The sequence below is a fragment of the Vitis vinifera genome, chromosome 4 (genome assembly GCF_030704535.1).
Source record: "Vitis vinifera cultivar Pinot Noir 40024 chromosome 4, ASM3070453v1".
NCBI classification, from domain to species: domain Eukaryota; kingdom Viridiplantae; phylum Streptophyta; class Magnoliopsida; order Vitales; family Vitaceae; genus Vitis; species Vitis vinifera.
Genome location: NC_081808.1, coordinates 18,149,189 through 18,264,754, shown reverse-complemented (window position 1 = coordinate 18,264,754; position 115,566 = coordinate 18,149,189). Strand labels below are relative to the sequence as shown.

The 115,566-nt window shown below is 36.3% G+C and overlaps 13 protein-coding genes and 1 long non-coding RNA gene across 18 annotated transcripts; 12 read left to right on the top strand and 2 right to left on the bottom strand.

Annotated features, from left to right (window-relative positions):
• The first annotated feature begins 5,669 nt into the window (after positions 1-5,669).
• Positions 5,670-11,551, top strand: LOC100263339 (regulator of ribonuclease-like protein 2). Its single transcript, XM_002277945.5, has 2 exons — positions 5,670-5,813; positions 10,874-11,551. The coding sequence occupies exon 2, from the start codon at positions 10,888-10,890 to the stop codon at positions 11,386-11,388; it is 501 nt and encodes a 166-aa protein (XP_002277981.1). The 5' UTR covers positions 5,670-5,813; positions 10,874-10,887; the 3' UTR covers positions 11,389-11,551.
• Positions 11,552-13,969: 2,418 nt separating this feature from the next.
• Positions 13,970-14,245, top strand: LOC109122469 (auxin-induced protein 15A-like). The gene has a single exon (XM_019219309.1). It carries the CDS (start codon positions 13,970-13,972, stop codon positions 14,243-14,245), a length of 276 nt encoding a protein of 91 aa, XP_019074854.1.
• Positions 14,246-17,162: 2,917 nt separating this feature from the next.
• On the top strand, positions 17,163-17,760 carry LOC100266822 (auxin-responsive protein SAUR21). Its single transcript, XM_002271359.4, has one exon. It carries the CDS (start codon positions 17,279-17,281, stop codon positions 17,570-17,572), a length of 294 nt encoding a protein of 97 aa, XP_002271395.1. The 5' UTR covers positions 17,163-17,278; the 3' UTR covers positions 17,573-17,760.
• Positions 17,761-19,567: 1,807 nt separating this feature from the next.
• On the top strand, positions 19,568-19,861 carry LOC100261630 (auxin-induced protein 15A). The gene has a single exon (XM_002271391.4). The coding sequence runs from the start codon at positions 19,568-19,570 to the stop codon at positions 19,859-19,861; it is 294 nt and encodes a 97-aa protein (XP_002271427.1).
• Positions 19,862-23,207: 3,346 nt separating this feature from the next.
• On the top strand, positions 23,208-23,819 carry LOC100256532 (auxin-responsive protein SAUR23). The gene has a single exon (XM_002271428.4). The coding sequence runs from the start codon at positions 23,351-23,353 to the stop codon at positions 23,660-23,662; it is 312 nt and encodes a 103-aa protein (XP_002271464.1). The 5' UTR covers positions 23,208-23,350; the 3' UTR covers positions 23,663-23,819.
• A 5,312-nt stretch (positions 23,820-29,131) lies between these two features.
• LOC100240974 (auxin-responsive protein SAUR23) lies at positions 29,132-29,877 on the top strand. The gene has a single exon (XM_010650934.3). It carries the CDS (start codon positions 29,306-29,308, stop codon positions 29,615-29,617), a length of 312 nt encoding a protein of 103 aa, XP_010649236.1. The 5' UTR covers positions 29,132-29,305; the 3' UTR covers positions 29,618-29,877.
• Positions 29,878-31,605: 1,728 nt separating this feature from the next.
• Positions 31,606-32,233, top strand: LOC100263233 (auxin-responsive protein SAUR22). Its single transcript, XM_002271558.4, has one exon. It carries the CDS (start codon positions 31,718-31,720, stop codon positions 32,012-32,014), a length of 297 nt encoding a protein of 98 aa, XP_002271594.1. The 5' UTR covers positions 31,606-31,717; the 3' UTR covers positions 32,015-32,233.
• A 1,332-nt stretch (positions 32,234-33,565) lies between these two features.
• LOC100252964 (auxin-responsive protein SAUR21) lies at positions 33,566-33,877 on the top strand. Its single transcript, XM_019219230.2, has one exon. The coding sequence runs from the start codon at positions 33,566-33,568 to the stop codon at positions 33,875-33,877; it is 312 nt and encodes a 103-aa protein (XP_019074775.1).
• A 1,555-nt stretch (positions 33,878-35,432) lies between these two features.
• LOC109122431 (auxin-responsive protein SAUR21-like) lies at positions 35,433-35,744 on the top strand. The gene has a single exon (XM_059736590.1). It carries the CDS (start codon positions 35,433-35,435, stop codon positions 35,742-35,744), a length of 312 nt encoding a protein of 103 aa, XP_059592573.1.
• Positions 35,745-39,195: 3,451 nt separating this feature from the next.
• On the bottom strand, positions 39,196-45,153 carry LOC132253644 (uncharacterized). Of its 3 annotated transcripts, XR_009465531.1 has the most exons (4): positions 44,338-45,153; positions 42,491-42,750; positions 42,148-42,185; positions 39,196-42,021 (listed from the first exon to the last, which is right to left on the bottom strand). It is a non-coding gene; the product is annotated as an uncharacterized LOC132253644 (long non-coding RNA). The 3 variants fall into 3 exon arrangements; XR_009465530.1 differs by having other exon boundaries at positions 39,196-42,185; XR_009465529.1 differs by lacking the exons at positions 39,196-42,021; positions 42,148-42,185 and having other exon boundaries at positions 42,363-42,750.
• A 3,823-nt stretch (positions 45,154-48,976) lies between these two features.
• LOC100249577 (auxin-responsive protein SAUR22) lies at positions 48,977-50,311 on the top strand. Its single transcript, XM_019219659.2, has one exon. The coding sequence runs from the start codon at positions 49,556-49,558 to the stop codon at positions 49,844-49,846; it is 291 nt and encodes a 96-aa protein (XP_019075204.1). The 5' UTR covers positions 48,977-49,555; the 3' UTR covers positions 49,847-50,311.
• A 4,219-nt stretch (positions 50,312-54,530) lies between these two features.
• LOC100244422 (auxin-induced protein X10A-like) lies at positions 54,531-59,151 on the top strand. Its single transcript, XM_002271855.4, has 2 exons — positions 54,531-54,812; positions 58,855-59,151. The coding sequence occupies exons 1-2, from the start codon at positions 54,531-54,533 to the stop codon at positions 59,149-59,151; spliced, it is 579 nt and encodes a 192-aa protein (XP_002271891.2).
• LOC100263320 (seipin-1) lies at positions 57,085-99,051 on the bottom strand. 3 transcript variants are annotated; one of them, XM_010650937.3, is made up of 3 exons: positions 98,373-99,051; positions 94,107-94,793; positions 57,085-57,410 (listed from the first exon to the last, which is right to left on the bottom strand). In XM_010650937.3, exons 1-2 carry the CDS (start codon positions 98,907-98,909, stop codon positions 94,119-94,121), a joined length of 1,212 nt encoding a protein of 403 aa, XP_010649239.1. In that variant the 5' UTR covers positions 98,910-99,051; the 3' UTR covers positions 57,085-57,410; positions 94,107-94,118. The 3 variants fall into 3 exon arrangements, with proteins under 3 accessions (XP_010649239.1, XP_010649237.1, XP_002272148.1); XM_010650935.3 differs by lacking the exon at positions 57,085-57,410 and adding an exon at positions 75,556-75,925; XM_002272112.4 differs by lacking the exon at positions 57,085-57,410 and having other exon boundaries at positions 94,034-94,793.
• LOC109122468 (auxin-responsive protein SAUR62-like) lies at positions 63,840-70,697 on the top strand. Its single transcript, XM_019219308.2, has 2 exons — positions 63,840-64,121; positions 70,401-70,697. The coding sequence occupies exons 1-2, from the start codon at positions 63,840-63,842 to the stop codon at positions 70,695-70,697; spliced, it is 579 nt and encodes a 192-aa protein (XP_019074853.2).
• Positions 99,052-115,566: the final 16,515 nt, after the last annotated feature.

Below are 115,566 nucleotides of genomic sequence, written 5' to 3'. Positions count from 1 at the left end.
GCTAGTGGAATTTCATTTTGTAAGAATTGAGTGAGGTGTAAGTATAGAAGTTGGTGAGTGTTTGCTAAACCAATTTAATAATTTAAAGTGACTTAATAATTTAATTTAAGTTATTAAGTAAATTAAGTATATTTAATAAATTAACTTAATTGTATGACTTAAAGTAAAAAAACATCTTTAATATAATAAATAAAAATAATTAACTTATTCTTAAGTTCACATATTTATTTTACGTTTTTATTTTTATTTGTCTTAATCACATCTTCAAATGTTATAAGGAAGAAGAAGAAACTAGTGACCGCATTCTCATCCATTGTTCGAAAGCTCGTTTGTTGTGGCAGTTGATCTTTGCACTTTTTGGCATTCAGTGGGTGTTAAAATTGTTCAATTAAAGAGGTCCTTCTAAGTTTGCACGAATCATTTGTGGGTAAAAAGAGGAAGAAAGCTTGGAAAGTTGTTCCGTTTTGGGCTTTCTAGTAGGAAAGAAATAGGAGGGCTTTTAACAACTTTGAAAGCACAAATCAAACAATTAATTTTTTTTTTTGTATCTATTTTGGGACTGGTTAGACTGTACATTAAGGACAAATCTTTATCATTATTAGATTTTGTGAATTGGGTAGACTCACGATAGGGTGCGGTAGTGAGTTTTCGTGTCTTCATGCCTTTTTGTCATTTTTTCTTCATATACGATGTGTATATTTTCTTTCTTTTAATACAATTCTTATTTACCTATCAAAAAATAAAAATAAAAATCATACTTCATGATCTCCATTGGTATTCGATCTCTTTTGCCCTAATTATAATTTATGGGAATAAATATGTCAATTTGAGATTTATAATGAAATTTAAGTTAATTTTATGAAACACCCTTAATGCTTAAAGTAAGTATTCACTAATCAATTTTAAGTCAACTTAAGCATAATTTAATCTAAAGTCAACTTAAGTAATTAAGTAATAAGTATTAAGTTTTACCAAATATACCTTTAGTAGATATTTGGTAAACCAACTTAATAACTTAAAATGACTTAATGATTTAATTTAAGTTATTAAGTAAATTAAGTATGTTTGGTAAAATAACATAATGACATGACTTAAAGTCAAAAATAATTTTAAATAATAAGTAAAAATAAGTAACTTATTCTTAAATCTACATCTTCATTTTACATTTTTACCACCAGTTGCCCTGATTATTTTCGCGATCTATTTTCCTACTTCATTATTATGTGACCTCATTTGCCTTAATTATAATTTATGAGGATAAATATATCAATTTGATAATTTAGAATAAAATTTAAGTTAATTTTATCAAACAACCTTAATACTTAAAGTAAAAATTAAGTAGTAAGTTTTAAGTTAAATATAATTTAACTTAAAATCAACTTAAATAATTAAATAATAAATATTAAGTTTTACCAAATACCTCTTTACTAGGGGTAAAATTTTGATATCAATTTTGAAACTTTGCAAGTTATTTTAAATTAATTTCTTATCCAAATTCCAAGTTTTTAATTTTGTTGGGGTTTTTTACTAATAATTTCTCATAACATTTTAGCTTTAAATTTTCTTGATAAATAAGAGAAAAAAGAAACAAAAATAGAGTCTAATTACACAAAATTCAAGGAGGACTTGTTTGAGAATGTTTTCGAAAACAATTCTTAGGAAACAATTCTTAAGTACAATTTTCAAAAACAGTTTTAAATTATTTTGAAAAACAAAACTCTTTTTAGAAATAATATGAAAATAGTCTTTCCAGCTTATTTTGCATAAAAACAATTAATGCAAAGTATAAAAGTTTTCAAAACATTCTTTATATTTTCAATTATTACTAAGAATTCTTTATAAAAAACAACTTAAAATACAGAAAATTTGTTTCAAAAATAAAATATTTTAAAAATAAGTTCTCAAAAAATGGTTTTTTGTCAAAAATTTGTTATAGAAAACTATTTTTTAATCTAAATAATACAAAACTATTTTTAATAATAGTTGTCAAATACAACCTTATTTTTGTGGAGGCCTTTTTTTTTTTTTTTTTTTTTAAATAAAATAAAAAATAAAACCTTTTCTTCCGGATGCTGCCATGACCACTCTTTCCCCACTCACATGGGATGGATCTTAAATCCCGGATCTAAGCAACTTTTCAGTGACCACCCTGTTTGGTTGGCAAGAAAAAGAGGAAAAGAAAAAATGAAAAAGCTTCCACTCTTCAACAAAGAAAGTGGTCCCTTCCCTTCACAAATAACCTTTTCTTAAATCTAAGTAGAGAACTGAAGGCATATTTTACTATGAAGAAACAGAGAAAAAGAGAAAAAAAGATCTTGATGGAAGCTTTTCTGATTTGTTTAAGCATGGTGAATCATGAAGATTTGTTCTACTCACATGAACTTCAAGATTTGGTCATCATTCTAACATATAATATGAAATTAAATACTTGCAATTAATCTTTTTTTTTTATTGGGTCATTCTATCTTATGCTAAAAATTAAATTTTCAATCTAAAAAAAATAAAATAAAATAAAATAATTGTGTCAAATCACAAATTACCATTAATAAAAAAATTGAATTATTATATCATAAATACTATATTTGTTTCCAAAAAAATTGAGGAAAAGAAAATGAAAAGAAAAGAGAAGGTAAGGAAAATAAAAAATAAATTTAAATTTAGTAAATTATTTTTATATACTTCATTAAATTTATTTAGTTTATTTACCTTTTTAAATAATTTTAAAAAGTATAAATTTTTTTATTAATTTTAATTATATTTAATTTTTTTTCATATTTTGTATGGTGAAATAAAACATGAGAAAACTATTTTTCTTGACTTTTTTTTTCTTTTTAAGAACTAAACATAACCCAGAAAGACGATTTAGAATATATAATCTATTAGTACGTAATTTTATAACTCCAAATATTGGATGTAAAATAAAAAATAATATAAATTACAAAAATCACCCTTTTTTTTTTAATTTTCCTTTATCAACTTTTAATTTTTAAAGTAATGTGAAACCTAAATTTGATCGAAATATTAATTAAATTTTTGTTAAAATTAAAATGATAAATTATATTTATTTGTTACTTCAAATTCATTTCGCTTATTTTAATTCATCACTATAAAGATCAAATTATTTAAAAATACGTCAATTTCTAATAAATTTTAATTATATTTAATTTTCTTCTATATAACAACCAAAAAAACAATTCTTTATATTAAAATGTTTTTATATCTTGTTATAAATGTGAATACAAACTTCAAATACTACTTTTCCCCACCTTCAAAGTTGACTTGGAAAAGAGAAATGGATTACTTATTTGAAAAAGAAAATAATGAAGTGGGTGACACCAAATATATGAATAAATAAATTTAAAACAAGTAGATTGACCAAAATATTTACCATTTTTATAATATATCACCATCAACAACCGAACGGCCAGTCAGTCATTGGGGAATTGACATCACATTCCACCATCAAATGGGTATTATCGATGAAATCATGGCGGCCAAGGCAATAATTGTTCCATGAAAATGAAGTCAATCTCATGCCCTCCACCTTTCATTTCTACCATTTGGACCATCTTCATCCAATGCCCAACAATCTCAACTTCACCCTTCCCTCCATAAGTTTTGAATCAAATCACTAATAACTATTTTAGTTTTCATAGCACAAGAGTATTCACATTTATTTTCATTCTACCAAGAAAATTTTATTATATTAAAATTATGTTTGGTTCTGGAAATAAATATATATATTTTTTTCAGTATGAAAAATATAAAAGAAAAGTGAAATATAATTAAAATTTTATATATTTTAAAATTATTTAATTTTTATATAAAAAGTTTAAATAAGTGAAAAAAGTTTGAAGTGATATATAAAACAATTTATTAATTTTATGTTTATTTTGTATTTTCTTTTGCTTTTTCTTTCTTTTTATTTTTGGATTTGTTTTCTTACTTATGTGGACAAAAGTTTCAAATCTATTCCTCATATTTTTAATTATTGCTCAAAACATGACATAAAAGAAATTAATAATACCTAAAATTTGTTGTGAAAAATAATAAATTTTTTATTATAAATATTTTAAAATTTCCTTTTTGTAAAAAATGAGTTAGGAAATTGCTTTTTGGTTTTGAAAAAATATATAATTTTTTTTTAAAAAAACAATCCTCTCTCTCATTTCATTGATTGGTTGGGAGTAATTTGTATTTGTCTCTCTTAGGAGGCCTTTTATAAGCCTCCTTTATACCTTCTTTCATTCCACATTACTTTTTTTTTTATAGGTAAATAAGAATTGTATTAAAAAAAGAAGTATACATGCAATATACAAAGAAAGAAGGATAAAAAAAGCACGAAGACATGAAAACGCGTTACTATACCCTATTGAGAGCCTACCCAATTCACAAAGTTTAACAACTATAAAGAACCAACCTCAATGTACAATCCAACCCAATTCCAAATAATATATAAAAAAGAATTTTTTAATTATTTGATCCGTACTGTCATAGTTGTCAAAAGCCATCATATTCCTCTTCTGTCATAAAGATCAAAACAAACACAAGAACAACCTTTCAAGTCTTCCTCCTCTTTTTACCAATAAAGGACTCGTGTTAGTTCTCAAGGACCTCTCTAATTGAACAACTCAACACCCATGCCCTCATATTCCTCTTCTGTTATAAAGCCCAAAACAAACACAATAGAGCAACATTTCAAACCTTCTTCCTTTTTTTGTACCAATAAAGGACTCATGACAGCTCAAAAGGACCTCTCTAATTGAACAACTCAACACCCACTGGATGCCACATTATTAATATATTTCATACTTAGTTATAGAAAAAATAGCTCATGACTTGGTAGGAAAAGTATGTTTGTATTAGTTTTTGAAAAGTAAGAGAATATTTGTTAATTGAAAAAATTTATATTTTGATAATAGTTGTTAAAAATTTAGGGTTAATTTCATTTACCTCATTTGAGGTTTTAGTTAAATACATGTAACATTCACATGTTTAAAACTTCATCAGATACCTTTCATATCCTTTTCGTTTTTTCTTTTCACTCATCTCCCATTTCATTAAAAATAAGGAAGGTGTACAATGAAAGTACAAACTTACGAGGGTTAGATGTATTTAACCAAAATTTATAATAACATTTCATTTTAGAATGAAAATATGAAATATATATTAATGTAAATGTTTTCAAAGTACTTTTATTATTTTTCATTATTTTTAGAGCACTTTATAAAAAATACTTTTAAATTTATTAAATTCGTTTTAAAAAATAATATGTTTTCAAAATATTTTAATTTTTTTTATTTTCAATAAAAAAAAATTTTAAAGTGAAAAAAAGTTGTTTTTGAAAACAATTTTCAAACATATTACTAATTTTTTTATTGACATATTATAATGAATGTGGTGTAAAATTTAAATATATTTAAAATATTTATTATTAAAACCAAAATTATTTTTACTTTCTACAACCTTTTCTTAAATTTGATAAAAACAAATAATTTAAACAACCTAGTTTAGTTAATTTTTAGTAAAATTCATAAAAAAGAATGACTAATTTTTATTTTTAATTGCAAGATATGAAAAGAAGGAGGTTGAAATGAAAATGACAGCTCAAGTTCATTGGGCTGTGAATTTTTTCACTGTCAACCACAGGTGACACGGATCCACATTCTCTCTCTTATTTATGGGCGCTCGCAACAGTTTAAAGTCGAGCCCCTCTTGGTCTCTCTCTCTCTAAATTCTCCCTCAAAAGTCGCAGCCAAAAAACGACACCCGTTTCATCTCCGACAGTCTACAGTTGGAGAGTTCGCCGGAAGGTAAAATTTCAGCCGTCGAATCACCTTCCGTCGGTCCTGATTGATCGGTCGATTTCTCGGGAAGATATCACAAAAGATTTATTATTTTTTAAAATCCAGATTATTGTCTTCATTCTTTGTTCTGGTTTGGATCTGGAGCTCCTTTTGTCTCTGTTTTGGTTGCCGAGAAAATGGAGAAGAAAGGAAAAATGTTTTTTTGAAATTTGTGTTTTGCGTTGGACAGCTCAATTAGAGTTTGAGTGTTTTTTTTCCTTGGCGCTTTCGATCTCTGTTTGATTTCCGAGAAAATGGAGAAGAAAATAATTTGAATTTCCTGGAATAGTGGTTTTTTTTTTTCGTTGGACACTGAATTAAATTTCTAGCGAAAATATCTTTTCCTTTTGTGATTTAGGCTTCTGTTTGCTTGCCGAGAAAATGGAGAAGAAAATAAATCAAGTTTTTTTGAATCTTATGGTTTTGCGTTTGACAGCTCAATTAAAGTTCTAGTGAAATTTTCTGTTCTTTTGTGATTTTGGACTCTGTTTGGTTGCCGACAAAATCGAGAAGAAAATAAATCAAGATTTTTTTTAATCTTATCTTATGGCGTTGTACAGCTCAGTTGAGTTTGAGTGAATTTTCTTTCAAGAGTTTACTCTACATTTTCTCGGGCCCCAACGGTCGTCGAGAAAGTGATGTGTAGCTTTCTGGTAAGATTGATTGGAAACTTGTAGTCGTTTGGACGGTCTTGGATCTTGATGATGCATATATTTGAAGTTGAAATTTCTAGTTCCTCTGTTGTTATGTGTACATTGTAATGCTGATTGGAGGTTTCTCTCCTAACTGATATCAACCATAGAGAATAATTGGTTGATCGGAAATTGAATTCTGTATACCATGTTTTGATCTTTTTCACAACTCACCTTCAGCCCCTTTTTTCTTTTTAAATATGTCTTGGGAACCAAACGGAGAGTGAGGATCCCGTGTTTTGAACTTTTTCACAACTCAACTTCAGTTTTTTTAAAACTTTTCTTGGGAACCAAATGGAGAGTGAGGATATTATTTATTTGTTTTTTCTGATGAGTAAGAGTGAGGATATTAATCTTTGGCATCTTATTAGGATTGATTGGAAAGCTGGTTTTTTTGGACAGATTTGGATCTTGAGGATGAAAGATATTGAAATTTGAGATTCTTGGTTTCTATTTTTTTTTTTTGCCCATAAATTAATTTGTAGCTTAATCTCAGTCGGCTAAGAACAGCTGATCTTGATCTTTTGTGAGGGTATGGATCAGACGCCATTGATTAGACTTTATTGGACCTTTGAATTTAAATTAGATTTGTTGAATTTTGGTGAGATTTGGGGAGAGTGTGAAATCTTACTTGTTAGTAGTTAAAATTTAGAGAAAATAATGATAAGTTCTGTTTTATGAAAATGTCTTATGTATGCCAATTTCATGAACACATAAAGGAAAAGGTACAGAACTATCCGATCCATAAAAAAGTGAAGGTGCTGAGTTTGTGACTAGTTCAAAGTAAGTTTTTATTCATTTTTCAGTGCAAAAGGACAAAGCTTCATCCTCAACTATTAATTTACCATTATGCCATATTAGGTTTTCTCTTACTACTTTATCATACACTTTTTTTTAGCTTCCCCTTGTCTTTACAGGCCCCTTCTGATTGATTCAGATTCATTCCTTCTTACTCATGCAGGCCAGTTGCATGTTAATGCTGCACAGTGAGTCAGTGACTAGAAAAATTGAGTGTATAGGATTTTCTTTGTATTGGGATTTGATAGTCCATTAGTGGGTGGCTTTAGTAGATTTACATATTTTGATATATAGTTTGGAGGGTTTGGTATGTTCCTTGTTGGCGTTAAGTTGGGTCTTATTTATAATTTGTTGAAGGTTAACTCTTTATGAACTTGTGGTTTTCCTTATCATATTTGATAAACTCCATTCATTCAAGGTACTTCATGGTTGTTTTTCTTTCATGAAGCTAAGCTAGACCTTTTGAAAGTTTGAGAGCATTTCGAAGGAGATTAAGCACCATTTTGGGAAGTTATTTGCCAAGCCTTTAGATGGTTCTTGGAGGATTGAAGGTTTGGATTGGTCTCCTATTTCAGCAAAGAGTGCTGAGTGGTTGGATTGCCCTTTTTCGGAAGAGGAGATTCACAATGCTGTGTGACATTTAAATAAGGAAAAGGCCCTTGGACCAAATGGTTTCACCATTGCTTCTTATTAGGAGTGTTGGGAGACGATTAAGGATGATCTTTTAAGAGTGTTCTTATAGTTTCACAATAATGGAATAATCAATCAAAGCACAAACGCTACCTTCATTGCTCTAGTGCTAAAAAAGAGTCAAACAAATATGATCTCAGATTATAGACCCATTAGTTTGGTTACTAGCTTGTACAAAATCATAGCCAAAGTTCTATTAGGGCGATTGCGTAAAGTCCTCCAAGACACCATCTTTTTAACTCAAGGTGCTTTTGTTGAGGGGAGACAAATTCTGGATGCTGTTTTGATTGCTAATGAGTTGATGGATGAGAAAAGGAGATCAAGGGAGGAAGGGGTAGTCTTCAAAATTGATTTTGAAAAGGCATATGATCATGTTGATTGAGACTTTTTGGACCATGTACTTGAAAGAAAAGGGTTTAGTTCAAGATGGAGGTCCTCGATGAGGGGATGCTTATTTTCGGCGACATTTGCAGTCTTAGTAAATGGAAATGCTAAGGGGTGGGTTAAGACATACAAAGGCCTAAGACAAGGAGATTCCCTCTCTCCTTTTCTCTTCACCTTGGTGGTTGATGCTTTAAGCAGATTGATTGTGAGAGCGGAGGAGAGAGGTTTATTTGAGGGGTTTCTAGTGGGTAGAAATAGGACCAAGGTGTCTCATTTACAATTTGCGGATGACACCATCTTTTTTTCTAAAGCATCATTTGAAGAGTTGCATTCTCTCAAGCTAATTTTGTTGGTGTTTGGGCGGTTATCAAGGTTAAGGATCAATCTAAATAAGAGCACTCTCTCGGCAATCAACATTAGTCAAGACCAAACCACAAGGTTGGCTTCTCTGCTTGAGTGTGTAGTCTCTGATTGACCTTAACGTATTTGGGTCTCCCTTTAGGGGAGAACCCAAATTCGCTCTCCTTTTGGGATCCAGTGTTGGATAAAGTCTCTAGGAGGTTGGAAAAAAGTCTTTTTGTCCTTAGGAGGTAGAATCACCCTAATTCAGTTTTGTCTGTCGCACATCCCAAGCTATTTTCTTTCTCTTTTTAAGGTTTCAGCTTCAATAGTTTTGAGGATTGAGAAATTACAAAGTGATTTTTTATGGTCAAGTTCTGGGGAGGGTAAAAGAGATCATTTGGCGGTTTAGGGTTTGAGAAAATCTCTCTAAGGAACAAAGCTTTATTAGGGAAGTGGCTTTGGAGGTACCTTAAGGAAGGTTCTGCCCTTTGGCATCATGTTATCTTGAGTATCTATGGGACATATCCTAATAAATGAGATGCCAGCAATATAATCAGATGGTCACATCGTTGCCCCTGAAAGGCCATTGCTCATATTCTTCAAGTCTTTTCTACATACATTCGCTTTGTGGTAGGTGATGAGACTAGAATTTGTTTTTGGAAAGATCTATGGTGCCGACTAACCTCTTTGTTTACAATTTCCAAGACTTTTCAAAATCACCACTACTAAAACTTGTCCTATTTAAGCTATTCTGGGTAATAACACTTCATTTTCTTGGGATCTAGTCTTCAGACGCAATCTAACTGATGAGGAGATTGTGGATCTTGAAAGACTAAAGTCCTTACTTTTCCTTGTTCATTTGACTCCTTCAATTCCAGATGCGAAAGCTTGGATACCGTCCTCTTCGGGAATTTTCTTAGTTAAATAATTTTTTTTAGCCTTATCCATTGTCTCAAATTTTGTTCCTTTCTACCCAACTAATCTTTTGTGGAAATCAAAAGTCTCCTCTAAGGTCAGGGCTTTTGCTCAGTTAGTGGCACATAAAAAGATAAATACCAATGACATACTGCAGTTGTGAAGGCTTTTCAAAGCCCTTAGCCTTGATTGGTGCATCCTTTGTAAGAGGAGCAGAGAGACGATTGATGATTTCTTCTTGCATTGTCCGATTACTTTGGGATTGTGGCATAAAAGTTTTTCATAGGCTGGGATGGAGTAAGTTCAGCCTAGTAGTATTTGCGATATGTTGGTGATTTCTTTCAAGTGTTTTGAGAATTCTATCAGAGGCAAGATTCTTTGGAGGATCATGTGTCTCTCTCTGTTGTGGATTGTGTGGTGAGAGAGAGGAATGTTAGGATTTTTGAGAACATTTAGAAGACGTCGGAGATGATGTGGGATCAACTTTATTTTAATGTTTCTTTTTTGGGCTTATTGTACAAACATTTTTAAACCTTATCCTTTGAGTATAATCTAGCTTAGTTGGCTTTCGTTATGTACACCCTAGGGTTGGGTTTATCATCTTTTTATACTTTTATCATCTTTTCCTACCTGGTCACTCAAAACCTCTTTCTTCAGAAAGGCTCTGTTTCCTACTGTCTCTTCTGCCAAGGGTCATGCACCAAATTGTTTCTGTACTGGGGGAAAAAACACCGTAGAAATAAGGACCGTAGCATAAACAGAAACCGTCAAAGAGTTCTAATTTGCAATTTTTTTGGGTGGTGAGTTTCTGGAGACAGCAGTGGTGGTAATGCATGTGGATTAGTGGTGGTAGATTAGAACTAGATTAAGGTTAGGATTATGAAGAGATTTGTTATTTTGAATATTGAAAGTTCCTTGTTATTAATTGATTTTTAAAATGGTGAGATATTATCCAATAGGGAATAATAAGTTAATAGCTTTTTCTTTGCTGGATGTTTGCTCAAATCTCCCTTTCTAAAAACTGACTGATGTGATGGTTATTTATAATTTCTGGTTTAACTATCACAACAGGAAAGCTAAAAAATGTTTGAAACATTATGGTAGATTCTCTGAAATGTTTGTGTTTAATATTTTTATGGTAAAACTGAATCTTTATCATTTTCCTGTTTGAATCTTAATAAATTCAATGTGTGTCCTCCCCTGAAGGTACTTGGAATAGAATGGCATTGGTCACAACCGCTGAAGTTTGTGATGCAAACCCACAGCTAATTGTTAGTGGAGAGCTCCGGGCACTGCAGCCCGTGTTCCAGATTTATGGTCGGCGCCCAGTCTTCTCTGGACCAATTGTTACCCTCAAAGTCTTTGAAGATAATGTCTTGATCCGCGAGTTTCTTGAGGAGAAAGGTAATGGCAGAGTTCTTGTTGTTGATGGGGGTGGAAGCATGCGGTGTGCAATTCTGGGGGGCAATCCTGTGGTGCAAGCTCAGAATAATGGATGGGCAGGTATAGTGGTCAATGGCTGTATACGGGATGTTGATGAGATCAATGGTTGTGATATTGGGGTAAGAGCTCTGAACTCCCACCCAATGAAAGCCAATAAGAAGGGGATTGGGGAGAAACATGTACCAATAGCCATTGCTGGGACAAGAATCTCCGATGGGGAATGGCTTTATGCAGATACTGATGGAATTCTGATTTCCCGAACTGAGTTATCTGTCTAAGCGTCCTTTCCTCTGAGACCAGTACTTGCATGAAGCTATTTCTGGGAAGTAAGTTTTATTGTATTGCTTTGTTGGTAAATTTGTGTTCTTAAGCTCACTTCAGAGCCTTGATGTTTGTACTATTCTCCAAATATGTGATAATGGAAGTATGCTGTTCTGTCCACCATGGATAAATGTCTACCTTGTGTTTTCCTATTTTTTGTTCTAATCTTCTCCGCCTTTGGTTAAATGTCTAAAAATACAGGCCCTATGTCAACAATTCAAGTACTGCAAGAAGTATATCTGAAAGATCTGCATAGCCTAGCTAGATGGTTTAGGTTTGTTTTTCCTGGATTCATTATCATTGCACATTTTTTCGAGTTATATATGGAGGGTGGAATGGAAATCTTGCCTCTCTAAAAGAACAAAAAAGGGTAGAAGATTCACATTCTTGCTAAGCGAAAAGATGAAAGGTTAAAATCTTGAAATGATGTTAAATCCATGGTATGATCTAGGAGAAAGTAACCTTTGTTCCATTACTAGAAATGTTAGCTTCTGACATCATGATTTCTTCTTTCCTCCTGGGTTGGGATATTAGCTTCTAGGACTAGAGTTTGTGCTGTTGGTCTTGTGGATTTCTAGATCAGTTGAAACTGAGTTGTGAGTCTCCTGTTTCCTTTATCTCTACTGTGTATTGATTTCACTTCATCACCCTAAGGTTCCAACCTTCGAGTTCATTGCCTTAAGGTCCAAGTAATAGTTGACAGCCAAAATTAGAACTCTGAAAGCTTCCAAAGCCAGTGAAAGGAAACTTGTCTGTTATAGATACATGTTCCAAATAAGAATAGTTATTTCACTTGGGGAAACCAGATGATTGATAGATTTTGAGGGTACACGTCAGTGCCAACTTGATTCGTTTTGGCTATAAGGTTCAGTACTTCAAAATGAAATCGAAATCAGAAACTGAAACTGAAACCAAAACGAAACCGAAATCAGCATCTGGAACCACCATTGAAACTGAAATCATAAAATTTCTTGTACTGTTCTCTCCAAAGGTGCCACAGGGCTTACAGTTGAGATGGAGATTAAGTGGTAGGCTGGCAAAGCAACAGAGAGGCCCTTCTACTGAGCCAAAATGTTAGTGTAACCAACTTAATCTTGTTGATTAACCATATCATCCATCAAGAAAATTGAATCCAAGCAAAACCAAGATATTAGCAAGTTGCAGTGTGTAGATTTTGTGGAATAGAGTAAAAGATTTGTGAATCAAAGCCAACCATAATGCTCCCATTCTTCAAGTGAACCTGTAACTTATGAAAACTGTGGGAGGAGGTTATTTATTTTTTATTTTCTCTGGGACTAAATTTGATCCAAGAGCATCCTCCTCTGTGATCCATGAGAGAAAGTTGAGACTAGGAAACCGATTAATAGTTTCCTACATGATCGCTTCCAAATCAGAATATCAGCCTGTAAAGATTAGTTATGTTAGTCACAAAACCCTCCAAAATCTTGTGCTATATGGCCCCCAGCCAGTGACATCAAAGAGGTAATCTAGTTCTTAGGATGGCTTATTTGATACAAAATAATTCTGTTTGGCTCTTGAAATCACGCATGATACTGGGAAACCTCTTTGAATAGATTCCGGTGGAGTCTTAGTGGGATGGTAATGTCAGTACTGTTCTATAGTTTAATGCTCCAGTTTATGCTGATCCTCGCAGCTTTGTTAAATCCAAAGAATACGTAAGACTAGGGGACCTCCGGTCTCATTTTTTATGTTCCTGGCTTTGGAAAGACCCATGCAAAACGCTGGCAATAGTTGGATCTAACTATAACAAAATACATGGATTTCCCTGTTTCCTTGTGGGGGAAATAAAAATTTCAGCTAGCTGAAGAATCTACGAATTTGATGAACTTGGCTTTACAGTTGTGTTGTAGGACTGTTCTTTTCAGGAAGAAAAGATGGAGATAATAGGACATGCTTTTGATTTGAGATAGTAACACTTTCCAAGTCAATATGGTTGTAGTCTTATGCTATATACCGGTAGTAAACCCATGTAGCAGCCGCTCCTCTTATCATATAATACTCTAGCAATACGTACGGACTTACTGAAAATCTCGATGAAGCATCGCCTAGTCCGGCTGTACTTGCATCTCTCACTCGTTGTCTCCTTTATGGTTTGAACCGTGTGGACCCAATTTCATATCATCTTCTGTACGGAATTTGTCAATCCCCTACTCATCACATGGACTTGTTGCTTGGATATTTTCAGTGTGCGGTCATAGTTTGAATGGTTGTCATTGACGGTAGCCCAAGTGAACAATTGGATGATAACTTCCAAGAAGCAAGTGGGGGGCTGCTGGGAAGTGGGGTAGTAGATGGGATATGTAGGGAATAGAGAGAAGGAAACAAGATTGGTTGCAGTGGTAAGGTGTCCCTCTTTGCGTACCCAAGTTGCCAAGTCCTGATCCCACACACTTCATTGGCTCTATTAGGTATATATAGCAATCCCAGCTTTATAAATGCACAAGCCAAGTCTATCATCCTAATTCAGATCCTCTACTCAAAGCCCATCCTTTATCTCCTTCCTCTTGACTGATAAACATGGGTATTCGTTTGCCCTCAGTGATTACTAATGTGAAGCAAATCCTTAAACTGCAGAGGGATGTTCCAAGAGGACATCTAGCTGTTTATGTGGGAGATATCGAGACGAGGAAGCGATTTGTTGTCCCGGTATCTTACTTGAATCATCCTTCATTCCAAGACTTGTTGAGGCAGGCAGAGGAAGAGTTTGGATTTGATCATCCAATGGGAGGTCTTACATTTCCTTGCAAAGAAGACACTTTTGTTGATCTCACTACTCAATTGGGTGCCTCATAACAGATGAAAGAGAGAGATCCCCTGCAATTTTGATGGGTTTTCTTTTTGCCCTTTTCCCATTTTCTTTTGTAGAGCATAGGAATTATGGCAGACCCATGTATACATTCTTTCTCCATGTAAATGCCTAGTGATTCAGATGATACTTGATTCTCCTTCAGAAATCTATGGCTGGATTCTCTTGCTTTTTTTTGTGCATATTCGTACATTAGGAGTGAACCCAAGTCCATTTGTCAAGTGTGATTTGATCCTTTGTTGTTAATCAAATAGGATTATTGATTTGATGATCTTTAAGGCACAAGACACTGGTAAGCGACAAGGCACCTAAAAAAAGTTCTAAATTTATGATTCTTACCAATTCTAGTAGTCAAGATTAAAACCCTATGATCTTACACTGTCAAACTTCCAAAATTTGCTCAATTCCATATTCTGCTATGGAGCTCATACTTTGGTCCTCCTATAGTTTTTCTGCTGCGACATAGACTCTACAAAATCTTGCTGTTGTATTGAAAGTCAGGGGCCCCATGCTGAGATTCACTTTAGAAGATTATATTATAAAGTTTTTTTGTTGATTCAATGCACATCAAAATATCAGCCTTAAGCCTTGTGGTATGTTTGGTTTGTGGAAAATTTGAAGAAAAATGTAAGGAAAAGAAAATAGAGGAAAAATAGAATTAAAAAAGAAGTGAAGGAAAATAAAAAATAGATTTAAAATTAATAAATTATTTTTATACATCATTTTAAACTCATTTCACTTGTTTTAACTCTTCGATATAAGGATTAAATAATTTAAAAATATGTATATTTTTAAGTATATTTGACTTTTCTTGATATTTTTTTATAATAAAATGAAACATGAAAAAAATTATTTCCTAGATATTTTTTTTCTTTCCTTAATAGATTTTGATAACCAAACATAACCTTAGTCATGACTCTTAGGATTTCAAACTCTTAGTCAATTGCCTTAATCCATTGATTTTATAGAGGCGGCTTCTTAGCTCTTAGGATTACTCATTTGACACGGAGTTTTGGTTTGACTCTCAAAATCACACATTTGGTTTGATCACAAGCAACCTAAATAGACCCTTGCCAATAGCTAAAGGCATGAGATAAGGGAATCTCCATTTCTATTTTCTGTTAACCTTGCTACAAAAAGTCCTTTACGGAGTGTTTAGTAAAATTTAATATTTATTACTTAATAATTTAAATCGATTTTAAATTAAATTATACTTAAATTGTTAATTTAAAACTAATTATTTAATTATTACTTTAAGTATTAAGATTGTTTGATAAAATTAATTTAAAACATATTTTAAATCAGCAAATTGACATATTTATAATCATAAATTATAAATAAGGCAAAAGAGGTTGAGTAATAATAGAGATAGTGGAATAGCAAAGAAAATCACTGAGGTAACTAAGACAAATAAGGGTAAAAAAGTAAAATGAAGATATGAATTTAAAAATAAGTTAATTTTTTATACTTATTACTTTTTGTTTTTTTACTTTAAAGTTATACCACTGAGTTATTTTATAAAATATATGTAATTTACTTAATAACTTAAATTAAGTTATTAAGTAACTTTAAGTTATCAAGTCACTTTAAGTTATCAAGTTGATTTATTAAACACACACAATGTTAGCAATGATGGATCTACCATGTAGTGAGACCAACCAATGTTTGAGCTAGTTGAAGTTGAAGAATCTATGAATTTGATGAAAGTTGTATAGTAGGACATTCTCTACCAGACAGTGTTGGACCCCTGGATCAGCTGCTCCTCTACGAAACATCATCATGCAAGGAGCGACGGAGAATTACAGTAGAGCATCAGCTAGTTGGTCTGTACTTGCATTTCTTACTTTCTCAGTCTCCTTTCTGGTATGAGGTGTGTAGGTCCAAGGTTGTCATCAAATGCATCTGCTGCTTATATTATTCCATTGTACGGCCATAGTTTGAAGAGCCATGTGGGGCTGCTGCAATCATCATTTAGCTAAATAGTCTTATCCTCCTGAGAAATAAAAGAAAGAAGGTGATGTTAGGACAAGTTTTTGAGTTAGGATAGTCATGCTTTCCAGATCAATAAGGTTATACGCGTGGACAATGTCATGGTCATGGACCAGCCGCTCCTCTATGCTACATTATCAGACAGTAACAACAAGTGCAGATTGACAGAAAACAATGATAAAGCACCACCTAGTTGGTCTGTACTTGCCTTTCTTAGTTTGAGTTGTCTGGGTCCAAAGTTTCCGGATCTTTTGCTCAGAAGTTTCCAGTGTATGGCCATGGCTTTTATATTATATCGTATGAAAATATTGAATATTAGAGTTTTGACAAGTTCAAATCGACAAAATATGATCTTAATATATAGATTTATCACATAATTCATAAAAATAAATTTATTCAATTTTTAGTTATGATTTTTAGTTCCAAATTCTAATTAGTTTTATGTACTTATTGTTTTGTTGGCTTATATTTATACATGTGTGTGTGTGTGATCTTCAAAATTCTAGCCTTTCAAGTTCGTCATTATTATTTTTCCACGAAAAAAGAAATAAAAAAAAGCTAATATATTAAGTAAAAAAATTTATTCACTAATCATTATCATTTTTATTGTCAGCATTCAAATCATTTAAATGAAAATTTTCTGATAAAATAAATTAACTTGACTTTTAATGTAACATTTGACTACAATAATATAGTCTTTTTAAATAAGATTATTTTTCTAAAAAATCATAGAAAATAGTTGAAGATGTATGTATTGTTGTATCGTAATATCGCATATTGTATCGTATATTGTATATGTATCATAAGATATATTTTAAAATAAAATATAAATTATGATATGTGTCGATTTTCATAAAAAAATGTCATTGTATTGTTTTGTGTGTCGTAAGTTTTTAACAACCATGCCTACCTTGTACTTATAAATAGATAGACCACATCCACCATCCTACTCCAAAGTCTTCTTCTAGTATCAGTTGATAAATCTTGTACTCAAAAGGTCTATTCTTGAGCATTCCTCCTTGGTGATATTCATGGGTACCTGTCTGCCCTCGGTGATTACAAACGCCATGCAAATCCTCAAGCTGCAACCTGTTCATATTAGAAATCAGTCTGATGTTCCAAGAGGCCATTTTGCAGTTTATGTGGGAGATACTCAGAAGAAGCGATTTGTGGTACCAATATCTTACTTGAATCATCCTTCATTCCAAGACTTGCTGCAGCAGGCCGAGGAAGAGTTTGGATTTGATCATCCAATGGGTGGTCTTACAATTCCTTGCAAAGAAGAGACTTTTGTTGATCTTGCTTCTCGACTGAATCATCTGTGACTGCTGGGAAGTAGAGATATTCTACTATATTTCTTGGGATTTTCTTTTGTTTTTTTTTTTTTCTCGTTTTTTTCCCTCTAAAATAGAGTTGTAGTTAACCCCCGTATGGTAAATGCTAAGTTCAATCCCCATAAATGAAGTTGTTTCTCCCCAAGTTGATCCAGGTGACAAATAGTTTTCTCTCAAAACTCTCACGCTGATTCTCTGGCCTTGTATCTGAGGGAACTGAAAACTATGATCAGTTTGCATTGTATACAAGTCTTCTGCTGATTGGAAATATTTGAACACCAAAACACAGTGTGCAACATGAACGTGTAGGAGACTGAGTCAAACACCTTTGTGGTTCAGAGAAATTCTCAATGATTCTCCCTATGATGTCAAAACATGATTCGGTCTTAGGTCTGCCATACACAAGCAAACTACATAGAGCAATCACAGTTAAGCTTTAATGTAGGACCATGTGTCTGGCATCTCATATCTAAAGGGTGAGAGCCTTCTGCAGGCTCTGCAAGGTGTAATAAACAGAGTAAGAGAAAATCCTACGACACTACTTGTAAGTCGATCAAAAATTATTTCAAGGTGTTCGTAGAAACCTGTCTAATGTTTTACACTCTTCCAATAATTTCCTTAGAAAAATTACAGGATCCAATAATTCCAGATGGCTTCTTAATATTTCTTATCGATCCACTAATCAAGATCATAACCCCTTGATCTTACACTATTGAACTAGCAAAATATGCTAAAATCCTTATTCTGCTATGGAGCTCGTACTTTGATCCCTACTGAGGTTCTCTTCCTACAACACAGACTTGCAAAATCTTGCTGCTATGACTTCCGGAACAGCTCAAAGTTAGAAATCTTTGGTTTCCTAAATGATCTCATTCGCATCATAACACCAGCCTATGACCCCTGGCTACAGTTCTCGTAAATTCCTAAATGTTGGCCATGCCTTCTGCAAGTGATTTCATATAGGAGACTCTTAGTTTTTTTGATTACTCATTTGGCAAGGAGAAAGAGAAATGAGACCTTTTTGACCTGCTTTGGAATATGGTGTCCAGTGGTAGTCTTGGTTGCTTTAGATCTAAAGAAGGCATAAGATTAGGAAACCTTTAGTCTCCTATACAAAATGTTGCAATTGCTGGAATCTAACTATGATACTATTGATGCTGTGAGGCCAATCAAAATTTCAGCTATCTCAAGAATCTACGAGTTTTATGAACTTGGCTTGACAGTTGTATGGTGGGATATTCTCTTGATGGCTTTATCCTTTCTGAGATGGAAGATATATGGTAATGTTGGTACCAGTTGTTGGCTTGGTATATTCATGTTTTCTGGATCGATGTGGCTATACACTTATGCTAGACAATGGTTGACCGATGGACCAGTCAGTCCTCTGCTATACATCATCAGACTGTATGAACATGTATGGTCTGAAAGACGATGAAGATAAAGCATCATCTAGTTGATCTGTGCTTGGATGTGGGACTCGGTTTGGTTTCTTTTCTGGTTTGAGCTGTGTAGGTCCAACTTGTATCATCTTGTTCACTGCATTTGTCTATATCCAACATGCCACATGCATCTGCTGCTCATAAGATCCAGTGTAAGGTCATAGTCTGAAGAGTCATCCTTGACAGCAGCCTGGAATGGTCAATTGGATGATAACTACCAAGCATAGGTGGGGCTGCTGCAGAATATAGGCCAGTTGATGGGTAAATGGGGAATGGAGAGAAAACTAAAACTCAGAGAGTGTCATTGAGATAAATGAGCAAAGCCAGTGAGAACATTGATAAGGGGGGCCCTCTCAGACCCAACTTGCCATGACCCTGACCCCAGACACCTTGTTGGCTCATTGGATATATATAGCAATCTCGTCCCTGTAAATAGACAGACCAAATACATCATCCTACTCCAAAGTCTTCTCTCAACAATCAGTCGATAAGTCCTGTATTCAAAAAGCCTATTCATTACATTTCCTCCTCTTCCTCAGTGATAAACATGGGTATTCGTTTGCCCTCAGTGATTAGTAACGCGAAGCAAATCCTCAAACTGCAGTCTGTCCATATTAGAAGTCAGTCGGATGTTCCAAAAGGGCATTTTGCAGTTTATGTGGGAGAAATTCAGAAGAAGCGATTTGTGGTACCAATATCTTACTTGAATCATCCTTCATTCCAAGACTTGTTGCAGCAGGCAGAGGAAGAGTTTGGATTTAATCATTCTATGGGTGGTCTAACAATTCCTTGCAAAGAAGAGACTTTCATTGATCTTGCTTCTCAATTGAGTGCCTCATAACAGATGAAAAAGAGCAATCCTCTTGATCCTTCTTGTTTTTCTCAATTTTTTTTTACCTCAGAATAGAGGAGTTGTAGTAACATGTTGTACATTTTTTTCTCCATGTAAATGCTGGGAGCAATAGCAATCCCCAATAGATGGAGTTCTTTATCCTCTAATTGATCCTGATGGTAAATAGTTTCCCTTCAAGACTCTCAGGCTCATTCTCTGGCTTGTTTCTGAAACCTACATCCTATGCACTTGACTCGAAAGGATTTGAAAACTACTGAGCATTGTGAACGATCATAAACTTCCAAAATCATGCTCCTATATGACCTCTGGTACAACTGAAAGTTAGGGAGCCCTGGCATGACTTTCATTCAATGGGAATGTTATTGATTGCATGCATTCTGCCAAGTCGACAATCTGCAGCTTACATGCAACTCACAATTTTATGATCATGGACCAGTTACTTGAAAAATTTACCTTCAAACCTAGGATTAGTACTTCATCACATTTGAGATGTGGCCAAGAGTCTATAAGAACCAATTCCCAGAGTCTCCCCCTGCATTTACTGGATTATCTTCGAATATTTAGGGCACTGGATAAATGCCTTATATTCCTACTTTATTTGCAGATGAAATCATTAGGTTCTCTAAGAAAACAAATTGAAGATTTGATCTAGCATCACAAGTCCATTGCTTACAGTTTTGATTAAATAGCTGACATAGGTTAAAGCCATGCACACCCTTTCTCAAGTCTATACTCTGCTGGAGAAGTAGGTCCAAGCTCAGGTCACCTTTCGCACTGTATTTGTTGATATATGAACAACACCACATGGATTATCTTCTTGAGAAGAGCACATGGTAGGCTTTCTAACGTGAGCTTATTATCCGAATTGCTGATCTTGACAGTAGAAAGGGCTGGATACAAACTAATAATATAAATCAAACAGGATTACTGAAATAGTAGACAACAAGACACCAGGAAATGAAAACAAAACAGTCTTTGCACATTGAAAATTACCTCTGGCTTCTGTTAGGAACTATGTATTACGGTCCATGTTGAAGGTTTTGCAGTACCGAATATCCTTTAGATTTAGTGGTAGGTCTGAGCTTGTGATGATACCACCATGAATTTATCTGTACATTAGCAATGTCACATAGTTTGGCTTGGTAGTTTTCAAGTCCATGGTCATATCAGCTTAAGGTGAAGTGGTTTGGACAATTATTTCAAGCAGGTTGGGAAATGCACCGTAGGTGGAGAGATTGCTCTGTCTCATAGGGAGTCCATGTGACTGTTGAAGAGCTAGGTCCCTGGCCCAATTGTCAACTTGCTGAGCACAGTTTCCAATCACCACACACTATCTCAAAATTTTCTGAAGACATGGCAGTATTATTTCTATAAATTCATAAGGCTGACTGCATTAGCTTCCAGCTCCAAGTTTCCCCCCTCATGCTCCTCTAGTGTTAATGTTCTTGGTTCTTATTCCATCCTAAAGCACTTGAGATTACCTTGTGTCTCTGCTTCAGCTGATAGTCATGGGTATTCTCTTGTCCTCAATGGCTCTTCATCCCAAGCAAGTTCTTAAACTCCAGTCTCTTACCAGAAGCTCACCAATTCAATCAGCAAAAACAGGGATGTTCCAAAGAGGCTCTTTGCAGTTTAAATTGGTGACATCCAGAAAAGGAAATGATCCATTTTCAGTGTCCTACTTGAATCATTCCTTGTTCCAAGAGTTCCTAAGTTGCGTTAAGGAGGAATTTGGCTTCAATTGCCCAATGGATGGCCTGATAATCCCATGCAAGGAAGATGCTTTCAATGATCTCACTTCTCAACTACATGCATTCTGAGAGTAGGGATACCAAAGAGTTAACAAAATAGTTGCTTCCCTCTACGTTTTCTATCTTCAAATTTGAACTCATGTAAATTCTTTCATTCATATACATAACTTGCAGTGTGATTAAACTCATCTTCAATTGAAACATAAATATATTCCTTTCTATCATTTCTTTCAAATTGCAGAATAAGAGTTGTACTCTTCATTATGCTGTGCATGATCACCCTCAGAGTTGTAATTTGTGAGCTCTTTGACTGTGATGAACAAAGGGATGGGAGAAGGAAATTAACAGATAGAGGAAAGTAATATCTTGCATCCTGCAAATTATGATCCTAGGAAAAAGTTCTCATCTCTGATGCTTCACCATGGTCGTTTAACAAGGAAAAATGTTGACAACATCTTCTGCAATTTTAGAAGCTATAGTCTCCTGTGTCGTTCACAACTCTTTGATCAAGCATGAAGATCCTGAACAGTTCTATAATGTTGTTCTTCAATCATAATGTTCAGATAACCATAGGTGAGGATTTTACCCTTAATGGCTATTATTAGGATGGATAAACCAAAAGTCTTTACCTCAAAAGTGTCATGGCAAATGTCTTTTAGTTCACAAAGCACAACATTCAGCAGCTGAAAGTGAAAGCATTGGATGACATCAGTCAGATTCCAACATATGAGAATGCAAAAAAGAGTTCCTCAGTACTGAAAATCAATCCTCACAGGATATGGTTTAGCTAATGATCACCAATGCTCTGCACTGAACTATCTGGCTCTGATATTAGGAAACTGCTAAGAATCATGAGAGGACCTCTGCCTGTCGACAATTCAGAAGCTAGTGATTACATTCCCCAACTTGGAGCTTGGCAGCAGACAGCTTCTGCTGCTTGAGTTTGAGTCAAAACAATATGACCAACTTAGAAAACCATCCTTCTCAATGAATTGGGTAATGGGTACTTTGTCAAGTGTGCAATACAAGCAGTAATCTAAATCTTCTAGTTTGGCTGGTAGGATTTAGAAACATAGGCTGGAAATCAGTATCCTTTTATAGGCCTCAATGCAGTCTTAGTTGAGATAGTGACACCAGATCTACATATGGTTTGAAGAAACAGTATGATCACATCATTCTACATCCTATCTATTGTGATCATTTGAATAAATGAAGAAAACTTAATGTTCTATGAGACTTGAGACAGCTTTTTGAACTGTGTCTAAAATGGTATGACCTTCTCATTTGCATATCACTACTAACACCATCACATGAATCTGTTTCTCTTCCCTTTCTAGCACATGGTAGTTGCCTGTCTGCAATTACTTGTTTCCAGAGCATCCCTTGGCTACTATGTCAATAATGAATTGAAAGGAAAATGTGGGGCTGATGCACCATAGGCTGGGGGAGGGTGAGAGACACACAGAGGGCAAGACCATGTGATACCCCATGGGGTAGGCTATTCGTACACCCAAACGCAATTTCTTCTGTCTATGGTCACCACACACTCTATTAGAAAGCATTGGGAAATACCGAATTCCTTATCTATAAATACAAAGACTGCCAGATCACCTCAACTCAAAAGTTTTCCCCACTTCCAGTTGAAGTATTCCAAGCTTCAACCCTTGACATCAAGCTCATTAGATCCATTCAAGATCATTGTCCTAGGTTCATTTCAGAGAAGGCCATGGGTTTCCGTTTGCCCTCAATTATTCAAGCTAAGAAGATCCTCAAACTGCAATCTCTTCTTACCAGAAGTCAGCTATCTATATCAGCAACAACAGCAGAGGTGCCAAAAGGCCACTTTGCAGTTTATGTTGGAGAAGCTCAAAAGAAGCGATTTGTGCTTCCAATATCTTACCTGAACAATCCTTCATTCCAGAAATTGTTGAGTTGTGCTGAGGAAGAATTCGGCTTCAATCATCCAATGGGTGGTGTCACAATCCCATGCAAGGAAGATGCTTTCATTCATCTCACTTCTCAGCTACATTCAATATGAGTGATGGAAGAGTTGAGAGTTAGGGAAATAGCCAGCCCTTCAGCTCCACCTTCGCCAATTTTGACTCATGTAAATCATTTCATTGATGTGCATAAATTGAAAGAGGGATAATAAATTTATTATCTATTGAGAGATCAATATACTTTATTTTCTCCCATCTCTAATTCCAGAAACTTGAATACTTGTACTTGCTCATCTGAGCATTATGTATATACTAAGATTCACCAAGATCTGTATCAGAACTTATCTTGAACTTTCTAAACCATTGGATGAGAAACAATTCTTTAACAGATACAAATATAATGCCTTGCATCCAGCGAATCTTGATATTAAAGCATTATCATCAAATGTACTGGCTATTTACTGTTAGTATGAACATATAAGGTAAATTGATTTAGGTAGGTTTTACAACTTCTATGGTTGTAACTGGATCAACTCATGCCTCAGGTTTGAACAAAGAAACAACACATGAGTCTAACTTCTATCTTGTCATCTTATCACTTGATCTAAATCTCTCCTCTAGTGAAGATCTCAGTTCTTGTTCTATATATTAAACCTTTTACCTCTGCTTCAGCTGATAGTCATAAGTATTGGCTTGCCCTCATGGCTCTTCATGCCAAGCAAATTCTCAAACGCCAATCTCTTGTTACTAGAAATCCACCAGGTCAATCAGCAACAACAGCAGATGTCCTAAAGGGGCACTGTCCCAGATGAAACAATTTGTTGTTCCAATATCCTACTTGAATCATCTCTTATTCCAAGACTCTTTAAGTTGGGTTGTGAGGAAGAAGCTTTCATTGATCTCCCTTCTTGACTACGTGCATCATGAAAGAAGGAAGAAAAGAGTTAGAGAAATATTTGGCCCCCTCAAAAATTTTTTATCTCCAATTTTGACTCATGAAAATCTTTTTGTTGATCTACAAATGATGTTTATTTCAACCCGTATCATCATGTCTTCTACCTACTGTAATCATTTTTAGAAATGCTGAAAATTATGAACTATGATGAGTTGAGACAACTTTATAGCTGTGTCTTAGAATCTTATGACTTTACATTGCATTATCAGTACTGACACCATCACATGAGTTTGTCTTTCCCATTTTTTTCTAGCCCAAAAGCTAGTCGCCTGTCTGCAATTACTCATAGCCATGGCCGTTCTGGCTACTATAGGGATAATGAAGTGGAACATGTGGGGTAGAAGCACCGTACTGAACATGTGATTCTTGATGAGGGAGGCCCTTCAAGTACCTTGCTACCATTTCCTCCAACCATGGAAGCATCAGAAAAAAGGCATTTCTTTCTCTATAAATACATAGACAACTGAATCACCCTTCATGTCCAGTTCAAGTGTTCCAAGGTTCAATTCTTGTTCTACATAAAACTCATTGGATCTATTCAAGATCCTTTTCCTAGCTTCATTCCATTGAAGGCCATGGGTATTCATCTCCCCTCAATTGTTCAGGCCAAGCAGATTCTCAAAGTAGATCCTCTTCTTACTAGAAGTCAATTGTCTATATCAACAAAAGCATCAGAGGTGCCGAAAGGCCACTTTGTAGTTTATGTCGGAGAAGCTCAAAGGAAGCGATTTGTAGTTCCAATATCTTACCGGAACAATCCTTCATTCCTGAAATGATTGAGTCATGCTGAGGAAGAATTTGGCTTCAAGCATCCAATGGGTGGTGTCACAATCCTCTGCAATGAAGGTGCTTTCATAGATATCACTTCTTGATTACATTCATCATAAGAGGAAGAAGAGTAGAGAGTTAGACCTCAATCCCACTATCTCCAATTTTGAACCTTGTAAATGATTTCATTGATGTACATAATTGGCAGAGCTATAAGATCAATATACTTTCCTTTCTCCTACTTCTTTCCAATTGCATAGATTTGAGTACTTGTGGCTTCCAGCATGATAGTATATGTCCATTGATAATCACCCAGATCAATAATAATTCAGGATGGTAGTTAAGAACTTTTAATTCAATTTTTCTACTGGATGCATAATCAGAAAAAAATGATTGGAATACATATATTACATCTCTCCAAACTCAATAATAAGCACTGTTATCTCATTTGGTTATCAGCATGTAACTCTGGCAATTACATTTAACTTCTGTGTGATCTTTCTTCAATTGGAAGATCAATACACCTTTATTTGTCCAACTCACTTGAATGGCATAAAGTTGAATAGTTGTAGTGTTTGCTATCAATATACATTCTCTTCCCTTCAATCTACAGAGCGATGAGACATGAGAACTAACTGATAGGATCATAAAATCTTACATCCTAGAAATCTAAATATTAAAGCTTTGTCACCTATCACAGATTTTGATTTACCTACTACATTGCTATCTTCAGTATTTTCGCACTTGTATGCCTTGATCATTGAAAAAGCGTCTTATATCTGGTGTTTCAGACATTCCTTAACTGGCGTTGATTTTGAACTCTAGGTCAGTTCATAGCATTTACTGTTTGAACGCTTGGCTGCATGTGATTTCCAAATTTCCAAGTGCTGAAAGCTTTATTTTTTTAAAGTCCTTAAGCTGATAAATACTTAAACTGCAAGCTAGAGTTTTGAAATTATAACATTTTCGCTTTCAAGAGCAGCTTAGAATCACACATTGCAATATACTTTAACCAACATAATGTTTCTTCACACTAGATTGGCTACTACATTATGTGTGCAAGGTGTCTGCATTTTCGGGTTTGGTTAGTATCTTGTTAGAACATTATGCTGGGAGTTAGTATCCTTGTGTAGGCCTAGTGCAACTTCTATCTTATACTTGAATAGGGACACACGACCTACTCATGTCTCTCACCAGTTTGTTGAAAAACAGTGTCGTTAGATCAGTCTATCTTCTATCTAAAGCTTTTATGGCTGTCTGTTAATCTTATCACCTTCTCATGGATTTATTTCTTTTTCGTTTTCCAGCACAAGGGAGAGGTCTGTTTTCAACTATTTGTAGAAATAGGGCCATAAGATTTTACATGGATAACAACTTTGAAGGCACATGTGGGGCTGATACACCCAATTAGGCTGGCGGTGGAAGTGAAAGATACAGAGAGATAGGGAAAGGGAGGCAAAACCATGTGACCCTTGATGAGGAAGGGCCTTCATTTCCCCAACTACCATTTCCTCCAATCACGAAAGCTTGGAAAATAAGGGATTCTTTCTGTATAAATACAACAACTGAACCAACCCTCACATCCAGTTCAAGTGTTCCAAGTTTCCATTCTTGTTCTACATTAAGCTCATTAGATTCATTCAAGATCATTTCCCTAATTTCATTCCAAAGAAGGAGATGGGTTTGTATGCCTTCAATTCTTCATGCCAAGCAGATCCTCAAACTGCAATCTCTTCTTACCAGAAGTCAGCTATCTGTATCATCAACAACAGCTGAAGTGCCAAAAGGCCACTTTGCAGTTTATGTTGGAGAAACTGAAAAGAAGCGGTTTGTGGTTCCAATATCTTACTTGAATAATCCTTCATTCCAGAAATTGTTGAGCCATGCTGAGGAAGAATTCGGCTTCAATCATCCAATGGGTGGAGTCACAATCCCATGCAAGGAAGAATCTTTCATTGATCTAACTTCTCATCTAAATTCATCCTGAGAGAAGAAGTGGCAAAGTGTTGAGAAAATAGTTGGCACATCAAGTCTGCTGTCTCTAATTTTGACCCATGTAAATGATTTCATAGATGTACATAAATTGGCAGAGGGATACAAAATTCATATTTCATTGAGATTATTCTCCTACCTTTTTCAAATTGCAAAAACTTGAGTGTTTATACCGTTCAATATGCCAATTATGTATACACTGAAATTCACCAACATTTGTCCGGGAACTGTATCTTGAATTTCTTAACTGCAATCTGCCTGTGGATGAGATGCAAACATAAAATCTTGCATGCTGAAAATCTTTATACTCTTGTAGTGTTAAACCTCCTAGTCCTCGCTCTATACCACACCACTTGAGATTGTCTTTGACCCCTGTGTCTTCCAAGAAAATGTCAATCAGCAACAACAGCAGGTGTTCCAAAAGGGTACTTTTCCCATATCCTACCTGAATCATGCCTTATTCCAAGACTTGTTAAGGGATAAAAATACTGAATAGTTCTATAGCCAAAAATCAATTTTGATCTTCAATTTTGATAAGGTGTCATGACTATAAGTGGGACTTTTCCTCTAGTTACTAGGTTGATGGTTGTTCTGATAATGGATAAATCAACAGTCTATACCATGCTAATGTACATACATGGGCAGAGTGATTAAAATCGTCTTCAATTGAAAGATCAATAGACCTTATTGTTTCTTATCTCTTTCATAGTGAAGAAACGAGTTGTACTATTCAGTATGATGATTTTATCTACACTGATATTCACCCCTATCACTGATTGGCCTTTCAGAATTGTAGTATGAACTTTTTGGACAATGTAAGAAAGGATGAAAAACGAGTATTCACAGATAGGAACATGACACCTTGTATCCTGCAAATCATGATATTAAAGCCCCGTCTTCAATTTAGGAGCTTGTATTCAGGCATGTTACAAATACTTCCATGTTCCAAGGGAATGATCTTTGGAAGAAACTCTTGTTTCTGTTGCTTTACCATGGTCCTTGGTAAGGGGAAACTTTGACAGCGAATATTTTCTGCACTTTTAGACACTATGGTCTTAGGTCAAGCATAAAGATCCTCAATATTTCTATGCTCATAGTCAGTTCTTCTTCACTGATGCCCTCCACTCATCGTGCTTATTGAAATAGCTGGTTCTGATGTATCAATGCTCTCTGATATTATGATAGCCTGAATGAATGATAAAAATCAGCCAACAACATGTCTACCGGTAGCATTTTCTGTTCAGATTACCAGCACTTGTGCCCGCTGCCTTAAACCTAGTTTTTAAGTCCTCAAGCTGACAAGAACAATATGATCCTCTCTGCCAAAACAATTAGAACATTGTGACTTATGTTCCCTAATGTGTGATGTCTGGAAGAGGATTCCTCGGCTGGTTAAGTTTGAACATTAGGCTGGGAATGATTCTCGGTTTATAGGCCTGGTAGAATCTCATGTAAGAGACAATAAACCTACTCAGTTGTATGAAGAAAAAGTCCAGTCATCCTATCTTCTGGCAACTGCAATCATTTGTAGAAATGCATAAACTATTACTTCATGACAAGTCCAGACAGCTTTTATAGCTTTTGTCGAAAATCTTACCTTAAGATTGCATTATCAGTACCCAACACCATCACTTGGATTTGTTTCTCTTCCTTTTCTAGCACAAGGTGGTTGTTTTTCTGCAATTACTCGTATATAGAGAAGCTACCCTATTGATAAGAAGTCAATAGGAACATGTGGGGCTGATGCAGCATGGGCTGGGGGTGGATGGGAGACAAACAGAGAGGCAAGATCATGTGGTGGTTCATCAGCTTGGTCCTGTATACACCCAACTGCCATTCCCTCTTTACTATAGTCACCACACACTAGATCTGAAAGCATTGGGAAGTACCAGATTCCTTGTCTATAAATACAAAGACTACCAAATCATCCCTTCAACTCAAAGCTTCCCTCCACATCCAGTTCAAGTATTTGAAGTTTCAATCCTTGTTCTACTTTAAGCTCATTAGATCTATTTCAAAGAAGGCCATGGGTTTCCGTTTGCCCTCTATGGTTCATGCCAGGCAAATCCTCAAACTGCAATCTCTTCTTACTAGAAGTCAATCATCTATATTAGCGACAACAGCAGAAGTGCCAAAAGGCCACTTTGCAGTTTATGTTGGAGAAGCTGAAAAGAAGAGATTTGTGGTTCCAATATCTTACTTGAACAATCCTTCATTCCAGAAATTATTGAGCCATGCTGAGGAAGAATTCGGCTTCAATCATCCAATGGGTGGTGTCACAATCCCCTGCAATGAAGATGCTTTCATTGATCTCACTTCTCGGCTACATTCATTATGAGAGAAGGAAGAGTAAAGAGTTAGGAAATAGTCGGCACCTTAAGTCCATTTTCTCCAATTTTGACTCATTTATATCATTCCTTTGATGTACATAAATTGACAGAGGGATAAGAAATTTATATTTCATTGTGAGATCAATATACTTCTTTTCGACTATCTCTTTCAAATTGCAAGTCCCCAAGATCTGTCTCAAGCTGTATCTTTGATCCTTTACTGAGTTGTATGTAGGGACGAGAAATAATACTGTTAATCTCTTTCAAATTGCAAGTCCCCAAGATCTGTCTCAAGCTGTATCTTGATCCTTTACTGAGTTGTACCTAGGGACGAGAAATAATACTGTTAAGGAGATGCATACAGAGTGTCTTGAATCCTGCAATCCTGATATTTAAGCATTGTCATCAGATTTACCAATTAGCATTGAGGCAGTCAGACCCTTTGTGAGCTCATATATATAAGTGGATAAGATGGTAAAGAGTCAGCAGATATCCAAGAAATTAAAAAAATACAAAAATAGCTGTTGAATACCATGATCCTGTTACATAATTCCAATGTTTGATCCATAATGCAACTGCTCAAAGGTTTAATTGTATCGACTTGTCTTCGTTCTAATTATCTAATTATCGATCTCACTCCACCATTGCAGCCTCTTAAGAATCAATATATTGTGTTAAGGCTTGAAGTGTGGACTGTAACTTGCATTCCAACAATCTACTGTTAGGACCCATTATGGGCTAAATTGATTTAGGTGGGTTTTACACATCTGAGGGTCAGAATTGATATCCTTCCATAGGCCTAAAACAATCTTATATTGAGATAATGGTACAAGATCAAGTCTTGGATCAGGTCTACTTGAAGAAACACTTCAACAATATAGGTTCCTTAAGAGTAAGTTCCTTAGAGAATCTTCTTATTGTACTATTGTTGTAGACAGAAACTCCCATTATTGTCCTTGGGAAGCAACAACACAGATTCATACAACTCTGGGATCAAGCATAATGATCCTAAATAACCATAAGTGAGGGTTTTACCACCAGTTTCTTGGTAAGGATGTAAGCTATAAGTAATATGTCATCTAGGCTTTTAAATGCAATATTAAACAGCAGGCCTTTAGAGTGGAAAATTTGACGAAATATAGCAGGTATTAAGAGAAATCTGAAGTTCAGAAAATCGATCCTCATGCAAGATGATTGAGGCAATGTTTACTGATGCCCTCCACTCAAAGTGACTATTGAACTATCTGGCTGTGGTATATGAATGATGAAAACCACAATATACTAAGCCAATTCATGGGATTTAAGTTCTCAGGCTGATACCTCTGCACATTGAAAGCATATAAAGTACAAGCTAGAGTTACAAAATCGTAGAACATTGACATCTGGGAACAGTAGAGAATTATAAGAGGACCTTGTGATATACCCATTTCCTAAAACGAAGCTTGAAAAAACTGTTCAAACCAAAAATACAATCTACTTCCCTAAAGACTGTTCAACTTTGGCTAAGTGTTTTTTTTTTTTTTAAATATAGGCTGGAAAATTGTAAGTTTTTTTAGGCCTAATGCAATCTTAAATTGAAATAGTTACAGAAAATCTACTAATGTTCAAGCAACACTCATATCATCACATCTTCTACCTACTGTAATCATTTTTAGAAATGCAGAAAATTATGAATTCTATGATGAGTTGAAACAACTTTATAGCCATGTCTTAGAATCTTATGATTTTACATTGCATTATCAGTACCAACATCATCACATGATTTTGTCTTTCCCATTTTTTCTAGCCTAAATGCTAGTCGCTTGTCTACAATTACTCACAGCCATGCCAGCCCTGGCTACTATAGCGATAATGAGGTGGAACATGTGGGGCAGAAGCACCATACTGACCATGTGATTCTTGATGAGGGAGGCCCTTCAAGTACCCTACTACCATTTCTCCCAACCATGAAATCATCAGAAGATAAGCAGCTCATTCTCTATAAATACATAGACAACTGAGTCCTCCTACATGTCCATTTCAAGTGTTCCAAGTTTCAATTCCTGTTCTACATAAAACTCATTTGATCCATTTAAGATCCTTTTCCTAGCTTCGTTCCATAGAAGGCCATGGGTATTCGTTTCCCCTCAATTGTTCAGGCCAAACAGATTCTCAAATTGCATTCTCCTTTTACTAGAAGTCAATCATCTATCTCAACAGAAGCATCAGAGGTGCCAAAAGGCCATTTTGCAGTTTATGTTGGAGAAGGCCAAAGGAAGCGATTTGTGGTTCCATTATCTTACCTGAACAATCCTTCATTCCAGAAATTATTGAGTCATGCAGAGGAAGAATTTGGCTTCAATCATCCAATGGGTGGTGTCACAATCCCCTGCAATGAAGATGCTTTCATAGATATCACTTCTTGATTACATTCATCATGAGAGGAGAAGAGTAGAGAGTTAGACCTCAAGCCCACTATCTCCAATTTTGACCCTTGTAAATGAATTTCATTGATGTACATAAATGGCAGAGCTATAAGATCAATATACTTTCTTTTCTCCTACTTCTTTCCAGTTGCATAGACTAGAGTACTTGTGGCTTCCAGCATGATAGTATAAGCCCATTGATACTCACCCAGATCAATAATTCAGGATGGTAGTTAAGAACTTTTAGTTCAATTTTTCTACCAGATGCAGAATCAGAAAAAGATTATTGGAATACGTATATTACATCTCTCCAAACTCGATAATAAGCACTGTCATAGTGTCATCTCATTTGATTATCAGCATGTAACTCTGGCAATTACATTTAACTTCTGTATGATCTTTCTTCAATTAGAAGATCAACATACCTTCATTTGTCCAACTCACTCGAATTGTAGAAAGTTGAGTAGTTTTAGTGTTTGCTATCAATATACAATCTCTTCCCTTCAATATACTGAGGGATGAGACATGAGAATTAACTGATATGATGATATTATCAAAGCCTAGTCACCTATCATAGATCTTGATTTACCTACTACATTGCTATCTTCAGTATTTTCACGCTTGTATGCCTTGAACCTTGAAGAAGCGTCTTATATTTGGTGTTTCAAACCTTCCTTGACTCACGTTGATTTAGAACTCTAGGTTGGTTCGTAGCATTTACTGTTTGAACGCTTGGCTGCATGTGATTTCCAAATTTCCAAGTGCTCAAAGCCTATTTTTTGAGTCCTTGATCTGATAAATACTTAAACTGTAAGCTAGAGTTTTGAAATTATCACATTTTCACTTTCAAGAACTGCTTAGAATCACAACATTACAATGCATTTTAACTAACATGATGTTTCTTCACACTTGATTGGCTACGGCATTATGTGTGCCAGGTGTCTGCATTTTTGGGTTTGGTTAGTATCTTGTTAGAACATTATGCTGGGAGTTAGCATCCTTGTGTAGTCCTAGTGCAACTTCAATCTTATACTTAGATAGTGACACAAGACCTACTCATGTCTCTCACCGGTTTGTTGAAAAACAGTGTCATTCTATCAGTCTGTCTGCTATCTAAAGCTTTTATGGCCCTCTGTAAATCTTATCACCTTCTCATGGATTTATTTCTTTTCGTTTTCCAGCACAAGGGAGAGGTCTGTTTCCAACTATTTGTAGCCATAGGGACATAAGATTTTACATGGATAACAACTTTGAAGGCACATGTGGGGCTGATACACCTAATTAGGCTGGTGGTGGAAGAGAAAGATACAAAGAGATAGGGAAAGGGAGGCAAAACCATGTGACCCCTTGATGAGGAAGGCCCTTCAATTGCCCAACTATCATTTCCTCCAACCACGAAAGCTTGGAAAATAAGGGATTCTTTCTGTATAAATACATAGATAACTGAATCAACCCTCACATCCAGTTCAAGTGTTCCAAGTTTCCATTCTTGTTCTACAAAAGCTTGTTAGATTCATTTAAGATTATTTTCCTAATTTCATTCCAAAGAAGATGGGTTTCCGTATGCCCTCAATTCTTCATGCCAAGCAGATCCTCAAACTGCAATCTCTTCTTACCAGAAGTCAGCTATCTATATCAGCAACAACAGCAGTGGTGCCAAAAGGCCACTTTGCAGTTTATGTTGGAGAAGCTGAAAAGAAGCGGTTTGTGGTTCCGATATCTTACTTGAACAATCCTTCATTCCAGAAATTTTTGAGTCATTCTGAGGAAGAATTCGGCTTCAATCATCCAATGGGTGGAGTCACAATCCCATGCAAGGAAGAATCTTTCATCGATCTAACTTCTCGGCTAAGTTCCTCCTGAGAGAAGGCACAAAGTGTTAGGAAAATAGTTGGCACATCAAGTTTACTGTCTCTAATTTTGACCCATGTAAATGATTTTATAGATGTACATAAATTGGCAGACGGATATGAAATTCAGATTTCATTGAGATTCTTGTCTTCTACCTTTTTTAAATTGCAGAAACTTGAGTTGCTATACTGTTCAATATGCCAATGATGCATCCGTCTGGAAACTGTATCTTGAACTTCTTAACTGCAATCTACCTGTGGATGAGATAGAGACATAAAATCTTCCATCCTGAAAATCTTTATACTCCTATGGTGTTAATCCTCTTGGTCCTCAGTCTACACCGCACCATTTACGATTGTCTTTGACCTCTGCCTCATTTGATAGTCATGGTATTCCAAAAAGGGTACTTTTCCCATATCCTACTTGAATCATGCCTTATTCCAATACTTGTTAAGAGACAAAGATAATAGTTCTATAGGAAAAAATCAATTTTGATCTTCAGTCTTGATAATGAGGCATGACTATAAGTGGGATTTTTGCTCTATTTTCCAGGTCAATGGTTCTTCTGATGATGGATAAATCAACAGTCTTTACCTAAGAGTGTCAGGTGGGATGCCCATATCATGAAGGGCAGTATACCTTCTCAAATTACAAAATTCCTTGGTTGAAATGAACATCTTAAGCATCACTAGTTAGGTACCTACACATTCTTTACCAGAAATATGCTTTAATAGATGTTTCAATAGTGTAGAAGAAATGTTTTTGTTACACATAATCAATCACTGTCTAAATTCAAAAATGCCTAGGGCTTCATTTTTAGGTCCCCAAGCTGATATTTGTGCCAAACATTCATGATGTTTTGCAAAACAAAGCTTCTGCTGGTAGGATCTGAGTCAAAATGATGTACATCGACATAGACACACATTCTTTAACACTAAATTGGCTATCTTTCTACTAGAGAACTAAATTTTGGATAGTACTTTTTTAAAACATTAGTCAGGGACTAGTATTCTTGTTTAGGCCCAAAGGTGAATGCTTATTGAGATAGTGACACAAGATCTCTTCCCCATTGGAATGAACCCTCAGATCATCAATTTTCTTGTCTCTGAAAATTATGATCTTAAATCTTATGATGAGTAGATACAGCTTTTATGGCCCTGTGTAAAATCTTATGACCTTGAAATTGCTTTTGTGAGTACTGACATCTCACATGGATTTGTTCCTTGTCTCTTCTCAGAGCAAGAAATAGGGCCCTAGGCTTTTATATCACTACAACTTTGAAGGCACATGTGGGGCTGATGCACCTTAGGTGGGTTGCAAAAGAAAGAGAGACAGAGAGAGGGAGGCAAAACCATGTGATCCTTGATGAAAGGGGTCCTCCAAGCATCCACCATTTCCTCCAATCATGAAATCATTGTGAAATAAGCAATTCTTTCTCTATAAATACATAGAGAACTAAATCTATCTTCATATCCAGTTCAAGTGTTCCAAGCTTCAGTTCTTGTTCTACATTAAGCTCATCAGATCCATTCAAGATCATTGCCTACTTTCATCTCAAAGTAAGACCATGGGTTTTCGTTTTCCCTCAATCATTCAAGCCAAACAGATTCTCAAGCTGCACTCTCTTCTTTCTAGAGGCCAATCATCTATATCAGCAACAGCAGCGGAGGTGCCAAAAGGCCACTTTGCAGTTTATGTTGGAGAAGCTGAAAAAAAGCGATTTGTGGTCCCAATATCTTATTTGAACAATCCTTCATTCCAGAAATTGTTGAGTCATGCTGAGGAAGAATTTGGATTCAATCATCCAATGGGTGGTGTCACAATCCCATGCAAGGAAGATGCTTTCATCAATCTCACTTCTCGATTCAATTCATCATGAGAAGAGGAATAGCAAAGGGTTCTATCCCTTTCAGCCTATTATTCAAATTTTGACCCATGTAAATTTTTTGTTCATGTACATAAATTGGCAGAGTGATAAAGAATTTTCCTTCAATCAGAAGATCAATATACCTTCTCTTCTCCCATATCTTTCCAAATTATAGGACATTGACTCTTTTCCCTGTCTCTTTTAGTTTGAACTTTTTTTTTACTGCCATACTTGAAATGAGGAATGAGAGTTAACAGATAGGGGAATGTTAGACTTTCTGTCCTGAAAATCTTAGACTTCACCAGCTAATATTCAGGAAGCCACCTTTAAATTCATGTCTTCAATTTACAGCAATCATTTGTAGGAATGTGGAAACTATGGTTGTATTCCATGATTGGTTGAGATTGAAATCTTCTATTTCCTCTGTTTCTCTGGCTTTTGTAGCTCAAGGTAGCTGTTCATTTTCAAAGTGACTATTGCACATCTGGTTCTGGTATATGAATGATGAAAACTACAATATACTAAGCCAATTCATGGGATTTAAGTTCTCAACTGATACTCTGTGCAGATTGAAAGCATATATACTACAAGCTAGAGTTACAAAGTTATGAACGCTGACATTTGGGAACTGCAGGATCTTGTGATACACATTACCTAAAATGAAGCTTGGAAAAAGACTGTTCAAACCAAAAATACAATCTACTTCTCTAAAGGTTGCTCAACTTTAGCTAGTGAGTGCATGTGTGTGTTTCTTTTGAAATGCAGGCAGGAAATTGGTATGTTTTTGTAGGCCTAATGCAATCTTATATTGAAATAATTACAGAAGGTCTACTAATGGTTTCTGTTGGAAAACCGAAACTGATATGGAAAAAAATAACTTCGTAAAACTATAAATTATTTATTAGTTGTCAATCTTTGTATTTTTAGGAAAGTAATTGTTAGGAGTTATTCTTTCCTTTTAATAAGTGATTTAGTTTCCTAATTTGAAGGATTTGTATATGATGTAAACTCTATAAAAGAATAATCTCAATGAAATAAAATTATTCCCGTGAAACCCTATTCTTCAACTTGGTATCAGAGTTTGCAATTTGCTTGCCGAAATCCTCCTTCTTCCTCTCTTTCAATCCCTATTCTCTGAAACCATGTCGGATATTTCAAACGAGTCCACTACTGTTCCTCAACCTTCTCTGAACAATCCCATCATCATTGATTCTTCAAAAATCAATCCTACCTTAGAATCTCACTCTGTCCAAATCACCACGATTTGCTTGAATGGTGACAACTTTCTGATATGGTCTCAATCAGTTCGGATGTACATCAGAGGACATGGAAAGATGGGCTACCTGACAGGTGAAAAGAAGGCTCCTGTAGTGGATGATCCGAACTATGCTATATGGGATGTTGAGAATTCCATGGTGATGACATGACTTGTGAATTCTATGGAAGAAAACATTAGCTCTAATTACATGTGCTATCCAACACCACAAGAGCTTTGGGAGAATGTAAATCATATGTATTCTGATTTAGGGAATCAATCACAGATCTTTGAATTAACCCTCAAACTTGGTGAGATACGACAAGGGGAGGACAACGTCACAAAGTACTTCAACTCCTTGAAGCGGATCTGGCAAGACCTTGACCTCTTCAAGACCTATGAGTGGAAATCTACCGAGGATGGACTTCATCATAAGAAGACCATGGAAGACAATCAGATCTTCAAGTTCTTAGCTGGCCTTAATGTTGATTTTGATGAGGTAAGGGGGAGAATCATTGGAAGACAACCCTTGCCTTCAATTGGTGAAGTTTTTTCAGAAGTTAGAAGAGAAGAGAGTCGGAGGAATGTGATGCTGGGCAAGAAGGGACCTGGAGTTGCTATTGAAGGTTTAACCTTGGTTACCACGGGTGGAGGCTATAATAAAGTTGTTGCGTTTCAGCGCAAATCAGATGAAAGACCACGGGTTTGGTGTGATTTTTGCAACAAACCTCGCTATACTCGTGAGAACTGTTGGAAAATCCATGGGAAACCTGCAAATTGGAAAGGAAAAACAGGTGACAAACCAGGCCGAGCCATTATTCCTACTACTAATGAGGCTGAGACCAGCCTCTTCACCATTGAGCAAATGAGCGTTTTCTTGCACTGTTGAAATCCAACTTGACATCCGGTACTTCTAGTGTTTCTTTGGCACACACAGGTAATGAATTATATGCTCTATCTTGTCGTTTTAAATCTACTCCATGGATAATCGATTCTGGAGCATTCGACCACATGACCAATTCCTCAAACATGTTTGAATCCTATTCACCGTGTCCTGGAAATAAAAAGGTTTGGATAGCTGATGGTAATTTCTCACCTATTGCAGGAAAAGGTCTAATAAAAATCTCTGAGGGAATAGATCTTAAATCTGTTCTTCATGTTCCTAAACTTACTTGTAATCTCTTGTCTGTTAGCAAATTATCTAGAGATTCTAATTGTTGTGCTATCTTCTATGAATCCCATTGTATTTTTCAGGACAAGAGCTCGGGGAAGACGATTGGAAGTGCTAGGATGATCAATGGTCTCTATTATTTCAAGAATAATTTACCTAGTAATAAAATTGCTCAAGGACTAAGTAGTATTAGTTCTCTTTCTGTTTGTGATCAAATAATGGTTTGGCATTGCAAATTAGACCATCCTAGTTTCTCTTATTTAAAACATTTATTTCTAGTGTTATTTCAAAAGGTTGATCCTTTATCATTTCAATGTGAAAGTTGTTTATTAGCAAAGAGCCAACGAAAAACTTACATTCCAAAACCCTACTATGCATCAAAACCATTTTATCTTTTTCACAGTGATGTTTGGGGACCTTCAAAAGTAACCACAATTTTAGGAAAAAAAATGGTTTGTGACCTTTATAGACGACCATACACGTCTTTGTTGGGTATATTTAATAAGGGAAAAATCTGAAGTCGAAAAGATTTTTAAAGAATTTTACAGAATGATTGAACACCAATTTCAAACAAAAATCAGTATTTTGAGATTTGATAATGGGATTGAGTACTTTAATAAATTTTTGGAAACCTTTTCAAACGAGAAAGGAATTTTACATCAATCCTCGTGTTCTGATACCCCTAAACAGAATGGAATAGCTGAACATAAAAATAAACACTTGTTAGAAGTAGCACGGGCTATGATGTTTTACATGAATATTTCAAAATACTTATGGGGGGATGCCATACTAACTGCTTCATATCTAATCAACAGGATGCCTACAAAAATTTTGCAATATACCACTCCTTTGGAGTGCTTGAAAAAGGTATTTCCAGAATCTCGAATTAATTCTGAATTACCCTTGAAAATATTTGGTTGCACTGCATATGTACACATTCCAAAAAGGTCAAGATCTAAGTTAGACCCAAGAGCAGAAAAATGTGTTTTTGTAGGATATACTCTTAATAAAAAGGGTTACAAATGTTTTAATCCCCTTACAAAACGTTTTTACACAACTATGGATGTTTCCTTTATGGAAAATGTTCCATATTTTACCAAAAATTTACTTCAGGGGGAGAAATTAGTGGAACCAAATTTTTGGGAAATTGTTGAACCTTTGCCTAGTGTAATTCTTGATATCTCTCTTGAAAAAGAAAATAAGGAAACTAAACCTACTGAATCCGAATCTGAAATTGGTCTGTCAGAAGAAGAAATACTACGAATGAAAAAAAATAGAAACAATCTTGAGCCTATGGTTTATTCAAGGAAAAAAGTCCCTAGAAGAAGTAAAGACCAGCCGATCATCCCAGCACATGGTCAACCGAAAGCCCTGGGCAATGGCTCTCTAAATGTCTCAGGTAACCCTCCTTCTATTCCTACTCAAATACATGTTTCTTCTTCTTCTGTTGCTGATATAAGTTTACCATCACACTTTGGTCCAATTCCAGAAATATCTGCACCCGAACCTGGTTTAGGATTAGCCCCAATTGTTCCTGCACAAGACCTTGACCTTGATCTCCCTATTGCTCTTAGAAAGGGAACCCGAGCCTGCACTAAACATCCCATTGCCAAATATATCTCCTATAGTAACCTTTCTGACAACTATAAATCATTCACTACAAATATTTCAAAACTGGTGGTACCTAGAAATATTCAAGAAGCACTAGATGAACCGAGCTGGAAATTGGCAGTGTTTGAGGAAATGAATGCCTTAAAAAAGAATGGCACTTGGGAGGTTGTAGATTTACCAAGGGAAAAAAAAGTTGTAGGGTGCAAATGGGTGTTTACAATAAAGAGTAAAGCAGATGGAAGTGTTGAAAGATACAAAGCCAGACTTGTGGCAAAGGGTTTTACTCAAACCTATGGGATAGACTACCAAAAGACTTTCGTCCCCATAGCTAAAATAAACTCAATTAGAGTTTTGTTGTCCCTTGCAGTAAATTCCAATTGGCCCTTACACTAATTGGATGTTAAAAATGCATTTCTTAATGGAGACCTAGAGGAGGAAGTGTTCATGAGTCCTCCACCAGGTTTTGAAGAAAGTTTTGGAGTTGGGAAAGTGTGCAAATTGAAGAAGTCCTTATACGGACTTAAGCAGTCGCCTAGAGCTTGGTTTGAGCACTTTGGCAAAGTAATAAAGCATTATGGATATACTCAAAGTCAAGCTGATCACATGATGTTCTGCAAACATTCAAATGAAGGTAAAGTAGCCATCTTAATTGTGTATGTTGACGATATTGTGTTAACTGGGGATGATTGCAATGAACTAGAGAAGCTGAAAGGGAAACTTGCTGAGGAATTTGAGATTAAGGACCTGGGGGCATTAAAATACTTTCTTGGGATGGAGTTTGCTAGGTCCAAAGAAGGTATCTTTGTAAATCAACGGAAGTATGTTCTTGATCTTCTTGATGAGACATGTATGTTAGGATGTAAGCTTGCTGAAACACCTATAGCTGAATGTAAAACTGCAACCTACAAAAGCCAAGAATGTGAAGGACCGGGATTGTTATCAAAGACTTGTTGGGAGATTGATTTACCTATCCCATACACGCCCTGACATAGCATTCTTAGTGAGTATGGTTAGTCAGTTTATGCATGCGCCTGGACTAGAGCATTTTAAAGCTGTTTACAGTATTCTAAGGTATCTAAAGAGGACACCAGGTAGAGGTCTTCTATTCAAGTCACGAGGACACCTACAAATTGAAACCTACAACGATGCAGACTGGGTTGGAAGCATAGTGGATCGAAGGTCAACCTCTGGGTACTGTTCATTTGTAGGTGGCAACTTGGTTACGTGGCGAAGTAAAAAACAGAATGTGGTTGCTAGAAGTAGTGCTGAGGCTGAGTTTAGAGTTGTAGCTCATGGTATTTATGAGATTATGTGGATAAGAAGATTACTGTAAGAGTTAAAGATGATAGGTTCATCTCCTATGAAGTTGTATTGTGACAACAAGGCAGCAATTTCAGTAGCTCACAATCCGGTTCTCCATGACCGCACCAAATATGTGGAAGTGGACAAGCATTTCATTAAAGAGAAGATAGACAACGGATTGGTCTGTATGACCTATATCCCTACTAAGGAACAAGTGGCTGATGTCTTCACCAAAGGACTACACTAGAGGCAATTCGATTTTCTAGTTGGCAAGCTGGCTATGGAAGATATCTTTAAGCCAGCTTGAGGGGGAGTGTTGGAAAACCGAAACTGATATGGAAAGAAATAACTTTGTAAAGCTGTAAATTATTTATTAGTTGTCAATCTTTGTATTTTTAGGAAAGTAATTATTAGGAGTTATTCTTTCCTTTTAATCAATGATTTAGTTTCCTAATTTGAAGGATTTGTATATGTTGTAAACTCTATAAAAGAATAATCTCAATGAAAGAATATTATTCCCATGAAACCCTATTCTTCAACTATCTTACTTGAACCAGCCTTCATTCAGATCCTTGCTTAGCCAGGCTGAGGAAGAATTTGGGTTCAATCATCCAATGGTTGCTCTCACTAGTCCATGTGAGGAACATGCTTTCCTTGATGTTGCTTCTCGACTAAAGGCATCATGAGAGAGTGAAGAACAAAGAGCAAGCAAAATAGCCAGCTGTTTAGGTTCACTAAGTCCAATTCGGACCTATGTATATTGTATCATTGATGTACATAAAATGACAGAATGATAAGTAACTTATCTTCCATTCTCAGATCAATATCCTTTGCTTTCTTCTATCTCTTCGAAGTTGCAGAAATTTAAAGGACTAGTCATAATTTTCATTATGATAATCATGCATCCACTGGAATTCACCCATATCAATTAGCGTCTGAACTTTGATCAGCTACAAAAAACATAGAGGTGAAAACTGGGAATTTACTGATAAGAACATAAAATCTTACATCTCTCAGATCATGATATTGAAAGTCAGTCACCAAATAAAATTACTAGCCAGTACTAAGGCAGTCACCTTTGATTTTCTTGTTCCTTTCCAGAATCATAAGCACCCTGCACAATAAGTCAATTACGAGCAAACCCACATGGAAGACTAAATATAATCTTGGTTAAGACTAAATATAATCTCAGTTAAGTCTAGCTCGTATTTTGTGTACAATAAAAATCTTAAAACTCAAACTAGAGTACCAAAATTAAGAGTTTTCGGAAAGACTAAATCCGGAGCACCTCTTTATGTCAAACAAGAAGAAAATTGCATTAACATTCCCTGACACAATATCCGGCTAAAGAAAGCCTCAGCTGGTTAGGCTTCAACTGAAATTACATGAAGATGACTTCAGAAAAAATGTATACTTCACCTAAATGTGGAATGCAGGTAAGTCTCCATATTTGCCTTCACCTAGCTTTCTTCATGAGCCGCGATCTCTGGCATAATGACCCTTGTTGCCATGGCTGAAGCACTCTTTGTGGTCTGGCTTAGCCTCATTAATTTATTGCTGCTTGTCTCTATCTCTTCCTGAGCACCCCTGTTTTCCAGCTCCTTCCTTCCTTTCCATTTGCCTTTTGCTTCCTTTCTTGTTCTTGTAGCAATTGACTCTATTCAAACTTGACTTGTAATCTTTAGAACATTAAGGGTGGGAATTAGTAATGTTATATAGGAATAGTAATCAATCAGACAGATATATATCCTATCTACTGTAAAACTTTAATAGAAGCAGAAAAATAAAATGTTACAAATAATGTTCAATGATGAGTTGAGACAAGCTTTTATTGCATTGCATCTGTTAGTACCAACACCATCAGATGACTTTGTTTCTCTTGCATTTCAAGCACAAGTTATCTATTTTCAATTGCATGAAGAAATAGCAACCATGAACTTCTACAAGGACAATAAACATGTGATTCCATTGACCATAGGCTAAAGGTGGAAGAGACAGAGGGAGAAAGAGAGCAGCAAGTCCATGTGACCCCTTCTGAAGTACGTTCTTCCATGGACCCAACTGCCATCTGTGGGACTGATGCACCTTAGGTGGTGGGGGCTGACAGAGAGAGAGGCTAGGCTTGGATTATGGATAATGAGTTGTGGGCTAGATGAGAGAAAAAGAGGGAAGCAAGGCCATGTGATCCTAGACAACATTGACCCACACAACAACCACTTATGCTGATCAGAAATAAACAATTCCTTCTCTATAAATACATTGACAACTGAATCCCTTTCAACCCAAAGTTTTCTTATGCTTTCAGTCTCTTCAAGTTCTAAAACTTGCACTTCTGGTTTTATATCAAGCTAAACTTGCACTTCCTGTTTTTCTCTAGGTCCATTTCATAGAAGATCATGGGTATCCGTTTGCCTTCTGTGGTTCAAGCCAAGCAGATTCTCAAACTACAGTCACTTCTTTCTAGAAATCGTGCAGAGGTCCCTAAAGGCCATTTTGCAGTTTATGTTGGGGAAATCGAGAAGAAGCGATATGTGGTTCCAATATCTTACTTGAACCACCCTTCATTCAGATCCTTGCTTTGTCAGGCTGAGGAAGAATTTGGTTTCAATCATCCCATGGGTGGTCTCACCATTCCATGTGAGGAACATGCTTTTCTTGATCTCACTTCTCAACTACAGGCATCATGAGAGAGTGAATAACAAAGCAAAATATCTGGCCATTTAGGTTCACCACAATTTTGACCTATGTATATTGTATCATTGATGTACATAAACCGGCAGAATGATAAGAAACTGATCTTCCATTCACAGATCAATATCCTTTCTTTTCTTCTCTCTTCCAAGTAGCAGAAATTTCAAGGACTGGTCATAGTTTTCATTATGATAATGATCCATCCATTGGAATTCACCCAGATCAACTAGTGTCTGAACTTTGATCAGCCAGAAAGTACTTAGAGGTGAAAGTTGGGAATTTACTGGTAGGAACATAAAATCTTACATCTCTCAAATCTTGATATTGAAGGTTAGTGACCAAGTAAAATTACTAGCTAGTGTTAAGGCAATCACCTTTGATTTTCTTGTTAATTCCTTCTCAGAATCATAAACACCTTGTGCAATAAGTCAATTACAAGCAAATCCACATGAAAGACTCGACAAAATCTCAGTTAAGTCTAGGAAACAATCAGTTGACATAAACTATAACTAGATATAGTCATTCATTCAATCCATCAAACACAAATTCATGTTCTGAAAAAGTTAAGAAAAAACCTGGATTACTGTGAATCTGATGGCAACCTCACATTCCATATGGGTGACTCCATCTATTGGTCAAGAAAAACCTGGAATAAATCAACAATTTATAATTACAACCTTTCAAGATCTTCAACATGGATCTACCCACAATTCCTCATAGTTAATAAGCCATGTATTAATACTCCTAAGAATAATAATATGCCCCTTTCCGACTGTTGTCAATCCATCTTCTATCATCTACATACTGTAACCACTTGCGATGAATTGTAACAGGCATTTATTTCTCCCTTCAAATCCTCTCATTCTTGTAATTGAGTAGCTAGTCCAAGTTGCTGTCAACTTCACATTACTTATCAGTATCAACATCATCACATGAATGTGTTTCTGGACTTATTCAAGCATACGCTAGCTGTCTGTTTAAAGCTGATAGTATCAATAACAGCCCAGGAATTCCATATGAATAACAACTTTAAAGGCAGAAGTGGGGCCGATCCATATAGAGAGGGTGGACGGAAGGGAGAGAGGAAAGCAAGGCCATGTGTTCCTGGACAAGGTGGGCTCTTCTTCCACCCAACCTCAACTAATGCTGACAACACTCATCAGACATTCCATCTGAAAGTATTCAAAACATAAGCAATTCCTTCTCTGTAAATACATAGAAAACTGAATCCCCTTTCAACTCCAAGCTTCCTTCCGCATTCAAATTGATCTTTCATGTAACAAAGCTTGTTAGATTCACTTGAGATCATTTCCTAGTTCCATTTCAAATAACAACATGGGTATCCGTTTTCTCTCCATGGTTCAGGCCAAGCAGATTCTAAAACTACTGTCCCTTCTTTCCAGAAACCGGACAGAGGTCCCAAAAGGCCATTTTGCAGTTTACGTTGGAGAGTTTCTGAAGAAACGTTATGTGGTTCCAATTCCTTACTTGAACCACCCCTCATTCAGATCCTTGCTATGTCAGGCTGAGGAAGAATTTGGCTTCACTCATCCAATGGGTCGTCTCACAATTCCATGCAATGAAGATGCTTTCATTGATCTCACTTCTCAACTAAATGAATCATGAGAGAAGGAAGAGCAAATGGTTAGCAAATTAGCTGGCCTCCTATGTTTACTTTCTCCAATTTTGATCCATGTAGATTATATGGTGATGTAGATAAACTGACAGAACAATAAAAAAATAATCTTCCATCAATAAATTTTCTCCTATCTTTTCCAAATTGCAGAAACTCAAGTAGTTATATTGTTTGAATACTGCAATTCAACCAGATCTCTCTTACACCATTCTAGTTTGAACCTGTTAACTACAACGTGCCAAAGGATGATAGAATAAACAGATAGGCACAGCTTGAAAATCTAGATAATAGGACTTCCTCCAACTTTAGATGAAAGTATTCAGGCATGTCATGAAACCATTTCACAAAAGAACTTGATCACTTTCTGAGTTTAACTGGAAAGAAAGATAAGATTATAGGTCTGCCTTGTCCGCTGCTGTTATGAGTATTTCATGCCTGTATGGAGCCTATCATAAAATAACAAAACCAGTCCTTAGATCCTTGAGATAAATTCTAAACTTTGATGCTTCATCATGGCCCCCGATAAGAAAAGGAAATTGACAGAAAAATATTTTCTGCACTTCAAGACATTATGGACCCAAGGGTCGTCTACAACTCTCAGATCAAGCATAATAATCCTGAATCCATTTACACTCGTCCAAATCAGTTACTCAGAATCAAACTTACAAATTTTAACTACAAAATACCAAGGGATGAAAAATGATAATTTACTAATAGGATCGCAATATCTTTCATCTCTCAAATCCCAAGATTGAATGCCCTGCTTCCAAATTTAGTTACCTGCTAGTATTCAGACTTTCACCTTTGGGCTTTCTCAACTCTCGTTCAGAATCACAAAAATCTTGTATCATTTGTCAATTGTAAGAAAACCCAGATCATGGGAGCCCTGGGCATCTAGTGAGCTAACAATCATGTGGCACTCCAAACATGTGGTGTATATGAACTGGCAGGCTGATAAGAAACTTCTTTTCCATTGACAAATTCAAAGGTCAATATAACTTCTTTTCTACTATATGAGAGTTCAGAAAAATCAGAACATTCATATGTTTCAATATCTATCCTATTCAACTCATCAAGATTAAGCATTAGGAATTCCACAGTGAACTTACTGAAACATTCTAATGATGACAATGAGAATAAAGAGATAAGAACTTAATATCTTTCATCCTCTACATCTTAATAATAAGACATTGTCACATTATTTACCCACTAGAACTCAGTCATTCTTGCTGGTAGTTGGGGACATCACCATTAGGTTTTGGGTCAATCATTATTTCTTGAAAGACTGGACAAGTGAAATGTCTTTAACTCCAGAGTGTCAAGTGGCATGTTCATTCTGAAAACTGCCCTATACCTTGAACACACACAACATTCACAGGTTGATTCTGAAAAAAACATAACCACCCAATAAGTATAAAATGTGCATAAAGCCTAGTTTTTAGGTTCTCAAGCCTGTATGCTGTGTGCATCAAAGATATGTAAACTCAAACTCGAGTTACAAAATTGTGTCTAATTGGAAGAACTAGAATTGAGGGGACCTCTTCATGTTAAACATGAGCAAATGGCCATACATTGCCCAACATGATGCTTGGCTACAGAAAGTATGCAGGTTAGGTTTGAACAGAAATGATATGAAGATTACTTCTAAAGAATGTTTACTTCACCTATACGTGGAATGCAGGCAGGTCTTCACTTTTCCAAACTTGACTTGTACTCTTAGAACTTCAAGGGTGGAATTAGTAATCCTTCGCAGACATATATCATCAGTTTGAAGAACCAGTCAGATTGATCTATCTCCTATCTTCTGTAATCATTTTTATAGATGCAAAAAATATGCAGTTACGTGTAATGTTCAATGATAAGTTGAGACAAGCTTTTATTGCATTGTCTTGAATCTTATAGACATCACAATGAGTCTGTTGGTACCAACACCATCAGATGACAATGTTTCTCTTGCATTCCTAGCGCACTCATATATCTCTGTATTTGGGTACTTGCTGAATGGCAACCTGGAGCTTCTACATGGATAAACATGTGAGGCCATCCATCTTAGGCTGGGGGTGGATGAGACAGAAGGAGAGAGACCAGCAAGTCCATGTGATCCTTGATGAAGTAGGCTCTTCATGGACCCAACTACCATATGTGGGACTGATGCACCATAGGTGGTGGGTGGTTGACAGAGGGAGAGACTAGGCTTGCATTGTGGATAATGAATTCAAGGCAAATGTGGGGTAGATGAGAGCAAGAATGGGAGGCAAGGCCATGTGATCCTAGACAAGATCGGTCCTTTGTACACCCAACAGCCACTTTGGCAGACCAGGGTCCTCATACACTGTCTTCAAGGATTGGGAAATAATCTATTCCTTCTCTATATATACATAGATAACCAAATCTCTTTCAACCCAAAGTTCTCTTCCACTTTCAGTTGTTCACCTTCTAAAACTTGCAATTCTTCTTTTATATCAAGCTAAACTTTCTCTACATTAAGCTTACTTGATCTGTTTGAGATTATTTCCCTAGTCCCATTTTATAGAAGATCATAAGTTTCCGTTTGCCTTCCATTATTCAAGCTAAGCACATTCTCAAACTACAGTCACTTCTTTCCAAAAAGCAGCACGAGTTCCTAAAGGCTATTTTGCAGTTCATATTGGGGAAGTTGAGAAGAAGCGGTATGTGGTTCCAATATCTTACTTGAACCATCCTTTATTCATATCTTTGCTATGCCAGGCTGAGGAGGACTTTGGGTTCAATCATCCAATGGGTGGTCTCACTATTCCATGTGAGGAACATGCTTTCCTTGATGTCACTTTTCGACTACAGGCATCATGAGAGAATGAAGAACAAAGAGCCAGCAAAATAGCTGGCCATATAGGTTCACTAAGTCCAATTTTGACCTTTGGATGTTGTATCATTTATGTACATAAAATGACAGAATGATAAGAAACTTATCTTCCATTCTCAGATCAATATCCTTTGCTTTCTTCTATCTCTTTGAAGTTGCAGAAATTTAAAGGACTAGTCATAATTTTCATTATGATAATCATGCATCCATTGCAATTCACTCGGATCAATTAGCATCTGAACTTTGATCAGCTGCAAAGTACATAGTGGTGAAAGTTGGGAATTTACAGATAGGAACATAAAATCTTACATCTCTCAGATCTTGATATTGAAGGGCAGTTACCAAATAAAATTACTAGCTAGTATTAAGGCAATGATCTTCAATTTTCTTGTTCATTTTCTGAATCAATAACACCCTGCACAATAAGTCAATTATGAGCAAACCCACATGAAAGGCTCGGAAACAATCAATCGACATCAACTATAATTAGATATAGTCATTCATTCAAGCCATCAAACACAAATCAAAGCTCTGCAAAAATTAAGAAAAAACCTGGATTACTGTGAATCTGACAGCAACTCATATTCTCGATTGGTGATTTCCCTTCATCTACTCGTTAATAAAAAACCTGGAATAAATCCATAATTGATAATCACAACCTTTCAAGTTTTTCCACAAGGATCTACCCCCATGTTACGAAGGCATGTATTAATACTCCTACCCCTAATAAGTAATAATATGCTCCTTTTCAACTCTAATCAGTCCATCTTTTATCATATACCTACTGCCATCATTTGCCATGAATTGTAACAACCATTTATTTCTCACTGTAAATCCTCTCATTCTTGTAATTGAGTGGCTGGTCCAAGCTGTTGTCAACTTCACATTGCATATCAGTACCAACACCATCACATGACGTGTTTCTCGACCTTTGCTAGCACAAGCTAGCCGTCTGTTTGAAGCTGATAGTGTCAATAACAGCACAGGGCTTCCATATGAATGACAACTTCAAAGGCAGATGTGGGGCCGATCCATATAGAGAGGGTGGATCGAAGGGAGAGAGGAAGGCAAGGCCATGTGTTCCTGGACAAGGTGGGCTCTTCTTCTACCCAACCTCAACTCATACTGACCACACTCATCACACTCTCCATCTGAAAGTATGCAAAACATAAGCAATTCCTTCTCTATAAATACATAGAAAACTGAATCCCCTTTCAACTCCAAGCTTTCTTCCGCATTCAACTTGACCTTTCATCTACATAAAGCTTATTAGATTCATTTGAGATCATTTCCAAGTTACATTTCAAAGAATATCATGGGTATCCGTTTGCCCTCCATGGTTCAGGCCAAGCAGATTCTAAAACTTCAGTCCCTTCTTTCCAGAAATCGGACAGAGGTCCCAAAAGGTCATTTTGCAGTTTATGTTGGAGAAGTTCAGAAGAAACGTTATGTGGTTCCACTTTCGTACTTGAACCATCCCTCATTCAGATCCTTGCTACATCAGGCTGAGGAAGAATTCGGCTTCACTCATCCAATGGGTGGTCTCACAATTCCATGCCACAAAAATGCTTTCATTGATCTAACTTCTCAACTAAATGCATCATGAGAGGAGCAAAGGGTTAGCAAAATCGCCGGCCTCCTTAGCTTACTTTCTCCAATTTTGATCCATGTAGATTATATGGTTGATGTACATAAACTGACAGAGCAATCTTCTCCTATCTCTTCCAAACTGTAGAAACTCGAGTAGATCTATTGTTCAATGTGACAATTATATAAACACTAGAATTCAACTAGATCTTCTAAGTGTTCAGGTCTCTCATAAAATATTTCATAAAAGAACTTTATCACCTTCTGAGTATAACTGAAAAAAAAAGAAAAAAAAAATTGAGTGTACAGTGTCGGTCCACTTCTGTATGAATATTCCATGCATGTATGCTGCTCCTTGTAAAATAACAAAACCAGTTCTAATGTCCTTGAGATGAATTGTAACCTTTGAAGCTTCATCATGGCCCCTGACAAGAAAAAACAGTCACAGAAAATATTTACTGCATTTCTAGACATTATGAACCAAGGGTAGCCTTATAAGTATATTGCATAATACTCCTGAATGGATTCACATTGATCCAAATCAGTTAATTAGAATCAAAGTTAAAAAATTGTAACTAAAAGGAAAAGGGATGAAAAATGAAAATTTATTTAATGAAATATAATATATTGCATCTGTCAAATCTCAGTAGTTATTGCCTTACTTCCAAATTTAGCAAACTGCTAGTATTCATACACTCACCTATGGGTTTGTGTGACATGTCAATTGTGAGCAAATCCAAATTATAGGAGCCCAAAGCTTCCAGATAGCTAACAAACATGTGAGACAGTGCAAACATGTGATGCATATAAATTGGTAGACCGATAAGGTTCTCTTCTCCATTGACAAATTCAAAGGTCAATATAATTTCTTTTCTCCTATCTCAATCAAATGTCCGAAACTCAAAGAGTATTCATAGTGTCCAATATGTATCCCACTCAACTCATCCACATTAATCACTAGGAATTCTACTCTGAACTTACTGCAGCATTTCAAGGATGAGAAATTAGAGTTAACAGATAAATGTTTGGAAAAATGCATAAATAATATGTCTGACATATTATTGTTGTCTTCTCTCTTGTCAACGTCTCTCACCATTTTGCTTTTTTTTAAAAACTTTGCACTCAAACTTTTTATGCCTTGGCCTATTGTAATGGAATCAAGTAAAATCTTTTCTTGAATTGGATTTTCCCTGTGACTTATCACAGTTATTGGGAGCTCTACTTTTGCTTCTCCCCCACCTCTCTATAACGAGCGTTTGTGCCTATACAGTTATCCCTTGCTCCTTTCTCTTGTTTTCTTCATTTAACATGTTTTCCTTTACCATCTTTGTGGTAAGAACATCATTAGGAGTAGACTTGCTGAGTGAAGCAACAAGGGTTTCCAAACTGTTTGGCAAAGAACTCGTCAAGATTAAAGCATGTACTTCATCATCTAATTTCATCTCCATGGTCATCAACTGATTCAGTAGATCCTACTGGTAGGTGTTCAAATGCTCTGTAATGGGAGTTCCATCATTGTATTTTAAGTTTATAAGCTTTCTGAACAAAAAAGTTTTGTTCTGTGTAGTTTTCCTCTCATACATCTCTTGCAACGCATTCCACAATACATGAGCATTAGTCTCATAAGCAACATGATTAAACACTCTGTTATCAACCCATTGCCTAATTCTGCTAACTGTTTTCCTGTTCAACTTTTTCCTCTTCTTATCAATCATAATTGATGGCTTAGCACTGTCACCTAAGATAACGCCTTCTAAATCATGGAAAAACAACATATCCTCCATTCTTGGCTTCCAAATTGAATAGTTTGAAGTCATTGGTTTCATCATGATATTAGATCCACTTGATTCCTCCATTTAATTAGCACAAGAAATCACCCAAAGAATAACCTGGCTCTAATACCGGTTTGTTGTACTAGTGGAAGCTTTAATGCAAATATGTTAGTTCAAGAACATAATGATAAACATTCCACTCAAAGGTCCATGAGGTTTTAACGTGGTTCGGCCAACCATACCTATATCACGGATGAGAGAGAATCATTTCACCGTATCATAGAAAATATTATAGAGGATAAAAACTGTTAGGTTCCCAAAATATCTCATGTCTCATTCCTTGTGTCTACACCTTGAACCACGAGCCCTCTCACTCCATCAGGGATCTCTTATTCTCCCTCACATCTCTATCCACCTCATATAGTCTTTATGAGTTTATCTCCATCTCATAACTTTTCCCCCTCATGACCTAGAATATTTATAGAGATATTCCTAATAACTTTTCTTATTCTATAAGGAAATCAAATATTACAATAACATATGAATATAGGAAATATTCTATACAATATTCTTCACAAAAAGGAATATATACTAATTAGGAATTTGAGACACTTTCCAACAATCTCCACCTTGGATCAATTCCATTAACTCAATCTTCCATCTCTCCATGATTCACCTTTTTTGTACCACATCTCAATGAGAGAACAATCGACTCTACTTTCAACTAAAATTCCTTTTGTCATTTTCTTGTGTGTTCTGTTCTCTTTAGCTCTTTCAGAAATCTTTATTCCAAGCTCTGATACCAGTTGTTGCGAAAAATAATGGGTACACTAGTTCTTCTCTAGAAAAAGAGCCAATAGGAAGAAGAGCCACTGTTGGATTATGCACACACAAAGCCAAATAACTCACACTCCTTTTCTCTCCTCTCTCTTTCTTTTTCTTCTTAGTTTTGGCATGAGACCTATGCAACAGCCCATATACCCACTTTTCATTTAATATATCTGTTGGATTATGCCCACACAAAGCCAAATAACTCACACTCCTTTTCTCTCCTCTCTTTCTTTTTCTTCTCAGTTTTGGCACGAGACCTATGCAACAACCCATATACCTCTTTTCATTTAATATATATATATATTAGGTTTCACACTTCCTTTTTTTTCTTTTTTTCTTTTTTTATTGAAGTGGGGCCCCCCACCTCCACATGTGAGGGATGGCACTCAACAATAAGATCATAATATTTTTCATCCCCTTAATTTTGAGACTAAATCCTAGTGTCAGACTGTACCAGCTAGCAATCAGGCATGAACAGTTTGGTTTCAAAGTGCCAACATATATGCAGAAGAAAGAGCATCATGGTTACTTCACCTAAATGAGGACTTCACCACTAGTTTTTGGATCAATGGTTACTCTTTTAAAGGATAAATAAATGAGATTGTCTTTACTTTAAGAGCGTCAAATGGGTTATCTATACTGGAAATTGCCCCATACCTTCAGACACACAACATTCAAGCCGAAAACCTTGACAATCAAAATAGTATAAATGAAAGCAAATAAAGAAATTCTCACATAAGATAATTCGGAAAATTCTCTCTATGCTACTCTGCACTCAGTAATTTCTGAGCTAACTGGGTCACATCCATCAATACATACATGCACGCGACAGTGAAAATTCCAAAGTGCATGAAGCCTAGTTTTCAAGTCCTCAAGCTTGTATTCTGTGTACAATAAAGATCTTAAAAATCAAACTAGAGTACCAAAATTGAGAGTTTTAGAAAAGCCCAAATCAGGAGCAGCTCTTCATGTCAAACAAGAAGAAAATTGTACAACATTCCCCAACACGATCTAAGGCCACAAAAAGCCTCTGCAGGTTAGGCTTCAACAGAAATGACAAGCAGTTGACTTCAGAAAAAATGTATACTTCACCTAAATGTGGAATGTGGGCAAGTCTCCATATTTTCCTTCATTTAGCTTTCTTCATGACCAGAAATCTCTCACATAATGACCCTTGTTGTCATAGCTAAAGCACTTTTTGCGATCTAGCTTTGCCTCAATGTATTGCAGCTAGTCTCTATCTCCTCTGAGCACCCCTGTTTTTCAGCTCCAACCTTCCTCCCTTTCAATTTGCCTTTTGCTTCCTTTCTTGTTCCTGGAGCATTTGATTCTATCTAAACTTGACTTGTATTCTTTAGAACATCAAGGGTAGGAATTAGTAATGTTATATAGGAATAGCAATCAATCAGATGGATCAATATCCTATCTACTGTAAAAGTTTTATAGAAGCAGAAAAATAAAATGTTAAGATAATGTTCAATGATGAGCTGAGACAAGCTTTTATTGCATTGCATCTGTTAGTACCAACACCATCAGATGACCTTGTTTCTCTTGCATTTCAAGCATAAGTTATCTGTTCTCAATTGCCTGCAGAAATAGCAACCCTGAGCCTCTACAAGGACAACAAACATGTAAGTCCATTGATCATATGCTGAAGGCGGAAGAGACAGAGGGAGAAAGAGAGCGGCAAGTCCATGTGAGCCCTTGTGAATTAAGTTCTTCCATGGACCCAACTGCCATCTGTGGGACTGATGCACCTTAGGTGGTGGGTAGTTGACAGAGGGAGAGGCTAGGCCTCCATTATGGAAAATGAATTCATGGAAATTGTGGGGTAGATGAGAGCAAATGAGGGAAGCAAGGCCCTGTGATGCTAGAAAACCTCGGCCCACACAACAACCACTTATGCTGATCAGAAATAAACAATTCCTTCTCTATAAATACAGACAACTGAATCCCTTTCAACCCAAAGTTTTCTTCCACTTTCAGTCTCTTCAAGTTCTAAGACTTGCACTTCTTGTTTTATATCAAGCTAAACTTTCTCTACATCAAGCTTACTTATCTGGTTTAGATTATTTCCCTAGTACCATTTCATAGAAGATCATGGGTATCCGTTTGCCATCTGTGGTTCAAGCCAAGCAGATTCTCAAACTACAGTTACTTCTTTCTAGAAATCGGGCAGAGGTCCCTAAAGGGCATTTTGCAGTTTACGTTGGGGAAGTTGAGAAGAAGCGATATGTGGTTCCAATATCTTACTTGAATCATCCTTCATTCAGATCCTTGCTATGTCAGGCTGAGGAAGAATTTGGTTTCAATCATCCAATGGGTGGTCTCACCATTCCATGCAAGGAACATGCTTTTCTTGATCTCGCTTCTCGACTACAGGCATCATGACAGAGTGAAGAACAAAGAGCCAGCAAATTAGCTGGCCATATAGGTTCACTAAGTCCAATTTTGACCTTTGGATGTTGTATCATTTCTGTACATAAAATGACAGAATGATAAGAAACTTATCTTCCATTCACAGATCAATATCCTTTCTTTTCTTCTATCTCTTCCAAGTTGCAGAAATTTCAAGGACTAGTTGCGGTTATCATTATGATAATTATGCATCCATTGGAATTCACCCAGATCAACTAGCGTCTGAACTTTGATTTGGTACAAAGTACATAAAGGTGAAAGTTAGAATTTACCGGTAGGAACATAAAATCTTACATCTCTCAGATCTTGGTATTGAAGGTCAGTGACCAAGTAAAATTACTAGCTAGAATTAAGGCAATCACCTTCAATTTTCTTGTTAATTCCTTTTCAGAATCATAAACACCCCCCACAATAAGTAAATTTCAAGCAAACCCACATGAAAGACTCGACAAAATCTCAGTTAAGTCTGGGAAACAATCAGTTGACATCAACTATAACTAGATAACTGGATACAGTTATTCATACAAGCCACCAAACACAAATTCATGTTCTGCAAGAATTAAGAAAAAATGTTGATTACGGTGAACCTGACAGCAACCTCACATTCTCTATTGGTGATTTCTCTACTTCATCTATTGATTAAGAAAGAACCTGGAATAAATTCGCAATTTATAATTGCAACTGTTCAAGTTTTTCAACATGGATCTTCCCCCACAATTGGTCCCAGTTAAGAAGCCATGTACTAGTGGTCCTCATCATAATAACTTGCCTATTTTTGACACTAGTAAATCCATCTTCTACATTCTATCTACTGTAATCATTCTCAAACTGTGCCTAAGCATTTATTTCTCACTTTAAATCTTCTCTTTCTTGGAATTGATTAGCTGGTCCAAGTTCTTGTCAACTTCACATTACGCTTATATCAATACCAACACCATCACATGAATGTGTTTCTCATCCTTTTCTAGCATAAGCTAGCTGTCTGTTTGAAGCTGCTAGGATCAATAACAGCCCAGGGCTTTGATATGGATAACAACATTAAAAGCATATGTGGGTCTCATCCATATAGGGAGGGGTGGATGGAAGGGAGAAAGGGAGGCACGGCCATGTGTTCCTGGACAAGGTAGGCTCTCCTACCACCCAACTGCATCTTTTGATGGCCACACCCATCACACTCCCAGTTGAAAGGATTCAAAACATAAGTCATCCCTTCCTTATAAATACATAGACAACTAAATCCCCTTTCAACTCGAAGCTTCCTCCCACATAAAATTCAATCTTTCATATACATAAAGGTTGTCAGATTCACTCAAGCTCATTACTTAGTTCCATTCAAAGAAAATCATGGATATCCATTTTCCCTCCATGGTTCAAGCCAAGCGGATTCTCAAACTGCAGTAACTTTTTTCCAGAAATCAAGCAGAGGTCCCAACAGGCCATTTTGCAGTGTATGTTGGAGAAGTTGAGAAGAGACGTTATGTGGTTCCAATTTCTTATTTGAACCACCCATCATTTAGATCCTTGTTATGTCAGGCTGAGGAAGAATTTGGCTTCACTCATCCAATGGGTGGTCTCACAATTCCATGCAACGAAGATGCTTTTGTTGATCTCACTTCTCAACTACTTGCATCATAAGAGAAGAAGAGCAAAGGGTTAGCAAAATAGCTGGCCAGTTAAATTTACTTTCTCCAATTTTGATCCATGTAGATTATATCGTTGATGTACATAAACCTACAGAGCAATAAGAAACAAATCTTCCATCAATATACTTTCTTCTTATCTCTTCCAAATTGTAGAAACTCTAGTAGTTATATTGTTCAATATGACAATTATCTAAACACTAGAATTCAACCAGATCTTTCACAGTTCTAGTTTGAACTTGTTAACCACAATGTGCCAAGGGATGATAAATGAGAATTAACAGTTAGGAATAAATTGGAAATCTAGCTATAGAAGTTTGTCACTGAATTTACCAGCAAGTATTCAGGTCTCTCATGAAACTATTCACAAAAGAACCAGATCACTTTCTGGGTATAAATGGAAAGAAGTCAAAGATTCAGGATCTACTTTGTCTGCTGCTGTTATGAGTATTACATGCTTGTATGCTTCTCCTCATAAAATAACAAAACCAGTTCTGAGATCCTTGAGATAAATTCGAAGCTTTGACGCTTCACCATGGCCACTGATAAGGAAAAAATATTGACAGAAAAATATTTTCTGTACTCCTAGACATTATGGTACCGAAGATGTTTACAACTTTTGGATCTAGCATAATAATCCTGAATAGATTTACACTCATCCATGTCAGTTATTCAGAATCGAAGTTACAAATTTTAACTGCAAATATTACCAATACGAACATAATATCTTTCATCTCTCAAATCTCAATATTGAATGCCATGCTTTCAAATCTCACTACTGGACTAACAGAAACATTCCAAGGATGGGAATGAGAATTAACAGATAATAACACCAGATCTTTCATCCTCCACATCTCAATGATAAAACGTTGTCACAGAGTTTACCAGCAACCACTCCACCATGCATGCCAGTAGCAATTTTCTGCAATAGAACACACTGGTTTCAAATGCCATTAACAATTCTTACAATTTTTGCATGCCACTAGTTTTTGGGTCAATTGTTGTTCTTGAAAGGTTGGATAAGAGAAATGTCATCACCTCAAGAGTGTCAAGTTGGATGTTCATACTGAAAACAGTCCTAAACCTTAAAACACACAAACATTCAGCGGTTGATTCAGAAAATATTCACCACCTAAATAGCATCAAATGAAAACAAAAATAAACCAGTCCTCAAACTAAGATGATTTGGACAATGGTAATTGTAGGTTTCCACTCTATTGTAATTACTTACCTAGCTGGATCTCATTCCTCAATACCTGCATGCTTGCCATGGTATAAAATACCAAAGTGCATAAAGCCTAGTTTTTAAAGTTCCCAAGCTCGAATATTGTGTGCATTAAGGATATTTAAACTCAAACCAGACTTACAAACTTTTGATTTGTTGGAAGAACTAGAATTAGGAGGGCCTCTTCATGTCAAACAATGTGTAAATTGCCATCCATCCCTGACATGATGTTATAAAGTAAGTCTGCAGGTTAGGTTTGAAAAATAATGATATCAAGATGACTTCTCAAGAATGCATTCTGCACCTAAATGTGGAATGCAGGCAGGTCTCCACATTTGCACTTGAACTTCAAGCTTGGAATTAGTAATCTTTTGCAGGCATATATCATCAGTTTGAAGAACAACTCAGAATGATCCAACTTCTATCTACTGTTATCATTTTTATAGATGCAAAAAATATGAAGTTATGAGTTATGTTCAATGATAAGTTGAGACAAGCTTTAATTGCATTGTCCTGTATCTCATAGCCATGACAATCCATCTGTCAGAGCCAACACCATCAGATGACTTTGTTTCTCTTGCATTTGTTTCCAAGTACTTGCAGAAGTGGCAACCCTGAGCTTCTATATGGAAAACAAACATGTGAGGTCATGTAGCTTAGGCTGGGGGCAGATGAGACAGAGGAAGAAAGAGACCAGCAAGTCCATGTGATCCTCAATGAAGTAGGCTCTTCATGGACCCAACTGCCACTAGTGGGACTGATGCACACCATAAAGGGTGGGTGGTTGACAGAGGGAGAGGCTAGGGTTCCTTTTTGGATAATGAATTCAAGGCAAATGTGGGGTAGATGAGAACAAGAGAGGGAGGCAAGGCCATGTGATCCTAGACGAGATCGGTACTTTGTCCACCAAACAGCCACTTATGCTGACCAGAGTCATCATACACTCCATCTTCAAGGATTGGAAAATAAACCACACCTCTATAAATACTTTGATAACCGAATCCCTCTCAACCCCAAGTTTTCTTCCACATTCAGTTCTTCAAGTTCTAAAACTTGCACTTCTTGTTTTAGATCAAGCTAACCTTCTCTACATTAAGCTTAATCGATCTGTTAGAGATCATTTCCTGGTGCCATTTCACAGGAGATCATGGGTATCCGTTTGCCCTCCATGGGTCAAGCCAAGCAGATTCTAAAACTACAGTCACTTCTTTCCAGAAATCAGGCAGAGGTCCCTAAAGGCCATTTTGCAATTTACGTTGGGGAAGTCAAGAAGAAGCGGTATGTGGTTCCAATATCTTACTTGGACCATCCTTCATTCAGATCCTTGCTAAGTCAGGCTGAGGAAGAATTTGGCTTCAATCATCCAATGGGTGGTCTCACCATTCCATGCAAGGAACATGCTTTTCTTGATCTCACTTCTCAACTACAGATTTCATGAGTGAGTGAAGAACAAAGAGCTAGAAATATAGCTGGCCTTTATGTTCACTAATTCCAATTTTGACCTATGTATATTGTATCATTGATGTACATAAACCAGCAGAATGATAAGAAATTTATCTTCCATTCACAGATATCCTTTCTTTTCTTCTATCTCTTCCAATTTGCAGAAATTTCAAGTACTAGTATTAGTTTCCATTATGATAATTATGCATCCATTGGAGTTCACCCAAGATCAACTAGCATCTGAACCAGAGGTGGGAAATTGGAATTCTGTGATAGGAATATAATATCTTACATCTCTAGATCTTGAGATTGGAGATTCATCACCAAACCAAATTACCAGCTTGAACTAAGGCAGTCAAATTCAGATTTTCTTGTTTTTTAAATAATCATAAGCATCCTGCACAATAAATCAACCACAATCAAACCCATTTGAAAGACTCAATATAATCTCAATTAAGCCTAGGAAACAATCAGTTGAAATTAATAATAACCAAGTTGAGTCAGTCATTCAACCCATCAAACGCAAATTAAAAGTCTGCAAAATACTATGAATCTGACATCAACTTCACATTTTCTATTGGTAAGTTCTCTACTTCATCTTTTGATTATGTGCTCCTATCTTAATTTGAATAAATCCACAATTTATTATCACAACCTTTTGAGGTTCATGGACTTCCCCTTACCATTTGCAGTCAGTTAAGAAGCCATGTATTGGTACTCCTGGGAGTAATATAATCTCATATCTAGAAAGTTACACAAGATCTAAAAATGCCTCTTTTTGACCCTAGCCAGTCCATCTTCTACCTTCTATCTACTATAATCATTTGTGATGAATTTTGACAAGCATATATTTCTCGCTTTAAATCTTCTCTTTCTTGTAATTGACTAGCTGGTCCAAATTCTTGTCAACTTCACATTGAACTTATCAGTACCAACACCATCTCATGAATTTGTTTTTTGATCTTTTCTAGCATAAGCTAGCTGTCTGTTTGAATCTGCCAGCATCAATAATAGCCCAGGGCTTCAATATGGATAGCAACTTAAAGGCAGATGTGGGGCTGATCCAAACAAGGAGGGGCTGACAGAAGAGGAGACAAGGCCATGTGTTCCTGGACAAGGTAGGCTCTTCTTCCACCCAACTCCAACTAATGGTGACCACACTCATCACACACTCCATTGATCTGAAAGTATTCAAAACATAAGCAATTTTCTTCTCTATAAATACATACAAAACTGAATCCCCTTTCAACTCCAAGCTTCCTTCTGCATTCAACTCAATCTTTCATCTACATAAAGCTTATTATATTGGCTGGAGATATTTTCTTAGTTCAATTCAAAGAACATCATGGGTATCCGTTTGCCCTCCTTGGTTCAGATCAAGCAGCTTGTCAAACTACAGTCACTTCTTTGCAGAAATCAAGCAGATGTCCCAAAAGGTCATCTTGCAGTGTACGTTGGAGACGTTGAGAAGAGACATTATGTGGTTCCAATTTCTTATTTGAACCACCCCTCATTCAGATCCTTGCTATGTCAGGCTGAGGAAGAATTTGGCTTTAATCATCCAATGGGTGGTCTCACAATTCCATGCAACGAAGATGCTTTTGTTGATCTCACTTCTCAACTACATGCATCATAAGAGAAAGAAGAGCAAAGGGTTAGCAAAATAGTTGGCAACATAAATGTCCTTTCTCCAATTTTGATCCATGTAGATTATATCGTTGATGTACATAAACTGACAGAACAATAAAATTTTTCCATCAATATACTTTCTCCTTTCTCTTCCAAAATGCAGAAACTCAATTCGTTGTATTGTTCAATATGACAATTATATAAACACTAAAATTCAACTGGATGTCTTTTACAATTCTAATTTGAACTTGTTAACTACAATGTGACAAGGGATGAGAAATGGGAATTAACAGATAGGAACAGATTGCAAATCTAGATAATAGAAGTTAGTCACCAAATTTACCAGCAATTATTCAGAGCTGTCATGAAAATACTTCACAAAAGAAATTGATCACCTCATGAGTATAACTGGAAAGAAAAATGAGATTCTGGGTCATCCTTGTCCATTGCTGTTATGAATATTTTCATGCTTGTCTGCTTGTCCTCGTAAAACAACAAAACCAATGCCAAGATGCTTGAGATACATTCTTAACTTTGATGCTTCACCATGACCCCTGATAAGAAAATAATATTGACAGAAAGTGTTTTCTCTTCTTCAAGACATTATGGTCCCAAGTGCAATTACAACTCTTAGATCAAGCATAATAATCCCAAATAGATTTACACTCATCCAAATCAGCTCCTCAGAATGAAAGTTAAATTTTAATGACAAAGTACCAAGGGATGGAAAATGATAATTTCCCAATAGGAACATAATATCATGCGTCTCTCGGATCTTGATATTAAATGCCTTCATTCCAAATTTATTTACCTGCTAGTATTCCAAAATTAACCTTTGGGTCTCTCCACTCCATCTTAGAATCACAAAAATTTTGTGTGATATGACAATTGTGAGAAAATCCATATCATAGGAGGCCCAGGCTTCAAGTATGGCTTACAAACAAGTGGGACTGTGGAAACATGTGATGGGTATAAACTAACAGATTGAAAAGAAATTTCTCTTCTCCATTGACAAATTCAAAGGTCAATATAACTTCTTTTCTCCTATATCAGTATCAAATTTCAGATAAAGAGTATTTGTAGTGTCCAGTATGTATCCCACTCAACTCATCCGTATTAATCACTAGGAATTCTACTCTGAGCTTACTTCAATGTTGATGAGAAATTGAGAATTAACAGATAAGAACACAATACCTTGCATTCTCCAAATCTTGATAATAAAACCTCTCCATAGAGTCCACCATCAAGCACTCAGGCCTGTCACAGGATGTTTTCTGCACTAATACACACTTTGGTTTCAAAGGGACATTTACAATGCCTATAAGCAGCAGAAAGATCATGGAATGCTTTATAGCTGCCACCAAATTTAGCTCACCAATTCTCACAGTTACACTACGAGACAACTGAGGACTTCATCACTAGTTTTTGGGTCAATTATTACTCTTAAGAGGATGGATAAGTGACATTGTCATGTCTTGAAGAGCATCAAATGGATTTCCCATACTGGAAACTGCCCCATACCTTCAGACACACAACATTCATGTTCAAAAAATTAGCCACCCAAATAGTACAAAATGAAAATAACTAACAATTCCTCACATGAGATAATTTGGAAAATTCTCTCTATCATATTAGACCAAGGGTAATTTCTAACCTAGTTCAGTCTCATTCAACAATACATGCATGCATGCCACAGTCAAATTTCCGAAGTGCAGAAAGCCTATTTTTAAAGTCCTCAAGCTTGTATTCTGTGCACATTTAAAGATATTAAAACTCAAACTAGAGTTGCAGAACTGTGAGTTTTAGGATAGACTAGGATTAGGACTTCTTCATGTCAAACAAGAAGAAAATTGTAACACATTCCTGGACATGATATCCCGCTAAACAAAGCCTCTGCAGGTTAGGCTTCAACAGAAAATGATATGAAGATGAGTACAAAAAGAAAAATGTAAATTTCACCTAAATGTGGAATGCAGTCAAGTTTCCACATTCGCCTTCAGTGGGCTATCTTCTTGACCAGCAATCTATCGCATAACACTTGTTGCCATAGCTGAAGCATTCAACTCTATGTGGTCTGGCTTGCCTCAATATATTGCATCTAGTCTATCTCTTCTCTGAGCTCTGCCTGTCTGCCAGCTTCTTCCTGCCTGCCTCACTGACATGCCTTTTTCTTTTTTTCCTTTTTCTCTTTTTCTTTTTCTTGGAGCATTTTACCATTTTCAAACTTGTCTTGTTTCCTTTATAACTTCAAGGGGGACAATTAGTAACATTACATAGGCATATTAATCACTCAGACAGATCTATATTTTATCTACTGTAATAATTTTTATAGATGCAGAAAATAAATATTATGAGTAATGCTCAATGATGAGTTGAGACAAGCTTTATTTGCAATCTTAGATCTTGTAGCTATCACATTGCATCTGTTGGTACCAACACCATCAGATGACTTTGTTTCTCTTTCATTTCTAGCAATAGTTAATCTGTTTTCAAGTACTCTCAGCAATATCAACCCTGAGCTTCTACATGGACAACAAACAAGTTAGTCCATTTACCATAGGCTAGGGGTGGATGAGACACAGGGAGACACAGACCAGCAAGTCCATGTGATCCATTATGAAGTAGGTTCTCCAACAGACCCAACTGTTACATGTAGACTGGTGCACCATAGGTGGTGGGTGGTTGACAGAGGTAGAGACTAGGCTTCCAGTATGGATAATTAATTCAAGGCAAATGTGGGGTAAGAGATGAGAGCAAAGAGGGAGGCAAGGCCATATGATCCTAGATGAGATTGGTCCTTTGTCAACCCAACAACCACTTATGCTGACCAGAGTTGTCATTCACTCCATCTTTAAGTATTAGGAAATAATCTACTCCTTCTCTATAAGTACATAAACAACAGAATCCCTTTCAACCCCATGTTTTCTTCCACATTCAGTTGTTCCAGTTCTAAAACTTGCACTTCTTGTGTTTTGTATCAAGCTAAACTTTCTCAATACTAAGCTTACTCGATCTGTCTGAGATTATTTCCCTACTCTCATTTTATAGAAGGTCATGGGTATCTGTTTGCCCTCCATGGTTCAAGCCAAGCAGATTCTCAAACTACAGTCACTTCTTTCTAAAAATCGAGCACAGGTCCCTAAAGGCCATTTTGCAGTTTATGTTGGGGAAGTTGACAAGAAGCGCTATGTGGTTCCAATATCTTACTTGAACAATCCTTCATTCAGATCCTTGCTATGTCAGGCTGAGGAAGAATTTGGGTACAATCATACAATGGGTGGTCTCACTATTCCATGTGAGGAACATGCTTTACTCGATCTTGCTTCTCGACTACAGGCATCATGAGAGAGCAAAAAACAAAGAGCTAGCAAAATAACTGGCAATTTATATTCACTAACTCCAATTTTGACCTATGCATATTGTCTCATTGATGTACATAAACCAGCAGAATGATGAGAAATTTATTTTCCATTCACAGATCAATATCCTTTCTTTTTCATTCTCTTCCAAATTGCGGAAATTTCAAGTACTAGTAGTAGTTTCCATTATGATAATTATGCATCCATTGGAGTTCATCCAAGATCAATTAGCATCTGAACTTTGATCATGTACAAAGTACCCACAGGTGGAAAATGGGAATTTACTGATAGGAATATAATTCTTTACATCTCTATATCTTGATATTGGAGGTTTGTCACGAAACAAAATAAAAATCCTGCAAATAACACTTGAAAGACTCGATATAATCTCAATTAAGTCTAGAAAACAATCAGTTGACATTAACAATAAAAGTACAGTCAGTCATTCAACCCATCAAACACAGAGTCAAGTTCCCCAAAATACTGTGAATGTGACATCAATTTCACATTTTCTATTGTTAAACTCCTCATACTTCATCTTTTGCTTATATGGTTCTATATTAATTTGAATAAATCCATAATTATCATCACAACCTTTTACAGGTTTCAACATAGATGTCCCTCCACCATTGCATTAGTACTCCTAGGCCTAATACAAACTTAATATCTAGAAATTTACACAAGATCTAAACATGCCTCTTTTCAACTCTAGTTAGTCAATCTTCTACCTTCTACCTACTGTAATCATTTGTGATGAATTTTGACAAGCATATATTTCTCACTCTAAGTCTTCTCTTTCTTGTAATTGGCTAGCTAGTCCAAATTCTTGCCAACTTCACATTGCACTTACCAGTACCAACACCATCACATGAATGTGTTTTTCAACCTTTTCTAGCATATGCTAGCTGTCTGTTTGAAGCTGCTAGTATCAATAATAACCCAGGGCTTGCATATGGTTAACACTTTAAAGGCACATATGGGGCTGATCCATATAGGGAGGGTGGATGGAAGGGAGAGAGGGAGGCAAGGCCATGTGTTCCTGAACAAGTGGGCCCTTCTTCCACCCAACTACAACCTATGCTGACCACACTTATCACACACTCCATCTGAAAGTATTCAGAATATAAACAATACCTTCTTTATAAATACATAGACAACTAGATCCCCTCTCAACTCCAAGCTTCCTTCCACATTCAACTCAATCTTTCATCCACATAAAGCTTATTAGATTCACTTCAGTTCATTTCCTAGTGCCATTTCAAAGAAGATCATGGGTATCCGTTTACCCTCCATGGTTCAGGCCAAGCAGATCTTCAAACTACAGTCATATCTTTCCAGAAATCAAGCAGAGGTCCCAAAAGGATATTTTGCAGTGTACGTTGGAGAAGTTGAGAAGAGACGTCATGTGGTTCCAATTTCTTACTTGAACCACCCCTCATTTAGATCCTTGCTATGTCAGGCTGAGGAAGAATTTGGCTTCAATCATCCAATGGGTGGTCTCACAATTCCATGCAATGAAGATGCTTTCGCTGATCTCACTACTCGACTAAATGCATCATGAGGAAAAGGAAGAGCTAAGGGTTATCAAAATAGCTGACTACTTAAGTCCACTTTCTCCAATTTTGATTGATGTAGATTATTTCATTGATGAGTATAAACTAACAGAGTGATAAGAAACTAATATTCCATCAATATACTTTCTCCCATCTGTTCCAAATTGCAGAAGCTGGATTCATCGCATTGTTCAATATCACAATTATATAAGCACAACCAGATCTGTTTTTCACAATTTTGGTTTGAACAAATTAACTTCAACGTGATGAGGGATGAGAAATGAGAAATGAGAATTAATGTACAGGAACAGATTGCAAATCTAGATAATAGAAGTTTATCACCAAACTTACCAGCAAGTCTCTCATGAAACTACTTCACAAAAGAACTTGATCACCTTCTGAGTGTAACTAAAACAAAGAAGAAGATTTTGGGTCTACCTTGTCCACTGCTGTTACAAGTACTTGATTAGAGCCACAAATTGTGCTCTAATGGCACATATAGGAATGAATTATGCAAATGTAAAGGCTCAATTCACCCAACTTAACTTGAATTGTTACTAAGACCCTAGCCATGGATCTAACTTATATCTTGAGTTAAATCTCAGGTTTAAAGGATGAAAAGAATGCAAGTTGGAGAAGTTATTTTCAGTCATGGTGGAAATGAGACTAAATATGCTTAGAACAAGCTCCAAGTGTGTGAAGCATGAGGAAAGTTTTGAAAAATGAAAGTGGAGCAATTCATAGCTTGAGAGAAAGAAATGAAGGTTGTGGAAAGAGTTGGAGAGCAAGCAAACATGAGAAAGAAGGAAACCCTTCTTGGTTGGCGTGGAGAGTTTGTGGGGAAAAGGCGCAAGAGGGCTTGGCAAATGGCTCCCTTATGTATTTTTTGGTTAGTCTAGAAGGAGAGGAATAGTCTAGCTTTTGGTAATGAGGAACTCTCACTTCAAAGGTTGAAACATTCTTTTATCTGTAATCTTTGGTCTTGGGTAAGGGTTTCCTTAGTAGCGAGCCCTTCTTCTCTTGTAAGTTTTTTAGATTGGATAGGCTCTTAGTAAGGGAAGGCGGTGTGTATACTCCCTGTTTACTTGGAAGGCACTGGTTTTTTCGTGTTTCCTCCTTTTGATTTATATATTTCTTTTACTTATCAAAAAAAAAAAAAAGGTTGAAGGATATGGCTTGAAGTTCATACATTCCAATTGGAACTCAAATTCTAGCAGCAACATATACTATGACCTTGAGATGATTTTTGGAGTACTTTCCAAGGTCATTTTTGGGCATTATATATATCGTTTCAAAGCTCAAGAAGTCAGGAATCCAACAATTCAAACGGTGTGCAAACTGGAGCTACAACAAGGAAGATATGGATGATTGAAGAAAACTGCGCAAAGAGGAATCAAAGGAGTGTCAGTTTCACATGATCGTGCGAAATGGACTAGAGAGCTTGTTTTCGCAGCAGCGTGGAAATCAGTTTTGCATAAACATGTGACTTTTAGCACAACCATGCCAAATGTGCCAGAATGGTGTTATAATGTGACCAATCCATTTATATTTCACATGACCATGCGAAATGGATCATCCTCATGTAAAATCAACATCTATTCATTAAAGGTTCCCGTGACTCAAATTTTTACAACTTTTATTGAGAGCCCTTGATTTGGAAAGAAGATTTTACATACTCTCTAGGATCTTGCCATGTGTCAACTTAACTTTTAGCCTATAAATAGGGCATTAGAGTTCTTTTTTGGGAGTTCGGAGAATTATTAGATGTTTTGGATTTTTTTAGGGAGAGAAGACAACATTGAAGATTTTCGGTTTGTTTTATTTATTTTAATCAATTATTTCTAATTTTTTTTATTCAAGAATGGTTCTTTATTCTTCTTTTATGGATTGTGCAAATGAAATCACCATGAGAGGCTAAAAAGTCATCTTGGGGTGTGAAACATGAAAACCTAGGGTGGTTAGAGCTAAGGGAAAACAATGGGTAAAATCGAACTTAAGATGGAATGAATGAAGGGTTGAGGCATAAAAGATGAAAATAGAAATATCCTCTAATGTTAGTTTGAATTGGGGGATGGTACAATAACCCATTCCTTGATACTAGGGATTCTCAGTAATTCTTGATCCCTAGTTATTTGAGGTTTTGTCATTGTTATCTACTCTAAGAAAAATCTACACAGAGTGGTAAAGGCCTAACTCCTAGACCTAAACCCAATTTCCATACCCATTCATCTATTTGGTATTTCAGTAATGGAATAAAACATGAAAAGTTAGGATATGGATTTAACCCTGAGTTGTGGAACTCAGGTTGATCTTGTTTGACCCCACATTCTAAATACCCTAAGACTAATTAAAATTGATACCCTTGTTTTACCTGAGGCCCTATACCCAAAGTTGGATTGTGGAACCCCCAATCTTGAATCATTTGAATTAGAAATCAATCATTCTTTTGTAATTTATTTAAGGTTTATTTTATTAAATTCAATTTTGTTCAAATCAAATTTTTATTTTTTTCAATTCAAGAATTTATCAAAAAGCAATCTTTTAGACCTAATTTGACAACTTCCATAGGCCAGTCCTTGAGGATGGTACCCGGAGTACTACAAAAGTCGTAGTGACTCTTTCTCTGATTTTTTTTTGCTAGAGTTGCTATGTAATTTAGGCTTGGTATTTTGGAAAACAGAGAATTGTGGTCAGTACTCCATGTTTGTATGCTGCTCCTCATAAAATAACAAAACCAGTTCTAAAATCCTTGAGATAAATTCTAAAATTTGATGCTTCGCCATGACCTCTGATAAGAAAAAAATATTAACAGAAAAATATTTTCTGCACTTCAAGACATTTTGGTCCCGAGGGTCATCTACAGCTATTGGATCAAGCAATATAATCCTAAATAGATTTACACTCATCTAAATCAGCTACTCAAAGTTACAAATTCTAACTCTAAATCACCAAGTTTTGTGTGATATATCAATTGTGAGGAAACCTAAATTCTAGGAGCCCCAAGCTTCTATGTAGCTAACAAACAACTGAAGCAGTGCAAACATGTGATGACTTGTTTTCTCCTATAGAAAATTTCAAAGATCAATATAACTTGTTTCTTCCTAAAGAAAATTTCAGAAACTGATAGTATTTATAGTGTCCAATTTGTATCCCGCACAATTAATCACTAGGAATTCTTCTGTGAACTTACTTCAATGTTCCAAGGGATAAGAAACAATAATTAACAGATAAGAACATAATATCTTTCATCCTCCACATCTCGATGATAAAACATTGTCACAGAGTTTGCCAGATAGAACTCAGGCATGCATGCCAAAAGATATTTTCTGCACTAGTACATACTGTGGTTTCAATCATCATTTAGAACTCTAACATGCAGCAGATTGATCCAGTAATGGTTCATAGTCAGCACTCAGACTTAGCTCTTCAATTCTCATGTTTAGATGACAACAGTTGGGGGCTTCACCACTGGTTTTTGGGTCAATTGTCTTGAAAGGTTGGGATTAGGTGAAATGCCTTTACCTCAAGAGTCTTAAGTGGGATGTTCATACTGCAAACTACCCCATACCTTCAAATGCACAACTTTCAGAAGTTGATTCACAAGAAATTAACCACACAAATAGTATAAAATGAAAACAAAAATAAATCAATCCTTGCGTAAGATGATTGGGACAATGGCATTCAAAGGTTACCACTCTAGTGTAATTACTGCCTGAGCTGGAACTCATTCCTCAATACCTGCATGCATGCCTTAGTCAAAATTCCAAACTGCATAAGGCCTAGTTTTTAACTCAAGATTGTATGCTGTGTGTGTTTGAACAGAAGTGATATGGAGATGACTTCTAAAGAATGTGTACTTCACCTAAATGTGGAATGCAGGCAGGTATCCACACTTCCAAACTTAAATTGTATTCTTTAGAACTTCAAGGGTGGCATTAGTAATCTCTTGCAGGTGTATATCATCAGTTTGAAGAACCACTCACACCAACCTATCTTCTATCTATGATAATCCTTTTTATAGATGCAAAAAATATGATGTTATGATTAATGTTCAATGATGAATTGAGACAAGCTTTTATTGCATTGTTTTGGAATCTTATAGACATCACAACACATCAGTCGGTGCCAACATCATCAGACGACTTTGTTTATCTAGCATTGTTTCCACAAACTTGCAGAAATGATAACCCTGAGCTTCTATATGGAAAACAAGCATGTGAGGCCATGTAGCTTAGGCTGGCGGTGGATGAGACAGAGAGAGGAGACCAGAAAGTCCATGTGATCCTCGATGAAGTAGGCTCATCATGGACCTAACTGCAACATGTGGGACTGAAGCACACCATAGATGGTGGGTGGTTGACAGAGGGAGAGACTAGGCTTCCATTATGGATAACAAATTCAAGGCAAATGTGGGGTAGATAAGCACAAGAGAGGAAGGCAAGGCCATGTGATCCTAGACAACATAGGTCCTTTGTCCACCCAACAGCCACTTATGCCAACAGAGTTATCACACATTCAATCTTCAAGAATTGGAAAATAAACAATTCCTTCTCTATAAATACATAGCTGAATCCCTTTCAACCCCAAGTTTTCTTCCATATTTTGTTCTTCAAGCTCTAACAATTGCACTTTCTTGTTTTATACCAAGTTAAACTTTCTCTAAATTAAGCTTACTGAATCCTTTCCCTAGTCCTGTTTCATAGAAGATCATGGGCATTCGTTTTCCCTCCATGGTTCAAGCTAAGCAGATTCTCAAACTACAGTCACTTCTTTCTAGAAATCAGGCAGAGGTCCATAAAGGCCATTTTGCAGTTTATGTTGGGGAAGTTGAGAAGAAGCGCTTTGTGGTTCCAATATCTTACTTGAACCATCCTTCATTCAGATCCTTGCTATATCAGGCTGAGGAAGAATATCGCTTCAAGCATCCAATGGGCAGTCTCACAATTCCATGCAACGAAGATGCTTTCATTGATCTCACTTCTCAATTAAATACATCATGAAGAGAAAGAAGATCAAAGGGTTGGCAAAATAGCTGGCTACTAGAGTCTACTTTCTCTAATTTTGATCCATGTAGATTACATTGATGATGTAAATAAACTAACAAAGCAATAAGAAACTAATCTTCAATTGACAGATTAATATACTTCTCCTATCTCTTCCAAATTGCAGAAACTCAAGTACTCACTTTGTTCAATCTGATAGTTACATACACACTAAAATTCAACAAGATCTGTCTTTCACAATTGTAGTTTCAAGTTTTTAAGTGCAATGTACCAAGGGAGGAGAATTGAGATTTAGCATATAGGAATAGATTATCTTGCACCCTGGAAATCTCAATAATAGAACTTTGTCCCCAAATTTACCGGTATGTATTCAGGCATTTCATGAAAATATATTTCACGATAGATCTTGATCACCTTCTGAGAATAATTTGAAGGGGAAAAAAATTCTGGGCCTACCTAGTCCATTTCTACTAAGAGAATTTTTATGCTCGTATGTTGCTTCTCAAACAACAACAAATACAATGCCAAGATCCTTGAGACACATTCTTGACTGTGATGCTTCACCATGGCCCTTCATAAGAAAAAATATTGTGAGGAAAATATTTTTTAGACTATATGGTTCTGAGTGTCATTTACAACTATTAGATCAAGCATAATAATCAATAATCTGAATAGATTTATGCTCATCATCCAAACGACAAAAAAATGGTAATTTACCAATAGGAACATGATATCCTGCATCTCTTAAATCTCAATATGAATTACTTGCTTCAAAATTTAGTTACCATCTAGTATTCAGACATCAACCTTTGGGTTTTTTAATTCCTCTCTAGAAGCGCAAAAATTTTGTGAGATATGTCAATTATAAGCAAACCAAAATTGTAGGAGCCCCAGGCATTCTAAACAGATGACAGCATGGAGGCTGTGCAAGAAAGGCTGGTTGTTGAGACAGAGGGGGAGAGAGAGAGAAACTGCCAAGCCCATGTGATCCTTGATGAGGTAGATCCTCCAAGAATCCAAGTCCCACAGGTGGGACTGATACACCATAGGCTGTGGGTATATGACAGAGTGAGAGACTGGACTTCTACTACGGAAACAAATTCAAAGGCAAAGGAGGGGCTGATGCACGTAGGTTCATATATTGGGGTTGGGTGGGAGATAGAGATACCAACTAGGACCATGTTATGGGTACTTAAGTAGTGGGGTGTCCGGGTGGACATCCCGGGGCAGTAAGGTGTCCCAGTAAGCAACCCATCCTAAGCAGCACCGGTCCAAATGATCCCAATTTACCAAAGCCTACTTGGGCAATGAGTGCCATAAATAGATGAGTTACAAAAGTAAATATGAGAGTAAAGAGGGGTCATAATGGCCTGAAGGCAGTTACAAAATTCATCCTGTATAAAGGCAGAGGGATCAAAATTAAAGGCAGGCATGAAATTCTTCCCAAAAACTTGATTCCTCAAACCTCAAAGCAAACACATCTGAACACACTTTTTTTGCAGGATTAAGTGAAGAGGCATTGAAAAAGCTGCCTAGAGGTCGGTCTGCCCAAAACACATCTGAACATACCTTTTTTTGCAGGATTAAGTGGAGGAGTTGAAAAAGCTGCCTAGAGGGTCGACCGCAATCCAAAACCAACACAAGTGATCCTTCATAAGTTAGGTTCTTCATGGACCCAACTGCCACTTCCCCCATACCACAATCTTCAAACACTCCATTTGGATTATTCAGAAAATAATCAGTTCATTCACTATAAATTCATAGACAACACAATTAACATTTCAAACCCAAGTTCTCTCCATATCCAGTTCAAGTGGAAAAGCTTTCAACTCTTGACCTATATTAAGCTCATTATATCAATTCAAGATCATTTTCTTACTTCCACTTCAGAGGAGCCAATTGGAATCCATTTTCCATCAATACTTCATGCCAAGAAAATTCCTAAACTATAGTCTCTTCTTACTAGAAGTCAAATATCTATATCATCAATCACAAATGGGCAGAAAGTTACAAAAATAGCTATTCTTAAAATTTAGAGAAGAAAGTAGAATAACAAGTTAAAAGCATAGAAGAGAAAGAAGAAGATGACACAAAGATATAACGTGGTTTGGCAAGTTGCCTACATCCACAAAGGGGAGAAGAAAGATCAAAATTTTTTAATAGAAATAATTGGAGCAAATCAAGGTAAATCCCTCTAAATCAGCCATTGAATAGGAAACTAATATTTAGCACCGGATTCTACTCCTTTGGAAATATGATTCAGTCTGCTCTCCACCTCAATTTTAACACTCCCCCTCAAGTTGGAGCATGGATATTGAGAATGCCCAACTTGCAATGATGGGAAAAAAAACAAAGCTTTCCCCAAAGGTTTGGTGAACATGTTTGCAACTTGATGATGAGAAAAGGTGAAAAATGGTCTGCACATCTTCGAATTGAATTTTATCTCTGACCAAATGACAATCTAACTCCATGTGTTTTGTTCGCTCGTGAAAGACTAGGTTTGCCACTATGTGCATGGTTGCCTGATTGTCACAATGCATCTTTGCAGCTTCCAAGTCAGTAACTTGTAGATCTTGAAGAAGGTATCTCAACCAAGTGAACTCACAAGTGAAGGAGGCCATGGCTCTATACTCTGCTCTTGCCAAGGAGTGGGATATAGTGGTTTGATTCTTAGTCTTCCAAGAGATGAGTGACTTTCCAAGGAAAACACAATATCATGTGATAGATTTTCTTGTGGTAAGACAACTAGCCCAATCTGCATCACAAAATCCAACAAGCTTCAAAATCATTTTGGGCTAGGAACAACAAGCCTTGGTCAAGTGTTCCTTTCAAATATCATAAAACGCGAAGAGCAACATTAAGATGTGGTTTTCGCTGCTCCTGCATAAACTAGCTGAGAACTTGAACAGAGTAACAAATAGAAAGCCACGTGATGGTAAGATAAATGAGATGCCCAACAAGTCTTCTATACTATGAGGGATTATTAAGAACATCTCCCTCTGTAGGTGTGAGTTTAAGCTTTTGTTCCATAGGAAAAGCCACTAGAGCAACACCAAGAAGTCTCATATCATCAAGAATATTCAAAGTATATTTCCTCTAAAAAATGGCAATTCCTTGCTTAAAACGTACTACCTCAATACTCAAGAAATATTTTAACTGGCCGAGATCTTTTATCTGAAATCATCTATCACGAAGAAATCTTTTGAGAGACTTTATTGCCTCTGGCTCATTACCTGTAATAACCATATCATCAATATAAATAACCACAGCAATAAAGGAATCTCCAAAGGATTGAATAAATACAGAATAATCCGCCTTGAATTGTTGAAATCCAACACTTTGAATGGTTGTTAGAGAACCACTTGCGAGATGTTTGTTTCAAACCATATAGTAACTTGTTCATTCAACACACTAAGTTCTCCCCCTATCAACTGTAACCCAGAGGTGGAAGCATGTAAGCTTCCTCATCAAGGTCACCATGAAGAAATGCATTTTGAACATCCATTTGGTAAAGATACCACCCTTTGGTTGCAGCAATGGCAAGTAAACAACAAACAATTACAAGTTTTGCAACGGGTGGAAAGATCTCATTATAGTGCACCCCCTCAATTTGTGCGTAGCCTTTGGCGACCAAGTGAGCTTTGTAACATTCAATCCTCCCATCAGACTTATACTTAATTTTGTATAACCATTTGCATCCAATGGGTTTCTTGCTAGCAGGAAGAGGAGTGAGAGACCAAGTATTATTTTCTTCCAATGCTTGGATTTCAAAGTGCATAGCTTCTTGCCACTTAGGAGCCTTTTTAGCTTGAGCAAATGTTTCAAGTTCAACAGATCCAGAAATGCTAGAAACAAAGACATGGTGAGAGGGTGATAAACTGCGATAAGAGATGTAATTAGACAAAGGATAATAAGTAACTTTTGTCGAAGAAGAAACGGACGATGAACCCGAGGATAGCAAAGTGGCCTGTGAGTAGTGGTAATCTCAGAGCCATGTCGATGGTCGATGGTCAATGGTTGATGGTCGATGGGTATGTTAAGATCGTCGTGGTCCCTCATAATCAGTTTGATTCCCAATATCTCCAAAAGTGTTGGGCAAATTGATGGGGTTAGCTCCTCCGGAAGTGTTGGGCTCTTCGAAGGTAGAATCACCTGAAGGGGTGGTAGTGACTTCATTGAAGGGTGTGGTCTCAAGAACGAAAAGGTAAAACATGATAATCTGACCTGGTATCTTGAGGGACAGTGGAAAATATGAACATATCTTCATGAAAGACAACGTCTAGACTGGAGAAGAATTGTTTGATGACCAAATCATATACTCTGTAAGCCTTTTGACCAGGAGGGTATCCAACAAAAATACACTTTCAAGCTCGTTGGTCAAATTTGTGTGTTGGTTTGACATTTGTGGCATAGCAAAGACACACAAATGACTACAAGTGGGGATTCGATTGTAGAGTTTTTCAAAAGGAGTTTTCTTAGAAAGAAATGGGGTAGGAAGTAGATTGATAAGATAGGTGGTGGTCAGAACACACTCTCCCCAGAAGGTAATTGGAAGATGAGATTAAAACCTAAGGGCCCGAGCAACATTAACACATGTCGTTGTTTGCGTTCAGCAACCCCATTTTGATGATGTGTTGACACACAAGAATGTTGATGGATCATACCGTGCTTAAGCAAGACTAAATGCATAAAGTCAAACTCACCACCATTATCAACTTGAATTCGCCTAACTTTTCTATCAAATTGAGTTTTGACTAGAGCAAAGAAGGATTTCAACAAGTGTTGTATTTCAGATTTGAAAAGCATTAAATAAATCCAAGCATAACATGTGTAATCATCCACAACAGTAAAGAAATAATGTGCTACAGAATGCGATGAAATTTGGTGTGATCCCCAAATGTCACAATGTATTAATTCAAAAGACTGAACAGAAGAAATGCAACTTGGACAGAAAAAAAGTCTGGTTTATTTAGCTAATAGGTAAACATCACAATGTTTATTGGAATGAAAAGAAATCTAAAAATAGTATTAGCTAAAAACTTCAAAGGTGCAGTGGAGGGATGACCGAGACACTAGTGCAAGAGGTCTAAAAAGGAAGATGCATGGTTAGCAAACGGTTCATCTAGAGGAACATGGCGTGAATAGGCTTTATCCGGAGATACCTTTTAGTAGTTCAGGCCATTATGCTGTCTCCTTAAGCCAATTGTCCTCTTCGTTGAGATATCCTGAGAAAGGCAAAAATCAAGAAAGAATGTGATTGAACAACTGAAGGCTCGAGTGATTTTGCTAACCGACAATAAATTAACATGGAAAGAGGGAGCATGAAGAACTTCTTTAATAATGGTTTTTGACCCAATTTTTTCTGAACCAATAGACGATATTTGTGATTTACCTCCATTAGGTAAATTAATGAAGGAGTGTTTAGAAAAAGAAGTCTTATGCAAGAGACTACCTGAGGAAGCAATATGATCCATTGCACAACTATCAATGATCCAATCAACAGATTTATTTGAAGTGAGGTGAGAAGAAAAACAATTTGGAGAAACAAACCTACAATATTTACTTTTGGCTCAGATTTGCCATCACAAAAAAGGGTAAGAAGTTGTTGGTATTGTTCCGGAGTAAAGTTCAGTGTCTCCGGCAGAGTCCGAATATTAGCACCAAACTTGTCATTCTTCTTGTGGTTCTTAGGAGGAAATCCATGAAGACGATAGCATTTATCAATAGTGTGATTTGTACCATTGCAATGAGTATAATGAAACTTCTCTCGAGTTTTATTGGAAAAGCGGCAGACAGAAGAGAAATTATGTCCAGAACTAAAGCTCTCCAAGGTCTGAAGGATTCCTCTGGAAGTTGTCTCCGGAGCATGGATCTTTGACGTAGATTCCCACCAATGACCATGGCTTCTTTTGAAATCGCTCATTCTCTTTGTTTTTCTTCTTGTAGGATTAGAGAATAAGCCTTTCTGATAGTAGGCAAAGGTTGTCTAAGAAGAATTGGGCCATGAACAGTAGTGTAAGAATCATTTAATCCCATGAGAAATTGCATTACCTTTTATCTTTGGATCCATTCATCGTGTTTCTTCATGGCACCACAAGAACAAAGTGATAAGTTGTTGTAAGATTCTAGCTCATCTTAAAACCCTTTTAATTTTGTGAAATAAGCCATAATAGATATCATTCCTTGATGATGGGACACGATTTCCCTCTAGATTTGGAAAATCCTTGGCACATTATTCTGAGAAAATCTTTCTTTGAAAGCTACCCAAACTTCAGCAACTGAATTAGTGTATATAACACTATTTGCAAGGTTTAGAGCCGTGGTATTAAGAATCCATGATATCACCATGCCGTTGCATCGCTTCCAATAGGAGAATTTTGCATCAGTACGTGGTGGCCTTGTGATAGAACCGTCTATGAACCTGATCTTGTTCTTTGAACTTAGGGCTATGGTCATGGAGTGGCTCCAAGTCCCATAATTTTCTCCATTGAGTATTTTGACTACAACATGATACCTGAATATCGGAGGGATCAAAGTGATAAGGATCCGAAGAATCAATAATCTTCATGTCCTTTGATGACTCGAACACCATTGATGAACAAAAAAAATGGAGAAAGAAAAATAAGTCCGGAGATTCATAAGGATTAACGCCCTAATACCATGTAAAATTTAAAAAAGAAAGTAAAATAACAAGTTAAAACCATAGAAGAGAAAGAAGAAGATGACACAAAGATATAACATGGTTTGGCAAGTTGCCTATATCCATGAAAGGGAGAAGAAAGAATTTTCCACTATTGTAGAGCTCTATCAAAGAATGGCTCCAAAATAAATACAAGATACCATCACCCTTCTAGGTAAGTCAACAACCACCAAAATTTTTTAATAGAAATAATTGGAGCAGATCAAGGTAAATCCCTCTAAATCAACCATTGAATAGGAAACTAATATTCAACTCCGGATTTCTACTTCTTTGGAAATATGATTCAGTCTTCTCTCCACCTCAATTTTAACACTATCCACTTATGTTTCCATCACCAACTGATTGGAGCAAAAATATGTGCTCTAATGGCACATATTCAATATGACTTGTGCACCAAAGGACATTCAAATCACCCAACTTGACCTAAATCCATGCTAAGGCCCTAGCCATGAGTTCAATTTGTACTTTGGAGAATTATCTCAGATTCAAGGGAAGAAAATGGTGCAAGTTGAATCACTTTAGATTTTGAAAGATCAAGAAAGGGCTAAATGAGGAAATAAGTGAGTCAAGACTCATGGACCATAAGGAAAGGCAAGACGAGGACATCATGAGTTTGGAAGATGATAAATGACCATTATGGAGTAAGAAATAAGGCAAGAAAACATGAGAAATGAGGCATGAAGCAGGATTCAGCTGCATGGAAATTCAGAACTCAAAAATCTGATGGCAATATATACTCTAACTTTGAGGACAAATTTGGAGCACTTTCCATAGTCCATTTTATATATACCATATATCGTTTCAAAACTCGGGAAGTCAGGAGTCCAATGCTTCAAACGGTGTGCAAATCAAAGCTGAAATAAAGAAGTTATGGCCATTTGAAGACAACTGCACCAAGTTGAAGGGTCATTTCGAAATGATTTTGAAATTCAACTTATGAATTCGAAATCCACTTTGAAATGACACCAATTTTGAATTCACCAACAGCCACTTTGATGTTTCGCCTCCTCTACCTCGGAAATTGCATCTAGGGCACTCCATCCGCCCTAAGCAGACCCCACACGACTTTAAATCACCATTTTATTATTTTTTAAATCATTTTTAGGAAACTATTTTGTAATAAGTGGTCAATGAAAGTGTGTCACATGTTAGGTAATTGATGATATTATATAAACTCTCTTAATTCTAGGTTTTAGAGATCTTGGATTTTTTTCCAGAGAGTTTGACATTTAAGGTGGAAGAAGACGAGAACTTTGGTTTGTTTTATTTTTCTTCTTTATTAAATATATTCTTTTAGGTTCTTTTGATTCAATTTATGGATTTTTACCCTATTATGGATTGTGAATGTGACATCACCCCCATGAGAGGCTAAGAGTCAACTTGGGGCTTGAAGCATAAAAACCTAAGGGCTAGGAAACCTATAGGGACAATGGGTAAATTATTATAACAATGAGATTAATTATTGGTTGGGTGACAATAATTTATCAATTTTTTTTTTCTATCCTTGTGAGTTAGTTTAGGGAATGATATGGCAGGTTATTACCCAATACTAGTGATTCTTGGTAATTCTTGATCATTAGTTATCCTCGTCTTCCCTATCGTTATTTGCCCCAAAACAAAGCTATAAGGAGTAGGAAGGGTTAAAAAGTCAAATCTTAAAATGGTAATCAATCTCATTCATTTGATGGTTTTAGGAATCTGTTTTAAAAAGGAAAAATTAGGTTTCGGATGCAATTTTGAGTTATAGAACTCAACTTGATTGCGAGCGGCTAAGGATCCCAAAACCTAAGATCATATTACTTAAAAGACCCTTGTTTCCTCTAATTTCTATACCCTAGGTTGGATTGTGGAAAGCCCCAAACTTGAATCAATCGAATTTAAAATCAATATCCATTTTGTTATTAATTTAATTTCTTTTACTTAGTTTCACATTATTCTCATATTGTTTTTCAAAACATTTTCTAGCTTAGTTTCTTAAATGATAACCCAACAAAACCATATTTTCTAACTCTGCCACTTATTATGGTTATTTCCCAAGTTTATTGAGCCCATGTACATTTGGGCTTGCCTGTCTCTTAGCCTTAACCTATTAAGCAAGAATAGTCAAATCACAGCTCTTGAGTAGAGTGATCCTGTTATCAAGTTCACATTTTCTAGTTCTAATCTTAACATTTTAACTTGGTGGTCTTATCTTCATCCTAATGTATCTACTATTCAGTACTTGACTATTTGGGGTCAGCAACATGGATCTCGTCCCCTTGCACAGCCTCATAAGAAGCCATATATATAGTTTTTTTTATTTATTGGAAACGATACAAATATATATTAATATAGAAAAGGAGTACAAGAAGAAGGATGAGAAATCCTCCAACCAAAGACAACTAAATTACATGAAAAAACACAAAAAACAAACGAACACCCACTAAGGACCAATCCCTATGGAGTACACACCGCTATCCAATCCAGTTGAATCACATTAAGGGGAATCCCCTTAAATGCCTTGGAACAGAAGGCCCAAAGGGAAGCAAGGAAAACTATAGAGTCCCAAAGGTACTCTGAATTCCTTGCTTTATCCTCAAAAATCCTTGCGTTTCTTTCCCACCACACAACCCAAATTAGAGCTATGCTCGCAGCTTGCCACAAAACTATACCTCTCTTAGAGTTACCGAAGCCTTTAAATTTGATGGACATCATGTCATATATGCTCCTTGGGGAAACCCAATCCAACTTAGCTAACTGAAATAGCCTGTGCCACAACCCAATCGTCAAGGAACAATGAAGAAATAGATGATCTACTGATTCCCCGTGCTTCATGCACAGGATACAAATATCAGGACTAAGGGCTTTGTAGGGTCTTCTCACTTGTAACATATCATTAGTATTCACCTTCTTGTGTGCCACTAACCAGACAAAGGACTTCACTTTGAAAGGAACTTGAGAATTCCACACGAACTTTGAAGGAAAGTTCTGAGAAGATCCAGAAGATTGAGATAATGCTAGAAAAAAGGATTTGACTGAAAAAAGCCCTGACGAGGATAAAGGCCATAATCTGGCATCTGGGACCGAAGGAGAGAGATACAAATCATCAAGAGACCGCATGAGGCCTTCTAAGTCCTCAATCTCAGAATTTGACAGGTTACGGCGGAAATTCAAATTCCACAAGAAAGGCCGAGATGGACCGAGAACTGAAGAAATAGAAATGTTTTTGTCCACGACTACTCTGAATAGTCTTGGATATTGGGTTCCCAAAGGTTGGTCCTCCCGCCACAAATCTTCCCAGAACCGAATTCTATCCCCGTTTCCTACCACATACCGAGTAATCAAAGAAAACTCCTGAAAGACTTGAGCAATAGCCTTCCAAGGACAGCGATAAGACCATCTGACTACAGTGTTAGCATCCCAACCATTAGAGTGTGAACCATAAATGCTTAAAATGACCTGATGCCAAAGAGCTGAACCCTCTCTAGGATACCTCCATAACCATTTCCCTAGTAGAGCGAGGTTCCTCCAAGAAATATTCCCCAAACCCAAACCCCCTATTGTCTTTGGTCTGCACACAATATCCCACCTCACTAAGTGATCCCTTTTGCCTTCCCCAACCCCTGACCATAAAAAATCCCTTTGCAACCTCTCTATTTTTGCAGCCACTGTAGCGGGCATTTTAAATAAGGATAGGAAGTAACTTGGCAAATGGGTAAGACAAGACTGGATAAGAATTATCCTCCCCCCGAAGGATAAGTAGGCCTTTTGCCACCCATCTAATCTACTTGAGATTCTCTCAACCACTGGATCCCAAAATCCACACGCCTTAGGATTCCCGCCCAAAGGGAGGCCCATATATAGAATAGGCCATCCAGACGCCTTACAATCAAGCATCTCAGCCAATCTTGAAAGATGAGCCTGATCAAGATTGATGCCATAAATGCTGCTCTTGTTAAGATTGACCTTGAGCCCAGAAATGTGCCCAAACACTAACAAAAGACTCTTCAGAGTCTGCAGCTCTTCCTCCCTTGAGTTAGAAAAGAATATGGTGTCATCAGCAAATTGCAAATGGGACACCCTAGTTCTATTTCTACCTACCCTGAAACCCTCCAACATATTTCTTTCCTCAGCTCTCATGAGCATCCTGCTCAGTACATCTGCAACTAAAGTAAACAAAAAAGAGGATAAAGGGTCGCCTTGTCTTAAACCCCTAGATGCCTTAACCCACCCTTTAGCACTACCATTCACCAAGATTGCAAAAGATACTGAAGATAAACACCCACTCATCCATTTCCTCCATCTAGGGCTGAACCCTTTCTTTTCTAACACATGATCCAAAAAATCCCACTTCACGTGATCGTATGCCTTTTCAAAGTCTATTTTGAATACGACACCTTCCTCCCCTGACCTTCTTCTCTCATCCACTATCTCATTCGCTATAAGAACCGCATCCAATATTTGTCTCCCTTGAACAAAAGCGCCTTGAGTATAGTGGATGGTCTCATGTAGAACCCCTCTTAGACGCCCAGAAAGCACTTTGGCTATTATCTTGTAGAGACTAGTGATCAAACTAATGGGTCTAAAGTCTGATATTCTCTTTGATAGACTCTTTTTGGGAATTAGAACAATGAAAGAGGCATTAGTGCTTTGATTGATAATTCCGCTCCTATGAAATTCAGCGAACACTCTCACCAAATCCTCCTTAATCACATCCCAACACTCTTGGAATACGGCAATAGTAAAGCCATCTGGCCCCGGAGCCTTGTTCCTATCCAACTGAAAAATGGCCTTAGAAATCTCTTCTTCGGTGAAAGGGGATTCTAACCTTAACGCACTCTCTTCCGAAATAGGGGACCAATCTAAACCTTCAACACCCCAAGACTCTCCTGTAGGATTTGTGTAAAGCTTCTCAAAATAATGTAAAATCTCCTCTGTGATACTCTCGGCATTCTTCAGCACTAAACCCCTCTCATTCTCCAACTCCTTGATATATTTCCTATTTCGCCTGCCATTAGCCACTTTATGATAAAACTTAGAGTTACAATCCCCTTCCTTGACCCATTTCACTTTGGCTTTTTGTCTCCAATGTATTTCCTCCCTCAATATTAATTCCTCTAACTCCCCTTTTCTTGAGACTCTTTGACTTATCAAGTCAGGATTGAGACCCCCTTCTTGCTCAATGGCGTCAAAGTTAGCTAAATCATTGAGGATACTTTTTTTCTTTTCTTTAAGCTCTCCAAAAGAAGACTTATTCCACTCCTTCAATTTAGCTTTAACATATTGAAGTCTCCTCATGAACTTATGACCTTCCCATCCGATTCCTTGAAACCCACTCCACCAATCTCTAAAGTTCTCCTTGAAATTAGTGTGTTGTAGCCACATATTCTCAAACCGAAAAGGAGTTGGCCCCCACATAAACGGGTTGGTATCCATAACGATTAGCCAGTGATCCGATGTCCTTCTGATTAAGGCTTCTTGAAGGCCTTTGGGAAAGAGCAACCCCCACTCATTTGAGTAGAGAAAACGATCCAATCTCTTACACACGGGAGACTCTTGCATATTTGACCAAGTGAATGAAGCATTCCGAAGAGGTGGGTCAAGTAATTCACACTCACTAATAAAACTATCAAAGTCCCTCATGTTTGGAGTAAGACTAGAACCCCCCATTTTTTCTGAGCTTCTCCTTATGACATTAAAATCACCGCCCACACACCATAGCGGATAAGTTAAACCATAAATGTCAAAAAGCTCCACCCAAAAATCCTTCCTAAGTGAGGGACTGTTTGGACCATAAACAGCAGAAATCCAAAGGGGTCCACAACCGTCCAAAGAGAACTTGACTGAGACCGAGAAAGATCCTATTACCACCTCCTCTCTACTCAGAATTTTTGAATCCCAGATAATCAAAATCCCACCTGAAGCCCCAGACGCCGGAAGAGCAACCCAATCCTTATTTCTGACCGTCCAGACACTACCCACGAACCTTCTATCACAGTTCTCCTTCTTTGTTTCCTGAATCATCACAACATCCGGATTCTCTGATCTAAGAAAATCTTTAATCATCCTACGCTTATTCCTTGAACCCAAACCCCTAACGTTCCAGCTGATAATTTTCATGGGAAAACACAAAGACCCTAGCCTACCGAGCCAAAACCAACATGTCTCAATGCCCTGTGGGGCCTCTGCTCTTCCTCCTAGAATACACCTTAATGTCAAGAGAGCATAAAACCTCTCGCACTTTGGCCATTTTCCGGGGGGACAGGCCATCAATAAGGAAATCACCCGAAACTTCCTTGTGTGACCTGACAATAGAATCCTTAGGGGTACAGCTCTCTGACATCTGGTTAGATAAAGCACACTGGTTCTCCTCCTCAACACGGTCGGGACTGTCACCGTGGTTTAAATAGTCAACACCACTTTTTTCAAAAAAAATTTTTGAGATGCCTTGGTTTTCCGAAGGATACTGAGGAAGAGAGACTGAGTTGGGAAGAATTGGGCCAGAGGGATTCTTCAAAGGAGAATCCGGACTACAGGAAGGAATAGAGGGTGACTCGGGTGGCTGAGAAAGAGAGGGCTGACATACCTCCAAGTTTTTGGCTCCCGGAATTTCACAAAACCCCTAACAGATGAGTCCTTTACCTCTGATTATTGAATTAGAAGGTGAACCCATGTCTGAATAGCCACGAGGATCAAACCCCACTCGTCCCGATAGCCCTCCTTGGACTTCCACGCGGCTCGCCGAGGTGTCCTCCTTCGAGAGCTTACCAGAAAGATGACATCTAGAGAGAGGATTCACTCTGATTCCTCGGTCCATCTGAAAGCCCATCCCAAACTCCTCTACCATGTTGTGGTCTTCACTTGACGACGACGAACCCCGAGTGAAAAAAGGCTCACTGCAACACCGATGTCCCTGTCGTCGATCTGCGCTTGGAGGGAAGAGGGTAGACCACGTCTTCTTTGAAATTGCCGTTTCTTCCTCCTGCGTAGCATCTCTCGTGTAAACCGCGGGGGCTTTCCCCTTCCTTGCTTCGATTTCTTCCCTCCGCGACCTGGCTTCCATACCATAGGGCTTCGATCCTCCTAATTTTTAGCCCAACCCCGACGGGCTTTTGAACTTACAGCCCACGATGTTGTCTGACAATGGCCTAAAGTTGGGAAAGGACTGGGCCTTTAGCTCATCGGCCCGACCTTCTTCTCCAAAGAATACCTCGACGCCGGCCCTTGCTCCGTCTTGACAGAGCGTCGCGGTCGCCTTTGTAGAAGAAGCAGCTCGCTGGGGAGAAAGGGGCGAAGCCGATGCAGACTGGTGGTCTTGAGGCTCATCTGGGCCATCTTGAAGCCCACGATGCCTCATCCCACTTTGGGCCCTAACCTGTTGGGCTTTAAAAGAAGACTCATGCTCTGGCCCAATAAAAATTGCTTCAGCTTGGCCCGATCTGCTCCATCCCCCTCCTGTCTCCCCTTTGTCCGCCAAACACGTCCTTGACTGCCGATAACGTGCCCGGGGAAGATGCCTCTTTCTGTAGCACTCAATGTCCTTAACGCTACCTCGTAGCCCTTCTGCATCTTTTGACGACTGAGAGACGCAACCTCCCACTCTCACCCACTCGTTCTCATTCCTGCTACGGTTTACCTCCGACGTGACAACATCGACGTCTTCGTCTTCTCCGGCGACTGAAACTGCTACTGTATAGGACCATTCCCCATCTTCCACCTCAAGCAACGCTGGTAACACTACGTTTGGAAGCATCTCCACCCACAGCTTCGCCCTCGTTAGGTCCACCAGCTTCAAGGTTTCCTTTGCCACCTTCGTTACCCTCCCCCATTTCTTCAAAATGAAATTCAACTGAACTTCATCCCATAAATGGAAAAGGAGACCTCTCAATGCTAACCAGCCCCTCCTGAACTTTCCTTGAACCACCATGTTTTCCTTGGGCGACCATTTCCTTAGTAGAATCGTCCTCCCTTTCACTGAAAGTCTTCCCTGATCATGAACACTTTCCGCTCTCCTTATTGTACTCACAAAGAAGCATCCTTTGAAAGCGGAAATGGCATTTATGGACACCATTCCTTTCATCCCCATCATCCTCGCAATGGCTCTTCCTACATGAGTCCAGTCATGGACTTCTTCTTGGCTTTCACATATTACAGCTCTGGCCCATTTTCCAGCTGACCACATACCTCCAGTCCTCAAACCAGCCTCTGCCACCACTTCTGCATATGACCTTCCTCCTCTGAAAGTGTCCCTATTCATCCGGATATCACCATTCTTCTCCTTCGAAGCTCCTCCGTCTCGTTCATAATACTCTTGCACTGATAGGATCGCCTTCCTGAGATCTTCCCATCCTTTCCCTTTTACGCCCTCGGGGACGACAAGAACTAGAGGTTTCCTTTTTGTAACGAATTCTATAATTTTCATGAACCTCCCTCTATTATTGAAGCATATCTCCATCAGGAGGGTCTTAGTCTTACCCCTGATCTTTCTTACAAAACCCCTAGAAGCCTCCACCTCCACAGCTTTCTTCAAATGCTCCATCAACCAATCCAGCTCCTCCATGTCAAATCCTATTGAAACCACGAAATCTCAGCTCCTCTCTGTTACCGATACCCAAGTTCCACCATTCAAACCTTCAAACTCTACCTGAAAATACTTTTTCTCCACAATAATACTTTTTCCCATTTTGTTGGATCGTAAGCTCTTCTTCAAGTAGTCTTTTGATCCAAAGGATCTCACATACAGCATGAGCAACTACTCTTGCTGGTCGGATGCATTCCATGCAAACAATTTCACTCAAAAGAATCAAAAAGTTACCTCACCACTTATTGAAAGGTCTTTAATTTATTTGATCTGTGAAGTCACAACAAAAGGGCCCCAAGAGAGGATGTCTTGGAAGGGGACAAAAACAAGGAGACCAGGAAGTCTCTAGACCCATAGAGGATAGAGATGGGGCTAAAGTTTTTTTCCCTCAGACTCTAAATGGAGGAATAAGATTTGAAAGAAGAATTTGATTTCTAGGAGGGAACATCCCCATTTTCCTCTCTTCCCCTCTGTGTAAATTGTTCTCCTCAATTATTCCATTAGAGTTAATTCCTGTCCAGAAATCAATCAGAGAGGGAAAATATGTAACGTATTTTGCAGCCGGACAAAATAAGTTCTATTTCCCTACTTTGAAGCCATATATATAGTTGGAAAGCCTAACTGGTTGATTCTAAACACAAACCCCTAAGATCTTAGAAATAAGAGATGGATCAAATTGAATTTATTTTAATTGGGTTTAGAAATCTCTTATTAGCCTAATTAAGAAAATAGAACAGAAGAATACACTCATGCCTCTCATTAACACTCTGATCAGCTCATCTTCTACCTTCCTGCAATCATTTGTATAAAAGAAAAATCACAAATCACGGATCATAATTCATGATGGATTTAGACTAGCATTTATTTCTCAGTCATAGATCATCTCTTCCTTTACATTTTCATGGTTGGCCTAATTTCCTATCACCTTCACATTGTATTTTTCAGTACCAACACCATCACATGGACTTGTTTCTCTTCCTTGTTGTCACTTTGTAACTACTAGTAGCCATGATATTCGGTTTTCAGCAGTTCTACAAGGGTAACAACTTTAAAAGGAAAATAAAAAATGTGGAGCTGATGCAGCATAGGTAGGGTGGATATGAGAAAGAGAGAGGGGCAAGACCATGTGGTCCTTGTTTAGGTGCAACCTTTGTCCACCCAACAGCCACTTATGCTGACTAGAGTCTTCACATTCCACGCACTCCATATGAAGCATTGGAAAAATCATCAATTTCTTCTCCATAATACATGGATGACCAAACACCCTTAATTCAGCTATAGTTTCCTTCCACATTCAGTTCTAAGCCCTAAAACTTACAGTACTTGTTCTAGATTAAGCTTAACTTGTCCTACACTAAGCTTACAAGATCTATCAAGATCATTTCCGTAGTTTCATTCATAGAAGATCATGGGTATCTAAAGAATCTGAAGAATTGGAAGAAATAAAAAGAATAAATTTTTTCGTTAATTTCAATCAGGCCCACATATTTATACAATTATTCCTAGAACCAAAAATAGGAACCTTCCTAACCTAATCACATCAGATCCCCTGATTACAAGATTGTCCTAATTCTCTCTTTAATTGCAAAATTATACAACTATAACTTCCCTAATTTAGCCAATTTTCCAGCCTACTTGCCAGCCTAAGTACAGATTACATTCTTCAACAGTATCCATTAACCCTCCACAGTCCCAGTCAAGCAGATTCTCAAATTACAGTAACTTCTTTCAAGAACTCGGGCAAAGGTCCCAAAAGGCCATTTTTCAGTTTATCTTGGGGAAATTGAGAAGCATTGATATGTGGTTCCAATATCATACTTGAAACATGCTTCAGTCATATCCTTGTTATGTCAGGCTGCGGAAGAATTTGGCTTCAATCATCCAATGGGTGGTCTCACTATTCCATGCAAGGAAAACCCTTTTTCACTTCAAACATATGTGGTTGAAAGTGGAGGGGTTCAAAGACTTGGTCAAGAATTGGTGGACTAGCTACAATTTCAGTGGATCCTATAATCACATTCTTGATAGTAAATTAAAGGCTCTAAAGCAGGATTTGAAAGTGTGGAATAGAGAGGTGATTGGAAATGTCTCCTTGAATAAAAACATCGCTCTTAGTCAAATTGGTTTCTAGGACACCAAAGAAAGAGACTGTGGTCTCTCTTTAGAGGATTGCGAGGCCAGAAAACAGGCAGTGGAGGAGTTCAGCAAGTGGGCAGTCATGGAAGAGATATCCTAGAGGCGAAAGTCAAGAGAATTGTGGTTGAAAGAAGGTGATAAAAATTCAAACTTTTTTCACAAGATGGCTAATGCTCCAAGAAGAAAGAATTTTTTATCTTCTATTACAATGGATGGTAGGAAGTTGACTGAGGAGACTGAGATAAAGGAAGGGGTGGTTAATATGTTCCAGTATATTTTGTCAGTGAAAGGGGACTGGAGACCAAGTATTTCAGGGCTGCCTTTCTCTTCTTTGGATAGTGTTGAGGCGGGGCTCCTTGAGGAGGCCTTTTCTGAGGAAGAGGTCCAAACTGTAGTCTCTAGTTTGAATGGGGATAAAGCCCCTGGACCGGATGGGTTTACATTGGCTTTTTAGCAATCTTGTTGGGACATAGTCAAACACGAAGTAATGGGCTTTTTTGCTAAATTTCACAATTCTGGCCGTTTTTCGAGAGAAGTTTAAATTCCACCTTTATTGTTCTCATTCCTAAGAAAGAGGGTACAGATTATTTGATGGATTTTCGTCCTATAAGCCTGGTGGGGAGCCTTTACAAGCTTCTAGCTAAAATTTTGGCTAATAGATCGAAGAGAGTGGTAGGGAAAGTGATCTCGAACTCCCAACATGCCTTTGTTGAAGGTAGACAAATTTTGGATGTTGTCCTTATAGCAAAAGAGGCCTTAGACTCAAGGCTAAAAAGTGTAAAGGGTGGTATTATTTGCAAGATGGATATTGAAAAAGCATATGATCATGTGAATTGGGGTTTCTTATTAGCAATCTTGGATAAGATGGGGTTTAATTGGATGAGGTGGTGTTTTCTTCAGCCCATTTTTCAATCTTGCTTAATGGTTCCCTTTTCAAAGTTCTAGAGGTCCAAGACAAGGAGATCCTCTCTCTCCTTTCCTTGTCATTTTGGCAATGGAGGCGTTGTCTTCTATATTTAAGAGGGCTTTACAAGGAGGCTTTCTTGAGGGTTTCATGGCTAGTGGGAGAGGAGGCGAGGGAGTGGCTGTTTCTCATCTTTTATTTGCTTATGACACCCTAGTTTTTTATGATGCAAGAAAGGCATGTGGGGGTCTTAAGTTGGGCTTTTATGTGGTTTGAAGCGATTCCCGGGTTAAAATCAATTTTCACAAAAGCGAGCTGATTCCAGTAAGGGTGGTTCCTAATTTTGAGGACTTGGCTAGGGTGTTGGGCTGCAAAATAGCCTCTCTTCCCTTTTGTTATTTGGGTCTACCTTTGGGAGCTGCTTTCAAATCATCTCGGGTTTGGGATGTAGTGGAAGAGAGATTTTAAAAACGGCTCACTTTGTGGAAGAGACAGTATTTGTTCGAAGGAGGAAGGTTGACTTTGGTAAAAAACACTCTCTCTAACCTCCCAATTTACTTTATGTGATTGTTTATCATTCCTTGCAAGGTGAGCCTAAGGTTGGAGAAGATTCAAAGAGACTTCCTTTGGGGGGGAGGAGCTTCCCAAAGTAGGCTGCATTTGGTGAATTGGTCTATTATTTGTATGGAGAAAAAGGATGAGTGCTTAGGTATCAAAAATCTTTCTAGGTTGAATAAGGCTCTTCTAGGAAAATGGTGTTGGAGATTTGCTTTGGAGCAAGATTCTTTATGGAAACAAGTGATTGTAGAGAAATATGGAGAGAAGGAGGGAGGGTGGTGTTTTGGTGCTTCAAGGGAGGGTTATGGAGTGGGACTTTGGAAGGCGATTAGGAATAGGTGGATGGAGTTTAGCAAAAGGATGGCTTTTAAGGTGGGAGATGGTAGAAGAGTGCAGTTTTGGAAGAATAGGTGGTGTGGAGAGGATTCCTTGGAATAGGCTTTTCCAAGCTTGTACTCTCTTGCCTCCTCCAGAGATACTTGGGTAGCTCAATTGTGGGATCAATCCGAGGATTTAGGTCACTGGAACCCTGTATTCACAAGACTTAACAATGATTGGGAAATGGAAGAGGTGGAAGCTTTTTTCAAAAGGTTACATGGTCAAGCGCTTAGAAGCGATGATGAGGATGTCATGTCTTGGAGGGTTTCAAATAAAGGTTTCTTTACAGTTAAGTTTTTCTACTCATCCTTAGTTCCTTGCATCGGAAGAGAGTTCCCTTCAAGCTTAGTTTGGAATCCTTGGGTTCCAAAGAGAGTCCGTTTTTTTGCTTGGGAGGCTATTTGGGGAAGAATTCTAACTATGGATCAACTAAAAAGGAGGGGTTGGATCTTACCAAGCAAGTGATATTTGTGTAAAGCGGATGAAGAATCAACAAATCATGTGCTTATTCATTGTCCCAAGGCAGCTATGATTTGGCACCTTATTTTTGCTCTTTTGGTGTTCAATGGGTTATGCCCAATTCTATCAAGGAAATCATTCTTGGTTGGAACAACTCCTTTGTTGGAAAGAAAAGAAAAAGGCGTGGAATGCAACCCCTTTATGTTTATTTTGGACTTTATGGAAGGAGAGAAATAGAAGAATCTTTGAAGATACCGAATTAGCGGATCAAGCTATTTTACGGTCTTTTTTGTACATGTTTTCAGATTAGGTTAGGGTGCGTGTAGATTGTACATCATGGTCCATTTTTTATTTCATTGATTGGTTGGGATGTAAGTAAGGGGTTTTTCTGTTATTCCTTTTCTTTTTGGCCTTGTTGTCTTGTATACATCGTGTATACTTTCAAGTGTACTTCAGGCTTTCTTAATACAATTGCTTTTACTTATAAAAAAAAAAAATTCTTTCATTGATCTCATTTCTCGACTAAATGCATCATAAGAAGGAAGAGCAAAGAGTCAGAAAAATAGTTCACCACTTGACTTCATTACCTCTGATTTTGACCCATGTAGATTATACCATTGTTGTAAATAAACGGGCAGAGTTATAAGAATCTTACTTCCATAGAAAGATCAATATAGTTTCTTTTCTCCACTATGATAAATATGAAACATTGAAACTAACCCAGATTGATCACTCAGAATAGTAGCTAACTACAAAGCACCAAGTTGAGAAATGAGAATTTATGGATAGGAGTACATAAGATTGTGAAGTCATATCTTAGTCTAAATGTATCTAGAATTGATAGTCATGGGACCATCTGAGGTAGGCTACAAGGATTTCACTCTGCCATAGCTGCCCCTTAAGAAGCCTTGTATTTAGTTCCACCTTTTTTTTCAATCAGAAATGCAATATATTCATTTCATCAAATGAGAAATACAAACAATCCTTCTAATATCTACAATTGTTGATCAACAAGCAGAAACGTACATTGTTTCACAAAACCTACAACTATCTACATAGACTATGAGCGGACAAAGCAATGTACCCACGCTATAAAAGCTCTATTACTTAGGGGCAGAAAAAAAGTTTCTAACAAAAGGAACCAAGTGCTTTGCTCCTTGCTTGGCTAATTGGTCTGCAGCTTGATAGCTGAGTGAGGAACCCAATAGAAGAAGCATCCCACTTAACTATCAACATCTAGAATTTTCCAGAGTCAATTATTGAGTTTCCATGAGCCTCTTTCCCTATTGGACACCAAAGAGAACCACAGAAACTCCTTTTACATTTAGGTATCTAGCAAGTTTAGAGTAAGCTCTCAATATTGTACCCAAATGATCTTTTATTGCACCTCCTATACTTGATTATCCCGGATAACCCAAAGAACATCCATCAAGGTTTATCTTTATCGAACCTACTGAAGGAGATAACAACTCCAGTGTAGCCTTACCATGCAACCTCTTGGATATCTTGTGCTAGACTAAGCTTATTAGGTCTACTTGAGATCATTTTTCAGCATTGACCATGGGTATTTGTTTTCCTTTTATGTTTCAAGTCAATCAGTTGCTCAAACTAAAGTCTTTTCTTCCTAAATCAATTAACTATACTTCAGCAACCAGGGCAAATCTCCCAAAAGGCCATTTTTTCAGTTTAGTTGGAGAAGTTGAGAAGAAGTTAGATTTGTCATTCGGATATCATGTTTAAACCATCCTTCATTCAAATCCTTATTAAGTCAGGTGGAGGAAGAATTTAGCTTCAACATCCAACAAATGATCTCGCTTGTCAATTAGATGCATTGTGAGAGAAGGAAGAACAAAAAGCAAATAGAAGTGTGGGTCCTATAAGTCCAATATTTCCAATTTTGACCCATGTATGATGTAACTTCATAGATGAATATATGTCACTAAAATTACAAAAGGAAACTTATCATCCATGCAAAGGTGATCAGTGGACTTTCTTTCCTCCAAATTCCTACTAATTTCAAAGTTTCAAATAGTTTGTACTCGATACCATGAATCATGTTCCACAAATTCACATAGGTCAGTCACTAACACAATGGACACTAGAAAAATGCCGTAATAAACAGAGAAAGAGACTCAACCTTTAACCCTCATGAAAAGATCTTTAATACAATATTAAACTGCCAGTTGCATAAAAGCTTAAGCTAAATGTTAAGGGATGAACAGATAATGTATGTCACACTGATAATGCTCCATCTCTTCTTATCTTCAAAAGCACAAAAAACCACCTTCTATTGTCACCTTTGATCCTTGAAAAGAGACTAGAAATGGATTAGAAAAGCACAAAGAATTCCTTTTATTTTGAACTTGCTCATAGAGTTTATTCTAGATAAGAAATCTTGTACCGAGCTCCCAAGTAAAAACATGAATCTGAGGCAAATCCCTAAACCTGCAAAATACCATATTTAGCTATACTATTCTACATGGTTAACAGTTTTTCACAATAACTAGTTCATTAGATATGCTAGAAAACCAAGCACATTGGTAGGAAAGTGAAAACCCAAGCTAACAACACAATGTTCTCAGACCTGTGAAGTCTGTATACTAGTTTTTCATAAATAGTGTATTTGCTCTGCAGTTAATTGAGACCCATGATTTTATGCCTAAGGAAGATCTATAAGTGGATGTCTCATTTTGGTGATTGATTCCATTATTATTCCATAATCTCCTGAACAATAATAGTTGATCCTGAATAACTGAAAGATTAAAAAAGAATAATAAAAAATAAAAATTTGGGCCTTAATAATTGGACTACCTATTCACCCTCCCCTTAGGTAGGTTCAAGGATCAAGAACATAGAATTAACATGGTATGACTTCCATTATATGATGCTTGAACTTCTTAAGTAACTGATAGTTTAATATTCTATGAGCTCTAGTTCCCTAGAAATCTCAAGTTCAAGACTCAAGGTTGGTTTTCTTCATTTTGTCTTGCTCTTCCAGAACAACATTCTAAGACTAAATTGTTAAGATAACTCCTCTTATGAAAACACAACAATGAATTAAATCTAAATTTGAACCACTACCAAGCAGCAATAGGCAAAACAGAGAAGCAGAAAGATTAGAAGAAACCAAAATCTAAAACTCAAATCAGTCCTAGAATCTACCTGGGATCCCAAACCCGAAAAAAATTTCTCAATAAGAATGACATTACCATAAAAGTCAAAATGAGAAAATAAATGCACAAAGTTTTTCAATATGCATGCTCAAAGGAATTTAAAATGCCAAACAAGTCTGTAATTGACAATGTTCCTATTATAACAATCTTAATATCATTACAACCCAGTACTAGCAGGCTTAAAATTTTAATAATTCTAACTATACAGTTGTCTGCTTTTGGGGCCCCAACAACAGAATATACGATACTTTCATGAGTCGTGTGCCAGACTCATTTGCAGCCTAACTAATATCCCTAATCGCAAAGGTCGAACTAAATGTGAGCTAACAACAATGAAACTAAGGAGGCATATCTGATTCGAATGATCAAGTTGGATCGATTTTACATGAAAACTAAACTTACTGACTGCTCTGAGTGCTCTGAGTGTGCATGGTAACAAACAGAGTGTGCAAAAACAGCCAAGAATTTTGAATATAGACTTTTTATTAAAACCAAGATTACACATATTGGCAAGATACATATTCTAAACTGAACTTACCAACTCAACATCCTAACACACTGATTCTGAATCCCCAACATCCTCTTCAACAAACGCACTTGTGTCTTCCCTGGTTATAGTAATGCTTGAAGCAGATGAGCCAACAGTTTCTGGTTGGAGCTTCTGCAAAACATCTACCTTTCTCTTGTTCCTGCTCCGTTGCCATCTTTTCAATGATTCTGAAGCCTCTCTAGCATCTCTAGCTCTTGAGTCTGGTTCTTTGGATACTTCCATGGTCAAATCTCTTTCATTATGATCTCTTTGACTTGCTGTTGTTACAGGGAATAAGACAGGCCTAAAGCAACACATGAGAACTACAAGAAGCATAATGTAAACATACAAGGACATCCACACATAGAATGTCCATTTCCAACTATGCACCAGTTTTTTCTTCCAAGGGAGTTGGGAGTTCATGAGGAGTTCAGCTTCATAAATCTGAGGGAGAGATAAAGTTCCAGCCCTTGGAATCAAAGTTACTCTGATGGCTTTGGTTCTTGAATACCCTTCCTTGTGCTTTAATATTTCAATGGTTAGCTCCTGTGTTTCACTTGAAATTCCTAGCAATAGTGGAACCCCCATGAGAAAAGTTCGCGTGAGTTGAACTGGGAGGCTTCTAAAGCGCAACATGCATGGATGGCTCGATTTTGCTATCACATCCCCATTGATCGACATGACTTCTGCAGTCAACTGATATTACAACTCATGAAAAATGCTATACATAATTAGCAAAGTTCATATTTAGCTAATTTTTCTCAATTAATAGACACATATGTAATCATGCATTCAGATAAATATCAGCTCTGTTGGTAACCAACCCAACCCAACCCCACCCTAATCCACTCCCTGAAAAAAAGATATAAATAATAATAATAATAATAACAAAATTGTGCAGGAACTATCGACAGAACTGAAATCACAAAATAGGAAATAGTTCACAATTAAATCAGAAAATCACAGAGGAAGAAAATTAAGAATCTCACTAAAATAGTTTGAAATAAAAAGAAATCCTAGTGAAACTACATCCACACCAGCTGAAGGCATGTAAGGCAACACTTGGTATAGAATGTTCGTTTATTAGATGATCATACAAATATCAAAAGACTACCATGGTTTTTCAAAAAAATTTGATTAATCACCATTATAAAAGGAAAAAAAATTATAATAATTTTTTAAAATAAAAGTTTTGGAAGGAGCTGGGTAACATGTTGAACTACCAATTAGTCCAAAAACCTAAGCTGGTAGGGAATGTATGCTTAGCTAACAGATTTTTCCAGGAAGTAAGCCAAATTTTCCGGCCATACCTCACCTAAATTTAAAACATCAGATAGCACCATAGCTCTCTTTGAAAAATGTGATTTCTTTGTTGATATAACGTGAATGTTGTGACAAATTCAAAAATAGTTTGAGCAACTGTACAGAATAACAAGACTAAGAATTTAAACACTGAAACCATCATTAATGAGAAAGACGAAGCAGCGGGAAACCCTAACAATTTTCTCTTCATCTACTAAAGAATCTTATCTACCTCTTTGCTCAAAGTTGAATTTTTGTAGACAAGTTACATATATGTGAAACACCTTGTATATTAAAACATAAAACTACAGTTTATAGGTACTTAGCCACTGATAAACATGTAGCAGAAACATGGTGGTGGGGGCTTCCATAGCCCAGTTGCACAAGTAAAACAAGAGGATAGAAGAAGACAAGACACCCATATAGAACATAGTTCATATGATTGTTCCACAAATCAATGTGAAAGGTTTGGAATATAGTTTCTAAAATTCTAATAGAATAAATGCTAGATATTTTTTCTCTAGCTAATTTCATTTCCTACAGCACAATAGCGTTTTCTATAAGCCTCACACTGATCTGCAACTGTACCAGATTCACCTATTTGTTTTGGCTTGTAAAAGTAAGATGTGTCCAATTATAATCATCATTGGACACAGAGTGAAACAAGCTGTGAGTGCCCCTTCGGGCCTAGAGCGGACAATATATACACTGTTGGGTGCGAGTCGTTACAAATGGTATAAGAACTGATCCCCGACCCCGGTGTGGGGTTTTGTTTGACTCCGTAGGGAGTGTTTGTCTGTTTAGCCCCGCAATCCCATAGGACACAACGAGGACGTTGTGTCTATATAGGAGGATGTTTGTGAAATCCCACATCAGATAAGGAGGAAAGTTTCTAGCGCTATATAAGTATGGACCCCTTTTAACCTTGTAGACGCGTTTTAAAGCTGTGAGGGTCTCTTTGGATCCAAAGCGGACAATATCTACATGATTGGAGGTAGGTCGTTACAAATGGTATTAGAGTCGATCCCCGAATCCAATGTGGGGGTTTGTTTGGCCCCGTAGGAAGTATTTATCTATTTGGCCCCGCAATTTCATGGGACACAACATTCTTGGGGAGGGGTGTTATTTGTGATATCCCACATCGAATAAGAGAAAAAGCTCCTAATACTATATATATAGAGGCTCCTTTTAATCATGTAAACGTGTTTTAAAACCGTAAGGGCCCCTTTGGGCCCAGAGCAAACAATATCTACACGGTTGGGAGTGGGTCATTACAAATAGTATCAGAATCGATCCCCAACCCCGGTGTGGGAGTTTATTTGGCCCTGTAGCGGGTGTTTGTCGATTTGGTCCCGCAATCCCATGGGACACAACGAGGATTGTGTCTACATGGAGGGGTGTTTGTGACATCCCACATCGAATAGGGAGGAAAGTTTCTTGCGCTATATAAGTATGAACTTTTTTTAACCTTGTAAACGTGTTTTAAAGCCATCAAGGCCCCTTTGGGTCTAGAGCGGACAATATTTACACGGTTGTGTGCGAGTCGTTACAAATGGTATTAGAGTCAATCCTCGATCCCAATGTGGGAGTTTGTTTGGCCTCGTAGGGGGTGTTTGTCTGTTTGGCCTTACAATCTCATGAGACACAACGAGGACGTTGTGTCAGCATGGCCTGTCCGATATTCTATGATCCTCCCATTTCTCATCTAGTAGAAGCCCGTGGTTTCTTTTGGGTTGGTCTACAATGTCAAGAACTATTTTTCCTTTTTTGATTGTCTATGGTTCTTTTTTTGCTTATCAACCATAAAATCAAGTTTGGAGACCCAAAAAAAGAAAACTATTAACTAAAAGTTGGAATCAACAAAAAAGGCCCATGAATTGAAAAAATAACCAGCAAGCCATAAACACCCAATCTGTCTCTTGTTACCAAATTAAGCTAAATTTCTAAAAAATCTCATGAAATTTAGCCAAAATTTTCACTAGATTCCATATTTTCACTAAAATTACTATTGAAATCAATAAACATTAGAAGAAAAAATCAATTCATGAGTGTCAATATTCAAAACAAGGAAAAAAAAAATCTTGAATGTCAGAGAAATTGGTTCACTTGAAACTAAAATTTCATGAACTTCTAGCCAAAATCTTGACAAAGTTTCATATTTTTCGTCCAAAACATTTCTAGACATACCCAACATTTCGGGAAGTTTCATATTTTCAACCCAAATTATGACAACTGACATGTATAAACATTCAAAGAAAAATCCAATGCATGAGAATTCAAATTCACAAAAAGAAATAGAATCATGAAGTTAGGAGAGATGGGCTCACCCAAAACACCTCAATGTCTCCACTGAAGTCAGATTACACGAAATTTCATGAAATTTAGCCAATATTCTCACAAAGTTTACTATTCTTCACAGACATCACTATTGGCATCTATTAATATTGGAAGAAAAACCCTGTGAATGAGACAGAATTCACAAAATAGGAATGAATTTAAGGGTAATGGACTCACCTAAAACAACCCAATGTCTCTACTTAAATCAGATTATACTAAATTTCATGAAATTTAGACAGCATTTTCACGAAGATAATATTGAAATCAAAATCTATAAATGGTAGAAGAAAACCCCCAAAAAACCCAACAAATGAGAATTGAAATTCACAATGTCTCTGCTGAAATAAGATTATATTAGAAATTTCATGGAATTCTGCCAACATTTTCACAAGTTTCAAAATTTTCACCCAAATTATTGAAATCGACAGGTACAAACAGTAACAGGAAAACCCACTAATGAGGCTTGAAATTCACAAAAGAGTCATGAGGTCAGCTAAAGCACCCACCCAATGTCTCTACTGATATCAGATTATACTATATTTCAAGAAATTTATCCAACATTCTCACAAAGTCTCAGAAAAAAACCCAACAAATGAGAATTGAAATTCACAAAAAAGTAATGACAAATGAGCTCACCTGAAACACCCCAACGTCTCTATTGAAATCAGATTCAGGCATCAAAAGTCTCAAAGAAACATAAAAGGTGTGCCCTAATGGAACCCCCATTTTGCCCTTGCTGCCACCAAAAGAGAACACAGCCTTTGGGTGAGGCTCAGTGTAGTCAAAATGCAAGCTCTCTCTGAGAAACACAGGCTCCTCAACCCACAACTGCACCAACCCAACACCCACAACAACAGCCACAACCATCACAGCCACCAGAACAATTCCCATATAGGCAGCACCCAGAAGCCCCCAGGCCAGCTTCCTCACCATCAAGCTGCTGCCATGTGCCACCTTTGAGGGCACATTCTTGGCTGCTGATTTTACACTGTCTTTGGCCTCCTCTGCTCTTTGGTAGGACTCTGAGAGTATGGAGAAAAGGGTGGTGACGGGGGCGAGGAGTGTAAAGATGCAGTTGTGAATCAAGTCTGCTTGGAAGGACAAGAGGACTGTGAACCATGGTGGTGGTTTTGCCATCAAGAAGCTGTACTCTTCTTCTTCCTCTTCCTCCATCCTTCTTGGTGGGTGTTCAGAGAAAGAGAAAGAGAAAGAGAAGGGTTTTGTGCATGTGGGTTTTGGAAACTTTGGGGGTTGCACCTCCACCTGTGTGTCTGCATGACAAGAGACTGAGAAGTGTTGAGCAGGCTATGTGAAGAGTTGACATGTGTGCTGCTATTTTCGGTCAGCAGCCATTATTATTTTATTTTTCCTTTTTCAATATTTTTAAAAAAGATTATTAAATTTTCTAACATTTCAAAACATTTTCCAATTTTTATGTGATTCTAAATCATTCTATATTTTTAGTTTTATCACTTCTATCATTGCCACTTCATTAAAAATAATTGTTAATAATAATTAATATTTAAATGAAAAAAAAAACTCTAATTTTTATAGTATTTTTTTAATATATTAAATAATATCAATTTTAAAGTAATGGCCCCATCCTCGTTTGAAAAGTTAAAATCTTTCTTTTTAAGCTCAATAAAGTTTTTATACTTATTTTCCTAATTTTATTCAAAAAAAAATATTATGCACTAAAAAAAGAATTTTAATATTCGGACCAAAATATTGTTTCTTATAAAAGCTCAATCCCCACCTATAAAAGAAATTATTTCATATTTAATAAAATTTTATATCATCCCATTTCATTTTCTAATTAAAATAAAAATAGAAAGTTATACCAAGTAATATCTAATAATCACTTGAAATGATTCTCCATATTTTTTCAAAGTAATTTTTGAATTTTCACAGAGTTTTCAAGGATTAAAATCATTTTTTATCTTTTCTTAATCATTTTGAAATGTATTATGGTGTTTTAAAAGACTATTTAACAATTGGTTTTAGAAAAATATCAAAGGAAAAAAAAGAATTTTAAGATAAATAATTTTTAAATCAAAAAACATTTAAAAATAATAAAAACTAGTTAAAAATTATAAAATTTTAAATTATTCGATCTTTAAACTAAAAATAAATCAAATGAATTTAAAAAGTATATAAAAATATCATTTTTAAATTTTATTTTTATTATTTTTATTTTTTTTTCCATTTTATTTTTTCTTTATATTTTTTTTAGGGAGTGTTTGGTACGTGAAAATGAGGAGTGAGAATAAACCTTTCATTCTTTTTCTTCCTCATTCTCATGTTTGGATAAATTTTACGAAGGTACCAATGAAAAAAAAATGATTCAAGTATAAATCAAATCCTACTTATAAGTGTGATTTGAATTTAGAATAAGTAAATGGAATTTTGATTTATTCATCTCATAAGAAAATATAAAATAGTTAAAAAAATTACTATTTTACCCTTAAATTTCATTCATTAACCCATGATTTATCACATAATAAGACTATTTTTTTTAGTTTTATTATTTAGTAACAAAAAAAAAACTCTTAAATTTTATTTTTTTTAAAATAAAAATAAAAAATTATTTTAAACTATAGGTAAAGATATTATTATCAATTTATTTTTTTCATTATCATTCGTATTATTACCAAATATTAGAATAAAAACTAATAATCATTTCAATATTAAATTCCTAGGTTCATCCAAACACTAGAAATGAAATCAGTAAATTTATTTTCATTCACCAGAAAATAAGAATGGAAACAACATATTCATTTTCATTCCAAATTCTCATATACTTAACGTCCCTTATTTCTTGAATTTTGAATCATAGGCATATTTCATAAGAATATTTTTCTCAATATTATTAATAATATATATCGTTTTATCTTGACTATTAAAATAAATTCAACAATATTCTTAATTTTTTTTAATTTTTTTTTAAATGATAGCTTCTATGTTGGTGGAAATATATCTAACTTTCCCATATTTTCCCCCCATATATTGGGTTTGTTTTTATGATAAATTACCAATAATTTCGATTTATATATATTTTTTCATTTTATTTTCATTAAATAAATAAATAAATAAACTTTTTAACAAATTCATATCAAATACTAAAATAAAACTTTAATAAATTAATTAATTTTAATGATATTATATTCAAATTATATTATATTCAAATTATATTTAAGTTATTGTTAAAAATATAAAAAAAAAATCTTAATTTTTTAATGAGTATTTTTTTATATCTTTTATATATTAATTAAATATAGGAAAAATATAATTTATAAATTACTTAAAAAATATAAATATATTATAATTTATTTTATATCCTTAAATGCGTTCAAATTACATGAATATGTATAAATTGTGTTTAGAAGTTCATTTACGAGATATTAAAGTTCTTTTAACCTATGTTTGGTTATTGAAAAAAGTTGAAGGAAAATACAATAAAAATAAAAATAGATTTAAAGTCAATAAATTATATTGATATAGTCGTTGAAACTCATTTTACTTATTTTTCTTCTTTTATGTAAATATTAAATGATTTGAAAATACATAAGTTTTTAGTAATTTAATTGTATTTTCTATGGTAAATCAAATATAATAAAATCATTTTTCCTAACATTTTTTGCCTTTCCTTAAATAATTTGTAAAAGGCAAACGTAACCTTAAACATCCTTAAGATTTCTTCAAAGAAAATTTGAAAATTTTTCAATACTTCTTTAAGGTCCTTACAATTTCAATATCTCTTCGTAGTTTTCAAGGCTTCAAAATGTCTTTAAATAATTAAGTTTTTCAAAATTTCAAATTTCAAGCTTTAAAATTTACGTTTCTAAAAACAAATTCATTCAATTTGAGATTAATTCATCAAAGAGTTCAATTGGTATTCTCTAAATCAATGTTTAAGACCCTAAGCCTATATTTGGTTCTCAAAATATACTAAGGAAAGGGAAATAAAAAGTTTCATGTTTGGTTTATAAGGAAAAATATGAAAGAAAATAAAACATAATTAAAATTTTATGCCTTTTCAATTTTTTAATCTTACACAAAAGAAAAAAAAAGTGAAATGAGTTTGAATAAATATACAAAAATAATTTATTAACTTTAAATTTATTTTTATTGTCCTCTTATTTTTCCTTTTTTATCTTCTTTCTCTTGCATTTTCCTTCACATTTTCTGAAAAATAAATATAGGTTAAGAATTTAAGTTCATATTCCAAGTCAAGACTCAAGACCCAAGTATCCAAGTTAGGACTTCAAGCCTAACCCTTCAAATCAACATTGAAGGCCTAAGTGTCCAAGCCAAGACCTAAGGCCTAATTATCCAAATCAAGTGTCAAGGCCTAAGTATTCAAGCTCTTTTCTCAAATATCCTTAAAGAGCTTTAAGATTTTGTTGGTCTTCAAGGATTAAAAGTATTTTTGCATAATCAAGTCTTCAAGGTTTAAAGTTTCAAGCTTCAAGATCTAGATTTGCATGCAAAAAGTTTAATTTGATCCAAGGTCAAACTATTTAAGCCCTTAGTAGATGTTTTTGAAGTGAAGGTTCAAAACTCGAGTATCTAGGTCAAGACTTAAGGCCCAACTAACTAGGTCAAGGCTTAAGGACTACTAAAGGCACGAGAGAGAAGATTAAATAATCTAGGGTTTAGGATCGAAGTCAATGTGAGATTGAATTTGAGTTTTAAGACCGATTCACATCCAAAACTAGGTTTTTAAGTTCAAAAAATAGATCTCTTAAACCAATTAAATATGATAGTTAATTTAGTTTTCAATTTTAAACACTCACAACTCATATCCATCTTGTAAATTTAACCATTAGATTCGTTAACAATAAAATTAAACAAGTTAATAATTAAGGCTTTCTCAAGAATCACTAGTACTTCGATAAGAATCCTTTGTACCTTATCTAAGACTAACTAATACGAATGATTTATTCCTACTAATTCAAACTAAAAAGCAAGAATAAATCATTTAAAAGTTTACCGTGCTATTACTACTTTTCCTTTGGAATCTTCACCTTTATGCTTCATTCTCTAGATCACTTAAAACTAGTCAAATATGGTGGAGTATCTCTTCTCACAACCTATGTTTGGTTTCTAAGAAAATCAAATAGTAAGGAAGACCTAAAACTTTATTGAAAAAAAAGTGAAAATACAAGGGTTCAGTCTCTCCTTACTTCTACCTCTAACATCTTGAAACCTAAAGCTAAAAGAACTTATTGTAGGGTTCCCTCGTATGTGAGGGAGTGGGCCCCATATTCTTAGGGCCCAAGTCAGTTACAATAAAAAAAATAAAAAAACAAAAAAACAAAAACAGAAGGAGATTGGGAAAAAATGAAACATAGAGAGAAGAGAATAGCGAAAGGAAAAACACGTCTCACTGCCCAGATTTCATCAAGGAGCCGATTCCACTTCATCTGTGGTCCGATCGAGTTGAAATTTGGATGAGAGGTTCGAAACTTAAGTAGCTATAATATGAACGGTGAATATCAGATTTTGAGCTCGAGAACTGGTGTTACTGCCCGTGAACAGTAACAACGTGTTTTTGGGTATTCTTTCTCCAATTTTCTTTGCTTTTTTCCAAGAGAGATTATATAATCCAAGGCTATATGTGCTCTTGATGTATTTGGTAGCCTTTAGAGATTATTCTAGATAAGACAGGTCTAACCCATTATTGTTGATAGTGAAAGTTTGAACTGGACTAGGTCCTATGGTTTTTCCCTTCACGTTGAGGGGTTTTCCACGTAAAAATTTTGGTGTCAGATTTATTTTTCCGTTGCATGGGTTTATTTATTTATTATTGCTAGTTGTTATTACCTATTTAATTTCTCACAAAGAAATGGTAGAAAAATCCTGGTGTTTGTTGGAATATTGTAAATTCACCCTAACAAGTGGTATTAAAGACAAGTTGATTAGCAGTGGGATCTCTTCTGTGAATTAAATGGAGGAGGCTAGTAGTGGAATGATTAAACTCACAATTTCCAATTATTTAATTTGGAAGGCTAGGATGGAGGATATTTTATATTGCAAAGAGTTGTTTGAGCCCATTGAATGTAGGGGTTATAAGCCAGTTACTACAACTGAGGATGACTGGAAGAAATTAAATAGGAAAACCATTAGATAGATTAGGCAATGGGTTGATCAGAGTGTCTTCCATCATGTAGCCAACGAAGTTGATGCATATAGCCTTTGGCAGAAATTAGAGAGTCTTTATGAGAGAAAGACTGCACAGAACAAAGTTTTTATGATAAAGAGGCTTGTGAATTAAAGTACAAGGATGGTAATAGTGTTGCAAAACATCTCAGTAATTTTCAGGGACTATTGAATGAGTTGTCTACCATGAAACTTGAGCTAGATGATGAGGTACAAGTTTTACTTTTGTTGAGTTCTTTACCAGATAGTTGGGAAACTTTGGTGGTATCTTTGAGTAATTTAACCCCAAATGGTGTGATAATTGTCAACATGGTAAAAGACAACATGTTTAATGAAGAGGCAAGAAGAAAAGAGTTAGGTATTTCCTCTAATATAGAAGCACTTGTTATAGAGAGGCGGGTGAGAAGTAAAAGCAGAAAACCTTCCAATGATTATAATTGTGACAAGTCAAGGGGAAAGTCAAAGTCCCGAAAAGAGATAAAGTGTTTTTATTGTGACAAGTCAGGGCATATTAAGAGAGAGTGTAGAAAATTCAGAAAAAAAAAACAGTTTAAAAGAAAAGATGAAGAACAAAAAAAGGACAAACATTGCAATAGTTCATCTGATGGTGATATGATCATTGTTTGTGATGATGCGTGTGTAAACCTTGCATGCCAGGATTCAACTTGGGTGGTTTATACAATAACGTCGTTTCATATCATTGCACATAGAGATTTATTCTCTTCCTATACTAGTGGTGGTTTTGGTTGGGTTAGGATGGGTAATGAAGCAATATGTGAAATTGTTGGCATGGGAGATTTAGAGCTAGAAACTAGCATTAGGTGCAAATTGGTTCTGAAATATATTAGACATGTTCCTAAAATGCACTTTAATTTGATCTCTATTGGGAAGCTTGATGATGAGGACTACCAGTCACCTTGGAGAGGGTAAGTGGAAGCTTACTAAGGGTTCTCTTATTTTAGCTAGGGGGAAGAAAAACAATACCCTCTACAAGACAGAAGCGAGACTAGTCACGGGAGAGGTGAACATTGTTGAGAATGAAGCCTCTACTGAGCTGTGGCATAAGCGGCTTGGTCACATGAATGAAAAGGGATTTCAGGTTCTTGCCAAAAAGAAGCTTCTACGAGTTAAAGGTATGTCACTATTACCTTGTACACATTGTTTGTATGGAAAGCAAAGTAGAGTTACATTTTGTAGATTTCCTTCATGTAGAAAACTAGATATTCTTGATTTAGTTCACACTGATGTTTGTACTATGCAAAGTAATACTCTTGGTGGTACACTTTATTATGTGACTTTTATTGATGATCATTTAAGAAAGGTGTGGGCATATGCTTTGAAATCCAAAGACCGGGTACTTGATGTATTCAAATATTTTCATGTAAAGGTTGAGAGGCAAACTGGTAAGTAGTTAAAATCTGTTAGAGTAGACAATGGTGGTGAATATAAGGGGCCATTTGAGCAATACTGCAGAAGTCATGACATCAAGCTTGAGAAGACGGTTCCTAAGATCCCATAGTGTAGCTGAGAGAATGAATAGAACCATCTGTGATAGAATCAGGTGTATGCTCTCTCATGCAAAATTGCCTAAGTCTTTTTGGGGTGAGGCCAAGATGAAAACTGTTGATTTGATTAATCTGTCTTCATCATATCCTTTAGAGGGTGATATTCTAGAGAGAGTTTGGACAGGAAAATGTGTTTCCTTTGAGCACTTGAGAGTGTTTGGTTGCAGGACATTTGTTCATGTTCCTAGAGATGAGCGGTCCAAGCTTGACAACAAGACTAAACCGTGTATCTTCTTAGGTTATTCAAATGAAGAGTTTTGGTACAGGTTATGGGATTCAACTACCAAAAAATTATAAGAAGCAAAGATGTTGTCTTCTTTGAAGATCAAACCATTGAAGACTTAGATCAGGTTAAGAAGCCAAAGCCTTTTAGTGAAGAACAAGTTGATTTAGGTTTAGTCTCTCCTAACTCTATGGGACATAATGAACATAGGGAAGTTATGCAAGAAAAACAGGTTGATACAATTGACAGAAATGATGAGTCTGTAGTTGATGATGTAGAAGAAAATCATACAATTGAGAATGATGGCCTAGAACAGCAGTAAGAACAAGCTACTTCAGATTTGCCTACTTACACATAGTTAAGAAGATCTACTAGAGAGTGTTAACCTTCCAAAAGGTATACTAGTGATGAGTATTTGATACTTTCTGATGGAGGAGAGTCAGAAAATTATCAAGAGGTTCTGCTGCATGATGAGAAAAAAAAGTGGTTGAGACCTATGCATGAAAAGATGAAATTCTTGCATAAGAACAACACTTATGAATTGATGGAGTTGTCTAAGGGTAAGAGAGCATTGAAAAATAAATGGGTACTGAAAAGGAAGCCTTAACCAAACAAATCATAGCCAAGGTACAAATTGGTTGTGAAAGGTTTTAGTTAGAAGAAAGACATTGACTTTGAAGAGATTTTCTCACCTGTGGTTAAGATGTCTTTGATTGAAGTTGTGTTAGGTTTGGCTGCTAGTATGAATCTAGAGATTGAACAACTTGATGTGAAGACTGTTTTCCTCCATGGTGACTTAGAGGAAATATATATGGAGCAACCAGAAGGGTTTACAATCAAAAGCAAGGAACACTTAGTGTGTCAACTGAAGAAGAACTTGTTTGGTCTCAAGCAGGCACCGAGACAGTGGTACAAGAAGTTTGATTCCTTCATGGTTAAGCATGGGTATGATAGAACTGCTTCTGACCATTGTGTGTTTGTGAAGAAATTCTCTGATGGAGAATTTATTATTCTCTTACTATATGTGGATGACATGCTGATTGTTGGTTGAGATATTGGTAAAATTGATAAACTGAAAAAGGAGTTGAGCAAGTCCTTTGAAATGAAGGACTTGGGGCCTACAAGTCAAATTCTTGATATAAAGATTTCTCGAGATAGGACGAATGAAAAATTGTGGCTATCTCAAGAAAGTTATATTGAGAAGGTTTTAGACAAGTTCAACATGGGCAAAGCAAAACCAGTGAGTTCTCCACTTGGAAGTCATCTAAAGCTAAGTTCCAAACAAAGTCCTTCAAGTAAGAAAGAAGAAAAAAAATGCAAAAGGTGTCCTATGCATCAACCGTGGGTAGCTTGATGTATGTCATGGTGTGCACGAGGCCTGATATTGCTCATGTTGTTGGAGTTGTCATCAGGTTCCTTTCTAATCCTAGCAAAGAACACTGGGCCGCAGTGAAATGGATTCTCAAGTATCTGAGGGGTACTTCTAAGACATGTTTATGTTTTGGGACTAACAAACTTGTGCTTATAGGATGCACAAGTGCAGTTATGGCTGGGGATATTGATTTCAAAAAGTGCACTTCTGGTTATGTGATCACTTTTTAAGGGGGATTAGTGTCATGACAATCAAGGTTGTAAAAATGTGTTGCTTTGTCGAACATAGAGGCCGAGTATATTGCTATCACTGAAACTAGCAAGGAGTTACTATGGATGAAGAAGTTTCTACAAGAATTGGGTCTACAACAAGAAATGTATCTACTCTACTGTGATAGTCAGAGTACTATTCATCTCAGTAAGAATCCAACTTTTCACTCTAGATCAAAGCATATTGATGTGAGATATCATTGGATTCGTGATGCACTAGAGATTAAATTGTTTTGCGTTGAGAAAATCCATACTAATGAGAATGGATCAGATATGATGACAAAACCAATACCTACAGAGAATCTACAAGTTTGTAGAAAGCAAGCGGGCTTGGTAGAGCCCCTCACATAGTTGGGAATGAGAGATTTGTTGGGTTCCCTCATATGTAAGGGAGTGGGCCCCATATTCTTGGGGCCCAAGTCAGTTATAATAAAAAACAAAAAAACAAAAATAGATGGAGATTGGGAAAAAATGAAAATCAGAGAGAAGAAAAAAGAAAAAGGAAAAACACATTTCATTGCCCAAATTTCATCAAAGAGTCGATCCCGCTTCATCTGTGGTCCGATCGAATTGAAATTTTGAAGAGAGGTTTGAAACTCGAGTAGCTACAATCTGAACGATGGAGATTAGATTTTGAGCTCAGGAACTGGTGTTACTGCCTGTGAACAGTAATGTCATGTTTTTGGGGTATTCTTTCTCCAATTTTCTTTGTTTTTTGCCAAGAGAGATTATATAATCCAAGGCTATATGTGCTCTTGATGTATTTGGTAGCCTTTAGAGATTATTCTAGAGAAGACAAGTGTAACCCATTATTGTTGATAGTGGAAGTTTGAACTGGATTAGGTCCTATGGTTTTTTCCTTCGTATTGGAGGGTTTTCCATGTAAAAATTTTGGTGTCTGATTTATTTTTCCATTGCATGAGTTTATTTATTTATTCCTGCTAGTTGCTATTACATAATTAATTTCGCACAAAGAAATGGTAGAAAAATCCTGGTGTTTGTTGGAATATTGTGAATTCGCCCTAACACTTATATAGTAAAATCAATGTTAAGACACATGGTATAGCCTTATTGGTCAATAATATCCAAAAATAAATATTATTGTCTCAAAAATATATCAAACATGCAAATATTGAGTAAATAAAACTCATTTTGAACTAGGTAGACTCTTATGGTGTCTAAAACCGAATTAGAGTGGCCTAGAGAAGCTTTGCTCGAACTCTAAAAGTCTAATTCAAATTGAAAATGGCTAATTTGAAAGTGTACAAGGCTAGTTAAAGTTTGAATTCCATGAGTAATTGCAAACTAAACTTGTGTCTACAACTCGCTCTTTTCCACTAGTTTGATATCAACTCAAAATCCAAGAGGATTTAAAATTAAGTTTCTAGTGTCTTCTCCTTGCTTTGCTCTAATTCAAATTCTAAAGGGAATTTAGAATTGAGCTTCTAGTGGGTGCTTTCCTTATTCTTTTGAGTTTGAACTTCATTTGTCAAAACTTCAAATTTAGCTTCTAACTTGAGTCCTCTAACTTCCTTGAGTTTGCCTTGTCCATTTTCTTCATTCCTTCCTTAGCTTTGGCTCTGAATAGCCTCTAATATGGTTGTTTTCTATCTCAATTCTCTCCATGGCTTTCATTACTCATATATCTCTCATGCTCATGTCATGATCCTCATGTTTTTGCTCTAATTTTTCTTATCTTCAAGAAGCTTGAAGCCTTTCTTTTATGGTTGTTTGATCCATTTCTCTACCTTTATTGATAAGTTCTCATTCATTTTTTATTCTTTCTATTACTTTTCCTAGAATTAAGCTCAAAATAAATGTTAAATCCATAGCTAGGGTGCTAACACCAATTCCTATAAAGTTAGATGGTTTAAGTCTTTAGAATCATCTAATTAATGTTATTTATGTGCCAACAGAGCGCCTCTTTAGGCTCTAATTATCCTAATTAATTTGAAGTTTTTTATTTCCTAGAAAATAAAAATAAATAAATAAAACTCAAGTGTAATGCAAATCATGTTTGCATAATGGCTCGATATAATGTTATTCACATCAACTACTTAAGTGATGAATTTTCTTATAATTAAGAAATATGACATAAGTCAAGTAATCTCCTAGCCTTCTCAACTTATCCTCTTTAGACATAGGTATATATCCATGTTTATTGTCTCTCATAGTGTCGCTCGGAATTACTTTAGCTAGTTCTTTTCACCTAAGCCTCATGTGTTTGCCTTTGGTGGTCCCTCATAGTATGCCTCTTAAGACTTTCACCTTTAACCTAAAACCGATTCTTCCACTACTCAAAACAAAAAGAAACACTTATGTTAAGACTCTTTTTCTTTTGTCTTTTTCCCAAGGAAATCTTCTTTTATATGGCTTAGTGAGGATCTACTAGTAATTCCCAAGTACTCACCCAAGATATCAAGTGTTGAGGATCTTTACCAATTACTTACTCCTCGGTTATCATGCTAGTTGAAATTAGAACAAAGTCAAGTTTTCTAAGTGCATAATTATGTCAAATGTGATATTCATCTTATATAACAAGTGAGGCATTTGTGAATCCTAACCAGTTAATTGGGGGAACCAAGGAAGGCATAAGGTCATTATCCCATTGAATAGTTGATCAAGCTTACATTATTCATGTATTCTCAAATTTCTTCATATTTTTCTAAGGATTATTTTTTCCTTTTTTAAGTGTTTCTCCCTCTTTTCACTTGAGAGCAAACCTTTTTAAATTAAAGAAATATAGTCTCAATTAGGTTGCCATAAGGATGCACCATGCTTAATGCATATTTTGAATTGTGAGCAGAAAATAACCATCAAAGAAAAATCTAAAATATCTTTAGATATCAACTAGTATTCTTATCTAACTCATTCTTTTCTCAAGTTTTAAAGTAAATATCCTACTTAAAAAAATCTCATGTAGAAGAATAAAAAGAGTCACCATGACTAATCATGAATTTATTAACTAACCAAGATAACATACAAAATTTTGAAAAAAAAAAAAAGAAAAAGAAATGAAAATAGGACATCAATGTCTTTCCTTCTTAACCTAAATTACTCATTGTCCTCAATAAAAACAACAAGAAGTGAAAAGGTAAGGTGAAATCATTTTTACCTCGTAGATCATCAACTTTAACTTGTGTATCAAAGAACTAGATATGCACAAAACTAAGATCATTAGCAAAAGTATATGTAGATGAGAGAGATAAGAAAAATACAAAATGAGTAGTGTTAGAGAGTATGGTGACTAGCGCCTAAAATATATAACCACATAAACATATGTCATGATGGTAGTTACATATCAATCATCAACCTTAGAGACATTCTCAAATGCAATCTTGTCAAGAATGGTGTTACATTATCAACACAATCAACTATAACAAGTGAGTCATCACTGATATAGGTATCGACTCATGTTTTCACAAGAAGCATAGAAAACCCCTAAACTTCTTGCCCCCTTGCCCCTTTACCCCTAACTTGCTTGTCTACCTCAGTACACTCATAATCAATAAAGTTAGTGTAATGTGCATATTATGTAGAATCATTTGAATGTCAAGGAATATCACTAGTGGAGCTTAATTGCTACATGATATAAGTCAACTTATCTATTCATCCTTCCATGTGTCCAAGCCTCAACTTCATACCCGTGAAAGTATGTCATTTTATTATTTCTCTCTTAGAAGTTACGACTAGATTTTGTTTTGTTGTGGCTCATGGTAAATATGTGAGGTCCCCTATTACATAGCATAAGTGTTATCTAAAGGAAATATATCTTAATTGGTCAATTGGAATCTCACTTGATCAAGTACTCTAATATCAACCTAGGCAGTAGGATTGGATATTTCAAAGTTGAGCATAAGTTTTTAACCTTGACTTCATCATAAAAGTATACTATTACGACTATAATATTGTTTGTGGACTCTACTACTCACCCATGTAAATTTGATAGAGGCCTTAAAATACATCACTTGTCCTCTCAATTATACAACCCATTGTAAAAAAAAAAAAAAAAATTAGTCTTGATCAATGAACCAAAGAACTAAGGCATTGAAGTTTGCTCACTACTAACTTGCACCAAATGCATTGTGGTGTAAGTCAATTGGCTATTGTCATAAATGAAGGTACAAATCAGGGTATAAAATGAGAGTCTAGAGGCTTGATTAGGGGAAAGCCAAAAGCCTTAGCAATCGTCCGGACAAAGATGACATCCTTGCATCCTCCAATAGAAAAATGAAGCATACCTAAGTTTCCTAACCTATTCTCAAGTGTTGTGAATAACTTAGAAACATTGGTTCTATATATATTAAATGGTGGCAACATCAGTATTGTAAAATGATACCTCTTTAGAAGCTTCACAAATCCAAAAGTGAGCTCGAAAAAATGGAAAATCTTGATATCATATGTGAACTCATGACTAAACCCTTGCCATACATAGTCCTCCCTAAGCCTCTCATTAGGTTTTCTCTCAACAGATAACTTCCTTCATACTAATCGTCGAGGAGGCCTCTTAATAGACCTTTGAGTCAACTAAGAAAGGGTTAGATGTAGAATAAGCCTCTAAGCGATAGTGACCTTTAATCAAGGTCTATGGTGATTTTGATTAGACCTAGCTTCTTGTTGTGCCATTTGTAATGCCTATCATGTATAAGACCAATGACTCTAGATTAAGGGTGGTACATGACCCCCGCTTAGTAATAGGGATAATTGAATTTGAGGAAAATGAGAAGGATGCCTTCGAATCACTATCTTCCTAAATAATACAAACATGATAATGATTCGAAGATTGCACAGTATTTTATGATTAATTATTATGAATTTTTTTAATTAAACTAATTAATTCATTGAAGCCCAAAAAGGCTAATTAATTAATTAGGACCTAGGTGAGCTGGATTAGGTAACCCAAACACAATTTGGGTTTAAAGCACTTAAGCCCACAAAGAGCCCTATATAAACCTCCTTAGAGGTTTAGGGTTTAGAATTTTTTTGTCTGTCTTCCAAAGAGTCATCCTCATGGGTGACAGAGAAACCCAATATTCTCTAGCACCTAGACCCGTTAAAGGAGAGATTAGGTGGAAGACTCTTGGGTAAATGAGTTCTACGATGACTACTATGGTTTTTAACATCTTCATTGGATGAGATTCGGTCTAGGAACATCCAAATTGCAAGTTTGAACACTTAATCTCTAGATCTATGTTAATTATTGGTTTTGAAATCATTGTTTTTTTGTTGCGTTAGATCTAGAGAGCCCTAGGTATAGTAACATGTACCCTATGAGGTTCAGGGTAAGGGAACTAAGTAATCCAAGGTTCTCAACGGTTTGGTATCTACATGTTCCAATATTTTCACATGCTCGGATCATTGTTTCTTAGTGATTTCATTTATGGCGTTGATTAATGTTTAAGATACAAAAGAATTATTTTAAAGTTGTGTAAATTTTATGTCAATTAATGATTTATTGTATAAGAAAAGTTTTATAGTTTGTAATTTATGAATATTTAATAAGTTACTCCTACTTATGAATAAATTAAATATTCATTTTTATTAAAACTCCCATTAAGATATTTCAAAAAATTATGTTATGGGAATATTCTAAAATTCTTTTAGAAGATATTTTATAATAGTAATATAATTGGGAATGATTAATCTAAAAAATGTTATTGGAAAAAAAAAAAGATAAAAGCTTTCTATCTAGTAGAAACCCTAGCCCCCAAAGCTCTTATTTTCTACATTGTCATTTTTCTAGGAAAACACACAACTTTAAGTAAGCTATTTAATATTATTTTTAATAATTATTATTACAAATAAAATTGGAAGGTGATATAGAGGGAAAATATTAGGAAACTTACAATTTTATCGCATTTATTATTAAAATACTAAATACCATGATTAATAGAATTTGGATTTGTACAAAAGCATAATATAAAAATCATCAAAAAAAATATTAATTTTTTTCTCTTTTTTATTTGAAATATTAGACATTGAAAGCTTACTCTTTCTTATTATTCTATTTTTAGAGTAAAATAGGAAACACCCCTGATAATAGAAACATTAAAAATGGTAAATACCCCATTTTTCGTTTTCCTATTATAAGTATATTTGTAGACCCCCTCAAATATGAGACATTTCTTTTGTTTTATTTTCTCATTCTTCATCAACCTGGGAATAGGCTGTATGAGGCGGCTAGACAGGACTCGCAGCCAAAGGGGAATGATGGGTGAGTTATTTGAAAAAGGGGGGACATAACCGTTTGAAGAAGGGAGACAGAACTGAACAGAAAATGAGGCTGCATGACAAGAAAGACATTTTTGTGGGTTGTGATAGGGATATAGATAGCTTGTGGAACAAGCTGGAAGGCGACAAAGAGTTTTTTTTTTTTCGTTTTCTTGGAAGAAATTGAGTCGAACGAAGAGCTGGCTAGAAATAGAGGGAGGTAGGGATAGCTTAGGGGGACAAAGGGGCGTGTTCTGCAAGCTAGCTAGAGGATTTAGAGAGAAAAGATATTTTTTGGGCAGGAGAAGAGAGAAAAGGAGCTTCCTTTGATTGTTGTAGGGAGATACGGGGTGAGCTTGAGGGAGAGTGAGATTTTTTCGAAGAGAGCTTGAGAATGAACCAATGAAGAGCCTTAGAAAGAAACTGAAGAGGGAACAGTGGAGGAGCTTGTCAGTCCGATCCAGGTATGATTTCGACACTCCTTTGTATTTTCTCATTTTAGAGTGTTCTATCTTGTTTCCTGATAGTTTTTGGGTTCATTGGATGATTTGGTGTGGACGTCACGGGCCACTTGTTTGCTTTGCTATGTCTGCTTTTTTATGTGCATGCTCTGTTAGGACCTCATGTTCCGATGTCTTTGTTTCCCTTTGGAAAACACTTGATGTATTAATCTCTCCTTGAGTTTGATAAATAGAAATCCTGTTCTCATTTCTTGAGATTCTTCCACCTCTATTCAGCTCACTTATCAGCATGAGATGGAGCTAAATATAACAACCTTACTTTCTTTTGTGCAAACTCTGTTTTTCCTTCATTGTATCCTCCGTTTTGGGTGTTCTTTTTTAGTTGGAGAGAATATCATGCTTGGGTTGGTCATCTGAATTGGGGTGCTTCTGAGGGAGCTCAACATCAGAGTCATTGGGAGGTACCTAGACAAAGAATACAGATGAGATTGTTTAGGCAGTTTAGGTTGATGAAGCTGTTGACATTATAGGTTCTGCCTCGGGTGGATCAATGGTAATATTTAGTGCTTATCTCTCATTTTCTGGGTATTTTGTGCCCATCAGAGAATAGGAAGTTTCATCTTTAGAGCTGGAACTGGACCTTAGTGGTGGTAACAAGCGGTGAAGTTCATGTTTGATCTAAAGAATGATGCAAGAGAGTTGAAATATTCTAATATGAAATTGAATCTGGAAAATTTTGAACTTGGATTGATGTTATTTCCATGCCCATCTCTAACCTGTTTCTCTCACTGCCATATACCACCCTTCTCTCACACTCTCTCTCTCTCCACATTTTCATCCACTCACTACTCATTTCCAACTTCATGCCCCACTAATCCCGTACCCGTCACCACCTTCCTCTCTCTATACCTCATTACCCATCTTGAAACCCACCTCTCTCTCTAAAGCTCCATTCCTACCTATTAAACCCATTTCCTTCAATACTTCTCTCATTCATTTTTTCCATTCACTTCCTTGTACGTTTCCTTTCCTGTTTATCCTCATGCATGCATGGCCATCTTACATCTCCATTTCTTTCAATACCTAACCTTCATTCTTTCTCTATCCACCATGCACTTAGATCTTCATCCATCTCTTCAACCTCTCTTCCATGCATACCCATTTTTTTATCCCATGTATGTCACCACCTTCATGAAACCCTATATCACCATTTCTCCCACCACATCCCACAACCCATCCCATATCTTCCATACCCATTAACGTGTTCACCATCACTCATTCTTTCTACATTTCGATACCCATTAACCCATTTCATTTTTCACATACCCATTGCCACCCTTTTCTCTCTACACCACACCACCATTTCCATTTCTATCCTCTAATATCCATTAAACCAATGCCCCCACATTTGCATGGCCATGCATGCCCAGCCTTTGCAAATGTCTCCACCATTCCTCTCCATCCCTCATGTTCTATTATGCCCATCACCATTTCTCACGTGCATTAAGTCCCAAGTGCATGGCCATTTATATTTTTGCCCTCATACCCGTTTCTCTCACATATCTTAC

What these genes read in the sequence shown, in the direction of transcription:
- LOC100263339 (XM_002277945.5), top strand. Translation starts at nt 10,888, where the DNA reads ATGGCATTGGTCACAACCGCTGAAGTTTGTGATGCAAACCCACAGCTA.
- LOC109122469 (XM_019219309.1), top strand. Translation starts at nt 13,970, where the DNA reads ATGGGTATTCGTTTGCCCTCAGTGATTACTAATGTGAAGCAAATCCTT.
- LOC100266822 (XM_002271359.4), top strand. Translation starts at nt 17,279, where the DNA reads ATGGGTACCTGTCTGCCCTCGGTGATTACAAACGCCATGCAAATCCTC.
- LOC100261630 (XM_002271391.4), top strand. Translation starts at nt 19,568, where the DNA reads ATGGGTATTCGTTTGCCCTCAGTGATTAGTAACGCGAAGCAAATCCTC.
- LOC100256532 (XM_002271428.4), top strand. Translation starts at nt 23,351, where the DNA reads ATGGGTTTCCGTTTGCCCTCAATTATTCAAGCTAAGAAGATCCTCAAA.
- LOC100240974 (XM_010650934.3), top strand. Translation starts at nt 29,306, where the DNA reads ATGGGTTTCCGTTTGCCCTCTATGGTTCATGCCAGGCAAATCCTCAAA.
- LOC100263233 (XM_002271558.4), top strand. Translation starts at nt 31,718, where the DNA reads ATGGGTATTCGTTTCCCCTCAATTGTTCAGGCCAAACAGATTCTCAAA.
- LOC100252964 (XM_019219230.2), top strand. Translation starts at nt 33,566, where the DNA reads ATGGGTTTCCGTATGCCCTCAATTCTTCATGCCAAGCAGATCCTCAAA.
- LOC109122431 (XM_059736590.1), top strand. Translation starts at nt 35,433, where the DNA reads ATGGGTTTTCGTTTTCCCTCAATCATTCAAGCCAAACAGATTCTCAAG.
- LOC100249577 (XM_019219659.2), top strand. Translation starts at nt 49,556, where the DNA reads ATGGGTATCCGTTTGCCCTCCATGGTTCAGGCCAAGCAGATTCTAAAA.
- LOC100244422 (XM_002271855.4), top strand. Translation starts at nt 54,531, where the DNA reads ATGGGTATCCGTTTGCCATCTGTGGTTCAAGCCAAGCAGATTCTCAAA. An exon ending in ATCTCGCTTCTCGACTACAG is followed by an intron (nt 54,813 to 58,854) that starts GCATCATGACAG and finishes GCCATTTCACAG; the next exon opens with GAGATCATGGGTATCCGTTT.
- LOC109122468 (XM_019219308.2), top strand. Translation starts at nt 63,840, where the DNA reads ATGGGTATCTGTTTGCCCTCCATGGTTCAAGCCAAGCAGATTCTCAAA. An exon ending in ATCTTGCTTCTCGACTACAG is followed by an intron (nt 64,122 to 70,400) that starts GCATCATGAGAG and finishes CCTGTTTCATAG; the next exon opens with AAGATCATGGGCATTCGTTT.
- LOC100263320 (XM_010650937.3), bottom strand. Translation starts at nt 98,909, where the DNA reads ATGGAGGAAGAGGAAGAAGAAGAGTACAGCTTCTTGATGGCAAAACCA. An exon ending in GAGACGTTGGGGTGTTTCAG is followed by an intron (nt 94,794 to 98,372) that starts GTGAGCTCATTT and finishes TTGTAATATCAG; the next exon opens with TTGACTGCAGAAGTCATGTC.